This window comes from Rattus norvegicus, chromosome 10 (genome assembly GCF_021556685.1).
Source record: "Rattus norvegicus strain SHRSP/BbbUtx chromosome 10, alternate assembly SHRSP_T2T, whole genome shotgun sequence".
NCBI classification, from domain to species: domain Eukaryota; kingdom Metazoa; phylum Chordata; class Mammalia; order Rodentia; family Muridae; genus Rattus; species Rattus norvegicus.
The window spans coordinates 105,822,103-105,965,542 of record NC_141543.1 but is presented as its reverse complement, the minus strand read 5'-3'; the positions used below and the strand labels follow the sequence as shown (position 1 = coordinate 105,965,542).

At 49.4% G+C, this 143,440-nt stretch overlaps 2 long non-coding RNA genes across 13 annotated transcripts; both read left to right on the top strand.

The window, feature by feature from the left end:
• Positions 1-79,187: 79,187 nt before the first annotated feature.
• On the top strand, positions 79,188-93,890 carry LOC134480723 (uncharacterized). Of its 5 annotated transcripts, none has more exons than XR_015631346.1 (5): positions 79,435-79,934; positions 84,299-85,117; positions 86,658-86,901; positions 92,996-93,091; positions 93,208-93,890. It is a non-coding gene; the product is annotated as an uncharacterized LOC134480723 (long non-coding RNA). The 5 variants fall into 5 exon arrangements; XR_015631348.1 differs by having other exon boundaries at positions 79,668-79,934; positions 84,954-85,117; XR_015631347.1 differs by lacking the exon at positions 84,299-85,117 and having other exon boundaries at positions 79,683-79,934.
• Positions 93,891-106,497: 12,607 nt separating this feature from the next.
• Positions 106,498-132,916, top strand: LOC148003171 (uncharacterized). Of its 8 annotated transcripts, none has more exons than XR_015631354.1 (6): positions 106,498-106,791; positions 110,627-110,725; positions 114,113-114,354; positions 114,610-114,768; positions 127,304-127,629; positions 128,755-129,235. It is a non-coding gene; the product is annotated as an uncharacterized LOC148003171 (long non-coding RNA). The 8 variants fall into 8 exon arrangements; XR_015631355.1 differs by having other exon boundaries at positions 106,532-106,791; positions 114,166-114,354; XR_015631352.1 differs by lacking the exons at positions 106,498-106,791; positions 110,627-110,725 and adding exons at positions 131,780-131,858; positions 131,951-132,916 and having other exon boundaries at positions 112,180-114,354; positions 128,755-128,933.
• Positions 132,917-143,440: the final 10,524 nt, after the last annotated feature.

Genomic DNA, 143,440 nt, shown 5'->3' with positions numbered 1-143,440 from the left:
AGGCGGTTCCCAGGGTTATTTTTTTCCCCTGGCAGATAAAGTGATACCTGTAATTTCCCCAAAGATGCACTCCGGGCCAGCACCCCACTGCCACCGTAGCTGAGCAGCCTTGGTTCCTCTGAAAAGGAACTTTTCTCTCTTCTTGGAGAGCAGTTGGCTGACTGAGGGAGACCGGGAGATCTGGTTCTTAGCTTGTCGGAGGTTCTAGACCTCAGTTTACCCTCCTGGAAAGTGGTCGTTTTGAGGAGTGCGGTGTGAGGAACAGAATCTTTCTGGGATTGTGGTCTGAGGCAGAGCTGGGAGATCAGGAGTCTGGGACTCTGGTGGAAGGTTCTCTCCACTCTGTGGGCACCTGGTTCTTTCTTCAGCCCAGAGCATGACTAGAAAGGGGAACCCACCGTGTCCTCAGTGCCTGGAGATTTGTCTTCATCTCAAAGCCTGTCCACCTGCAGGGACTTTCTGCTGTCCCTCTAAAGTTCTTACTCAGAACCATTCGTAGGGGCTTATGTTATGGCAAGGTGGCATCAACTGAGGAAGGAAGGAAGGAAGGAAGGAAGGAAGGAAGGAAGGAAGGAAGGAAGGAGGGAAAGAAGGTTGGTCTTAGAGTTTTACTGTTGTGAACAGACACCATGACCAAGGCAACTCTTTTTTTCTTTTTAAAGTATTTATTTATTTTATGTTAGTTTACTGTCGCTGTCCTCAGACCCACCAGAAGAGGGCATCAGATCTCACTACAGATGGTTGTGAGCCACCGTGTGGTTGTTGGGAATTGAACTCAGGACCTCTGGAAGAGCAGTCAGTGCTCTTCGCTGCTGAGCCCTCTCTCCAGCCCCCAAGGCAATTCTTAAAAGGACAATATTTGTGGAGCTGGCTTACAGGTTCAGAGGTTCAGTCCATTAACATCAAGGCAGGAACATGGCCGCATCCAGGCAGGCATGAGAAGTTCTACATCTTCATCTGAAGGCTGCTGGCAGAATACTGATTTCCAGGCAGCTAGGAGGAGGGTCTTAAAGTCCATGCCCACAATGACACTCCTACTCCAACAGGGCCACACCTTCTAATAGTACCTACCACTCTCTGGACTGAACATATATAAACCACCATATTCCACTCCATGCACCCAGAGACTTGTAAGTCCATGGGGGCCATACCTAAACATAGCAAAATGCAAAATACTAAATGTATGTGTATATATACACATATATATTTAAATATAAAAGTTCCCATAGTCTGTATAGCAGTCTCAACAATGTTAAAAGCCCAAAGCTCAAAGTCTCTTCTGAGAATCAGCCCATCACTTAACGGTAATCTCCGAATCAAGACAGGAAACCACCTGGGCACACTCCAAACTCTGCATTTCCATGTCTGGTGTCTTTAGATCGCCACCACTTTCGTCATCTTTGTTGACTGCAAGAAACTTCTCTCTCCTGGGCTGGTTCCCCTCCCTATTAGCAGCTTTCCTCAGCAGATAGCCCATGGCTCTCGTGTCTCTAACATCTTGGGGTCTCCAAGGCAGCTTTAATGTTACGGCTTCTTGTTTCAATGTCTCGGATCCACACATGATCTTCTGGGCTCCTCCAGAGGGCTGGCGTCACCTCTCCAGCTCTGTCCTCTGTAGCACTCTAAGCTCAGGTAGATCCACTCCACTGCTGCTGCTGTTCTTGGTGATCGTCCCCTGGTACTGGCATCTCCAATACACTGGGGTCTTCCTCTGCAACAAGGCTTCACCAATAGCCTCTCATAAGGCTCTCTTCATGGTGCCAAGCCTCAACTCCTTTGCATGACCCCTTCAGTCCTGGGCCATCAACTGCAACTGAGACTGCACCTTCACCAATGGCCTTCCATGGCCTCTCACAGTGCCCAGCCTCAGCTGCTCTCCATGACCCCTTCACACCTTCAAAACCAGAACCACCCGGGTGACTCTTACCAAGGTCAACTGCAGCAGGAGGTATAACCTTGGCTATTTCTGGAACACAGCTACTTCGTGCTCTCAGAAAACACTTCCCAGAAGATTTCACCTCAGTGATGTTGCTGAACATACACACACACACACACACACACACACACACACACACACACACACACACACACACTACCACAGAAAGGAAGGAAGGAACGCTGAATTAATCATTTATCAGAAACTTGTCTGGGGGTAACTGACTCAGGCCCATGATACCAGCAGTAACCTACCCCAGAAGGCAGAACTCCCATGAAGCCACCCTCTCTTACAGTTCCACCCCTCAACACTGTTAGACTGGTGACCAAGTTTTTGACAAAATCGTTATAGGACTCACCAAGGATTCTGCCCCTCTAATTCCCCATTTTGCTGTCCTAATTGTGACTTCCACGAGGACCTCGCTGTGGGCTTCCCTCACACATAGTCCTGGTTTTCGAAGCCTTTGCTCTGTGGGTTTTTACAGCCTGGGCTGGGCCCTGAAGGGCCACCCACCATATTGTTCCCATGATAAGATGAGGTTCAAGTTGTCTAGCTCCAAACGGCAGATTTTCCGAGCAAGTTCGCAGCCAAATCTCTCAGCCTGTGCCAGCTCTGGCCTCAGAAAGACCTAGAGGCTGCGGTGAATGGGGCTAAAGCACCATGGCTGCTTCTCTCCCTCCAACCATCCCTGCCATGGATTCTCTGTCCCAGGCTGTCTTTGAAGATGAACACATCCCAAACGTTCTCTTGCTCAGGATTCAAGAAACCCACCAGCCACTGGTAGGTTTCCTGGGTTTGTCACATGGGCAAACAGAACGCGAAAAGGCTCTCGTCTTAAATGCCATCCCCACTTCAAACCCAGATCTGAGGAGAGAAGACTCGCGCATCCCACTTAGGAATGAAAGGTGAGTTTTACCTCGGAGAGCTGCAGAAAGCTGGACCTGCCTAATAGACTGACTGCTACCTGAGTCACAGCCAGACCACAAGAGTCTCTCTAGGTGTCTCCACGATTTACCCTGTTTCCTCTTGCCTTGGGCAAGGCATGCACATCCGTCGTTGCCCCAGGGATCTGGAGGAAGTCGGCAGGAGCCTGGCAGGCCCTTGTTCATTTCTGAGACCATGAAGTTGGTAAGTGCAGGGGTGAGGTGTCCCTGGGGTGATGAGTGATTCCTCCCGCTCCTCACCCTGCCAGGGTACAATCCTAGTTGTTCTTTGTTCTATTCCTGGTGGTCCTGGAGGAGAAAAGTCCTAGTTGCTCACAGCAGTGGCCTCGGCAGCACGCTGTGTGTGGACTTTCTTCTAGGCTCATCTCTCGCTCTCTCTCCGGTTCTTTGATTCCCGCTTTCTGGGGTCACCTCACCTGCCCAGCTCCAGATCTAGATGACAAAAGGCTTCAACATGTGTTCCCTTCTCAGTCTTTGCTTTAGGGAGTACCCGGTTTAAGAGACATAGATTTCATATTTTCCCCAGAGACACCATGTACATAAAGAAGAACCAAGTTCCTAGTTAGGATAATCCCACAGGGCAATGGTGGGGGGTGCTGAAAAATAGGTGATTTGACTTATCTCTTCTGTTTTGCATAGAATGAGGCAGAGAGCAGACATTGGTGGCCTGAGACTCAGAGGCATCAGAGTGGCCCACAAACCCTGCCACTATAAACTTGGGTGAGGTAGTGCCATAGAGCAGTGGTTGGCAAGCTCTGTGACCCTTTAATACAGTTCCTCATGTTGTGGTGACCCCCCTCCCCCAACCACAAAATCATTTTCCTTGCTCCCTCTGAATTGTAATTTTGCTACAGTTAACAAATCGGGTTGTGAATATTTTTGGAGATGGAGGTCTGGCCTGGAAGAGCCTGGGCCATGCTGAAGCCCCATGGGTGTGGCTCGTTCACTGGAGTAGCATCAGTTTCCCAGCTCCAGATCCCATGGCTGTCCTCGATCTCCTCTCTCTTCTGGCTGCCACTTGCCTGGTGTGATTTTAGACCCAGCCCACTTCTCTGCCTGGTGAATTACTTTGTAGGTCACAAAGAACCAAATCTGGGTGACTTAAAACCTGCAGACATAGATGCTGCCACTGTTCAGAACACGGAAGTCTGGGTGAGTAGGCAGGGCCACGCCTACCGTTCCGCCATCTTTGTCAACTGGTCTTCCCAACAACCATTGGCCTTAACTTACAGATGTACCACTCCCACCTCTGCTTTCATTGTGACACACTGTCTTCTTCTCCCTAGCTTTATGTCTGTGTCCAGACTGTACTCCTTATATAAGGACACCAGTCACACCATGTTAGAGACCTATCGACCTCACTGTGACTTCGCTCTATCTACAGAGACACTAATTCCAAATAAGGCCACATCCATAGGACCAGAGGACTTCATCACATCTCTTTTTGAGGGGAATCATAATTTGATTAAGGAACACATCTAGCATGTTGCTTCTGCATCGTGGCATCTGGGCTCTGTTGTCCCAACCCATTGGCCCCTTTCCACTTGGATTAGGTGCTGATGGTAGAGGCAGTTTGCGTGCTCGCGATGGGTGTGTGTGTGTGTGGGGGGGTGCAGAAGGAGTCATGAGAGGGAGGAATGGATGCTAGGCAGAATGTGCAGGGCAGTAGCATGGTGTGAGGGAGGAAGAGGAGGGGTTTCATGCCTTACTTTTGGGGTTTATATCTGAGCAGCTTCACATCTCTCTCTCTCTCTCTCTCTCTCTCTCTCTCTCTCTGTGTGTGTGTGTGTGTGTGTGTGTGTGTGTGTGTGCTTGTGGCTTCTAGTCTTGTCTGGGATGACCTCTGAGGCTAGAGATGAACCTTGGGTATCTATCTTGTTTTTAAAATTCTATCTATCTATCTATCTATCTATCTATCTATCTATCTATCTATCTATCTATCTATCCATCCATCCATCCATCCACCCACCCACCCACCCACCCACCCACCTACCTACCTACCTACCTACCTACCTACCTACCTACCTATCTAAAGACAGGGTCTCTCAGTGGCTTAAGCTCACTCATGGCTGGCTAGTGAACTCCAGGAATCTGCTTCCCAAGTCCTGGGAGTACAAGCATGTGGCCCCCCACTGGCTTTTTATGTAGGCACTGGGGACCGAACCTGGGTCCCAGGTGGCAAGCACTTTACTGACTGAGCTCTCCCTGGCTTCAGAAGCCCCTTTAGATGTTCTTAGAAACAGGGTAACCAGCTATTCTAATTCCATTTTCATTGCTGTCAGAAAACCCTTTGAACAAAAACAAGTTAGGGGAGAAAAAGGGGTTATTTCACCTAACACCTCCAGATCACAGTTCATGATTTTCTCCTTGGCTTGCTCAGCTCAGCTAGGCTTTTTATACAGCTCAGGACCAACTGACTAGGAGTGGTGCTGCCCACAGTGGGCAGGATCCTCCCACGTCAATCACCAGTCAAGAGAATTCATCCTAGACACGACTAGAAGCCAATCTGATTCTTCCATGGATGTCTCCTCATCCCAGATGACTCAAGGTCATGTCAAGAGAATCGTAAGAACTAGTAAATACACTTGACATTCTGGTTTGCTTGTTACTGTCATGCCTTTCACATTTTAAGACCTGTGTCCAGGGAAATCTCTTTGTCCCAGGCTAACCAATTCTTTCTGTCACCTTCCTTAGAGAGATCCCAGGAGGCTCTCACTGGGCTGTGACCAGGAAACATTGTCAGTAAAACCTTTATCCTACTTACTGAGCATCTGGGCTTTCCTAATGTCATAGAATAATGGAGACCCCACCTGAGAGGGTAGGACAGACTCCAGAGAGCAGAGGTGGCCAGAGCCTGGGTGTGGCCTCAGGGCCTGGGGTTGCAGCAATTCACGACAGTTCCTCTTTTTGTCAGTTAACTGGTAGGCAGCCTGGTCTCTTCAAATTTAGATTAAAAGACCTAACTTGGGGGTCTTTGCTGCTCTTCTGAGCCTCAGACAATTCCACCACTTTCTCTCTGAGTGACCAGGGACCCCCATCTGCTGCCCCCAACTCCTTCCACCTTCCTTCGTAGATGGTGGTCCTGGCCTGGGAGACTTTGATAGAATAGTGCTTAGGGTCAAACCTGAGGCTTTTCACATACGAACTCTCTCCTTTTTGATGTGTGTGTACGTGCTCATGGAGGCACACATGTGTCCGTATTATGTGTATGTAGAGATCAGAGGTCGAAATTGGGCATCTTCCTCAGGGACTTCTCCATTTTATCTTTTGAGACAAGGTCTCTGAACTTGGAGCTCACTGATTAGTGGGAAGTCCCAGGGATCCTCCTGTCTCTACCTTCCCAGTGCTGGGGTTACAGGCTCAGGCCACCACACCCCCTGTCCTAATTCAGGTTACTATTGCTGTGATAAAATACCGTACCAAGCACTCTGGGGAGGAAAGGGAAGGAGTCAGGGCAGAAACCTGGAGGCAGGAGCTGATGCAGAGGCCACGGAGGGATGGTGCTCCCTGGCTTGCTCCCCATGACTTGTTCAGTTTGCTTTCTTACAGAACCAGAACCACAGCCTAGGAATGGCACCCTCCACCATGTGCTGGGCCCTCCCCCATCAATCACTAATTAAGAAAACACCCTACAGGCTTGCCTACCGCTTGGAGGACAATGCAGGCATTTTCTCAATTGGGACTTCCTCCCATGACTCAAGCTATGTCAAGGTGACATGAAACCAATACACCTGGATTAATTAACCTTTTTTTCCCCCTTGGTTTTATTTTTATCTCATGAGTGTTTTGCCTGCACGTAAGCATACCACACATCTGCCCGGTGCCTGTGGAGGTCAGAAGAGGATGCTGGACCCCTTGGAACTGGAGTTAACAGTTATAGGTCGCCATACGGATTCTGGGAATGGAAGCTGGGTCCCGTTAAAGACCAGGTGGTGCTGTTTAACTGCTGAGTCATCTTTCCAGCCCCACACATGGCTTTTATGTGGGTCACCTGGTATCCCACTCAGGTCCCCATGCTTGCATGACAAGCATTTTATAGACTGTGCCATCTCCCCAGCCCTGGGGGCTTCCCCCTGCTTTTGAATTCAGACTGGGTCTCCAAAGCACCCTAGCTAGGGGAAGCTCTACATGGATCAGAGAACTTTTTGGGTTAGAAGAAGCCAGCCTAGCCTCAGAGAATCTGGCTTAGTTCCTGGGTATCTCTGGACCCTTCCCTGCCCCAGACTCCAAATAGAAACCAGTTTCCATGGCAAGGTGAGGTGCGTGTGGGCGCTGGGTGTGTGTGTGTGTGTGTGTGTGTGTGTAGGAACAATGCTTCATTAGCAGGCTCTAATGAAATGGAGTTCTTCCAAGGCAAATGTTAATTGCAGCCTGCAAGCACAGATGTTTCTGGGATGTAAAGAAGGCTGCAGGTGGGGAAGGTCAACTTGCCACCGAGGGAGGGAGCAGGTGGGACTGTCCTGTCCTCGGTCTGCCCACAGTACCTCACAGCATAAGAGATCCTAACACCCTCTGAGAGTGTGTTAGTCACAGAGCATCTTACCAACAAAACACTGGGCTGCTTTGCAACTTTCCCATTGACTCCAGAAAGGGCCTTGTTCTGTGTAGGTTGGGGGACACCGTACAGGTTTTGGGGTACTCCATGCCTGGATGGAGATTCTCCGGTAGTCCTGGGAATAGCACACAGGCTGGGGATCCATGCATGAGGTGAGGCAACATCATTTCTTCCTTTGTGAACTGAAGTGAAACATTCATTCAAGAAGCATTAATTATCTACCGTGTTCTAGAAATAATCATCTAGTTCAGTGTTGGTGAGAAATGGGGGTTAGTAGTCACTGTCCCTGTGGGGCTCACAGTCTAATGGGGAGATAGTCAGAACAAAAATCGTGGTAACTTGGTAAGCTGTGGCATGGTGTTGGTTCGTTATAAATGTCAACTTGCTACAACTTAGAACCACCTCAGAGAGCCTTGACTGAGGAACTCTAAGATTACGTTGGTCTGTGAGGGATTGCCTTGACTGTTAACTGATGTGGCGGACCCAATCCTGTGTGGGTGGTGCCATTCCTTAGGTTTGGACTCTAAGTAGTACAAGAGAGGAAAAAGCTTGCCGGGCATGAGAAGGCAGCAGGCAACATGGGCAAGTTTGCATCTGTCTGCTTTTGACTGTGGATGGGATGCGGTTGGCTGCTAAGTTCCTTCCTCGAATTCCCAGAAATAATGGACTGTAACCTGTGTTTGTAAGCTTAACAGTAAACTGTTTCCAGGCTTCCACTGCTTCTGGTCGACATATTTCTCGAAGCAACAGAAAGGAAGCTATGACAGGAGGGAGTAAGAACCAAAGATCAGGCAGGAGGGTGCAAGCAGTTGGTTGCAAGATTAATGTGGCTGGCAGAATTTACCAGATGCAAGTGTGTGTGGTGTCCAGGGTCTAAGGATCGAACCCCAGTGCAGAAGTTGGTAGTGGTCAGGGTCCTTCTTGATGGAGACGGGGCGGGGTGGGGAGTGGAGGTTGGGGGCATAGTGGGGGTTGGGAGCCTGGTGTCTATGGTGGAGAATGAGGCTTTGATGAAGCTGGGTGGGATGGAGAGGGTGGTGTGTTCTGCCATTAGGCTGTCCTTGAGGAGACCGTCAGGCTCTGAATCTGCCTGGCATCCTGGTGGCTTCTGTCCCTCTCCTCCCCTCCCCACCTTTCCCCCTCCCCTCCCCCTCCCCATTCCCCATCACTCAACCCCCTCCCCTTCCTACTCTCCTCACCCCTCCCCTCCCCTTCCCCCCCTCTCAGCCTCTCCTGAATTGCTCTGCTTGACCTCAAATTAACTCTTATCACTCTGTTCTAACCTTCTAGCTCCTCATCCTCCGGCTCATTCTGTCTTTACCTGTGCTTAAACCACCTGGATCTAGCCTACTCCCTCTCCAACCTGTCTCTTAAGACTCTCACAGTAAAACTGCCTCCTCCCCCTCCCTCCTCTGTGCTGATATCTCTTAAGTCACCCCACTCCCCCATTTCCTCTCTTCTTGTGAGCGTTGGGCACATCCTATTCTGTCAAGTCTTTCTCTGATTCGTCACTTTGTCTGCCACTCAGTCGGACATCGTGTTCAAACAGGGGTGCTTGCTTCTTCAAACTAACTTTACCTTCGTTGTTTGCAGTTAAAGGTATGCGTTAAGGGCATGTGTGTACTCCAGCCACAGGGATTAAAGGTGTGTGCTAAGGACTGAGGCACACCACAACTAGAGACAGGTCCCCCACTCCCCACCCCCCCACCCCAGTAAATAACACAATCTTGGGACTCACAGTATGATCAAACACCCTGCAACGGTGAATTGTGCCAGTCGTGGAATAGCGAGGCTTTGGACCAGAGTCTTTTCAAACACAGAGCCTAGTTGGGTGGCCAAAGCCAGTGTCTGGGACATGCCATTCTTTGCACAGTCACTGGTCTGACCTATTGATGGAGACTTCTAGTTATCTGGGCCAACAAAGGGACATGTCACTGATTTCTGAGCTGACAATCTGGCTTTCCTTTCTCTTCTCCCACTTCAGCATGAGTCAGGAACTCCTTTCTGCTCAGTACTCTGTGTGACCCCAATGTCCCATAGCTTGTGCTAGGCTCTGTGTAGATGAGCCCTGGGCCTGGTGGGCAATGTCTTCAGGCCTTTCTTGGGAACTAACCCCCACCCTCTACCTCAGCTCAGGCCTCACTGTGGCCATTCTCATGAACCAGGAGAGAAAGTGCTGGAAAGCACCGAGATCTATGGGGTTTAATAAGGACATCCAAGATGGCCTTATTGCGGCTTTCTGGTGACATTAGGTCTTTGGGGAGGTAAATTTCTTTCCTTTTAATCCACTGTTTCTTAAGCAGGTGACCCGCTCCGTGTTATTACAAGCAGGTTATTATGACCATAAATCCTTCTGCTTCTGCTTCTTCCATTTACATTAAATATAGTCTCGGTTATGGCGCCTAAATTAGCTTTCATAGGAGGAAATCTCAGTATAATTTAAAGGGGATGAGGAATGAGTGTGGGGAGGGGGAGGGGAAGGGAAAATGAGAAAGGAAAGAAGGTTTTGGGCCCCAAATAAGAACTGAGCCTGGATCAGCCATTCCAAGGTGCTCAGAGCCCTGTGAAATGAAGGTGTCCCAAAGAAACCCTGCACTCCAAATTCTCTGTTGTCACATCTGTACTGCAAGGCCACCCTGTCAAAAAGACGGAGACGGTCCTTGCACAATTGCAGTTATAGAGCATTCTAGAAAAGAAAAAACCCACAACTATGGAGATGAGATTGGACAGTGGTTGTCAGGGATTCCTTGGGAACAGGGGCAGGGATGGAACGTGGAGCACTGATGGGAGAGTGGAAGTGCATTGTATGACATGGGGATGCTGGAGCCTTGATGTCAAGGGTGGTGGGGCTTCAGTGTCAGTCCATCCCTGTACCACACAGCTGAGGTTTAAATAACAAGGCCGGGAGGCAGGTAGGAAGGTGTTTGCGAACTCGTACTTCCTTGGTTTTCTGCAAAGCTACTAAAAATAGTCTCTGACTGAATAAAAGGGAGAGATGGCTCAGTGGTTAGAAGCATGTGCTGCTCTTGCAGAGGTCCTGAGTTCAGCTGCCAGCACCCACAATGGATAGAGATTCCCTATTACCTCTAACGCTCTCTTCTGGCCACCACGGGCGCTGCACTACTCGGGTGCCCATATCTCTACATGATTAAAGATAAAACAACCTTAAAAAATAATGCAAGTGAGAACAGTGGAGAGAACACAGGCACTTGTGGGAGTGTCCTGAAGCCTTGGTGTGCCTCTGGCTCACTTACCCCAATAGTGAGTGGACTCAGCCAGGAGGCTGGCCTGCCCTGGATATGCCGTTTGCACATCCAGCTCCCTTCTCCTCCCATCTCTACTCTGTGTCCAAGGGGCTAAAGCTGCAGGAGAGATTCAAAGCAAGCAGGGCATGGTTGCACATGACTTTAATCCCAGCCCTCGGGTCTGTGAGCCCGAGGCTAGCCTGGTCTACAAAGTGAGTTCCAGGACAGCCAGGGTTTCACGGTGAGACCCTGACTTGAGAAAACCAAAAAACCAACAACAAAACATTCAAAGCAAATTCTTGATTTATTGTGTATGTGTGTGTGTTTCATCGGAGTTTCAATTTGCATTTCTCTGATGACTCAGAAGGTGAAAATTTAGACCCATTTGCCGTTTTTGAGTCTTTTAAAAACAAGGTGTGTGTGTGTGTGTGAGAGAGAGAGAGAGAGACAGAGACAGAGACAGAGACAGAGAGACAGAGACAGAGACAGAGACAGAGACAGAGAAAGACAGAGGGAGAGGGAAGGGAGGGGAAAGGGAGAGAAAGGAAGGGTAGGGGGAAGGAGAGAGAGACAGGAAACAGGGAGGGAGATGGGGAGGAAAAAGGGAAGGGAGGGGAGGGAGGGGGAATGGGAGGGGGAGAGGGAGGGGGAGGGAGTGGGGAGAGAATACCTTGGGTGTTGATTCTTACAGTCCATCTCCTTTGAGACAGGGTTTCTTACTGTGGTGGCTACTCTCTTACCCTTCCATTTCTAGTTGTCTCACTGGGGTTACAGTTATGCTATTGTCTGGATTTTATATGAGTTTTGAGGAGATGAACCCAGTTTATCAGGCTTCTGTGGCAAGGGCTTTTATGCCCTGAGCCGTCTTCCTGGTCTATCTCTTCTCTTCTTGCTTAATCTTTTGTCTCTCTCTCTCTGGGCACATGTGTTTCATAGTGTGTGTGTGTGTGTGTGTGTGTGTCTGTGTCTGTGTGTGCATATGCACATGTGTGTAGATCAGAGGACAATCTCCATTGTTGAACTTCCTCCTTTGAGACAAAGTCTCTTGTTTGTTGATGCGTAGGCCAGTCTAGCTGGCCTGTAAGGTTCCGGGGATTCTCCTATCTCTATCTGCCACGTTGTAGGAACCCTAGAATAAGGAAGCAGATTGCCACTTCCAGCTTTGACATGAGTTCTGGGGCTTCCTCATGGCAAGTGCTTTGCCCACAGAGTTGTCTCCCCAGCCCTGTGCATTTTATGGTTACTGTGTTATACTGGGCTACCTGTGGATTTTTGTGTTTCCTTCCCCAGAGTGTACGTTCCGCACTTTTTAATCTATTATTCATTTTCTCTTTCTTTTTATCAACTGTATTGTCCTCTGTTTGTTTCCGAACCGTCTTTGGTAGTTACACATATTACAAATATTTTTCTCTTGGCCTAAGTTTACTTTTCATTTTCTTAACCGAGTCTTTCAGTAAGATTTTTCAATTTTATTGATGTTAATTTTATCATTAAAAGCAAAAATGATCGCAGACTGGAGAGATGGCTCAGAAGTTGAGGACACTTCTTCCCACTCCTCTGACGGATCTGATTTCAGTTCCCGGCACCCAACTGCATACAGATGTCACACATTCGGGAACATGTGACCATAAATAAAAAATAAAGTCTTCATGAATAAAAGTGAAATCTTTAAAAATTAAAAGAAATCATCTGGACCTCAATCAATAACAAATTTATGTATTAATCCATATATATCCAAATATACCTATCCGGGTGTCCTGGTGTGATGGAACATGCTTAGAACACTGGAGAGGCTGAGGCAGGAGGATCGCCAAGACTTGAAGGCCAGATTGAGCTATGTAGAGCAAATACCAGGTCAACCAGGGGTACTGTAGCAAGACCCTGTCTTACAACCACCAAAAAGGGGGATTTAGTCTTCTCTATAAGATGTTTACCAAGTCATACAAATATTTATTCCTATGTTTTGAGAAGCTACAGTGTATCCTTTGATACTTAAGGCCTGTGATTCTTCTTAATGAAATCAGTGTATGGCATGGGGTAGGGTCGTTTTCTAACTGGGTCCTCAGTTTTTTCTACCAACATTTGTTGAGTTGCCTCGGTAACTTGAATAAAAAGCAGTTGACTTTTCCCAGGGGACATGCGAGCAAATGTCTACTGACCCCAGCCAGGTAACCAATGTGAGATCAGAGTAAGGATACCACCAGTGTGCAGTTTGGTAAATGTGGTGTTTGAGTAGGTATGGCCCCCATACACTCAAGTGTTTGAATGCTTGACCATAGGGAGTGGCATTATTAGGAGGTGTGGCCTTGTTGGAGGAAGTGTGTCACTGTGGGGTGGGCTTTGGTGTTGCATATGTTCAAGCTCCACCCAGTGAGACTCACCTTCTGCTGCCTGAGGATCAGGATGTAGACCTCTCAGCTTCTTCTCCAGCACTCTGCTTGCCTGTGTGCTGCCATGCTTCTTACCATGATGATAATGGACTCAACCTCTGAAACTGTAAGCCAGCCCCAATTAAATGTTGTTCTTTAAGAGTTGCCAAGGTCATGGTGTCTCTTCACAGCAATGAGACCCTAAGACAGCAAACCAATAAGTTTTATTGGGGTTACATACAGGAATGTGGGTGAGGGGTTGCTTATAAGAACAGAAATGATTCAAGCACAGTTGCACCAACAAAGCCCACCCCAGCATGGGTGACAGCTCACAAAAGCTGGGAACCTGGAGTTACTGCATAACTTCCAGGTAGCTCAACAGGTTGGAGATGGTCTCTTTCAGGCAGCTTGCCTGGTCAAAGCATGCCTCTCAGTAGGCCTTACTGTTTATGTAATCCTGGAGAGGGAGGGAATCTAGTGCATCTGCTCAGTTTCAGGAAATTCCTGAACTTTCTGAGTTGTTTGAATCCTGACTCTTAAGAAGTCTCCTTTAGGATGTTATTAATCTTCAGGAGCTTCCCTCCTATTCATCTGAGAGGATGTTGCTGCCCATTAGGACTGGGAAGACAGCTTAGCAGGCAATGGGAAGACAGGGGTTCAGACTTCTAACACCCACAGAAAATGTTGATGGGGCTTGTCATCCCAGCACATGGGAGGTAGTGGTGGGATCCCTGGAGAAAGCAGACTAGCTAGACTAGTCCTGGGTTCAACCCTGGGGTCAACAAGACCCTGCCTTCATTTATAAGGTGGAGAGTGATCAAGGAAGACACCTGACATCAACCTCTGGCCTCCACCTACAGATGTACACGCATGTATACACATCCCACACCCATGCAAATACACATACATCTCACAAACACAAGTACATACACATACAAAATCAAGGAACCAGACATGTGGGAGTCTATTTCTGGACTCACCATCATTTTAAAAATCTGATCATTTGAGTCCTCTGATGTCCCTCTCCAAAACTGTTTTGGTCTTCTTTGTCCTTTAGATTTTGAGAGCTCATGCAGTAGGCAGTAGTTGTTGAAGAGACCATAACTGTGTAAATTGCTGAGAATGACCAACTGCGAGTGCTCAGCGGTAGGTGAGACAGTGCTCAGGCCTTAATGAGACATCTGTCTTAGCCCTACTCAGCCCACTGTGGCTCAGGAAACATTGAGGAAGAGGAGACAGAAATGATGTAAGACCAAGGGCTCTTACACAGGCGTTCATCAGCTGTGGTTACCTGCACAAGACCCGCACAAGATCAAGCCAGTTAAATATTCCAGCATGGGAGGGGAGGGGATGCCCAGGCCCCACCCCTAATTGAGGAACGTGTGACAGTCTATGGCTGTTGGTGGAGGGAGAGTCTCTTTTCTCCAGGAATGTGACCCCTTGGCAGGCTTCCCGTGTTCTTGTGGATGATCCTCCACACATGGGTATATGGTCCATGCTAGTAGGACTCAGTGGGTTACATAAAAAGAGAGGCCATGAAATTGGGAGGGGGATGTGTTAGAGGTGCTGTGGGGAGTTGAAAGTGATCAAGGTGCATTGGAGACATTTATGAAACTTTCCAAAACTAAATAAAAAAATCATCTTGTGTTTCACTACCCCACTTATTATCCTCAATGGCCAGGGCCAGGGAGCTTTGCCTGAAGCTTGCTGGATGGCTGCTGGCCTGAAGGTCTTTAGGATATGTAGTGTTTTCTTATGAGTGTAGCCAATAAGACTCTGTCCTCATAATGAAGGCTTCTTCATTTTAATTCAGTTTGTGCAGCGAAAACAAATTTGCTGTGTTGATTGCTCCTCATTTAAACTATAGACTTGATTAAAATAGGAATCACGGGGTACACTAGAGATCACACAGAAGTGATAGATGCTTTAAATTCTACCCAAGTCAAGATCCTTATCAAAGATTTAATTTAAAAAATTATGTGTAAGTGTGTGTGCCTGTGTATGTTTATGTGTACCACATGTGTGCAGTGTCTTCTGAGGCCAGCAGAGGGCGCTGTACTTCCTGGAACTAGAATTACAGGTGGTGCGAGTCATAATGTGTTTGCTGGGAACTGAACCTGCATCTTCTGCAAGAACAGCAAGGACTCGTAATTTTTGAGATAGATCTAGCTTCATAGCGTAGGCTAGACTGAAGCTTGCTTGTCAATGGAGGTTGGTCTTGAGTTCATAATCCTCCTGCTTCAGCCTCCTGGGCACAGAGATACAAGCACAGATCAACACATTTGGCTTTTTTATATGGTTATTTTAAACAGAACGTTCTGTAGGTATTTTGATGGGGATTATAATGTACAGATCAATATAGAGAGATAGTACACCTTTGTAGCGTTGTCCAATTCAGGAACATGGCACACTGCTCCAATTAACTTCTTTGATTTTTTTCCAGCTGTGTTAAACGTTATTAAAGTAGTGAGCAGCTTGGCAGATCCTTTGCTAGATTCAGGACCAAGTATTTTGCGTTTCTGAATGCTATTGTTAATAGGATTCCTTCTTATTTTATTTTCTAATTTTTGTTTAACTTTTAAGATATAGGAATCCAGGTGTGTTGGTTCACATCCTTAAACCTAGCCCTTGGGAGGCAGAGAAAGGTTGAAATCAATGTGCTTAAGGCCAGCCTCATCTGCATGTTGAGTTCTAGGGTGGTTAGAACCATGTAGAGAGGTCCTGGTTCAAACACACACACATACACACACACACACACACACACACACACACACAGAGAGAGAGAGAGAGAGAGAGAGAGAGAGAGAGACAGAGACAGAGACAGAGAGAGAGACAGACAGAGAGAGAGAGACAGAGAGAGAGAGAGAGAGAGAGAGAGAGAGAGAGAGAGAGAAACCAACCATTTAATTACTGGTATATATTGGTCCATTTTCTTTCATTTAAAAAGTAATGTGGTCATGTGGATTTAGAGGCCAGGGAGCAACCTAGACTGTCATCCCTTGGGAGGTGTCCTATTTATATTTTTAGAGATGGAGTCTCTCACTGCCCCTTCCAAGTAGGCTAGTCTGACTGGCCAGCAGGCTTCAGTGCTTCACCTATTTTTGCCCCCCAACCCTGGGGTTATAGCCACACACGATAGCACCTGGTTTTTATGTGGGTGCTGGGGATTTGAACTTAGGTCCTCATGCTTGACTGCATCTCCCCCATCAGGTCCTCTCTTATTTCCTTATTAATCTTCTGAGAGGTTTATTACTTCTCATTGATCTTCAAAAATATTTAAAATTTGAGACGTTAAATTTCTTTCAGTTTTACCCTTTCCTAGTTCATGCACACCTTCTCTTTGCTTTTAAATTTAATCGTGCATATTTTGGCTTCAAGGCTTTCAAACCCTTCTTTTTGAACAAAGACATTTAAAGGTATAAATCTCCTTACAGCCACTGCCTTAGAGGCATCCTGTAGGTCTGTAAATATGAGTTTATTGAAGTACAAATTGGGTGCAATAAAGATGGCTAACTCAAAGAATGAAATCCACTGAGTTTTGACTGTTTTACCCACATGACCAGCAATCCTCCTGTCTCCTACCACTGCCTGGCCTGCTTTCCTCCCTCTCTCCTTTTCTTCCTTTGTTTCTCTACCCACCCATCTATCTATCTATCTATCTATCTATCTATCTATCTATCTATCTATCTATCTATCTATCTATCCACCCATCTACCCATCCATCCATCCACCCACCCATCCACCCATCCATCCATCCTCTCTGTCCCCCATCTACTTACCCACCCACTCATTCATCCATCCACCCACCCACCCATCCATCTATGCACACACTCATCCGTCCATACACCCATCCAGTATGTGCAGTTGTGCACACATGCACCATACACAGAGTTGGCACACACGTGGAGAACTGACAGCCTCTGGGAGTCAGTTCTCTCCCTCCACTGTTGGTTTTGAGCGCTGCAGTCACCTTTACCCACTGAGCCATCACACTGGCCCCACTGACTTCCTTTCTATTACTACAACTTTGCCCTTGATAGAATTTCACACTGGCCACATTGTCTAGCATCTGCTTGCATCTGGCTCCTTCTGCTCTGCCGAATCCTTTTGATGGACACCCATGATTTGTGTGTACCACAGTTTGTTCATGTTGCTGGGCAGAATTCCCTCATGCTGCCTTTGCCTACCCGTTCTCCTGTTGATGGACGTTGGGGTTGTGTCTAGTTTGTCACTGTTATAAGCGAAGTCTTTGAGTGGACATGCGTGTTTACCTCTCCTAGATAAATACGCAGGAGTTTCTGGGTCGTCTGGTAAATGAATATTTACTTTTCTAGGAAACTTTACAAGGTGACTGTATAATTTTGTATTCGCAGAGTAAATCTGTTTTTTGTTATTCCATCTTGACCCGAAGTAGAATCATTATTTAGATTTGAGCAGTCAATTTTATTCTAAAGAAATTGAAAATGGAGATTTTTTTTTTTTAAAGACAGAGTCTTTCACTTTGTAGCTCAAGTAAGTCTGGATTTACTATGTAGCCCAGGATGGCCACAAACTTAAAGTAACCCTCCTGCCTTAGTCTCTTGAGATTTACAGAAGCAAGCCACCACGCCACGCTTGAGGAATGTTATTTATAAATTCGTCATCAGCCATCTCTGCCCGTCTCCCCTCCTTTGAGCAGAGTAAGACTTTCATCAGATGGTACTCTCTTCTGCTGGGAAACTTCCCAGTACAGCATCTGCAAGCTGGCCTGCTGGTGGGACGCTCTCTTATGTCTGAAAATATCTAGAGTCAGATCTCTTACAAAATATCCCTTATTTAGAGGTGTTTTCTTGATGTGTTTTAGTCGAATCGTTATTGCTAGTACAGTGTATGTACATGTGTGTGGTGTTTGTGTGTGAGGGTGAATGTCACAGTGTATATGTATGTGGGGGGCATGCCACTCTGTGTGTGTGTGTGTGTGTGTGTGTGTGAACACCACTCTGTATGTCTGAAAGGGTACATGCCCCTGTATGTGTGTACGAAAAGGGACATGCCACTCTGTGTGTGTGTGTGTGTGTGTGTGTGTGTGTGTGTGTGTGTGTGTATGTGTGTGTGTCTATCAGAGGACAACTTTGTGGAATCCTTTTTTCCATGTTTATGTGTGCTGTTGGGATCAATCAAACTTCTGTGGTCCAGCTTTGGTGACAAGCAATTTTACCCACTGAGAAATCTGTGCAAACGCTCATATACACACGTATAATTAAAATAATACAAGTAAATAACTTTTTATTTTGGTTTCTCAAGACAATTTCTCTGTGTGACCCTGGCTATCATGGGAGCCGTAGACTAGGCTGGTCTCGAACTCATAGATCCGCCTGCCTCTGCCTTTAGTACTGAGATTAAAGGCGACGAGCGCTACCATTTGGCAAAAATAAATAATTTCTGTAAACTTTTCTTGCAACAGTTTAACGTTTTTTAAAAGAGAATCTGCATCTTATTTTTAAAGATTTATTTATTCATTTTATGTATATGAGTCCTGTAGCTGTCTTCAGACACACCAGAAGATGGCATCTGATCCCATTACAGATGGTTGTGAGCCACCATGTGGCTGCTGGGAATTGAACTCAGGACCTCTGGAAGAGCAGTCAGTGCTCTTAACCACTGAGTCATTTTTTATTTTATGTGTGTGGGTGTTTAGCTTGCATGCATGTCTGTGAACCACATGCAGGCCTGGTACCTGAGAAGGCCAGAAAAAGAGTTATAGGTGGTTGTAAGTTGCCCAGTGTGGATGCTGGCAATTGAACGCCAGTCTCCTACAAGAGCAGTACAGGCTGCTGACCATTAAACCGCATTGCCAACCCCCTTTTGCAGTATCGTTTTTAGACTGACTCTCTTACTGAACATGGAACTCACCAGTTGCTCAGACTGGTTAGCCCGGCAGCTCCAAGCATCTGCCTGCTTCCACCTCCTGGTGCTGAGATTCCAGGTGCACTGGGAATAGAACTTAGGTCCTCGTGCTTGTGCAACAATCACCTTCCAACCAAGGCGTCTCCCCAGTCTCCCACTTGTTTTGGGGACTTTTGTTGTTGTTAGCTGTGGAGTATTGTGAAATTGTGCTGCAAAGTTTCTTCATGGTTTTGTTGTGATGCGTAATGAATTTAATTGGATAAATTTGATCCCTGTGCGACTTGCATTTAGTCTCCGTGAGGACATCCCGAGCATCATTTAGTCTGTTTTTTCAGTCTTACTGCGGAATTGATATTTTTCCGAGGCATCTATTTGCAACTCTGTATCTTATGAAGCCCTGTCATTCTGGCGGCTGGAAGGAACGTCTGGAGGAAGGCTCTATGTCTTGTGTGAGCTTCTATTGCTTCAATAGGTTTGCTCTGTTCTTGGTGCGTGCCTGTGTGCTGTCTCTTTGTGTGTTGCAGATGTCTGTGTGTTGCAGGAGTATGTGTGTGTGTTTCAGGTGTGTGGATATCTGTATGGGTGTGTATGTGTATTTGTGTGTATGTGTGGTACAGGTATGTGTGTGTGTCTGTCTGTCAGTCTCTGTGTGTCTGTGTGTTTCAGGTGTTTGTATATCTGTGTGTGTGTGTGTTGCAGGTGTGTGTATCCATATGTGTGTATTTGTGTTAGTCTCTGTGTGTGTCAGTCTCTGTGTCTGTGTATGGCAGGTGTGTGTGTAGGTCAGGTGTGTGTATATCTCTCTGTGTGTGTGTGTGTGTGTATGTGTTTCAGGTGTGTGGATATCTGTATGGGTGTGTATGTGTATTTGTGTGTATGTGTGGTACAAGTGTGTGTGTGTATGTCTGTCTGTCTGTCTCTGTGTGTCTGTGTGTTTCAGGTGTTTGTATATCTGTGTGTGTGTGTGTGTGTGTGTGTTTTGCAGGTGTGTATCCGTATGTGTGTATTTGGTTTTTTTCTTTTTTTTTAAAGATTTATTTATTTATTTCATGTATATGGGTACACTGTTCAGACACATTGGAAGAGGGCATTGGATCCCATTTCAGATGGTTGTGAGCCACCATGTGGTGGCTGGGATTTGAACTCAGGACCTCTGGAAGAGCAATCAGTGCTCTTAATCACTGAGCCATCTCTCCAGCCCGTGTGTTAGTCTCTGTGTATGTCAGTCTCTGTGTCTGTGTATGGCAGGTGTGTGTGTAGTTCAGGTGTGTGTATATCTGTGTGTGTGTGTGTGTGTGTGTATGTGGTTCAGGTGTGTGTATATCTGTGTATGTGTGTGTGTATGGTGCAGGTGTGTATATGTATCCATATATGTGTATTTGTGTGTGTGTCAGTCTCTGTGTGTCTGTGTTGCAGTGTGTGTGTGTGTGTGTATGTGTGTGTGTGTGTTTCAGGTGTGTGCATATCTGTATCTGTGTGTATGTGTGGTGCAGGGGTATGTGTGTGTATTTGTATGTGTGTACTTGTATATTTGTGTGTGTGTCAGTTTCTGTGTGTCTGTGTGTTGCAGGTGTGTGTATATCTGTATGTATGTGTATTTGTGTGTGTGTGTGTGTGTGTGTGTGTGATGCAGGTATGTGTTTTTCTGTAAGTGTGGTACAGGTGTGTGTGTGTGTGTGTGTGTGGTATGGGTGTGTGTTTGTGGATCTGTATGTGTGTATGTATGTTTGTGTGTCTGTGTCTATGTGTCTGTGGGTTGCAGGTGTGTGTGTATGGGTATCCAGTGTCCCCCTCAGAGCCTCTTCACTATATTTTTTGAGAACTGTTCTAACTGCCGCTTACTGATTGGCCAGAGGGGGCTGGGCAGTGGCCTCAGCTTTCTGCTTATCCCTGCCTCTCACCCCCACTCCCCAGCGCCTGGGTTACAGGTGTATTCTGCTAGACCTGGCTTTTACATGGACGCTGGGGATTGAACTTGTCCTCACACTTATATGCCAATCACTTCACTGATTGAGCCCTCCTCTCAGCCCGTCGCTTATTTTCTAGTAGTAGCTTTTAAATTTTATTTATTTTTTTATTATGTGTCATTCCTTAAATATAAAAAAAATACATTTGTGTGTGTCTGTGTGTATCCATATCATGGTTTGCATATGGCGGTCTGGGGACCACTTGCCGGAGCACTTGCCAGAGGAGCACGTTCTGTCACCCTACCAGGTGACATCTGGAGACAGAACTCTTCCAGCAGGCTCCACTGCATCTGTTTTCCTGCCGAGCCATCTCGCTGGCCCGAGTTGAAGTTCTTTTTTTTTTTTTTTTTTTTTGGTTCTTTTTTTTCCGGAGCTGGGGACCGAACCCAGGGCCTTGCGCTTCCTAGGTAAGCGCTCTACCACTGAGCTAAATCCCCAGCCCCCGAGTTGAAGTTCTTTATCTCTCCCTCCATGAATATCATCAATATTTACCAAAGTGAGGGTGAACTTCTTACAGACCTCTGTTTGTCTGTCCCCTCTCTTCCCAGTTCTTTTCTTCCCACTGCTTCTGTCCCTAGTTTCAGCTGCACAGAATCTGCAGGGTCCAACATGTTTTTCCTTGCCTCAGACATATCCTTTGTTAGGCTCCCCATTCCTCTGCTAAGGCACTGAGCAGGGAACACTAAGCTTGTTTGTTTCCTTATAGCAGGGATCACTGTTATATCCTCTCTGTTGCCCAGCGTCTAAGAAGAGTTCCCCCTAATGTTTCGTTGTATTGCCTAGGTGATTGCGGTAGGGCAGCAAGGCAAAAACAAACACACTTTACACTAACAGAACCTGATGCCGCTAGCTGCCAAGACATGAAGGGATTTCTCTCTACGGATGACAAGCTGTCTCCAGTAGACATGAGCTGAGTATCCTGTAATGCAATTCGGTCTGATGCTCTCTATCGGTAACAATAGATCCCACAGGTTGAGGGGTCGTCGGCCTCCCTCGAAGACAGGTTGTGACCTGTGCTTCTCACGGAAGAACTTGAGATCAGAGATCTCCTGGTCCCTGCCTTTTGGTTTGACTGATTTGCTGGAGTTTCCCAGAGAACCTTGGAAAGTACATCATTTTGTTTGCCAGCGTTTGACGAGGGAGGCAAACGAGTAACCATATGGAGGAGATGTGGAGGGGCAAGTACGTGGGAGGAGCTGTGAGCATGCGTGCTGTCTCTGGGCTTCCCAGGCATCTGTGTTCAGCATTCTGGAATCTCACTGGACCGAGTCCTTCCGGGTTTTCATTACACAGCCATGGCTGTGTTCAACATTAGCCACCGCTGGTTTGCTAAACTTTCCCCCTATCTCTCCTCCCCAGAAGTAGGACTTGAAACTACAGTCCTATGATCCATGGTTGGTTCCCCTGGCAACCCCTTCCTGAGGCTACCCAGGAGACCAACAAAAGTCATCTCATTAGAACAAAGGGTCTGCCTGTCACTGGAAATTTCCAAGGGATTTGGGAACTGGACCTTTCCTACCACTCACAAAATGACAAGTGTATTAGGGACCACAGCCAACACAGATGTTAGAACACAAAATTCCCCCAGATTCCCTTATCTACATGAGTTCTAGGGACTCTGTGCCACAGATTTGGGTCAGAGACAAATATCTCTCTGTCTGTCAGTCTATCTGCCTGCTTTATTTTGAGACAGGGTCTTACTACATAGCTTTAGATGGACCTAGGACTTTCTGTGTAGACCTGGCTTTAAACTCAAAGAGATCCACCTGCCTCTGCTTCCTTCTATTGTGCCTGGCTGTAATTGTTGTATAACACTGGCTAATTCATTCATTCATTCATTCTGTCTGTCTGTCTTTCTCTTTCTGTATGTATGCATCTGCCTCTGTCTCTCTGTCTCTCTTTGTCTGTCTATATGTGTGTATGACTCTGTCTCTCTGTGTGTCTGTCTCTCTATCTCTCTGTTTCTCTGTCTATGGGTATATATGCACCTGTCTCTGTCTCTGTCTATCTGTCTGTCTGTCTGTCTGTCTGTCTGTATCTATCTATCTATCTATCTATCTATCTATCTATCTATCTATCTATCTATCTTTCTATGTATCTATCTTTCTATCTATCTATCCATCCATCTATCCATCTATCTATCCATCTATCTATCATCTATCTATCTATCTCTCTCTCTCTCTCTATCTCTGTCTCTGTTTCTCTGTCTGTCTGTCTGTCTGTCTGTCTGTCTGTCTGTCTGTCTGTCTGTCTGTCTGTGTGTATGCCTCTGTCTCCATCCCTCTGTCTCTGTGTGTGTACCAGCATGTGGAGGCCAGAGGAAGATGCTGGGTGCCTTCCATTTCTCTCTGTCTTACTCCCTTGAGACAGAGTCTCTCACAGAACCAGAAGCTTGTCATTTCTAGTAGCCTATCTGGCTATCTGTACTCCACCTGTCTCTGCTCCTATTAACTGGAGTTGGAGGCATGTGTGGCTTTACAAGGTGTTCTGGAGATTTGAACTCAGATCCTCATCTTCACACAGCAAGTGCCCTTATCCACGAAGCCACCTCAGTAGCCCCTGGGGGATTCTTGCAACAGTTAAGGATTCTCTGTGAACAGAGAGTCTGCCCCACAGACTTTGATACATTTTTTATTATCATTTAACTCATGTTTTCCGTTTCCCTCCTATTGAGAAGTGTTCTGCTAATTTACAAATATTTGGGAGGTGTCTAGATGCCGACGTAGATATTTCTAATTCACCAGGAAGCATACTGCGATAGCTCAATGACTGAAATCTATCAAAACTCGTGCCATAGACGATAATCTATTTTGGTGGTGAATTTGTGGGAGCTTGGGACGGATGCGCGTCCTGTCGTCGTTGGATGGAACACTGCAAACATCAATTAGGTCAAATTGATTGACAGGGCTACTCAGAACTTCTTTATATGTGTTCATTTTAAAAAAGATCTTTTATCAATTATTCAGAGAGAGGCTTTGCAGCCTCTCACTATGATTACGGGTCTATTTCTTTATGCGTGTCAGTGCGTTTCCTTCTTAATATCTTTTGACAGCCTGTTATGGGGTGCATGCATTTTGAGGTTACTGCATTTCCTTGATATATAGATCAATCTATTCTCGCGGAATGTTCCTTCTTATGCCTGGTAATACTTTCCATCTTTTAATTTGCCCACATCATGTATATATAGGCGCCTGGTCTTTCTAATGGATATACCTCATACAATATAGCTTTTTCAATACTTCGAACGTAGCTGTGTTTTATATTTAAGACAGCTCTTTTTTTTAAAAAAAATTAAAATTAGTTTTAGTTTTTCTTTTGAGAATTTTATAAAATGTATTTTGATCATATTAACCTCCCAGGTTCCCAGTTCCTCCCAGTTCCACTGTTCCTTCCCTACCTACCTAACTCTGTGTTCTCTTTAAAAATACGATTTTTTTATTTTATAGGTCTGAGTAATTGCCTGCATGTATGTACAGCACATGCATGCAGTACCTTTGGAGGACTGAAGAGGACATCAGGTCCTCTATAACTGGAGTTACAAGTGGTTGTGAACTGCTTATGTGGGTCCTGGGAACCAAACCTGGGTCCTCTGTAGCAGGAAAAACCATTAACCACTAAGTCCTTTCTTCAGCCCCACAGTCTCTTAGTTTAAAAATTTTAGTTCATTTATACTTAATGTAATTGTTGTGCTATTGTTATTGTTATACAATAGAGAGCCAGGCGTTTAGTTTTAGGGACAACCGATATTTATTACCTTGTGGTCTTTGTGGGTGAAGAAGCTGGGCTTCTTCTAATTGCTTTATGATGCTCTCAAAAGGCTGCAATTAAGGTAGCTTCCAGGTCTTGATTAGGGGAGCAATTCCTTTTCAAAGTCACTGTGTGGCTGGTGGAATCCAGTGCTTTGATTTCCAGTTGACTGTTGGTCCTTGCTGCCTTCAGTGTCTTACCAAGCAGGGGTCTCCAGGAGTCCTAACGTAGCTCATTTCAGCAAAGTCAGTAAAGACAGATTCGTAGGTCTGGGGAGATGGTTCAGCTGGTGAGGTGCCTGCCATGCCAGCCTAAGAACCTTAATTTGCACCCACATTAAAAGCCAGGTGTGGTGGTTATGTGCACTTGTAATCCTAACAGTGGGGAGGCAAAGACAGGCAGATACTCAGAGTTCTCTGGCCAGCCAACCTAGACAAATTGGTGAGCCTTGGCTTTCAATGAGAGACCCTGTCTCATAAAATAAGGTGGATTGGACCTGAAGAATGATACCTGAGGTTAGCCTCTGGCTTCCTCTCACATGTGTGCACATACATGCACACACATGTGCTCTCTCTCTCTTTCTCTCTCTGTCTCTCTGTCTCTCTGTCTCTCTCTCTCTCACACACACACTTTAAAGGAGAGATTGTTTTAATGAGATGGAAGTTATAGTTTTCTGCAATATAATTGAGGAAGAGGCATCCCATCGCCTTTCTATATTCTATTGACTTAAAGCAGGTCATATGTCTTCTCTGCACTCAAAGGACTTCCTAATTCAAGGGCGAGTACAGAATGTGGGAGCTGCCGGGGCTCACCTTAAAGTCTCTCTGCCATACATACTGTTTCTTTTTGTCTCACCTGTTCTACGGTCTTTTCTTCGTCTTGCCTTGCTTTATTTGGCTAAAAAAGTCAGGAGGACTGTGAATGTAGCTCAGAGGTAGAATGCTTGCTTAACATGTTTAAGGCCCTGGTTTTTATCCCGGTACTAAAGATAAATAAATAAATAAATAAATAAATAAATAAATAAATAAAGTAAGTAAGTAAGTAAGTACATTTTAAAACCTGATTTTTTTTTTTAAGTCAGGGTCTTACTATATAGCCCTGTCTAGCCTGGAACTCTCTATGTAGATCAGGCTGGCCTCAAACTCAGAGTTCTGCCTGTCCCTGGTTCCTGAGTGTGGGCTTAAAGGAGTATGCCACCACACTTGGCCTGAATTGTTTAAAAAAAATTAATTATCCAATTAATTGAGTGCATGTATATGTATGCATGCTATGGGGAAGAGAATGTGCTTATACATGTGTGTGCGTGTGCGTGGTGTGTGTGTGTGTGTGTGTGTGTGCTTGTGCCTCTCTTGTTTCTGCTTCCGTGCAGCACACTCCAGGCTAGCAACCTGTGAGCTTTGGCTGATTCTCCTTCCGCCTCCCCCTAGGAGTTCTGGGATTACAGATGCTCACCGCTGTATCCAGCTTTTGTTTTTTACAGGGTAGCACAGGGGTTGTCAGGCTTGAGTGACAAGCACTTTTTACCTGCTGAGCCATCTTCCCCGCCACCTCCCAGCCCCCAAGTCGCTTTACATCTTTTCCCCCTCTTGTATTCCGCATCTCTTTGTATTTTGTATTTCTTTGTATTTTTATAAACGCTTGCTCTCTGGGTCCTTAATTTATCACAGCATGCTTAGACAATGTTGAAAGGTTTAACCTGAAATGTAAGAACCTTGCACCGGGAACCATCTACCTGTTCCTTTGTTCTTCGGTTACTACGCTTTTTACAACAACCACAGATATAATACATATCAACAGCGTGCTAGTTACCTATCAACAAATCGCTCTTTTGGAATGTGTTTTGAGGGAGCAGCTGGGGAAATGGCTTCCTGTTGTTGGCAGAGCTTGTCTGAGTTAACATCTGTCCGTGGAGTTTCAGCTTTTAAAATCTGATGACTCAGGGGCTTAGGAGAGGGCTCAGTTGGTAAAATGTCTGCTGCATAAACATGAGTGTGTCTTTGGATTCTCAGTACCCGCGGGAAAAGCCAAGCGTGGCAGTGTGCATAGGTAATCCCAGTGTCTGGGAAGTGGAGACAGGAGGATTCCTGGGATTTTCTGGCCAGCTGGTCTAGCTGAATTAGGGAGCTCCAGGATCACTGAGAGAGCCTGTCTTAAAAAACAAGGGAATGGTGCTAGAGATTGAGAAGACGTCAACCTCTGGTCTCCACTGGCAGGAGCACATATATATAGGCACACTTCCTGAACACACACACACACACACACACACACACACACACACACACACACACACGCACGCACGCACGCGCGCACGTATCCACGCATGTACCCACGCACGCCCGCACGCACCCACGCACGCACCCACGCACGCACCCACGCACGCACCCACGCACGCACCCACGCACGCACGCATCCATGCACTCATCCACGCATCCACGCATGCACGCACACCCAGGCATGCTCCCTCATACAATCTGAGGATACTCTGATTGTTTTTATCATAAACTGGAATCACTTGAGAAGAGGGACCCTCAGCTGAAGAATTGCCTCCATCAGATGGGCCTGCGGCATATCTAGGGCAGTTTCCTGATTGATATGGGAGGGCCCAGTCCACTGTGGGCAGTGCCATCCCTTGGAGGGAGGTCCTGGGATCTATAAGAAAGCAGGCTGAGTAAAGCCAGGGGAACAAGGTAGGCAGCAGCACCCTATGGCCTCTGCTTCGGCCCTTGTCTTGTCTTGTGTTTCTACTTTGATTTTATCTAGTGACAGCCTGTGGTGAGAATGGAAATCAACCCCTTCTTTCCGAGTTGGTTTTGGTCAGTGCTTTATCACAGTAGCAGAAAGCAAATTAGGACATAGGCATCTTCCTCTAGGAGGAGGAAGAGGGAGAGTAGAGGCAGAAGAATCCCCCAGGACAAGGCTCAACTGTTTCAGACATTTCAGCCTTACAGGTGACTTGGGAATGGGAGGGGATGGCTTAGGAGTCAGCAGGAGGGGGACGTGGGCTCAGAAGGTCCCTGTTTCATCTTGGCTTTCTGCTCTGTTGTTGGGTCTATTTCTCATCTGGACAGAGCCTCAATTTTCCAAGCCATTGAGTAGGCATATAGAAAGTACTTCTTGAGTTTGTGAGGATTAAATGATCTGGTGCCTGAGAAGTCACTGGCCCGGTGCCTGGCAGACCCTAAGTATGTAAGTGGGGACAGTTGGAAGCTGCTTTTCCACAGGCCTCAGGAGATCCACAGTATCTGGATGGAGCTCCCTGCATCTGAAACAAGAGTCAATGTTGCTTTCACTGAGGTGGGCTTTTGGCCCCCTCTTGGTGATCAGAGATCTTTGGCTTATGGGAGACACCAGGCCCAGGTATGTTCCTGGACAAGTCAAGAGGAAGAAGTTTTTTTCCTTATGGAAAGATGGATTCAGTCAAACCTTAGACTGGAGAGAAGTGTTGGGGTCTTGTCCTCAGGAAGGAGCCAGGGCTAGACCATCTGTGGTGTCAGATCACCGGCTGATTAGACTGTAGATCCAAGGTTATCTACTTTTCTTGAAAGTTTTCTTTTTCTTTCTTTTTTTAAAATCTCCACAGAGCCACTTTAAGTTAGGTCAATATTTGCCTGATGTATAGTGTTAACAGGGGCATAGTAGCCAGTTTCTGGGACGGTGGTCAACGGTTCCCACTTCCTAGTATCAGACCCCTTTGTAGGCTCTCCCCAAAAGAATATGGCTTACCTGCCGAAAAGATGATGGGTGGTTTCCACAGGCGACACAAAGTATCTTCTCATAGGGGGGAGAAGCCAGTTGCTCTTCCTGACAGCCCTGTGGAAAAGCTGATGTGGATTAGAACTGAGACCTCTGGGTGACAATCAGTCTCAAGTGAGGATGCCATCTTGGAAACAGGTCCCCGGGTGAGACACATTCTTGACCCTCACAAACAATGCCTGTTGCTTTTAGCTGTAGTTTTGGGGTATTATTTTTTCGTATTATCTTGGGATAGTTAAAATAATATTAATTAATTTTAAATTAATTATTTAATTATTTAATAATTTTATAGTATGAGTGTATAAATATACACCACTTGCATGCAGATATCTATGGTGTCCAGAAGAGGTCATCAGATCCCTTGGGGCTGGAGTTTACAGGTGGTTGTGAGCTACCTACCTGACAGGTGCTAGGAACGTGATTTGGGTCCTCTGGAAGAGCAGCAAGCTCTCATTATAGCCAAGTCCTCTCTCTAACCCCCTTTACCGATGGTGATTTTGTTTAAATATAATACCTAACTCATTATAGGTGGCCTAGAGAAAAAAATCAAAATTAAAAGAGATTATGTTTATACAAGCTTATTTTTTTTAGTATTGTATTATGCATATATGTGTGTATCTCTCTCTCTCTCTCTCTCTCTCTCTGTGTGTGTGTGTGTGTGTGTGTGTGTGTGTGTGTGTGTGTGTGTTTATGGGGACACAGGAAGGCCACAGTATGCATGTAGAAGTCAGAGCAAAACTCTTTGTTCTTGTTGAGTGGAGTCTCTGATGTTCACCACTGTGTGATGGCTGACTGCTGGCTTCTGGATATTGGCTTGTCATCTGTCATCTTGCTGTTGTAGGCTGGGGTTTCAGATGCACACTGTGCTTGTCTTTATGTAGGTTCTGGGGATTCAGACTAATTTCTCACCCTTGCCTGGCAAGTGTTTTACTGACTGAGTCATCTCTTTAGCCCCTCATCCCCATTTTAAGTTAAAGGCTTTGGGCTGGCCTGATGGCGAGGTTGGCCAAGTGCTTCCAAGTGTGAGGAACTGAGTTTTATCACCAGCACCCGTGTAAAAAAGCTGAGTGTGGGTCTAGAGAGGTGGCTCAGCCACTGTGAGCGCTGGCAGCTTTTCCAGAGGACCAGAGTTGAGCCCCAGCACCAACTCGGTGATTAAGTCAAGCTCCAGGGAACCCAGCGCCCTCTTCTGGCCTCTGTGGGCACTGCACGATGGGATACAGAGATGTATACATACATGCCAGCAAAAGAATGCTAACACATAAGATAAAAAAAAATTTTTTTTTTGGTTCTTTTTTTCGGAGCTGGGGACCGAACCCAGGGCCTTGCGCTTCCTAGGTAAGCGCTCTACCACTGAGCTAAATCCCCAGCCCCAAGATAAAAATTTAAAAACCATCACCACCACCAAAAGGCTGAGCATGGTGGTTGATTCTTGTAACCTTACTGGCTGAGGAGGCAGAGTGGCTTCCTGGGGTTGGCTGGTAGGCAGCCTAGCCCTCAGCAAATGAGAGACGATGTCTTAGAAAGCAAGTAAACAAAAGACCCCTCCCCCACACACTCCAAAGTGACAGTGACTGTGGAGCAGTCCCTGAAGTGCTCTAAGCCTCAGAGCCATCTCTCCAACCCCATGCTCAGTTTTCTTATGTGTCAAATAAGGAGAAAGTTCTTCAGCACCTCTGGCCTCTATTGTGTACACACATGTATGCACATCTGGACATACATACATACATACATACATGAACACACACATGAGCATGCAGAATAAATACATCTAGCATGTTTTTCCCCCTCACATAAACTAATCTGTTGATTTATTTATTTAACTCCTGTTCTCATACATTACATTCTGACTGCAGTTTCCTCTTACTTCATTCATTCTAGTCCCGCCCCTCCTTCACCTCTCCCCCCAGACAACTTCTCGTCTGTTTCCCTTAAAGAAAAAATTAGAGCAGGCTACCCAGGTGTATCCCATGAACATGGCCCAATACGACACAATAAGACTAGGCACAAACCCTCATATCATGGCTGGATATGGCAACCCAGTAGGAGGAAAAGGGTCCCAAGTCCAGGCAAAAGAGTCAGAGACCCAACGCACTCCCACTGTTGGGAGTCCTCAAGAACACCAAGCTATACAAGCACATCACGTGTAGAGGGCCTAGCTCAGACTCACACAGGGTCAGTATCTGTTGCTTCGGTCTCTGTGAGCCCCTGTGAGCTCTGCTTAGTTGATTCTGTAGGCCATGTTTTTAAAATGTCTCCCACCCCTCTGGTTCCCCCTCTTCGGTGGTGTTCCCCTGGACTAGCATGCTTCTTTACAGTGAGTCTCCAAGACTTGTTAATAAGCCCATGAATTTCGAATATCCAAGGGAGTGACACACATTGACACTTTACAAAATTCATGTGACCACAGCCCCTCTTCTCTATGTCTACCCTCTTCCTGGGAACAGGTTTTTGGGAAGCCTGCTTTTGAGGGGTGGGGTGGGGTACTGTGGGAGGAAGAAGGACTGAGGCACGAGAATGTGACATTTGTGGAGCCTCAGTCTCCTTATTTACAAAAGGAGATTTGTTTTGATATCGTTAGAACATTATTAGCGATGTCACTGACTTGTCACCCACAAGCACACAGACACACATACAGACAGATAGTCACACACACAGAGACACACACACACAGTCACACACAAAGACACACACACAGAGATAAGCACACAGACACACATATAGATATGCACAGACACACAGAGACACACAAACACACAGACACACAGACATATGCACACACAGATACCCAGACGTAGATACAGAGACACAAACATACACAGACACAAATACATACACACAAACACAGACTCACACATATACACAGACATAGATATACAGACACAGACATATACACAAACCCACAAACATACAGATCAGACACACATATTACACACAGATACACAGACATAGCTATACAGACACAGACACACAAATGCACAAACACAAACATACACACACAGACATAGACACACACACACAAACACATACATAGGAACCCCCCCCACACACACACACCACCATGTACATGAGGGAGTCAGAGGACAACTCTCTGTTCTCACCTTCCACCTCGTGGGTCCCAGGGATCAAACCCAGGTCTTTAGGCTTAGCTGCAAGCCTCTGAGTAATCGTTCAGGCTCCTTGTGCTGTGAGACCCGGTCCGTGTGCACATGCTCTCTCGCTTCCTGGTCACTCTTCAGCCAATTAGATACAATTGAGAGAGCAAAATGCAAGGCAGATTAATCAAGGTACACAGAAGTTATAGATATGCTAATATGTTATGTTAATGACGGATGAGAGCAGGTAATTGGGGGTGGCAGGAGGGAGCACAGTTGTGAAGAAATCTAGGTTCTTAGAGAAAATATTGCACTCAGAGAGTCTAAGAATGATTAATGGGGCCTCTGGAATTACAAAGAGCAGCCAGGAGAAGCCATTGGGAACAGAAATTGCTCAGGGGAAGTGACCTTGAGGAGGCCACAGGACAGGTCAGGGAGGCTTTCTGTGTGCCAACAGGTGACCCCAAGGGGTTCTGACCTGGCCTATGGTCACAGAAGTAAGACCTGGGCATGTCCCTCTGTCATCTTCTCTTTGTACGAGGCTTGTGTTCTTTGACAGCTCACACTATGGGCAGTGGCTGAAGGGACCTGCTTTGCAGAACAGGACCTGGTGGAGAGAGACGCAGCAGAGGGCTGCTATCTTGAAGGGGCTCCATTTATAGAAGCTGGTTCCACGGGTGTTCGGGGAGAAAGCATCAGAGAAGTCCTCCATGTCCTTGGGGTGCAGGAAGCCAGCATGTACGTGGTCCTTTCACACAACATGGGAAACTTGAGAGGGCTGGGGCTAGGTACCTTCTTGGGATATGCTTGGTTTCTTGCTGTTCAGCATTTACGGTTAGCATGGGATGGCTTGGCTCCTACAGAGAGGTTGGCCCCCAAACCATGTGCAGTGGGTTGGAGGAGGCTGCCTCTTGACCCTCCCGTTTCCCTTAGCTCCTTTTCTGTTCACCTGCCATCTCTCCTCCACGGACACCCTTCTCCAGACTGTTTGCCCAGTGAATGGGCTCTACAGCCCTTGAGCTCTTTGCGCTCCTTTGATGGATGAGCAGGCTGGCACTCCCTGACTCTGCTTCACCTCATCCCTGCCCCCTGTGTTAAATCACTGTTCTTGTCGGAGGCAGGACCAAGTGGCAGACAGGAGGTGGGGTTATTTTGACTGACAGTTTAAGAAAGGATCAAGTCCATCCTGAGGAGGAAGGCATAGAGTCAGGAGCATGAGGTGGCTGGTCACGTGACAACTACAGTCAGGAAGCAGGGAGTGGACAGGAAGTGGGGCCGGGCTGTAAAGACCTCAAAGCCCGCCCATAGCAACCCATTTCCTTCGACAAGGCTCCATCTTCTAAACCTTCCACAACTTTCTACAAACAGCAGCACCACTAGCCCAGACCCGAGTGTTGGCGGGGGATACTTAATATCGAAACCACTAAAACAGTGGTTCTCAATCTGTGGGTCAAGATCCCTCTGGGGGTCACATATCAGATATTGCGCACCTCTGATATTTACATTACGATTCGTAACAGTAGCAACATTACAGTTAAAGAGTAGCAAATAATAATAATAATAATAATAATAATAATAATAATAATAATAATAATAATAATCTTATGGCTACGGGGACGGGGATGGGGGGAGCTCCATAACACGAGGAACAATATTAAAGAGGTGTGGCATTAGCAAGGTTGAGAACCACTGCCCTAGAGTCCTGAAAGCTCTCAGATGCAGGGAAGGGAGTGGCTGGGGCCTGGGGTAGGCTGGGTTGCTGTGCATGGCATTCTGCTGTGGAGTTCCTTCTGCCTTGTTCTGCCTCGGATCTCACCCTTCGTGGTGGGCTGGGCTTTCTTCTTGTGAAAAGATTGACAGCAAGCTCCTTCCACCCAGAGGCTTTAAGGTTATCCTTGAAGGCCAGGCGCCGTGGTTGATACACACCTATAATCTCAACACTCGGGAGGCTGAGACCGGAGGATCTTGAATCCCAGACCGTCGAGACCCTGAATCGAACAACAGCATCCACTTTCAGGCTTCAGGAAGTGACCTGCGTAGGGTTTTGTGCTCAGTTGAAATAGATTCCAGGTGCTCGACAGCTGAAAGGACCAAGACGGAGACTCATTTTCTCCCTTGGCTCCTGCCTGCTCCTGCTCTTGGTGGCCTACTGGGTCCGAGACCAGTGCCTGCTGCTCCATGGAGACCAGTGAAAGCCGGTGGTGCAGGAAGGAGTTGGAGAGGAGGACGGGATGGCTGCTGCACCAGCATGCATAGGCTGCATGCCTGTGTGTAGGCAGTGTGGACGACATAACACTAAGCCGCACATTTAAAGCTCTCCATTATAAAGATTCAGGGGGCTTCCCTTGGGGTGGCCTCCTTGGCTGGAGGCAGGGCTGTCTGCACTCCTCCCCGCCACCCAGCAAGTTATAAAACTAAGGGAGAGCTTTCTGACGTCCCCGGAGGTAAGTCTGAGGACCCTGGCGTGAGAGGTGACCTCCCTGTACCTGGAACATCTCTGAAGACACAGCTGCCAAACGAAATGCCAACACATGGGCCATGCCAAGTCCTCCAGTTTATGACGAGATTATGATTTGTAATTTAAATCAATCTGCATGTGTATGCATGAGGCACAGATGTGTGTATGCATATTCGTGTGTGTGTGTGTGTGTGTGTGTGTGTGTGTGTGTCTGAGGTTGACAACAGGTGTCATCTTAACTTGGTTTCTATTGTCATAAATACCATGTCCAAAAGCAACTCAGGGGTGGGGGTGGGGGTGGGGGTGGGGGTGGGGGTGGGGTTGGGGGTGGGGGTGGGGGTGGGGTTGGGGGTGGGGGTGGGGGTGGGGTTGGGGGTGGGGGTGGGGGTGGGGTGTGGAATGGATGTGTGGGGTGAGGATTATTTCCTCTTACACTGCTCAGGCACAGTTCATCACTGAAGGACTTCAGGGTAGGAACTCAATACAGAAACCTGGAGGCAGGAACTGAAGCAGAGAGTACGGAGGGACCCTCCTTACTGGCTGGTTCTCCATGGCTTGCTCAGCCTGCTTTCTTATACAGCGCAGACCACTGCCTGTGGTTTGGTACTCTAGTTACCCGAGTCCCCCACGTTAACCCTTAGTAGAGAAAATGCCCCCACAGATGGGGCATTTGGATGGAGGTGTTTTCTAACCATCCTGACTTGGATCAAGTTGATGAAAACACGACCAGCCCAGGTGTCTCCCTCTATGGCTCTGTCTTTTATTCACTGAGCAAGGTCTCTCAACTGAACCCAGAGCTCACCAATTCCCACCACTCTATCTGGTTAATTTGTCCAGGGATCTCCCGGCCTTTGCACTGTGAGTGACTGTTCTTCCGGTGTCTTTCACGTGTGATCTGAGCAGTCAAACTCTGGTCTGTAGAAGAATTTTAGCCCAGCAACATGGCTGCTCTGGTAAGGGATCACATCCAAAGACACGATCCGGTTTCGCCTTGTTAATCTGCCTTGTGTGAACTTGGGATGGGTGAGCAAAAGATAATTTTCCTTTCCTCATGATAAGTTGGGTTGTATGTATTTTCACTCACGCACACACACACACTTGTGTGCATCCCCCACCCAAGGCAGTGTTGTAATCCCATTTCGAGATGGGAGACAGAGGAGGGTGATAAAAGCTTGCCTCATTTTGAGGCAAATCCTCCCTAGGTAGCCCAGGTTGACCTTGATTGAACTCCTATATTTTTTTCTACCTTGACCAGCAGGAGTGCTGGAATTACAGGCATACACCACCACACCCGGTTGATTAAAGTCAACGTTATGAGCTGTTCATTGGCCTGGCAAAAACCCTAGTCTTAGCAGCCACAGTCCCAAGTGCTCTCTCTACTCCCCCAAAGCTCTTCTGAACCCAAGAGCTTGAGCCCAGATCAGCCAAGCAGCAAGTTCAAGGTAGGGGAGGAAGGGAGGAGCAGGCTGGGAAGCCTTAAAGCATGGGAGGCCGGTGGGTCAGGGGAGGAGGCTCACTACTAAGTCCTCTTCCGCAGGGCCCATTGGCCTGGCTCATTTTGGGTGGGTAGCCACATTTTTTGCCAAATGAAAATTTTTTAATTGCTTGATTTACTTATCTCGTCTTCAGATCTGCTGATATACTCCACTGCCTTTTAATTGCTTGAAAAGTTGAGCAGTTTTTCATGTTTTAAGGAGTGCTGAATTGTATAATTAAAACACCCAACAGTGTAAATCAACTGCAGAAGAAAGACAGCAGAGAATTAAGCAAGTGTGTTGGCATAATAATAAAATCAAGTCAGCGCGAAGAAGAAGGCCTGTTACGGCGGAGACGCCGAGCGCGGACAGGCCCCAAGGGACAAAGGGATGATTCGCAGGATGCTACACTGAGTCCTTCAGCCCTCTCGGAACGTGGGGAATTAGACAGGCTGCAGGCTGCTGAAGTCTACGTGGCTCAAGCAACACATCGAGGCAAAGCTCTAACACGGAAATGACCGAGATAGGGTGTGGCTCGGGTGGCTGGGTCTCTGTACATGTGGGAGGAGTACCCAGGTGTTAGAACCTCTGATGACTGCTTCTCCTACCTGTAGAGGAGGAGATGGGGAGGGCTTCTGTCTGGGGTTCCTATACAGGGCCATCTCTTTTCTTAAGTAGACTCCGAGTCTCCCCTCTCCTGCATAAGTCCCCATACTGAGTAGGGTGGCCAGGGATTGTTGGTCTCAAGTGTAACTGCCTTGAGGCTAGTGTCAGCCTCAGCCCACCCACACTGACAAGTCTCAGGCTGCAGACTTATTATTTAATATTTACAGCACCCTGTTCCTGCCCCTGGTGATGGATGGTTCCCACGTCGGGATCAATATGGCCCTCGCAGCATTTACATATTTATAATATTAATAAGCAATAAGTCACCCAGGCAACTCTGCCCTGCTGGGCTTCTAGTGAATTCCTCAAAGATGACTAACCTTGTCCTTTGTCCCTGGCAACAGCCCGTGTGTTTGGGCTGGGAGGGGACAGCACAGAGGGCAGTCACACGAGGACAGAGTCTCGACACTGCGCTGGGAATTTCTGCCCGCAGTCTAACATTCTGGCTCCATTGAGTACTCCCCGGTGGAGGAGCCCCCTTTCCGTGTCCTCCGTGTCCTTAGTTCTCAATAAGCTAGTGTCCTTGATGCAACCTTGTCCCCTGCATCCCTATACCCTCCTCAGTATAAATCCCGTCTCCTCTTCCAGGCCAGCCCTTCTCACCTGGCTCATGAAGCAACTATTGAGAATCTTGCCTCCCAACATTCCCCACATTTTAAAATTTGAAACACGTTTATTTGTTAATGCATGTGTGTGTGTGTGTGTGTGTGTGTGTGTGTGTGTGTGTGTGTGTGTATGCATGCTATGCTATGTCATACATGTAGGAATTATTGGATAATTTCCAGGAGTCAGTTCTCTCCTTCTAGCATGTGGGCCCAAGGTTATCAAACTCAGGCCATCGACCTTTACTTGTTCAGACTTCTTGCTGCCCACTGATCTATAAATTTCACTGTCTACTTAATAATAAATATTTCTTGAGTGCTTCTTGTGTATCAGGGCACTGGACTCTCTCCTTGTGTTATAACGCAACAAAACCCACTCGGAATCTTCAAGGGTCTCCGAATCTAGGTGAACAAGTTACCAAAGAAGCCTACAAAGGAAGTTAACAGGGAATGAAGATTGGGCATCCGGCAGGGAGGAGGGTGAAGTGGAAACTTCTGGTGTCTTTGGAAAGTCAGTTACGTCAAATGGTGTTTTGCTGGGGCACAAAGGTTAAGGGATATTTTGCTGAAGCAGACACAGGAGAAAGGACATTTTGCCATAGCAGGCATGATGCTTTGCTGTAGCAGACATGTGAAAGGAATATAAATATGACCCCACAGACAGTGGGAACTTTGGTTCACCTTGCTCCGCCTCGCTGATCACTAGTCTTCACTGGTGATACCCATGTATTGCTTTGCCTTACCTTGCACTTTTGAGCATCACTTGTGTTGACTTCATAGAAAGAAGCTTGCCAAAGAACTTCTCATGAGGTTCCCGTGGCTTCTTGTGGACGCAGACAGGTTGGCGAGCCACGGAGTTTCTTCTGGATTGAGCTGCCCTTGCTGATTTATGCGTGTGTACTGTGGACTGGACTGCACAGCTGCTGGTTCATGTGTGGTGTTTGCTGGTGGACTGGACTGACAACAACAAAGGTTGGAGTCTCCCTGAAGAACTATTTCTAAAGAGGTCCTCTTCCCCCATATCCTAATAACCTTTCATTTTCCACTACCTCTGGTGAGTGGTGGGCTAGAGGGGTGGTTGAACCTTATTAAAGGAGGTTGTGAATATGCCTCTAGAAGGATGCTACTCGGTCCTTGGCTGGGGTGAGGGGGATTGCTTTGGTCAAGAATGGCAAGAAGGGCCTCTTGAAAGAGGGTATGCGGGAGAGTATCTCAGGCTGTGGGAACTGTGTGTGCAAAAGCCTTGTGGCAGGATTGAGCACGGGAAGGTGGGGGAGGGGCAATGAATGATGCTAGTGAATCAGGAATGAAGAAAGCAGGACAAATGGCATGAGGTGGAGTCAGGGTCTGGGTAGGGCCACACCCGTCGTTGGCATTGTTACATATGTGTGTAGGTGTGCGTGGGTACCAAGTGTTCATGTGTTTGTACAGGCATGAATTCAACCTTGAGTGATGTTTCTCTGTTTGAACAGGGTCTCCCACTAGCCTGGAACTCACCACATAGCCTAGGCTGGCTAGCCAGAGAGTCCCAGGTGTCAGTGCTGGCACCACAGTGCTAACCACCAATTCTGGGGAGCAGACCTGGTTTCTAGGCAATTCCCTTACCAACTGAGATGCCTTCACTGCCCAGGAGAAGGTTGTAAGCTGAGAGATGATTTGATTTGTCTTACCGTTTGAAAAGCTTGCTCTTGCTATGTGGAGAACGGACAGGCAGGTGGTGGGAGATCCATTAAGGAGGCCACAGCAATGGTCCATGGAGAAGGCAGTGGAGGGAGGATGTTTGTAGGATGGGAAGCAATGGACCGGTCTGGATGGTATTTAGGAGCAAAACCATCAGGATTCAGCGACATTTAGGATATGGAGGACAGAGTGGGAGGCAGGGTGGCCGCCAGTGATTCATGGCCCTAGGTAAAACCACTTATGGAGCTGAGGGAGCAGAAGGCCACACTAAGGGTGGTGTGTGTGTGTGTGTGTGTGTGTGTGTGTGTGTGTGTGTGTGTGTAAGGTGAGGGTCTCTAAAGCATTCAGGATGAGAGGAGAGATTGGGCATGCAGACTGCAGACTTGTGGCGTAGGTTGATATGCACTCATGTATGTATATGCACTCCATAGGGTAGAAATGAATGAAAGAGGAGAGAAAAGTGACCAGGATAGAGCACCTATGCTCTCTACTTCCTCCTAACTCTTCCTTGGGCTGCAATAGGTACTCCCTTAGTGATGTCTGAATAAATCAATGTCCACTCCACCTCCTACAGATTGACATCAGTTTTATTCTCCAACTGGACAATGGCTGTGTTTTGACTTATTACCCACACTCCTTTGCAGCAACACTAGTATCACTAGTTTTGAGCAGAGGCCCCTTTCTATGGAGGGCACTGGCAGATCAGCAAGAAGGCTGAGTCTTTCCGGGATTGGGAACAGTTATCCAGAGAGGTTCTGGTTATCTCTTGGTCGTGACAAGTCAATCTGGAGGTGAGAAGCTGGTATCTAAAACTAACAGTCTCTTCTGTTTGTGGATCTGCGACTTGGGCACCCCATGTCTTCTTTTAAGATAACTCATTCATATGGCTCTAAGTTGGGTCTGGCCATAGGCACACACCAACTAGAACAGCATCATGGATGAAACCTAGTAAGTAGTAACTAATAACTCAGGTTATCCATAGGAAAGTCGACTCTAATAGCATGGAGGTTAGGGATCGGCCCAGCTCCTGTGCTAATTAAGGCTTATTAAAATATAAAGGCTGCGTGTGTTTTTTATCTTGGAACTCAATAACCAAAGGTGGGGTAGAAACCCTGGGCTAAGATTTAAATATTTAATATTTAATACAACAGAGGTTTGAGACTCCCAATATCCAATCTTCCCTAGTCTCTCCCCACCACTCCCATGATCTACTGGTGTGTGTGTGTGTGTGTGTGTGTGTGTGTGTGTGTGTGTGTGTGCACGGTTTTGAGTGTGCACACATTTGGAGACCAAAGGTCAATATTTTCCTTAATGGACCTCTCTATACCTTCCTTTATTGATACAGAGTGTCTCATTGACCTTGGAGCTCACTAGTAGTCTCGCCAGCTAATCAATGAGTCTAGGGATCCATCTGTTTCTGGCCCACCCCAGCACTGTGGGTGCTGAGGATCCAAATTCGGGTCCTCATGCTTGGGTAACAAGCACTTTGACTGACTGAACCATCTCTGTAGCTCCTTCTCTATGTTTTGTGGGTGGCTCTGGGGCTGGAACCCTGGGCCTTGTGCATATTAAGCAGGTGTTCCACCACTGAGCCCTATCCAGCTCCCCTTTTACATTTGTCCCGACAGCCCTCTCCATCTTGCAGCTTGCCTGCGCCTAGCTCCACATCCCCACCAGCCCCTCATTATTGGTTTATCCTCTTTCCCCTTGCAGGCACGTGCCTGCTTTCTCTATGATGCCTTCCCTGTGGATGTTTACCCAGACAGTAGTTATTTATTTAACTTCCCATACCCTCCCTTCTTCTAGAAGAGATATAAAGCAGACATAAAGAATGCATAAGATATAAGAAGGCCGACACAAATGAAATGTTTGGTCAAAGAAGAGAGGAGATGCGACAGAGCCAAGGCAGTGCTACAAATGCGTGTGGCGGTGGGACGGACACCGAGTCGGGCTTGGTTCTGGTCTCCAGTGATGAAGGTGAATGGGTCACAGAGTTCAGAAGATGAAAAGGACCAGAGTTAGAGCTGGAGAAGTGGACATGGAACAGCTCCAGACCAGAGGAAATGGAGCGAACACCACTTCTTCCTTCATTTCTCCAGCCACTGGCTCTCTATCCGGGTTCATTGTGCCTACGGTGAAGAAGGCTAGAAATGTCTGTGACATTTTAATGTCACATCTAGGACAGTGGTAGTGGCACCCAGAGTGAAGAGGCTCCCTACAGTGCACAGATGGCCCTGATAATGTAGCTGACTGCAAATGTCACGAGCATCTTGACGAACAAGGCTCACTCTACCCTCCCTTCCGGCTGGAGACATGGTAAAGCCTTTGGTGCAAGTCAGTTAGGTCAAGTGTAAGTAAACCCCCTTGGAAAAGTTGTGCGTGCTCCGTCTGGTGCCCGTTCTCTGTCTCTGGAGGGATAGAAAGGCCAGGCCTGAGTCTCCACCCATTACCATGTGTCCAATCCCATCTTGAGTCTACAGAACCCGCAAGAGTGGCCATTGCCTTAGCAGGCTGCTGGGATGGCTGATTTGCAGACACTGGGAAATTTGGGGAGGAAAGGAGAGCAGGGGTTCACAGAGAAGGCTGAAGAGGAGACCCCCATCTGATCTCTCCACTTCCTTTCCTGGCCTCAAAGTTCAGCACATGCTTTCTCCCTAGTAAAAATGGCTCCCTGTTTCACTTAAAAAAAAAATCAAGTGATTCATAACCCTGCCCAGAATCTACAGGGAGTCCCCCAGATACCAATCATGTCCCCCGTTCTATGATGCAGCATGATACATGCCCTTTCTCATGAACTGATAGATACCACACCCCAGCTGGGCCGGCCACAGGGTCAGACCCTGAAAACATCTTCCTCTTTTCCTTTGTGGTGCCCTGCAATTTTGGTGGCTCCTCCTAGCAAAAGTCATGTATATGTCGGACTATATTGTCCCCTCCCCACATTCTTGAGATAATGTCTTACCGTGTAGCACTGGCTGGCCTGGAACTCACAGAGATTCCCCCTGCCTCTTGCCTTTCTGAGTGTTGTGATTAATTTTCTTTTTTTTTTTTTTTTTCGGAGCTGGGGACCGAACCCAGGGCCTTGCGCTTCCTAGGTAAGCGCTCTACCGCTGAGCTAAATCCCCAGCCCCGTGATTAATTTTCTATGCCTGCCTTTCAAACCTGGGTTCTGCAACCACTAAGCCAGCAGAATCTCCTTCATCTTCTTCTAAGCGGCTCTTAAGAACTCAGCCGCCATATTGTAAGGAAGTAAAGAGCCACAGGAAGAGGCCAGTGTGGGTGCTGTGGCTGCTGGCCCCAGCTGTGCTCACAGATGACTGCAGGTGACAACTACCAGGAAGAAATGACAAAGCTTTCAGATGTCTCCAGACCTCTCCCACGCTGAGCCTTCCTAGCCAATGCCACGGGGGTTTGAGATTAGCTTTCTTCCCAAGCCTGGCCCACAGTGAAGACTCAGGAGGCCTACAAATGAATGTTACTGTTTAAGTTCCCGACTTAAGGCGCTTTGTAATGAAGCCATAGGTAACTGAAACACGTTCCCCCCCCCCCCCCGTCCCTCCTCCTCGTCAGTCAATAAATACTTTTTAGCACCCGTCATGAGCCAGCCACATTTCTGCATGCTAGGAATAGATTGTTGAAAAGGCAGACAGGAATCCTCACGGAGCTTGTGAGCTAGCGGTGGAGACAGACTAGTGGGAGGTATAAATTACGCACTGGTGGCAAGGGCGCTCAGAAGGAAAACAATGGCAGGGAGAACAGGAAGTACATAAATAGGGTAGCGGAGGTGGGCCTCTCCCAGCAGGCGGCGCTCCATAAAGATTTGAAGAAATGGCCTCTCAGAGGGTGCTTGCTGCAACGCTCGATGACCTGAGTTCGGTGCCCAGGTTCTGCTGGGTAGAAGGAGAGAACCGTCTGACCTATCTACATATGCCTTGGCACATGCGTCCATACATAAATACATACAATAAAATAAAAATAAAGTGTTTTTGAACAAAGCTAGATGGGGGGGGGCAGGAATGGTAGCTCAGTTGGAAGGATGCTTGCCTAGTGTGCACACTATCCTAGGTTGGGTCCCAAGCATCTCATAAGCTGGGGGTTGTGATACTTGCCTGCAAGCCCAGAATTCAGGAGGCAGAGGCAGGAGGATCTGAAGTTCAATGTCACCTCAAGGAGATAGAGAGTTTGAGAGTGACCTAGGTTATAGACCTACTATACCTGATAAATTGGTATGGTATGGTATGGTATGGTATGGTATGGTATGGTATGGTATGGTATGGTATAGTTAGTGTAGCATAATATTAGGTTCTGTAGTCACCAGATCAAGACTGGCCTAGTGACTCAGCCACTCACACAGAATCCTCACACCCATGCTACCCCTCCCACACTGGACCAGTTGGCCAGTGTGACCAGTGATTGACAGAAGTGATGTCATGCCATTATGGAGATTAGATTGTAAAAGACAAGACCTCCTGTGGGGTTACATGCCTGTGATCCCAGCCTTCAGGGGGCTGGGGCAGGAGGGTTATGAGTTCAAGGCCAGTCTGGGCTACAAGGTCAGCCAAGTCTGTGTGACACCCTGTCAAAACAATAGTGGCCACAGACAGGACCTCTTATCTCATCTGGCATTCCTTGCTTCAAGGACGTCCAACACTATCTCTGGAGAGGCCTAAGTGGGTGGAAATGGAAGCGTCATGAGTGGGTTTTCTTTTTTTTTTTTTTAATCTGATACTTTGACCTTCAGATGACTGAAGTTTCACAGAAGACAGATCTGGGCCAGGGCCACCCAGCTGGGCCCTTCCTGGATCCCTCAAAAGCGGTGTGAAATCATCAATGTCACTTGGGCCACTTGTCACGCGGCACCAGATAGCTGATACACATCCGAGTTAAATATCCACGTGGCAATGTTGGGTGGGCACAGGGAAGTGGTTAAGGCTGTCATATGAAAGTTCGAGTCGGGGTTGGGGATTTAGCTCAGTGGTAGAGCACTTGCCTAGCAAGCGCAAGACCCTGGGTTTGGTCCCCAGCTCCAAAAAAAAAAAAAAAAAAAAAAAAAAAAAAAAAGAAAGAAAGAAAAGGAAGAAAAAAAGAAAGTTCGAGTCATTACAGCGTAGATGGTGTCGGAATGCACCTGCTGCAGGGATTACTCTCTTAAAAATATTTTTATTGATTCTTTGAGAATTTCGCATGCACGTGTACACTCTAACTTGATTCTATTTGCTTCCCATTCCTCCCTCCAACTCTTCTTGGATTCGTTCCCCTCCCATGTCCTCCTCCCAATTTTGTGTCCTCTTTTTATTAGTATATGAGTCTAGTTAGTGTTGCCCACATATGCACGTCTGTTAGCCCATGTGTTGGAATATGGCCAACTTACCAGGGACCACATCCCTAAAGAGAACCGACTCACCCTCCCCTGGAAATCTTCAACTATCAAGACTTCCTCTACTTGGGCTGACTTAATCGGTGCTAGGATGCTGGCTGGCTTGCTCTTATACAGGTCTCATGCAGGCAGCCATGGATGCTGTGAGTTCTTGGGTTTGATGATGGTCTTGTCACCTGAGAAGCCTGTGTCTCACCTGAGTCCTCCCCGGCCTCTGTCTCTTACAATCTTTTCCTCCTCTCTTCCTCCATGTTCCCTGAATCTTGTGGGAGGGTTGGGGGAAGGTTGGGGGAGGGTTTGTCTCCTCTATGGCTGAGCACTCCGTAGGCACTCTGGACATGGGCCATTTGTGCACATCCCTATTAACCAGAGTCCACTCTGCAAGGACACCGAGGACTGCACTAATCTGCACACGCGGAGATACAAATTTAGAAGGCAGTTTGATTCAATGTCCATTTAACAAAGTAACAGCAAGCGGTTTACTCCATGGCCCATGAGTGATTTTTTTTTTAAAAGTCTTTATTTTATGTATGAGCACTCTATTTGCATGTATACCTACAGGCCAGAAGAGGGCATCAGATCCCACCACGGATGGTTGTGAGCCACCTTGTGGTTGCTGGGAATTGAACTCAGGACCTCAGGAAGAGCAGTCCATGTTCTTTGCCAGAGCTTCCCAGAGCGTCTTCCTCTGAATGTCTGCCAGCTGTGTCTTGAGGGGCTGCAGCCTCTTTGCCTGGCCGGAGGGACCCTAACAAGCTTCATGACTCCTTCCTTCTCTCTTCCCAGATCTCCTCCCATGCATCAAGCTGGAAGGACCCATACCTGGCATCTCCAGGCACAGCCCTCACCCAAGGGCATGCAGGATGGATGGTCTGCCCTGGATGCAGTGTTTCAAGTCTGTGTTGTTTTCTCTGCTGTTAAGAGTTCGCCCAAGTCTGTGCACGAAGTCACAGTCCAGTTCATGTGTGCAATGGTGCTGTCATGTCCAGCAAATATCGTTTCGCTGTAGACACCCATTACCCCCCAGCTCTTACAATCTTCCCTCCTTTGAGACAATCTCTGGGCCTTGAGGAGAGGGGCCATGACGATATGCCATTTAGAACTAAGTAAGCATGGATGGGCAAAGATCTTACTGAGTCCCACTCCTGCTGAGGGAGGGAAAGGATTTTCCTTCCTCCCCTAAGAGGCTCCAGTAGATGGTCCTTCATCCATGCATAGACTGGTAGCACCGAGTAGACATGGTGGGTTTTAGGAAGAGCACATGAAGTTGGGAGGGAAAAGTGGGACAAGGGAGGGTTGGAAGGGTAGGGGATAGGGAGTAGATTTGATCAAAATGTATGTGTGAAATCCCCTTTAAGCTCTGACACCTGCTTCAGCAATGGGTTTTTTAAGAAATTCCCACTATCCTCTTCTTCCTGGGCTGACTGACTTCATGTCCCTGCCCCAACTCCCTTTGCGGGTCAAACAGGCAGCTCAAGTTCAAATCTTTCTTTCAGGGTCTGCTGTTTGGGAAGCCTGACCATGACCACAGTGAGGCAGAATTTGGATAATTGGAGAAGCAAGGCTCTCTTCAGCTCATAGGACCGCCCAAGGGAGGGTCGAGCACAGGACTTGGGGGTGGGGCCAAGTCTGAAGCTCAGAGTTTGGGGGTGGGGCCCGTCAAAAGCACAGAGTGTGGGGGTGGGACTGAGTCCCTTACCTATGAGTTGAGCCAATTAGCAGGCCCTTCCAAAGCTGGACCCAAGTTTGGAGCGTCATGGGGCCTCTCCAGGAAGCATGGTCTTAGCATTAGCTTTTAGGTTTGACTTTGGTCAGCTCTTTCTCTCTCTCTCTCTCTCTCTCTCTCTCTCTCTCTCTCTCTCTCTCTCTCTCTCTCTCCCTCCCTCCCTCTCTCTCTCTCCCTCTCTCTTTCCCCTCCCACCCCCCTTGTAAGGGGAAAGAAGGTCAGGAGAGACATGTGGGTTGCCCATCGTGCAGCCCGTGGTTAGCACCTCAGGGAGAAGCTTAAAGCTTTCCATACACGAGGAAGCTTTTCACTCCTGCGCTGAAGGTGTGACTTCAGGGCAGACTTCATGGTCACCCAGCTTGAAGGCCCTCTACTGCCTTCTGCAATGCTTTCCCTGGAGGGACTATAAGAAGAGGGAAGACTTGTGCCAGGCTCTGGATGCACCCCGACTTCCACCAGCTCCCCATCCTGAATGTCTTCAGCTCCGGTTTTCAATCCCTTTGCTTTGATGCATGTCTTTTCCCATGCCACGTGGTATATGGTCGCTGTGTCCTAAAGAACTGCCACTTTTGCCAGGTTGGGGAGACCCTGGCAAGCCCCAGGCTTCCCTCCTTCTTTCTCCGGTCTTCTTCACCAAGGAGGATGGATTTTAGAGGTTCACCTGTAAAAGAGACTGGCAGAGCGGGAGGAGGTAGCTCAGCCAGTAAAGTGGTTGCCTTGCATGCACAAGGACCTGAGTTCAATCCCCAGCACCCACTGGGGAAAAAACAAACTGGAGAGGTAGGGCATGCTTATATTCTCACAGCGAGGGAGGTAGAGACACGTGGGTCTCTGGGGCTTGCTGGACAGCCATGCTAGCCTATTGGATAAGTTCCAGGCTAGTGGGAGACTCTATTTAAAGGAGGTGGAGAGGGGTGGGGGAGGAAGGAGCACTTGAGGAAGACACTGAAGGTTGTGCTCCATATGTGTGAGAGCACCTCCCCCACCTCGAGTCTCCCCAACTCCCTGTCCTAAGAAGGTGACTTCCACCTGAAAAAAGATCGTTTCAATATATACATTGATTACCTAAGCACCTGCTATGTTCCAGACTGGGCTATCCCAGGACCCCACCCTCTAAACATCCCCGGAGTTCTCCTAACTGCTTTTGAATCCAAATCTCTAGTTCCTGGCTGGCTGCCTTGTGCCTGCAAGCAGACCCTTGTGGAAACCGGGTTCTCTTGGACCAGTTGCTGCTGTAAAGGCAGAGACACGTCAGAGGGCGGGATGTTTCTCATCTTGTCTACTTTCACACGTGCCCCCAGCCTTCTCCCACAGGGAGGGAACAGCCATGGCTTTTGGTTCTCTCCAGACCACCACTGTCTCACATCTTGGCGGACAGCCCCTTCAAGGCCAGTGTCATGTGCACATGGCTTTTGTGGTGGTCTGCTTAGTGTCCTTCCATTGCCACCCTGAAATTATTATTATTTGTGGTGGCTTGATTAAGAATGGCCCTCATAGGCTCGGCTGTTTGAATGCTTACTCATCAGGGAGTGGCACTGTTTGAAAGGGATTAGGAGGTGTGGCCTTGGAGGAAGTGTCACTAGGGGTGGGCTTTGAGGTTTCAAAGTCCCATGCCAAACACAGAACCTCTCCCTGGGCCACGGGTTCGGGATGTGGGTCCGTCTCCAGGACCATGTCTGCCTGCCTGTGTGCCACCATGTTCCCCATTATGATGATAATGGACTAAACCTCTGAAACTATAAGCCAGCCCCAATTAAAAGATGTCTTTTTTTTTTAATTGGATATTTTATTTATTTACATTTCAAATGTTATCCCCTTTCCCAGTTCCTCCTCTGGAATCCCCCATCCCCCTTCCTCCTCCTTCTATGAGGGTGCTGCCCCCCCTCCTGCCTCCCGCCCTGGCATTCCCCTAAACTGGGGCATCAAGTCTTCACAGGGCCAAGGCCATCCTCTGCTACGTATGTGCCTGGAGCCATGGGTCCCTCCATGTGTACTCTTTGGTTGGTGGTTTAGTCCCTGGGAGCTCTGGAGGCTCTGGTTGGTAGACATTGTTGTTCTTCCTATGGGTTGCAAGAATTTCTTTGGCCATGGTGTCTCTTCAAAGATGTAGATGAGTGACTAAGACATTATTTCCCTTCAAGAAAATCTGACTCTGTCCCTGGCTAGCTTGGAACTCTTTATGTAGACCAGGCTGGCCTCAGATTTGTGATGTTCAGTCCACTGCCCACTGAGAGCTAGGAATATAAGGCGGAACCATCAGTCCTTTGGTTTGCCCTGAAATTCTTTACACTCTGAGGTCTCATGTAGCCCAGGCTAGCCTTAAACACAATATACATCTGAGAATGACCTTGAACTTCTGATCTTCCTGTTTCTAGTTCTCTAGTGCCAGGGTTAGTTTCATGAACCCCCCTAGGACATATGGGATTCTTCACACTTGATCTTAGCCAAAAGACCGAGAAGCGATGACATATGGGATTCTTAATAACACTTCTGGGCAAGGGCCTGCATTTACATTTTGTACTGGGGCACACAGTTGATCTGGTCACCCTATTGGACAGTGCTGGTTGATCTCTGCTGAGTGCATTTTACATCAAATAAGCTTAGTTAGAAGAAGCTCAGGGACTAGCCTGAGGCCACACATGAGGCAGAGCTGAGATTTTCTTTCTTTTCTTTTTTTTCCTTTGAGATAGAGTTTCTCTGTGTAGTCTTGGCTGTCCTCGAACTTGTTCTGTAGATGAGGCTAGTCTTGAACTCAGAAATCTGCCTGTCTTGCCTCCCCAGTGCTGGGATTAAAGGCATGTCACGACCTCCTGGCATAAGAGATGGGATTTGAGGGGTTGGGGATTTAGCTCAGTGGTAGAGCCCTTGCCTAGGAAGCGCAAGGCCCTGGGTTCGGTCCCCAGCTCCAAAAAAAAGAAAAAAAAAAAAAAAGAGATGGGATTTGAGTCTTCCACCTCCACAATTTCCTTCTTGTCCCAGGAATCAGGATCAAGAGCCGGCGAGGGAAATCTTTGCGTTTTGCATAGACTCTGATTTTTTCTCCTTTGCCGTGCCAGTCACAGTTTCCTTCCTGGGGGCTGGAGTTCTCTCCTCCTGATTCAGTCTGTGCTCTGATTGTCTTGGCCCAGCCTCCTGCTGTGCTGAGCTCGGATGCAGCTGCCTCATCTCCCGGGGACGGAGAGGACTGGCCTCCTTCCTCACCCGCACCTCTCACCTGCTGCCATCACAAGAAAGACCTCAATCCCAGGCCGCGGCTCTGAGGCTCCGGCCTCAATATGATGGATGAGGAAGGAAAATCTGGACGGGGCTTAGTGCTTTTACCGGCTGCCTATAATTTCATTTTGAAAGAAAGGAGAAGAAAAGGGGCATGGGAGGACAGAAGACATTTTCCCCGGTGGAGACAAGGTGCGAATCAAGATAAATGGACGCTTTTCTCTGTTCCTTGCTCTGGCCACCAAGCTTGGGTTTTCTAGAACACAGTCTCCTGGTCACACTCCTGCCGGGTGCCCTGGGGTTAGCCATGGTGGCTGATTGGATGCCCTAGGGTTCTGGGGTCAGAAGAGGGATGCTGTCTTGTCTGCCTTTGGTCCTAGCCTTGCTGGTCAACTCAGACGCTCTGGAGACAGCTGGGGAAGCAGAGTAGCGCGTTTCACGGAGGTAGCCTGACTCTACATTTAAGCTCATTTGCTTACTTATGTATACCTCACCCAACCCCCTACCCAACCTCCCTTCCCCTACCCCAGCGCCTGGGGCCCATCCCCAGCCCCGCACGCCCGCTCGCTCCCGCGTGCACCGGGTCCAGGTTCTGCAGGTACCAGACTGAGCCAAACAAGAGAGGCTTGCTGCCCTGGAGTGTCTATGTCATTTCCTGGCTGGATGACCTGCCGCAAGCTGCATAACCTCTCATTTTCCTTTTGGGGACTCAGGGGAAAAAAATCACATCAGTTCTCAGCGTACACGAGAGCTACCGGCGTTTGTGCAGGTCAAGAGCCTTGCCCTAGATGTGACACACAGACAGGGCTCCTAATATACTTGTCACTGTCGATATTCGGCAAGGGCCAGTAGGCACCACATGGAATGGAGATGAGAAGATTGAAGGAGAATGGCGTTCCAAGCTTGTGTCCAGACGAGAAATTGCAAGGAGAGGTGTGATGGGGGTCGGGTGGGGGCGGGGGTCGTGGTGGAGCTGGGTATGAGGAGGCCCCAGCCCCAGCCTTGGCAACGTCGACTCTCAGCTGCTGGTTCACAGCTCCAGGGGGGACCCCACGCTCCTTCCTCCCTCGTTATTTAAAGTCGGAGGGGTGTGTAAATCAACCAAAATAATTCACGAGCATCATTAGCGACTCCAAGGCGGCATCTTTTACCGGCAGCATTAAATTAAAAACAGCGCAAAACTGCAGCTTTTTAAAACACATCAGCTCTGCTTCCTCCCTCCTGCCTGCTGTAATCCAAAGCTGCCGGGATCTAATGAAATGAAATTAGCATCTCCAATCCCCCTCTGGCTACCAGTGCCTTGAAAAAACCATCTCTTTCTGATGTGGAACCCTGAGGAGGTTGTGAGAACCGCAATAGGCCCCTCCCTCCTGCCTCTGCCAGCGCGTTCTGGGACCACCCACCTTCCCTGTCTATCATTTTTATCCCTGCAGGAGGACCCAGGAGAAGCCCTGGGCGCTGTTTGTTCCTTCCCCTTGCCTGCCTAGACCAGCTAATTGCCGTTTTCACTGATGATGTTCACCCACAGAGACCAAGTAGGTCTCAACGCCTTGCCCACAATCCACCCGTGGAGGTGGCCATCGTTACCTGACACTGTGTCCTTCAGCCCCACGAGTGGCTCCTTCAGGCTGTTCTTCCTTTCAAGGCCCTGTCGTCTTTACACAGCAGAGAACTCTTTGCTACTGGGGGACACTTTGTATACTATAAGATGTTTCTCTCCCACCCCTTCCATGCAGCAGTGCCCCAGCCCGCCTGGTCCCCCTCCTCTGCAACAGGCCCCAAAGAAAAACAACTGCTGGGAGCCAGATGTCCCGGGGGTTTGTCTGGTACCTTTTGCCTTGGAGCCAGTCTCTTAACTCTGAATTATTTCTTCTTCCTTTCTCCCTTCCTTCCTCCGCTCCCCTCCTCCTTTCTCTTCCCCCTCCCCTCCTCCTTTCTCTCCCCCCTCCTCCTTTCTCTTCCCCCTCCCCTCACCCTTTCTGTTCCCCTTCCCCTACCTCTTTCTCCTCCCCTCCCTCCCTCCCTCCCTTTCCTCTCCCCTCCCCCTCCTCCTCTTCCTTCTCTTCTTCCTCTTCCTCTTCCTCCTTCCATGTAGCTCAGGCTGACCCTCCAACTTGCAATCCTCTGGCTTCAGCTTCCTGAGTGGCTGGGATTGCAGGCAGAATCATCACCACAACTGGTTCTATGACTTTTTCTAAAGCAAGGACCTGTCATTTCAGTCCTCCCTTCTCTAGATCCCAAAACTGTATTTCTCTCTCACTATCATCTCCTGAGGGTGAGTGTACTCTGGTGTGTGTGTGTGTGTGTGTGTGTGTGTGTGTGTGTGTGTGTGTGTGTGTACTTGTGCTTGCATGAGTACACGAGCCAACCAGTGAGGGTTTGCAGGTAACTTGTCTCCTCATACCGGACTGTGATTCCTGTCTTATCCCAGGCTTTCCCAGTGGTTGGTAGGAAACAGAGTTCTCATTGCTTAGCAAGAAAGAGTTGCGGCTGCTTCTGGAGCCATTTATTCTGCCCCTCCAGAGTGAGCCTCCTGTCCTGTCCGGCAGGTCTCTGCTCTCATGTCTTTGATGTTCTGCTTGTTCTATTAAACCACTCATGCGTAGGGGTGTACACGGTGGCAGAGCCCTTGCCTAGCATATGGGAAGCCCCATGTTTCATCCCCAACCAGTACTTTGAGACAAAACCAAAACACAGGACAAAATAAGTCCCATTTGTAGTAAGAACCACGGTTGGGGTGGGGAGGGAGCCATCCCATGTCACTACTGTGCCTCACTGTTCTGAGGTGGCCTGGAATTGTCCCCTTCCAGAGCCAAACCTGACTCTTACAGAAAAGTGATCTTCAGGCAGAGAGCAAATGGCTTTCCCATCCTCCCTGGACTTCAGTGTCTCACTGCATAGCTTACAAATGGCCTCAGACTCACATTCTGAATGCTGGGCTACCCTGCCTGGCCTAGAACCTGTCATTTTATAGTTTAAATTTGTTTTATTTTGATACAGTCTTTATGTATGTCAGGGCACCGAGTGCATGCAGTACCCACAGGGGCCAGAAGAGGGCATCAGATACCCTGGAGCTAGAGTTCCAGGTGTTTGCAAGCTACCCAACCTGGGTGCTGGGAACCAGACTCAGGTCCTTGGAAAAGCAGGAAGCCCCTTTAACCACTGAATCGTCTCCCCCTAAAACGGTAAGTTTGCTCTTTAATTCATTCATTCATCCATCTGTGCTTTCAGTCTTTGTCCCCCCACCCCCACCAAGTCTGATCTGTCTGTCACGTTGAAACATCTTCATAAAACGGATCCCCACCTCACTTTACATTACTGTGCCCTGAATCTCTGCCTGGGACTCTCTCTAGAGGAGGGACAGTGTCCTGCAGGGATGTTTGGGATGGAGGAAGATGGGACAAGAGCCCAGGTGAACAGCTTTAGTCTGCGATCTCTCAGCTGGACGGCAAGAGACACAGCCTTCCCTCATCCACCCCTTCCATCATCGCCCTCAGCTCAGGGGGGATGCTGGGCAAGGACACAGCACAACACAGTCCCTCCCAGCTACCTCACCAGCTTTCCATCCAGGTTCTCAGCCTTCCTAATGCTGCAACCTTTGAACACAGCTAGCTGCTCCTGTTGTGGCAACCCCCAACCATGAAACTTTTTTTTTTTTGTGGTTGCTACTAAATATACTATATTTTTGTACTGTTAGGAAGGATAATATAAATATCTGATAGGCAGGATATCTGATATGCGGCCCCCATGAAAGGGTAGTTTGATCCCCAAAGGGTCACAGCTGACAAGTTGAGAACCAGCGATCTAGAACCAGCCCCTCTCCTCAGTGGCAGGTTAACTGGGGTGGTGGGAGGGATAGCACTAAGACTAGAGCCCATCCGTTACTAAGGGGAATGTGCTTTCCCATGATGCATCACGGGGCCATCATGAGTTTGGGTTTGGGACACTGGATTGGCTTTGGAAGATGAGTACCAGCTAAGGGGCGTCACTGGTCTGGTCGGGAGCACCTAGAAGTCTAGAGCCAAGCCTAAGGCTGGAGATCCAGAGGCTGGAGACTTGACTGAGGTGCTGTCTGGCTCCCCTGCCACATTGACCCTCATAAACACTCTTGTGTGCAGCTGGGTAATGCCCCACTCCGCTAGCACAGGCCTCTGCAGCTCATTGTTCTGAAACCAGAACAACGGGTAATTAGGGGGTGGCATCAGATCCCCAAATAGAAGCCAGAACATATCCCTGATAGCCAGGCTATCCAGGCTCACCCAGCTCAAGGGCTCTTCTCTTTGGAGTGATGTGGTTGAACTTGTTATTGTCTTTATGGATGCTGAGTGGAGGTCCTAAGAGAACTATAGTTGAGCTTGGGTGAAGTCCGGATCCATGTCCAGATTGTGAATGGCCTCCACCCTGGCTCTCCAGTTCTCCCCGCCCAGGTCTCTTTCCCCTCTCCCCAGTCTGAATCTGCCCGAAGGCCTGAATGTCAGCCATATGTTTCAGATGCTAGATTGCCGCACAGTGAACCAGAAGGGCTGTTTGGGAAAGAGTACTCAGTCAAAGCTGTGTTTATACACACGAGGGCCAGACGTCTTTTTATTATGCAGAATTATACACTTCCTAACACACAGGCATCAAAAGCCATTTTTCCTTTCCTGGGTGAATCTGCCACATGGGCGGTATGAGTCTGCCGAGGAGGTGGGGGTGGGGGGTGGCTGCCTCTTCTCTTCTTGACTCAAGGATGCTGAGCCCCAAGCATCACAGATCTGATAGATGTGTGTGCGAGGGCACTGTCTCCAAGGTCTTATTCTCCTGAGAGGACCTGGGGAGCTGAGCCCCGTCAGCCATTGAGTGTGTTACAGAGCTTAACTGGGAGCCCTGCTAGCTCTGTCTTGTGCCCCAGCCTCAGAATGCCCTCCTTTCTTTCTGGAAGGAATGTGTTAGATCTTTACCGTGAAACACTTTCTGGAGTCCGTATTCTAGACTGCATAATTCTGACTTTAAAAACTTGACATGAAGGCCCCTGTCCATGAGTTTAGATTGAGCTGTTAACAACCACGACGACAGTGGTGACAAATGTCTTTTCTTTAGCCAGGTATGCTGGTGCATGCCAGTCGTCCCTTTTATAATCCTGGAAGTTGGGAGCTTGGGCCAGGAGGATAGCCTGGGCTATATCAGTAAGAAGAAAAAGGAAGGGAAGAGGAAGGATGGAGGGAAAGGAGGAAGAGGAGAAAGGAGGGGGAGGAAGAGAAGGAGGAAGAGGAAAATAAAGGGGAAGAAGAGGGAAAGGATGAGGAGGAAAAGGAAGAGGAAAGGGAAGAAAGAGGAAGGAAGGGTAGCTTTTTTTCTACTCTTCAGCTTAAGAGGGATGAGGAATGAGGGTTGGGTAACCTGGGTTGGAACGGAGTTTCCTCTGCCCTCTGACTGACCTGTCATTTAGCTCCTCAACTTTCACCTTGTCCCCATCACTGATGAAATGGAAATAGCAGGCCTTTGCCAAAGGACACTTTCTCCTGTGGTCATGATTCCAAAGGGTTCTCTGAGCGTCAGGAAGTGGGCGTCTCCTCGGAGGCTTCTACACCAGTAGCCAGCATTCTGCCAAAAGCGATTGCTTATTAAGTGTCTTTGAAATGGGGGGAGGGGTGGCTGAGTGTTGGGTCTGGAATTAGGGTCTTTCCTTAGGCAAATGAAGAGCTGGGCTGTTAGGGCGCCCTGGTGCTTCAGCAGCTACAACATGAGCCGTAATAGACTCACCCTACAGGCTTGTGAAGATGAGATTAATGGAGAGAACTTGAGATAAAACACACAAGCTGTTTAGTGTGTGTGGCGCTCGACGCCACTCCATGTCCGGTTTTATTAGCAGCGGGGGGTATCCCAATGAGCTGTAGTTTACTATTTAAGAGCACTTTTATTTCTGCCACCCCCATCATCCTCAGAGGCAGCCAGGCCCCACTGAGCAGATAGGAGAGCAACTCACAGGAGGTCAAAGGACTTTCAGGGTCTCCCTTGTTGGTTGACGGTGGAGTCCCGACCCCACAGATCTTTGGTTGGTTGTTAAATTATCATTTTTCTTTCAGAGCTAGACATCTGATCTCTTGAGAATGCTTCAGACTTTTAAATATTGGAGATGCTGGAGTTCTGGGGCATATGTTAACCCTCCTCTCCTTCTCTGACAGGCTGTCTCCACAAAGAAGTCTTTCCGGGGTCAAAAGGGTAAGAGGCCGATGGGGTCAGAAAAGCCTATGTTTTCATGGTGCTGTATTCCACATCGAGGGAGGGACTGCCGGGGAGGGGGAGGTGACTTAAGAGACACACTCAGACCGCCAGGCCCACACACACAGAGTTCACTTGGGAGGAGAAGGCAGATGATCTCACTGAGGGCAAGCCAGTCCGTGACTCGGGCAGGAAGATGGCTGGGCTGCTAGGTGTGCACATGTCCTGTGTGGATGGTTTTCCTTTTGTCCTTTGAGCTTTGACAACCCTGCCAGAACATCGGAAGTGTCTCCCCTGAACATAACAAATCCTGTGACCTCATGGGTCAGTAACTTTCCGAAAAAAGGCATATGGAACCTCAGCCCTTTGATTCTTCCCTCTGTAGCATCAGGGGCAAGCCAGCTCTTTGGTTGTTTCCTTCGCTACCTGCTGGAAGGTAGATGCTCAGCGTCTCAGACATAGCTGGGGAGAGCTGTGCACAGAGAGCTGTCCTTGGTGAAGGAGCGATTTACCATCTGAAGGGCGATCCTCCCTCCCCTTGTGCTGAAATTAGTTCATAAGCACTGCTCTTGCATTTGCTTCTTCAGGGACACCGGGAGGCCCCCATCTCTTCTCTCTCCTTCCCAACACCCGCAGCCCCCCGAGATTTAGAGTCAGGATGCGATCTTCCCCCTTGATTCCATTACTTTAGCGCCTGAGTTACTGAGCCATTATCCCTTGAAGAGTTCTTCATTCGACCTCAAACAAAATCTGGAGGCACTGCCTAGCCGGAGTCCGCTTCCCGGGTCTTTCCGTACATTTAGCCCCTTTACCGGCTGGGCTGCCACTCAAGGCTCACAACCTTGGGTTTAGACCTCCACCCCTCGGAGATTTATTTCCCTAATCTGTAAAATCTGGGGGTTGAAGTAGATGTCCCCGAAGCCCCTCCCATCCTGTGATTTCCTCCAGCCACTTGCAAACCTCCACGTCACAGGGTTCAGAGGGCTACACCTCTGTCCCAGGGTCTGTATGCCTCTTCTGGCTCCCCCTCCACAAGCCCTGCCTACAAAAGCCAGCCACTCGCACAGAGATGCAGGGGTTAGGAGATGGACAAAGTTAATAGGAGACAGGAAGGACAGGCTGAGAGTGCTGTCCTCTCCATCAGTAAACAAAGTGCTCTGGGAATTGATTCCCTCTGCTCCTGTTTACACGTGCCTCCCTCCCTCCCTCCTCCCCCCTTTCTACCCCCAGCAGTGCAAGGGGAAAAGGCATTGCATGGAGATTAGCTGTTCTGTAGGGAGGCTGCAGTTTGCCCGCACCCTTATTATTCCAGGAGCCCAAACATCATTCACACAACTCCATCCTCTTGTCCTTGTGTTTCTTTGGTGTGTCTAATGTATTTGTTTGTTTGTTTGTTTTCTCCTTTAGACAGCTGGGGTCTGGGAAGGAGATGGTATTCTCTGTCAGGTGCTGGTTCAGTGACCTCCAAAGATCTCAGGAGGGGACATGCATGCTAAGAGGTCCCTTCTCTTGGACAAAGCTGTTACCACCTCTTTCTGCAGACGTGACACTCTTCTTTTTTTTTTTTTTTTTTTTTTTTTTTTTTTTTCGGAGCTGGGAACCGAACCCAGGGCCTTGCGCTTGCTAGGCAAGCGCTCTACCACTGAGCTAAATCCCCAACCCCCAGACGTGACACTCTTGACCAAGGCCACCGCCTTCCTTCCCAGCCAGCAGTCTAGGTAGACAGGGGACACCAGCCAGCCTTCTAAGGGCCGGGGAGCCTGTGCTTCCTGCCAGCTGCCTGCTCAGGCTCTGGTCTCTGAGTAATGAAGTCAGCCGGGGTGGGGAAACAGAGCAGGTGGCTCTGATAAGGGATGAAACAAAATGAATGTGTTTTCAAAGTTTCCCCCCAGGCCCTGGCAGCATTCTGCAAAAACTGTAATCCTATTTTGTAAATAGATGGAATTGCTTTTTTTCCTTTTAACCCATTGGAGATACAAAGCCAGCTGCCGTTCTTCCGAGTGAGCTCCGCCCCTCCCTTCCCCCTGTTTCTTATTGAAGGCAACCTATCCCTTCTGTCCCAGTGTCCCTGTGTCCCCATGTGCTGATGTGAGGCTCAGGAAGGGGCTGGTCCTAGAGTTCTGCTTGGACCAGCTACTGCCCAAAGCTGTGGTCAGAATCAGACCTCTCAGACTAGCCGGGCTATGAAGCAGACTGGAGAACTGGGGTCTCTTACGACCCCTTCCCGTGTCTCTTCTCTTCTGGGCAGGTGTTGTTTGGACAGAGGATGGGGACAGCCAAAAGGGATCCCAGCAAAGTGTACAGGAATGGCCCCTGATGACCTGTGAGGAATCTCTGGCTGATTTTCCAGTCAGTGGAGCCATAGCAGGACTTTGAATAAGGTGGCCATGACCCTTTGTGACTCTTAACTGCCTCTGATATGCCCTGACCCTAGAGGTGGAGATTGGGGAGTCAAGATACAAGAACAACCATATGATGGTACTGCAGAGACTTGGCTTAGAGAGACAGTGGTGGCCAAGTCTTGGTAATATCCGTCGGGCTCTAAGGACAGGCGATGGAGCCACCATTAGGGGAAAATACCTTGAGAACCGTCCTCTGATCCTAATCTCCATTGCCCTCTCAGAGAAGCTGTGCATAGCCACAAGAGACCCTCCAGGTTAGGATTGTTCATTATCTTTCAAAGCAGGGGAGGCAGAGGGGTGAGGTTGGGAGGGAGATTAGATCAACCCCTGGTTCCCATCCCTTCTGTGGTGACCAGCTGTCTGCATCCACCCATGCTCCTGTGAATAGCACCTCACCCATGTTCCGGTCTGTAAGTCTAGCTAGCTTATTAGCTGGCCAAGCTAGACTTCATTGGAATCCTGACTTCGCTTGGCCCTTGACATCTTGTGTGGGATGAGAGACATTTGTTTAGGTCTCTCCAGGAAAAGTTCAGAGCCAGCAGAGGGAGAGCCAGATTGATGGGTGAGATGTGAGATCTCGGTGTTTGAGATCCTTGGAACATAATGAAATCCTAGGGCAACGGCACGGTGAGCACAGAATGGCTGCTTTGATGACCAGCACGCAATGGCAAAGCCAGGAAGACGAGCATCTGCATCCTGGAGATTCTGATGAGGTGTCTATTGATGCTTAAAGGATACTTCAGTGAAGAGGGGGAGGTAGAAAAGAGAATGTTGGTAGAGCCAGCGCATCTGTTCCTCCCAAAGTCAGGTACACAAGGTGAGAAGGCTGGACAAGGCCTGTCTCTCTACAACACGGCATCCATTCAGTCTTTGACTAAGGCCCCAGGGAGGAGCTGGGAGCAGGGATGTGGTCACAGTAGATGGGGATGAAGCAGTCTTTGTGGTTCTTAAGGCATCCCCACAAATTTGCAGCCTCCTTTCCGAGAGAGCTTAAGAAAATAGACATTAATTATTGATGTCATTCGATGAGGCCGCCCAGCTTGCTAATTTGGCAATCTTCAAGACTATAGTAATAATGGCCTCCTGAAGATTGGATGCTAGACACCCCCTGACACCTGCCTGCTAAAGGTTTGCTAGCCACCCTGTTGCTATGGGGAGGCAGCAGAGCCATTAAAAGATAGGGCGGGGTTGGGGATTTAGCTCAGTGGTAGAGCACTTGCCTAGCAACCGCAAGGCCCTGGGTTCGGTCCCCAGCTCCGAAAAAAAGAAAAAAGAAAAAAAAAAAAGATAGGGCATAATGGGAAGTCTCTAGGTTAGTGGGGTATGCCCTTGGAGGAGACTGTAGGTGCCCTTTCTTTCCCTTTTGCTCCATGGCTGACAGTGTAAATGGCTCTGCTCTATGACAGGGCTGTGCCAGGAGAGCTTCCTCCACAGGCCCAAACAAACAGACAAACAAACAAACAAACAAATTCTCCAAAGCTCATAGACTAGAACTTCCAAAGTTTTAAGCCAAAACAAACATTTTATAAGGTCTGGTATTTTGACATAGTGATGTAAAGTCAAGGAACATAGTCCCAAAGTTAGAGGGTTTTGGGTTTGCTTTTATTTTTAATTAAAAATGTTTGTGAACATGGGCACACACGTACCACAGAGTACATGTGGAGCTCAGAGAACAACTCTGGACATCGGTACTTGGTCTCCACCTTGGTTTTCCGTGGGGTGTACCAGACTAGCTGGTACATAAGCTCCTGCCCCTTGTCTCTGCACGGGAGTGCTGGGATTACAGATGCTTGCACAGGCTCCGTCTGGCTCCTTTGCAGCTTCTAGGGATCGAAACCCATGCTCTCACGCTTGTAGGACAAGTGCTTTTACCCATGGAGCCATCTTCCTAGAGCAGTGATTCTCGCCCATCCTAACTCTGCAGCCCTTTAACCCAGTTCCTCATGTCTTGGCGACCCCACCCATAAAATTATTCCCATTGCTACTTCATAACTGTAATTTTGCTACTGTGATGCATTGTAATGTAAACATCTGACATGCAGGATAGCTGACACATGACTCCTGTCAAAAAGGTTGTTTGAGCCTCCAAAGGGTCACCACCCAAAGGTTGAGAACTGTGCTCTAGAACCATCTGTTTTAAAAGGTGGGGGCCGAGCTCCATGCCACTCAGGCTGACTTCAAACCCAATGTGTAGCAGAGGAGGGCCTTAACTTCTGATATCCTTGTGTTTGCTTCCCCAGGGCTGGGATTACAGCGGTGTGTCACCATACCTGGTTTACGAAGTCAAGGTTTCCTAGGCAAGCATTCCACCAACTGGGCTACATCCCCAGTGCCCATGGCTCACCTTAGCATCCAGCCATTCCTCGTAACCAATTGCATGTAAGTCTACCCTAGTTGGATATGTTTTGGAGTCTCAGAGAGGGGCTAGAATATACAGACTGGGGAAGACTGGGGGTGGGGGTGGGGACACGGATACATCTATGTAGCCATGGTGGGGCCTTCCAGTACAATCACTCCTGTCTGTGGCCCCTCGCCCGTGCTCTGTAAGCCTAATAAACCCTAGAGAGGGAACTGGTGGAATCGAGCTTTGGTTTCTCATTGGAACCTTAGAAAGGAGGGAGTGGGTAGCCATTGTCAAGCGCTCCCCTCTCCTGAGCAGGAGAGAATTCTCCCAACATCCCTTGGCAGCACTACATATCTGAGTAGGAAGAGCACGGCCGGTGCCTTCTAGGGGCTGCTGCTGAGGAGGGGAAGGTACTGCCTAGACAGTTCATGCGGCTGCTGGGGGTGCTGGGATAGCGTTGGCACGTTCTCCTCTCTGTCCCCTTCCCTTCCCTCATTCTTCCTGTGAAGTTGCAGCTCTCTGAGCTTCACTACCAATGAGGAGGCCGCTGGGGTGAGATAGCCGGGGTGAGGACCCATCGGGAGTCACGGCACTGGAAGGGGTGGTAGTCTCGGTGTGGGGCGTGACTTCTACAGTAATGACCAGAAGGAGCGACTATCTCTGCCCACCTCGCCAGCCCTGGGTATGGGAGAACCTGGGGGCTCAGGTGGATTCGTTGAAGGTCGTGTCTTTGAAATCCAATTCACCCCTTGTCCGGACACTTGAAATGGTCCATTGGCTGAATTTACTTGCTGTCTTCGCCCCTCAGTTTTGTTGACCGGCTCTCATTCTGTCTTCATAACAGCATTTTAAGGGATTGACCTACAGCTGCTAAGAGGTTCCTTAGGTTGTTGGGCCCAGAGGCTCACTTGGGCTATTCCATGTAATTGGGTTTTATGGACAGACAAGGCAATATGAAGGCACACACATCATGGGGATCCAGATGCCCGCCAGCCTACTGGCACCCTGGGAAGAACAAGAAGAGAAATACAGCCATCACCATGGATACTGAATGAGGGTGCCCACATCATGTCAGCTCTGGGAGCCACTGACCCGATATTCAAGATGCTATCTGGTCCCCAAATGCATACACATCCCTATGGGAGCTCTAGAGAGCCTACAGGGCAGCACTTGGGTATGAGCCATGAGGACAGGAACGCTGTTTCCTGTGGTCTGCATACAGTAGGTGCTGAAGGAGGCTGGCAAACAAGCAGGAAGCAATGGTGCTAGGCAGAGAAAAGACTAGAAACTTGGACTCGTGGTTGTGGCCTAGTGCTTTCTCATGTGGGGCAACCTTCCGGTCCGGTGATGTGCACAGGCTGTTGAGGGCTCCTGGTGTGGAGGACCTGAGAGCCAGTTGTCATCATTTTGCAGTGTAGGAAAGGAATGAGCAGAGGTGGCCTGATGCTCACCGTTGTTATGGCTTCTGGGTGTGAGCCTTCTCTTCATGTCTTGTCATTCTCTACCCACTTTCCACGTTCCTTCTCCCACCCTAATGGCCCAGAAAGGACAGATGAGTCACCTCCCTTGGGAAGCATGGAGCCTCTAGTGCTGAGAAGGGCGTGGGATATGAGGGGCTACTGCACATTTGATGTTTACCGGTGCCTTCTATGTGCCAGGCATGTCCTAGGCACTCTCCTTACCCCGTGTGGATGGCACTGTCATGTGTAGCACTTTACAGAGAAGGTGGCATGGCTCAGAGCGGATACGTGACTTGGCCAAAGCCACCTAGCTAAGCAGAGGCTTCAGATTGGATCCAAAGTGCGTGCTCTAAATCTGCTATTTAGGCTGTAGTTAGAGCAAACGAGTCCAACGACCTTTTGCATGGTATGACAGGAGAGAGAGAGAGAGAGAGAGAGAGACAGAGAGACAGAGAGACAGAGAGACAGAGAGAATGTGTGTGTTCGCGTGTGTGCATGCGTGCGTGTGCATGTGCACGCACATCACTGGCATACCTCTTGAGATGTTTAACATTTTTTTCTTATAAATTATTATGTTCCTTGTATGGGTGTTTTGCCTGCATGCATGTCTGTGCACCATGTGTGTGCCTGGTGTCCATAAAGGCCAGGAGAGGGCATTGGAGCCACTGGGACTGGAGTTATAGATGGTTGAGAGCTGCCATGTTGGGGGCTGAGGATTTGAACCCAGACTACTCAGTGCTGCTGAACCATCTCTCCAGCTCCCTCTTGAGGGTCTTTAAGGAAATGTTTTCTTCTATTCCCTCTCTCCCTAACTAGGCCGTTTTCAGTGATGGCTTTCTGGTTCCTGGGGGTTGCAGCAGCCCCTGCTGGCTGTTACGCACCTCTGTGTCTGGTATCTTCATTCCAGCTTTCTTCTTCAGCTTTCCTTGCTCTGGCCCAGCCTTGGCCTTCTCTGCACAGAAAACTGCTTCACCTCCTTCCCTGGCTTACCCCCCAGCTCTCCAGGGCTGGTTTAAATCCAGAGCTCTCTGGCTACATGGGTTCCAGGGCAATTTTGCCCCTCAGGAAAGAAACAAGTAGGGGACAGCCGCAGTGACCTTGAATGTGCCCTTCCTTTTCCTGCCAACCCTAAGCCCTTCTGTCCCCCCAGTGCCCCGAGGTTTTGGGAGACTCCCACAAGCCAGTGCGTCTCTCTGCTCATGGCTTCCTCTCCCTGCAGCATTACTGCTGGGTTCCCATTCTTCCCTGGAGAAATGAAGCCGGCCCTGCCCCTCGGGGAAGCTGGCACCTCTGAGAGCCCTGATGCCCTCCCCACCAGTCTCCAGATAATGGAAAGTCATTTCCGGTGGTGGTGGGTGGGGAGTGGGGGTGGGAGGCCCTGTGTGCACTCAAGTTGTTGCCTCGTAACTGCAACAAAAGAAAATGTAGGCCAACAGCCCTTGGAGCTCGCTGCTCTTGCTACAGAGAACTGCGCTGGCCAGAAAACACTCACTAATGGTCTCTTCCTCGTCTCCTTCTAGCTAATGATAAATAATGTGTATTTTTAGTTTGGAATTGAATTTCATCTCTCTGTTGCTGGTGTGTTTCTGGTGGGTTCCCCCCTCCCCCTTTCTCCCTTGGGGCCTGGAAACCAGACATTTGTGCAGGGACCGTGCACATTTATTCCCTGCTAGAAACTGACGTATGGACTTATTATAGCCTACATATCTTATTGCCACCCCCAAACCATTCACCTGGCTGAGCCAGGTGGAGCACCACCTCTGAGAGGCCTCTTCTGAAGGCATCTTGTAGATGGGAGACAAGGGACTGACTGGCCTCTGTCATTGATTGCTGCCCCTACTTGAATATGCCTTGGGTCTATCCACCATGTGTGGTGCACTGGGTCTGGGGCAAGCCTTTGAGAACCACTGGCCTAAATTATACCTATGCAAAGTATGATCTTGGGACCAACAGCCCCAGGTCAGTGAGAGCTTGGTGGGCATGGATGCTCGGGCTCCGTCCTCTGTAAGGAAACCACACATTTGGGAGGCTGGGGAGATGGCCCAGTCAATGGAGGCCCGATGTGTCAGCAGGGGGACCGAGTTTGGGTCCCCAGCACCCACAGGAGAAGCCAGTCATGGCACTGTGTACCTGTAACTCCAGTGCTGGGGTACAGAGGAGGAAACTGGAGGATTCTGGGAGCTCAGAAACTAGAGGATCCTGGGAGTTCATACAGTCTAGCTGAGCCGGTGAGCTCTAGGTTCCTTGAGAGACTCTGTGACAAACAAATAATGTGGAGGGGCTGGGGATGGGAGCCTAGTGGGCAAGTAAGAGGTCCTGAGTTCAAATCCCCAGCACCTATGTAAGGCCTTAAACCTGTGTGCCTTAAACCCCAACTGCAGAGACTGGCAGAGCAGATCCTTACCCTAGCTGAAATGTGAGCTTCAGGTTTGATGAGAGACCTTGTCTCAGGAAATAAGATGGGGGATTATTGAGTAAGATGCCTGGTATAAGCCTCTGGCCTCACCTCTGCCTGTGCTGTCATAGGTACATTATTTATGTGTGAGCATATATGCTTTCCCCAACACGAGTAAGGTAGGGTACCTGAAGAAGACACTTGGTGTTGACTTCCAGCTTTGTGTGAATCTCCCACTCACTCTCTCTCTCTCTCTCTCTCTCTCTCTCTCTCTCTCTCTCTCTCTCTCTCACACACACACACACACACACACACACACACCCCAAGTTTTATACCAAGTTTTTCTAGTGATCTGAATGCATCCTACAGGTTGAGATACACTAAGCTGAATCAGGCCCATGGCTCCCTGGCCTCCCCAACCTTATCTTCACATTAGAATCATCCAGGGAGCTTTGAAAACATCCCTAAGATCACGATGCACCCAGGCCAATTAAGCCTGAAGTGGGACCCTAGGCATCTGTGCATCTAAAAGGCTCCCCAAGTGATGCTGTGAGCAGGCTCATGTGAGAGGTACTCTTCTGGCTAGAGGCGCTGAGTTGGAAACATGCCTTATGCATCTCTGACCTTGAACCCAGGAGGGGCCATAGTTCTTCCTCCGTGGCCACTCATCCATGCCAATTCATTGGTCCAGAGAGTTCACCTTTGCCTCATCCAGAGCTCCAGGGTCATTTGTTCGCCAGCTCTGGGAGCTGGCTAACTCTGGTTGTGTATGCTCTCTGACTTCAGCTTGGCTGACTGTGTCCGGTGGAGGATAGATGCGGGCAAAATTGGCTGAGCTAGGCACTGCTTTACCCCATTGGCCTAATTAGAGCAAGGCCTCGCAAGGGCCTACTTCCCACTGTTGTGAAATTACACGACTTAAGTCCTTTTAAATTAAATCCAGTGTCAAATGCCCAGCAAGCTAGCCTTCACTTTCTCTTCCATGCCTATGACAGACATCACTAATCAATCACAGTACTCTTTCTCAGGAGCTGAGGTAGAAGCAGAAGTATTTTCTCTACAGCAGTGGTCCTCAACTCGTGGGTCAGGACCCTTTTGGGGGTGGCATTTCAGATAGTTACATTAAAATTCATAACAGTAGCAAATTACAGTTATGGAGTAGCAATAAAATAATTTTATGGTTGGGGGCTTTCACAACGTGAGGAACTGTGTTAAAGGATCCTGGCATTAGGAAGGTGGAGAACCACTGCTCTAGAGTGTCCAGGCAGATCTGACAGACCAGCGGGGGCATAGGAGATGGAGGCAGTCTACCTTTCCAGGGTCAGCATCGGCCTGTCTCCCAGGAAGATGTTCCTGACATAAAATTACTCAGATAATGTCTGCTCCTTGGCTGTGCTGAGGTCTGGTCAATCCCATGTAGGGGAGAGAGGCAGCTTTTGGTCCATCCTGAAAACCCAGAGCTTAGGGATCAGGGAGGCCTCACTGGATCATACTGAAGAGATAGATGCGGTCTGGGGTGGAGGCTTGGACTCAGGCTGCTGGTTTTCCCAATTACAACATTTCAGAAAAAACGTGGAGACCCAGATTCTGCCTCCCACTTGTCCCGGCCCAGATGGAAGGCAGCCAATGGGATGTGTGTCCAATAGCAGATGCTCTGGGTCAAAAGATACTAAGTAAAAATGTCTTGGAGCATCCTCCAAAGAGTGTTGCCAAGTCGGGGTGAAGCAGAGAGGGGCAGTGCAGCATCTTGGACTTAATTGTATTTCCTGACCTGATGCTCTTGCTGCCCGATGCCACCAATTTGCCTGTCTGTCTGCTTGCTGGTTCTGCTCTTCTTCTCTTTGTTCAATTGTTTGATGGTTTTAAAGACAGGGTCTCATATAGTCCAGGGCACCCTCCAGCTTACTATGTAGTCCAGGCTGGCCTTGAACTCCCTATTCTCCAGCCTTCACCTCCCAAGAGTGGGGATCACAGGAGTGTGCTAACATACCCGGGAACCTATTCATGTCTGTCTTACATGTTTCTTACCTTCCTCTGATACTAGACAGACTCAAGGAGGTGTTCAGCTTCCCCTTTGGATCTGGGAAGATCAGAGGGAGAAGACCTAGGTTGTGAGGGCTTCAGGCATGGTTCAGGGAAATTAGGCAGCTGAGGAAGAGCCCTCACCTGCTTCCCAGTTTTGTCCCTAGTGACTGAAAAATGCTTCTAGTCTTTGCTGACATCTAAAGATAAAAGTGCAGGACTGGTGGCTTTCATGCTCTGTGTGGTGGCTATGCCAGTGGGATTTGGGATCCAGTCACCAGCTGAAGTGTGTGTGTGTGTGTGCACGCATGTGCATGTACACACAGGATATGCATGCCTGCATGCTTGTGTACATGTGTGTACATTTTGGAATACCTGTACCTCTGTTCTGCCTGAGAACCCCTGTTGGGGGTGTGTGGCTTTCTGTGAGAACAGGGATCTGTGGTGGACAGCAGAGGAGGGCCAGTTCCTGAAGGAAAAGCAGGCTACAGTCCTGTGGGGAGAGGACAGGGGTGGAGTAGAGTCTCATTCCTTTTCTTTTAATTTTAAAATATCTGCCTGTCTGTCTGTCTATCACATGTATGTATGTATGTATGTATGTATGTATGTATGTATATGTATGATGTATGTATGCAAGTATGTATGATGCATGTATATATGAATGATGTATGTATGCATGTATGTATATATGATGTATGCATGCATGTATGTGTGTATGTATGTATGATGTATGTATGTGTATGATGTATGTATATGTGGCACACATGTGAAGGTCAGAGAATAATTGTGGGAGTTCATTCTTTCCTTTTATCATGTGGCTTGGGGGACTAAACTCAGGTGTCAGGCTTGGTGGCAGCCATCTTTACTTATAGAACCATAGGGTTTTTTTTTTTTAAATATTTCTATACCTTTAGTATGGACCTTAGCAGGGCTCCTCCCCCTTCTCACCCAAATGGCCACTTACCCAATAGTAAACCAACTCGAGAGAGACAGCCATACCCTGGACTAGCTCTAGAGAGGTTCTCATCTGCCTGTGGTGATCTCCAATGTGCCCCTCTCTGGAAACCCACAGGTACCCTGGGCCTCTCCCTGCTGCTGGTGTTGGCTCCTCTCCCTCAGAGAGCATCACTGACCTCTGTTGACTTCCATTGACTTCCACTGACCTCCACTTCACCCTCTCCACACTAACGGAGAGGCTTCTCCCCTGCCACACTGTCCAGCTCTGCCCGTTTACAGCCAGACTTCGAATCGCCGTCATCGTCTCACTGTGGCAGGTGCTGGAGGGGCTGCCGGGCACTGAGTTCCATTTCAACAGTCGACGACGCGGTATAGTGAATGGCACACGCGCCCACCTCTTCCCATTGCTCACCATCAGCTTGAAGCCTGTTACTATCCCTCTTGCGGCTGTGCTCTCCTGGCCCCCAGCGGAGCCCACCCTGCCTGGGTAGACTGACTGGCCTGGAGGTATTTATTTTAAGAGGCATTTCACCTGGGGTTGGGATATGCTTGGCTTATTACCCATAAATATCAACTAACAGAACAGACAGCCTCTGGGAGGAGAAACGGATGCTTGGAAGGGAGACTGCAAGCTGATTTCATCCGGAGGGAGACAGGGAATGGGCTGCTTCTGTGTCTGGTTTTATTTTTCAGTGCAGTACACAGGGGCCCTTGGCGCCATGACACCAAGTCATCTAGGGGTGGGGCACTGCCCCACCACGTCCCTGGGGATCTGGATCTAGCTGGGTCAACACTATCCTAAATCCCATCCAGGATCCAATAGGGCAGATGGGGCCTGCAGTGGGAAGGGGCCAGGATAAGGAGGGTCTGTTTTCTGGGGCTTCCTGGAGGAGGTGACTTTTGGAAAGGTCCCGTTACAGGAGTGAAGGAGAGGAAAGGACATTCCAGGAGGGAACAGCATGTGTGAGCATGTGGGGGCCTGCCTGAGAGGCCAAAGATCCTGCAGGGGAAACTGAGACTGACGGAGATATGTGCTGCGAAAGCTATGTGAGACCAAACTAAAAAGAGTAGTGCACCCCTCCCCTACTCCCAGTTATAAAAAGACAAAACTCACTGGGGCGGGGCATGGACACTATGCATCCTTCAAAGATTTTCATGAATTTTTTTCACCTATAAGCCCCTTCCAGCAAACTGTGGCCATCACTCCCCTTCTGGTCATTTGGCTCCACTCACACGTGTGGCCTGTTTGGTCCCCAGACCACGTTCTAAAATTATAGAATCTTGTCAGGGAAAGGGCAGCTCGTCCAACCTTCTGTCCACCGTGACAGTCCCAGGCAGAGCAACTGACAGATGGCAAGTTGCTGATGTCCACACGCTGTCAGGCCAGGCAACCTACTACCTTCTGGGGCAACCCTTTCACCATGGGGAAGCTCTAATTGTTGAAGAGTTATTTCCTTTTGTTTAGCTAAAATCTGGCACCGCGATGCCCTTGGTTGAAGGCCTGGCCTCTGGACACCATAAAGTCAATCTGCCTCACTTCCACATGACAGATTCTGTACTGCCAAAGACAGCGTGTCCCCCTGGATTTGCTCTTTGCCTGGCTAGACACTCCAGTTCCTGAAGAATGGATTGGGAGAAGGGCATGCTGGGTGCCCAGTGTGACTTGTTCTCATTCTGCTTGTGTCTTGCCTTCAAGTGTCACACCCAAGTAGCATGACGTCCTCAGAAGTCTTGGGACCAGGAACCAGCCCACTGGACTTGAAAGCTCAGTACTGGGTGGTACTCAATCCCTCAGTACTGGGTGGTACTCAGCATCCCTCAGTACTGGGTGGTACTCAATCCCTCAGTACTGGGTGGTACTCAGCATCCCTCAGTACTGGGTGGTACTCAGCATCCCTCAGTATTGGGTAATACTCAGCAACCCTCAGTACTGGGTGGGACTCAGCATCCCTCAGTACATGTACATCTGTGTGCACATGGAGGTCATAGGTCAAGGGCAGGCATTGTGTTCTATTGCTGTCCACATTATTATCTTATTTTTTTAAAATTAAATTGCATTTATTTACTTGGTGTGTGTGTATGAGAGGGGTGTGTGTGTGTGTGTGTGTATGTGTGTGTGTGTGTGTGTGTGTGTGTGTGTGTGTGTGTGTGTGTGTACCTATGCCACAATGCATTTGTTGAGGACAGAGGATAACGTGTGGGAGGGAGTTGGTTCTCTACTGTTATATGGGTCCTAGGGATTGAACTCAGGTGATCAGACTTTGTGGCAAGCACCTTTACCTTGCCAGTTCAAGTCCAGCCATTATATAATTTGATCTGTGTCTCAAAGATTGGTCTTGGGTTCCTCTCTGCCTGTTGGGCTAGCATCAACTCCAAATCTGGAGTCAGAAAGTGCACAGTTCTTATGTTTTTTCTATGCCCGGTGTCCACTATATTGAAGGTATATTAGATATCTTACTACTATAGTAGAAAAAGGTTTAATACGTCTGTGCCCCGTGTGGTTCTTCACAGGCAAGGCGAGGTTGGACATGTTCCTGGTGTTGCAGCATCGACTGAGGTTATGTCTCACAGAGAGAGTAACAGCTAGCTGACCAACGAAAAGCACATTGCTTTTCCACAGTACTACAGAACTATCCTGGGGGAAATTGTTGCCCAGTCATGGGCTGTGTATCCTACTTCCTTTTGTGCCTACGCAGGACCCCACAACTGATTCTCGGCAGTGGAATCTGAATGGGGATGACGGTGGGACTTCTAAGCTAACGTGGTCTAAGCATCCCGTAGGCGATCTTGGTTGTGAGGCTACCCTTTAACAGTTGAGCCATCTCTCCAGCCCACACATCGGAGATTTTGCATGAACTCCAGTTACTCCTGATGGATGTTCTATGGACAGCAGAGCTTTAGGATGAGAAGATCCTGGGTTACCACTTGGTGCAGAGTGTCCCGGAAGAGCCCATTGAGCATAACATCCCCTTCAGTTGGGTAAGAAACAAACCTCATTGTGTTAAGCCAATGACCGAAATTGGCGACTTAGGGACCGATTGCCAGTATCCATTACCCTAATTATCATGTACCACAGGCTCATTGTCCTGCTCCAAATATTGCTCCCATCTCCCTTCAGGGTCAAATTATATCATATGTCAATTAGGCTTCTAGTCTTTATACCATTACTGAATAAATTTGCTGGGTGATTTAAGTCTGACTGAGCCGTACCGGGCTTTGTAAGAGGTAGGAGATGCTGGGCCAGAAAGATGGCTCAGTGGTTAAGAATGACTCCTGCCTGGTGACCTTAAGCTTAGGCAATTCTAAAGGGAAACTCCTTAAGACTCAGGAAGATAGCAACTCATAAGTCTCAGGAAGTCCATGAAACTTATGAACAAAGCCCCTCCCTTCTCGAGGTTATATAAGTAGAAAGCACAGCCAAGGTAACTCAGACCAGATTAGTTGCCTGTAAGTTCTACCATGACCTCCAGGGTTCCTGTGTTCATGAGTCTATTGCTCATGCTGGGGTGGACTTTTAGGGAGGCAGCTACCTTTGAGTTGTTCATGCTCCTATAAGTAACCCCAATAAAGTCATTGGATCATCAAGTTGGACTTTGATGGTATTGTTACTTTGGTCTGATAGATGTTTGATAGAGCGTCTCCCCAAGAATAATGCCAGGTAACATTATACCAGCTACTTTAACAGGAAGAATTTAATAGAAGGATGTGGTTAAATGAGCACAGGGGAACAATAAAGGGTCTTTAGTAAAATTCCTTGGCTAGGTAGTGCAGGAAAGGAAGCCATCAACTGTGACTGACAGATAAAAACAGTTAACTCTACTGTGAGAGTGAAGATCTACCTCGTGGTGGCACGTGCCTTTCAGTGCTGTCTAGAGCCTCTGCTGAATGGACCTCAAGGTTAAATGTGCCTTAGTATGTCCCAGGGGCACTGCATTCCAAAGCAGAGTGTGACTAGATTTGGGGCTGAGTCAATAAGACTCAGTGCTGGGGAAACAGCTTTGTCCATAAAGTGTTTGCTGTGCAAGTTTGGGGACTTGAGTTCCAGCCTCGGCACTCACACGAAAAAGATGGATATGGACTGGGGCAGTGGCTCAGCAGGTAGAGTGCTTGTTGTGAAAATGAAGACCTAGCTCTGGGTGAAATGAAGACCCATGTATCTGGGTGCAGTGGCAAACATCTGTAATCCCAGCACTGGGAGGGTGGAGACAGGTGGATCCCAGAAGTTCACTGGACAGCCAGCCTAGCTAAAATGATGAACTCCAGGTTCTGTGACCCTGTCTTTGACACACACACACACACACACACACACACACACACACACACACACACCCCAACACAGTCATTAGCACAGGTTTGCTGTGAGGGCCCTCAAGTCAGTTGTCCTTAGTCCCCAACTAGTCTGAACACTGACATGTTGGTTGCACATTGACAGCCGGATGCAGGTTTCCAGGTCTCAGACACACACCAGACCCCTGATGAGAGTCTGTGCTGCAGACCACGCCCACCCCTAGGAGGAATCTTATATCCTAAGTCTTTCAAGGTCAGGTGCACACCGAGGCTGGGGTCCAGGGCTGAGATGAGCTAAGTGGGTCTCTCATACAGGGGGCTTCTGGAGAGGGGCAGCTCCCGCTTGCACCCTTGTCAAAGGGAACCTTTGCTTCTCATGGTGGCAGCTAGAAGCTGGTAATATTCCACTTACTGCTGTGTGACCTTGAGGAAGCAAATTACCCTTTCCAAGTCTTGATTTCTTACTCGAGATATTCCTTGGAGGGTTATTGTGCAGATTAGGGCTTGTGCATGTAAAACACGGGGCCCTGCGCACTTAAGACTCTGAATAAGTGGCAGGCATTTTGATTATTGATCAGAATTTGTGTGTGTGTGTGTGTGTGTGTGTGTGTGTGTGTGTGTGTGTGTGTGCGCGTGCTCGTGCGTGTGTGCTCGTGTGCGTTTAGCATGTAGAGACCAGGGACAACAATGAATGCTATTCCTCAGAAGACATCCATCTTGTTTTTTGGCACCTGGGACTTGCTGATTAAGGCTTGCTGGCCAGTGAGCCCCAGGATCTGCTCCAGGGATCTGTCACCTCTGCCTCTTCAGGCTGGGATTATTAGCATATACCACCACATTCAGAGTTTTATGAGTATGGGAATCAAACTCGAGTCTTTACATGTGCATGTCGAGCATGTTCCTAACCGAACTGTGTCCCCAGGCCCTGCTCTCAGGTCTTCATGGAGACGGTAGGGTTTCTAGAGCAGAAGCACAGGCAGAGAGGGTTCATGGAAGCCTCGCTTACTAAAGAGATGCTGCCAAGCCGCTGGGGGCGGGGCGATGGTAATAGGGGCCACCGCCGCATCCTGATGGAACCCTTGAAAGCCCAGACCAAAGGAAATTGCCCTGTCCAGTGAGGACCAGCCTTCTGGTTCATGGGTGCTAGCAGGATGGCCCCGTAGCCAGCCAGAGGAGGTGAGTGGAGACGCCCAAGCCCCGTGCCTGATTACGGGGCCGCTGCTGCTCAAGTCTGGATGCGAACGAGTGGGTGTAAAGAATGTCAAGCAAGATTCGATTACAATTTTTATTTTGGAAAAACCTTCATCAAAATATGTATATCTAATTAGGACAATTACAGCACAGGAACAAAAAACTGATTAAAAATCAGACACTCCATAAATTATAAGTGTTTTCCACCAGCTGGGGCACATCTCTGGCTGCTGAGCTGTAAGGCCAATCAATGGAGCCAGGGCTCTGGGAGCAGTGGGAGGGGACGACGCCCAGGACAGGATGGAGGGATGCTGAGCGCACGCTGGGGGCTCTGGCACTGCCCGTAGTGCTCAGGCATGGAGGTGGTTGGTCTGCTTGGAGCAGGGAGAGCAACTGGGGCCTCCTCAGCAGAGGCTGTGTCTGGTGGGTGGGGTCCGGCGAGGTGTGGATGTGTCTCTGCTCAGCACGTGTGTGCATGTGTGTGTGTGTGTGCGTGTACTCGGTGGGGGCAACATGTCAGATTTCATATATGCAAACATCTGTGCCCTGGAAGGGGATGCAACTGTCTGGACGTAAGTGAAATGCGCAGCTAAGACTGGAGTCTGAGCCACAGGCAGTGTGCAGAGCCCGAGTAGGCAGTGGGCCTGGATTGTGGGCTCCAGGCTCTACTGCCACGCCTGGGTGCATACACAGAGGACGAAGCCTGGCACGTCACCAAGCAAACCGAGAGGTTTATAGGATAGCCTGAGATGGGGCTGGAGGCCTGGCTCAGAAAGTAAAGCTCACTCTGCAGACACGGGGACTTGAGTGTGGATGCCTAGCATGCTTGAGCGTGCATCCTGCGGGCACAGTGAAAAGTTGGGTGTGGCAGAGTGCATCTGTGACCCCTGTGCTGGGTGGCAGGGCAGAGTCAGGCAGATCCCTGGGTCTCACTGGCCAGAGTTGAGTCTAAGTGGTGAGCTTTAGGGTCATGAGAGTCCCTGTCTCAAAAACTAAGGTGGAGAGTGTTTGATATCTGGGACACACACACACACACACACACACACACACACACACACACATCAGATAGACATACAGAACTCAGACATACACACACACACAGAGACATATATACACATATAGACACACACACCATGCACACACACCACATGCACACACCATGTGCACACACACCACATAAACACACCACATACACACAGACAACCACATATACAACACACACACCACATAGACACACCGCACACAACACTGACACACACATACACACAGACACATATACATACACATAGACAGACACATACATACCACATACACACAGAGACAGACACATTCACACCACACACACATGCCACATACACACATCACATGTACACACACACACACACCACACATAAATACAACACATATACATAGACAGACAGTCAGACAGACAGACAGACACACACACACACACACACACTCCAAGAAAAGAATTTAGAGCGGCTGGAGAGTTGAGAGCAGTCAAGAGTGCTTGCTGTTCTTGCAGAGAACCAGTTCAGTCCCCGGCATCCATTTGAGGCATCTCATGACCCACATATCAGTCCAGTTCCTGTAGATCAGATGCCCCCTGGCCTTTGCAGGCTACCTACCCACACTCTGGTGCACTTACTAGCCTGCTCCACCATGCCCACGTATATTTAAAAGACAAGGAAAACCTCTGCATAGGTGAAGCCGTGTTGGCTATTTTTGCAGGCGGTGACATTGGAATGCAGAGACTTAGAGCTGTGTAAGCTTGGCTAGTAAGGGACTCAGTTACAGAGGTGATGTGGCCCCTCTGATCTTCAGTCTTCCCCAGAACTCGTTGCAAGGCCAGACTTAATTAGCAGGCCAAGTGGATACATTCCTGCTTAGCTGCTGGTCAGAGGAGAGGCATGAATGGGGTGGGGGATAGAGGCAGGGGACAGGGAAGGGAGTGGGGATGGGGACAAAGGTGGGGAACGAAAGGGCTGGGAAGACAGGACGACTTGGGAAGAGAGCATTGGAACTGCCGAACACCCGCCCTGTAAACTCTCCACTGAAACGGTTGTCTATCCTCCCTCTAAGGAAGGGGTTTATGTCTGAGCTGGATCCAGCTCTGACACGGAAAAGCTCTTTTCATCCCCGGCAATCCCCTGGGAACCCAAGTCTGATCCTTGGTCCCTTCGCACTTTCTCCCAGCTCAGCCCAAATCCTCTCTCGGACAGGGCTTCCGGTAGTGCACCTGGTATTACCTAGTGGGCTCAGATCCTGGAAGCTCTGTTCAGAAGGGTGGGAGGAATGAGGAGAGGAGCCTTCAACGTGTCCCTGTCACTTCATTCTGCTGCCACCAGCTATACCAAGAGGGCCCTCGTTCAAGGTGGTGCTGGGAGGAGGAGGGGCAGAAATGAGAATGCTTGGTGAGGCAGGTAAACTGAGTTAGCTCCACCCCCCACGGTACTTATTTCCGTGGGAGGCTTGTTCGATGTGACCTCCCGGCTGACTTGGGGTTCCTTATCTGTAAACTAAGATACCTAGAGAAACTTCCAGAGGTTCCTTCAAGCTCAGACCGTCTGACCCTGTCTCCCATCCTTCTCATTTTCGAGGTCCTACCTCACTTGTAGTTTCTTGTTGGGTTGCCGCCCACTTCCGCTCTCCGCGGCTTGGAGAGGCAGAATGCTGGGAGTTTACTGCGCTGATCACGCTCGAAGGGTGGGAAAGCACAGTCTTAGGTGTGGGAAAGCCGAAGCTGGTTCGGAGGTCCCCAGGCCTGCGACAAGGCTGGAACTGTGGGTTAGACATCCAGGCACTGCTGAGAGTTATGGAAGTGCTGAGAATAGAGTGGGCTCCCCCTCACCCCGGACTCGGTCTACCCAGGAGCAGGGGGTGGGGGCAAGGGGAGCTCCGGCTTTTCCCACCTTCTTGGCTTGAAGGTGGCAGGATTGGTGGCAGTTGTGTCTGGGAGTGCAGAGAGGCCTTCTACACGGGATATTAAGCTGCGGCTCTGTAGGCAAGTCCTTCTCCATGGCTTCCCACGGCGGATCTCGATGAAAAGAGGCAGTCTGTGGTTCCAAACCACTTACTGTCATGGTGGAAAACGGATGTGTAAAACCATACCCCACTTCTCAGGGTAGGCCTGAGATGAAAGACCTTTGGCAGAGAGGAGTGTCTGGGAAGGAAAGGTTATTGGCCAAGCCTCCAGGCCTTTAGGTACCTCATTAGCATGGAGATCTGTCTTGAGCCTATGTAACTACATAGGCTGTATATACTGTTGTCTTGGTCTGAGATGTTAGAGATCCCTCATCTACTTGTGGAAGGGCTTGGGGCGTTGCCCTTACATGACTGATGGCCACAAATCTCTGGGGGGGTAGGTGGGGGGTAGGGTGGGGTGGGAGGCTGCAGCTACATGACAGTGGCCTGGTGCAGGGAGCAGGCTGAGCTCCTACAGTCTGGGGCTTCAAGCCTTTAGCTTGATCTTACCAGGCTTTCTCTCACGGTGCACAGCTCTGCAGAGAAGGGTTGGTGTGGATACTCAGGTAGGTGGGTGTGGGTACTCGGATGGGTGTCAGGAGTGTGCTCCAGCAGGCCCCAAGGGTGGGTGGGCGGAGGTGATCTGGGGGTGCCCCCTGATGCAGCAGCCTATATGTGCACCATTTGAGCTCCCTAGCAGGGCTCTTCCCACTGCCCCGAAGCAGGAGACTTCCTCTTATCTCACCACATGGATAGTGTGCTGTGGCGGGGCCATTCATCTGACAGTAGGGAGGTTCCAGGATGCTTTGGTGAGAAGCTGCAGGTTCCTGGAAGGGTGCACCCTCCTCAGACTCTACGGAGCCCATCACATCCAGTCATAGAATACTAGAGCTGAGAAGGCGTCAACAAAATCAGTGTCCCTCACCAAGGGACATACAGAGAGGAGTCCCAGGGTGGAGCCAGACCTCCGTATACTTTATAAAACAATGTATTCTTATTTTTAATTATGTATCTCTGTGTGGGTTTATGCACATGAATGTGGTACTCCTGGAGGTCAGAAGAAGGTGTCAGAAGTGTCAGCTTCCCCGATACTGTAGGTACAGGCAGTTATAAGCTCTTCAATGTGGGTGCTGGCCATACAGAAGAGTTTCATCTATGCTGGGATGGGGTGCCATGATCAAGGCCACTTTTAGAAGAAAGAGTTATTGGGCTTACAGTCTCAGGGGTTAGAATCATCCATGAACATCATGGGGGTGAGCGTGGCAGCAGCAGGCAGGCACGGTGCTGGAGCAGCAGCAGACAACTCATATCTTGAAGTAACGAGGAGGGCTGTAGGGAGGGATGGGGAGAGGGAGGGAGGGAGGAGAAAGAGAGGAGGGGGGGGGGTGGGGTGAGGAGAGAGAGGAGAGAGGGAGGGAAGGGTGAGGAGAGAGGAGAGAGGGAGGGGGAGAGGGAAAAGGGGAGGGAAAGAAGGGGCAGGGGGAGGGAGTGATGGGGAGAGAAAGAGGTGAGGAGAGAGAGGAGAGAAGGAGGGAGGGGTGAGGAGAGAGGAAAGAGGGAAGGGGAGGGAGGGGGAGTAAGGGGGAGAGAAAGATGGGGAGAGGGAAAGGGAGGGAGGAGAAAGAGAGGAGAAGGGGAGGGAGGGAGAGGAGGGGGAAGGAGAGGGGAATGGGGAGGGAGGCATGGGGAGAGGGAAAGGTAAGGAGAGAAAGGAGAGAAGGAAGGAGGGGTGAGGAGAGAGGAAAGAGGGAAGGGGAGGGAGGGGGAGTAAGGGGGAGAGAAGGATGGGGAGAAGGAGGAGTGAGGCATGAGGAGAGAGGAGAGAGGAAGGAACGAGGAAGGGAAAGAGAGGAGAGGGGGAGGGAAAGCGAGAGGGAGAGAGTCGAGAGAGGAGAGAGGAGAGAGAGAGAGGAGGAAGAGGAAGAGGGAGAGGGAGAGGGAGAGGGAGAGGGAGAGGGAGAGGGAGATGGCAGAGAATGAGAACAAACTAGCTGGGGATAGGGTGAGCCTTTGAAACCCCAAAGCTCGTCTCCAGTACACACATCCAAAAAGGCCACACCTAATCCTTCCCAAAGACTTCTACCAACTGGGGACCAAGAATTCAAATATATGAGCCTGTATCCTTATTAGACATCCTTTTTGAAACCACTATGAGTAGCGAGTGATCTTAATGTTGAGCCATCTCTACAACTCCCCAGACCTCTTGAGCCTTAACTGCTGTCCTGAATGCTTTCTGGAAAACAAATGTGCTGTTACTTTGTGTTGCAGAGTACAGCTCTTTCTTCCCCCTCCATATTTTTTAAACCAGAATCTTCAAAATACTCCGAATCTCCCCCTATGGCCCCTTTCACACTGATTCATCAGAGGAGGTCAGCACCCACACCCAGCCCTGCTCTGTGATCTGAGACTTGGCTAACTGACTATCTAGCCTTCTATTACTGCAATTACTTCCCATGACCACATGGTGTCACTGTTGGTGATTGGTCTGGTGCAGCTTAAGGGATAAGACCAAGGGCAGGGCATGCATAGTCTAAGTCAGTCCCTGCCTTACAGTAGTTCCCTGAGCATGAAAGTCCCAACCAACTAAAAGGAGCTGGGACCTTGAGACCCTTGGAGGCTTCGCTACAGCCTGGGTTAGTGAGACTTAACGGATGACCTTGCCAAGTGCCACACCCCCACTGCCAGAAACTCCAATGCACAGTATTTTAAAAATAAATGTATGCCCTTTGCTCAAACGCAATAAAGATGACCTTTAAAAAGATAGTTACGAATGACCTTTTACACCATCTCCTACCCCATATGCAAAAGACACTCAGAAGCGAAAGCCATTAAGGTTCCCTCTGTACTTTAAATGCCTACTTGCCCTCGCCACCTCTTAACTCTGAGACATCGTTTTATAGGAATAGCTGTGAATTTGCAAATTGAAACTCTCAGCATCTCAACCTCATACCCAGAAATATTTAATATTAAATATATACCCATTTCTTCCTCTTAAAACATTTATAACAGTCTTGTGGGGATTTCCCCTAATTTTTATTTATTTCTTGTAGATGAGGGGAGAAGCGCATGCTATAGCACGCTTCTGAAAGTCAGAGGACAACTTGGGGGAGTTGGTTTTCTCCTACCACATTGGGTCTCAGGGATCGCACTCAGGTTTCCAAACTTGGTGTCAAATGCCTTTACCCACTGAGCCATCTCGATGACCCCTCCGTGGATCTTTAAAGACTTCCCTTTTTAAGAAGCCAGACTCTGGGCTGACAGCTAAATTGTGTATAAAATTGAGTTCTCATTATCCGCCCCAACAGCCTCTCTCGCTATTGGTGCCTTTATCCACATTTATTACAGCTGTTGAACTCTCTAAAGTGTGATTTTTTTTTTCATAGCAGAGCTGACCCAGAAAAGACTCTGCTTGGCTGGCTTGGACCACAATCCACCTCTGAGCCAAGCATTCTGACCAGAGACCACAGCATCATGACTGTGGTCTCTTGATCACACAGACTGTCATTGTGTCCCCTGGAACGTGGTATTAGTCAAGATGTTCTAGAGGAACAGAACTTATAGAACGACTCTCTCTATATATAAAGGGGATTTATTAGAATGGCTTACAGGCTGTGGTCCAGCTAGCCCAACAATGGCTGCCTGACCAAGCCAGCTCCATCAATTAACAGGATCTCAAGGAAGCAAATGAGGATTGAACAGGAAGGAACACAATTAGTTAAGATTATAACATGACTCCAGCCCGTACTGGGGCTGAAGCTGCTGTATTTCTCTCCAGCCTGCTTTTATATCATTCTAGGTACATCTAAAAAACAAGGTCAGTTCTTAGATCAAAGACAAGGTGATCAAGCAAGGTGTAAACAAGGAGATCTCACAAGATGGTAATCGAGTAAAGTAGTAAGCAAAGGGATCATCACGTAAGGAAGTCATTCAGCAGAGCAGTAAACAGAGCCCCACTCTCACTGTTTCTGATGTTCTCTGAGCCTGCTTCCTTGTCCAAGCCCAGTGACAAATGCTGAATTCCTAGAAGCAGCGCCCAAAACTCTCAAGAGCTGCCTACGAACCATAGGTTCAAGGACCCAGTGGTTCAGTACACGAGGCTGGATGCCTGAGCTGCTCTTCAGTATATGCCAGAATCCTGAATGAGTAGGCTCTGATGCTGGTGAAGGAATGGGCTTGCTAGTGAGAGGGAGAGCAAGAGCAAGCAGGCAAAAGGAGAAAACTTCCTTCTTCCTCTCCTTTAATAGGCTGGCAGCAGGTGTGGTCCAGACTTAAGGCAGATCTTCCCACCTTAAAGATCTGGGTTAGAAGTGTGTCTTCCCACTTCGAGTGAAAAATCCCTTACAGGTGTGCCGAGCCATTCTCGTTAATTCCAGATGTCGTCAAGTTGACAGCCAAGACTAGATGCCATGGGGTCATGTCTGTAAAGAAGGAGTGACTGTTCAGGTCACTGTGACTGAACCCCACACAGTGTCTGAGGGGCGCCTGAAAGAGCTGGAAGAAGGGACAGCATGTTAGGCAGACAGAAACCCTGCTACTGTGTGCCAAGGATCATGCCAGCTCCCGGTCACCTCTCCTGGTGACTTTACCATCTGTCCTTGAGTGACCTCTGCATCCCAGAGCTCTGTGTTCTAGTTTCACTTTTGTTGCTGTGACAACATGACAAAAAAGTGGTGGCAGGCAGGGGCGCGGGGGGGGGGGGTAGCTGGGGAGTGGGGAGTGGGGAGTGGGGAGTGGTTAACCAGCTTATGATTCCATGCTCTCTGTTATTTGAGGGAAGTCAAGGAACTTAAACCGTCCTGTCCATGGCTGAGCAGGGGGGGAATAGACACAGGAATCTTTGCCTGCTTGCTACTCAGCTAGCTCTCAGTACTTTTCACACTGGCCAGAACCCTAAACCAGGGGATGGGTCCACACTCAGTGGGGCTGGCTCAATGAACAATCAAGATGATCCTCTACGGACAAAGCCACAAACAAAACTGACCTAGATAATTCTTCTCAGATGAGACTTCATCCCCAGGTGAGTCTTTGTTGTGAGGAGTTAATAGTTAAAAGTCAACCATCCGGGGGGTGGTGAGAGGGGGGATGTCACCACTGAGGCCCACAGTTCCGTGCTTGCCACAAGTTCACCGTTCAATGTTTCCTCGAGGAAGGGTGAACTCTGGGTGCTTGTGACCTCCGCCACTGGACACAGGAGCTCTTCTTAGTGCTACCTTCATGGTAACCACACCCACTCTGCATTTTTAACTTAGTGTGGTCAACAGCCTTCCCAGGGGGCTTCAGTTCCAGAGCACCTCGATGTGTGTGTCTGTGCGGTGTGTATGCAAGTGTGTGCATGCGCTGCTGGGTCTGGGTACCTAACCTTTGCCAATACGGGGGTGGCAAGGGAAGGGGTGGCCATCTGGCTCTCCATGTCTGTAGCGTCCTGGTTATTATTCTGATCTCAGGCAGAGACAGCTGCATGGTGGGGGAGGGAGCTGACAGGCAGTGGCAGGGGTCACAGTGGCTGCTGGGGTTGGAAGGTGAAACAGATCCAGGCAGGGAGGAGGGAGAGGCTGGAGGGACAGAGAGCCAACTAGGAAGGTAGTTGCGCTCACCTTTCCTCACCTCCCACCCCGCCCCCTCTCTTCTTTCTGTCAATCCAGCTATGTGCTTTGCATGGTTGCTGGTGTGTGGGCCAGGTACCTCAGGCCCTCCTGTGGGGTGAACCCCAGCAAAGGTTGGAGGTCAGTAAGGGACAACGTCTGGGCTGAAAACCTCTACTCTGGTCTGTCCGTTCTCTCACACACTTTTAAAGTTCCCCATACTCTGCTCAGTATCCCAGGGCTGACCCCGGAAGGGAGCTTGTCCTCGTTCTGGGTAAGAAGACCTGGTGGGAGGTTGCAGGACCTGTGTTTCTTTGGCTCTAGAGACCCAACTTTGAAAACACACTTTTGTCCTTGTTCCTCCAGCCCTGGTGGAAACGGCAGTCTGTTCGCTGGCTTCTGAGTTCTCACCCTTTCTCTTCCAGCCTTTCTTCACCCCTGCGGTCATGGGTATAAATGGCTCTTCTTTTGCATGCTCAGAGAAGCCTCTTCTGGCTCTTAAGGCTGCAACCCCCCATCCAGCTCAGGAGGTCTCGCTCTGCCACAAGCTAGCTGGGAGAACATGCGCGCTGGCTTTCTCTCTGTGTAAAATGGGGCCATTTCCGGTACTCTTCTGGATATCCCCAGATTTCCAGATCCACCCTGGGGGATTTCTCAAGCTGTTCCCTCCTCACCTTTGAGGGAGGGACAGATCTGCTCCCTGGGTGTGACCTCATGTGCTTAAGGAATTCTTCCCCCTCCCCTCATCCATTTCCCATATAAGAATGGTCCTACCTAGAGCTGGGAAGAGAGATCTCTTCTTGAACAACCCTGAGTAGTCAGACTCATGAAAAAAAAAGTTCTCTGCCTTAAGAAGTGAGGCAAAAAGAGGGGATGGTAAATGATAAGAAGAGCTGGGTGAATGAAGCCTCCTTGGTCTTCTCTGGCAACACACCTGCCTTTCCTACCTCAGGTCCAGACAGCTGTCAGTTTGGAGAGGGGAAGCTTCAGGGGGTGGAGCTGTGCAAGGAAGCCTGGGAGAGATCAGAACAGAACCCGGGCCTTGTTTGGGGTTTGAAATGCCCAAGCTGTTAATTTGAGACTAATCAATGCTAATTTGCACATATCTGGTTGCTAGAGTCTGTTATCTATTTCTTGTCAAGATGTCCCTGGGGCTCCCAGCTCTTTCTCATGGCTGCCCACCGGGCACCTCCTCTCTCCCACTCAAAGGCATTGTGGGACTAGCTCGGCAGGGGGAGACGGCGGATGAGCACTCAGGAAGCCTTTGAGCCCACCCCAGCTTGCACAACGGGCTGGAAGAAATTCAGGACTCTGAAGGGGAGGAGGAGAGAAGGGGTTGGGGGGCCGGCCAATACAGCCCTGGAGGAGGAGAATTAAGCAAAAGTGCAAATTACCCAAACCCGTGATTAACATTTCTTCCAAATCTGCATGAATATTAAAGCGTAACCCACCCTGGTCCCCACACAATGAATTCTGCATGAATCTTAAGATAAATCGTTTGGATAACTTAGCGGCAGCTGTAGTCCCCTGCCACCAGCTGCTTCCCCAAATCATTTCAAGGCAGGGAAGGGATGTGATAAAGGGAATGTTGGTAAGGGTCAGGAGGGGGCTGAGGGACCCAGGAGGGGGCCAGGAGGGGGTAGGGGTTGAGGAGGGGGTCCAAAAGTGGTGGCCAGGAGGGGGTGGGGGTGAGGAGGGGGCTAGGAGAGGTCCAGGGGTCAGGAGGGGGCCAGGAGGGGGCCAGGAGGGGGCTAGGGGAAAGGAGGGGGCTAGGGGTCAGGGGGGGCTAGGGGTCAGGAGGGGGTTGGGGGAGGGAGGAGGATGGAACAAGAGGAGACAGGAGGGGGCAGGAGGGACCAATTATTTAGACACTCTGCTCAAGCACCACAGCTAGGCAAGGTGTCATGCTGAGGGTGAGGGTCTGCTTCCCCAAAGCCTGTGGCTGTCTGTCACATGTCAAGCAGACAAGATGAAGGGTAGGCTTCACCAAGTCTGCACCTGTTTGTCAATGTTGAAAGGACAAAGAGTGAGCTGTCAGCCATCTCTTTGCCCTGCAAGGACTTCTTGCCTGTGTCCCTGTTCTGTTGCTCGTCCCCTCGCCCTCTTTGAGAGGCAAACCTTGATTGGCACTCAGCTCACACCCATCACCTTGGAGGGTAGGATTCTCAATCAAGGACAGCTCTGACCCCGCCGGGAGACACTTGGCAGGAAGTGGTCCTCCTGATGCTGCTCCACGTTGAGGAGCATCCCACAGGGACGCTCCCTCACCCTGAGAATAACCCAGCCTCTGATATCAGCAGCACAGAGCCCCAGAAAGCCTGCCCCGGGGGTACACAGCTCTTATGGTCTCCTTGCTTCCCTTGAAGATTTGGTCACCTTCTCCTGCGGTACAATTGAGTCAGTCAAGGTCCTAGAAAAGGGCCAAAGGCAAAGTTTAGAGCTTGAGGGTGGCAACATAATTATTGTGGCTGTCATCAAGTCAGGCAAGGCCCTGCGGGCAGCAGATGGTACCCTCCAAGGGTTCAGACCGGCGACATTTGTGTGTGTGTGTGTGTGTGTGTGTGTGTGTGTGTGTATGCTAGTGCCTGCATGTGCAGAGGCCAGAGCATGACATCAGGTATCCTGTGCCATCACTCTTACACACTTTGAGGCAGGGTCTCTCACCGAATCTGGAGCAAGGCTAGTAGCCAGTCAAGCTAGCACCCAGTCTGCCTCCATCTCTCGTGGCGTCAGGATTATATGCCTAGCTTTTTTACATAATGCTGGTCCTCAGGCATGCTCAGCAAGTGCCCTTCCACCCTGAGTCATCCCTCATCCCAGCCAAGGCTGTTTAATGAAGAGGACATTTATAGACCTGTGAGTAGAGTTAAGAGACCCAAAGCAGGTTGTATAGGATCCAAGGGACAATAAAGTGGGAGTCGTCCCATCCTTAAGTCTAAAGGGCCATGGGAAAGGAACAGAGGGACCTGGGCCAGGAGAAAGTCAACGGAACCATAGCCTCAGCCAGAAACAAAGACTAGTGCCCTGGACTGCCCATGCCTGGTTTAAAAGGCAGAGAACAGCATCGCCTGGAGGAGAAAGAAAGAATGGATAGATGAACTTAGGGGATACGTGGAGAGTAGATGGCAGAGCCATCATGACCAGTGCCACCTTGGGAACCCCAGGAACCTCAGAGGAGATCGGTTAACACATGAGCAGCAGTTAGAGATAAGCAGCAGGGGGAAAAAAAAAACTGATCGTAACCATGAGAGGGTTAGTACAAAATGCGTTTTTGGAAAATCCTAGACTCTCTTTTCTTGAGAGAAGGTTAAAACATTAGGATTCACTTGGGAGCCAATCTCAGAGAGAGCTTCAGGAAGCCAGTGGCATGCTGGGATTCAATTTACAAAAACACAGTTGAAGCTCCAATTTACAGACAGACATGCTTCCCCTCGTCTAGAGAGAATTGCCCGTGGACTGGAGTGGAGTGTTCAAAGAGGCGAAAAACCAGCCCGGCATGTTGCAAGGCTGCATGTAGACCTGGGGTCAGGTCCCTGGGAGATTGGGGGAGGGGAACTCACCAGCTTGATGGCTGGATGTAGTGGGTGGGAGAGGAAGAGAGGTTAGCAGGGGTCCAAGCTTCTGGCCCTAATAGCTGGGCAGATGTTAGAGCTGCGTCTAGATAGGGAGAACGGGAGGGATGTTAAATTGGGTTCAGCTGGGTGCTACTGCTCATGTCCTGGTGGATGGTCATTTCTTGGGTTTGGGGGAGGCTGGACAGTGTGCTGAAGCTGCAAACCTTTCTCCTCTCTGGTCATAGGTAGGATCAGGACCTTTGGAGCCCCTTCTGGGGGTACCTGAAGGAGGGCAGTGTGAATGGGTCTCGCTGAGGCCACCGGACCCGAGGGCTTGCCTCCTGTTTCCGGTTTCAAGCAGCATCTTAACAAGAAGTAGACAAACAGGAGCGCTTCTCAGCTCAGCAGGGCGATGGGGGAATGAATTAAAATCCCATTATAAAAACGCCGAGGAGACTGCTGGCAGCCTCTCAGATGATCATTCCAGAACAACCCGCACGCACCGCCTAATGCCTTGCTGTGACTTGGGCCTCAGCAGTGGACTTGGGAAGACTTCAGTCAACCAGGGTCTGCCACCCAGGAGCCTGTAACCCTCACCTCCCTCAGGCTCTTGAATCCCCTTGAACTTCCCCTTTTTCCATGATTGGCTGGGGCCAGCCTCTGAGGGATACATCTGAGCCTTTTGACCTTGGCTCTACCTAGCAAGACCGGGACAGGGAGGAGGGCTCAATGGGTTTGATCCTGGCTCTCTCCCTGCCAGGAGGTGGGCAGCAGTGATGGTCAGTGAGCCTTTGCCTTGTTTCAAAGCATCTCCTGCCTCCCCTTCAGCCCTAGGGGCTACTGGCTTCCCTTTCTTGCTTAGCCTTCCTTGCCTGTCTTCTCCATTCCCTGGATCTCCAGCTTTGTTTCAGAATCACCAATGGTCTTTTCATTAAGACCTCCAAAGCATGATGATGGAGCGTGTTAAGACTTTCTACCAAGACCCTGACTCCCCACCTGCCACAGAGGCTGGAGCCATTGCTGAAAGAGATGGCTGATGGGAGAACTCCATGGCTGATGGGAAGGTAGGAAAGGCAGGACCAGATCCTTAGAAAGCTTGGTTGTGTGCACCAGTGGACAGGAGCCTCCAGAGTTGGTGTTTTCCCAGTTCTGTCACTTAATAACTCGCCCCGTAGCTATGGGAAACATACTTCAGTGTCTTCATTTTCCTCTCATAAGATGATGATGATGATGATGATGATGATGATGATGATGATGTTGGTGGTGATGGTGGTGGTGGTGATGATGATGATGGTGGTGATGGTGGTGGTGGTGGTGGTGATGGTGGTGATGGTGGTGATGGTGATAACACATGGCTGTAGAGTCGGTATGATTTCAAATGAGCAAATTCAAGCAAAATTTTTTTTTGTTCTTTTTTTTTTTTTCTTTTTTTTTTTCCGGAGCTGGGGACCGAACCCAGGGCCTTGCGCTTCCTAGGCAAGCGCTCTACCACTGAGCTAAATCCCCAACCCCTCAAGCAAAATTTTAAACTGGCACAGCACAAGCCATCTGAAATATTAGCTATTACTTTTGATCATAGTACCAAAATGAAATTTGCTTATTTTCCCCCATGCCACAGCGAAGGCCTTCCCAGCAACCAACCTCCCTCTACTTTTAAATAATGTGGTTGTGATGTAGTGTCTCTGGGGACAGAAGGTCCCTGAAGCCCCATCCTTTTGGGGGCGCTCCAATCCAGCTCCTAGCCTAGCATGCACCTTTCCAAAAGCGTCAGTGAGGACATGCTAAATGATTTTCTTGTCTGCGAATGGTAGGCCTAACTCAGACCAGGCCCTCTGAGCCTTGGGGATGGTATGTTGAACTCATGAATGCCATCTTGCCATGGGGCATTGAACTAGAACTGTAATGAGGCCTTTAGTGAACTGGTTTAGGACAGCCGTGCAGAAGGAAGGCAAGTACCAAAGGCTTCAGATTCATGGGCATTAGAAGAGTCTGGATTTGGAGGGTCTCATGTGACCAGCTTGATTCAACAGATGCCGCATGTTACCCATATCCTCCCAATGGAGCTAACTTACAAGAGTGAGCTGGACTTGGTGAGACTTTTGAGAGGAGGCCTTTCCTTTCTTCAGAGGATCTAAACTGATACCATGACAACCGTTGTTGCTGCTGTCCCCATATCACTCCTGTCACTACCATGCACATCACTACAATCTCCTACCACCACCATGACCACCACCATTACCACCACCACAACAACCACCACCATCACCACCATCACCAGCACCACCATGACCACCACCACCATCACCACCATCACCAGCACCACCATTACCACCACCACCACCACCACCATGACCACCACCACCACCACCTCCATCACCATAACCATCACCACCTCCACCATTACCATCACCAGCACCACCACTATTACCATTGTACCACAGCCACCACCATTCACCACTACCCCATCACCATTTCCACCTCAGTGTCGGCAAACACAACTCCTCCCATTTGGCCCTCATCTTTCCAGACCAGAAGTCCTTGACAGTTTTCTTTCTTAGCTTCTTTGTTCTGAGGCAAAGAAAAAGCTTCTTCCTTTCTCCCCAGGATGGGAGCAGAGGGCACGGTGAGCCGCAGAAGCAAGACGCACAGCAGACCTACCTGAATCAAGCGGCCTTGGATTTTCATCCCTCTGCTCTACTTCCACGCACGCTTTGCCCTGCGTGATGTGGGCATGGACACTGGAGAGAGGGAAACCTCTCTGTGGAAGTTCTCTGTCCTGCTTCTGTGTCTCTCAGCAGGGAGAAGAAGACCGACCTCATGAGCCGGTTCTGAGAAGACTGAGACAAAGGTAATGTCAATAAACGCTTGATCCGGTGTGCAGCAGGCTGTAAGGGCTCGTTCACCGATGCTTGCTCTACTTCATTTACCCCCACTCCCTGGTCACCTTGCACCTTTCCTCCACCCCAGTGGGGGAAACCAGAACAGTTCATGGAATGTGAGCTTGTAATGTCCACACCCAGACCCCAGACCCCAAACCCCAGTTCACTCGACATGAGTAACACTTTCCAATAATATTGCCCCCCCACCTCATATCCCAGTAACGTGGGACTCCCAAGATTATCTTCTCTTTTGTCCTCTCTGTATAAATTATTCACAGGTGTATAGCACATGCCCTAAAATTTAGAGGCTTAAACCAGTGTACACACTGTTACTTGAGAGTGCAGATTAGGAAGCCCAGCAGCCGAGCCTCACTCACAGGGCTGCATGCTGGGGCCAAAAGCTACTGTTCAGTTGTGGCTGGGGAAGGGTTAACTCTATGCTCATGTGGTTTCTGAAAGATCTCAGCACTGATGGGGCTGTTGGCTGCAGTCTGCTCTCAGTTCTTCGGGACAAGAGTTTTTCCACAGGGCAGTGTACAGCAGGGCAGCTTGTTTTATTAAGTGAGCAGGTCAAGTGCTTTGTAGCTTGATCATGAGAGTGATGACATTCTGTCCCTTTTACCACCTCTATTAATTAGGAGGAAGTCAGGAAGTCATGGCCACCCACACTCAAAGGAAGAGATCACAGGGTAGGCAGAACAGCAGGCTGGAGGTAGGAGAGCACTAGGAACCATTTGGGAGCTGGCTACTGTATACACTTTGACCTTTGGGAGCTGGCTACTGTGTACACTTTGACCTTTGGGAACTGGTTACTGTGTACACTTGGACCTTTGGGAACTGGCTACTGTATACACTTTGACCTTTGGGAACTGGCTACTGTGTACACTTTGACCTTTGGGAACTGGCTACTGTATACACTTTGACCTTTTGGAGCTGGCTACTGTATACACTTTGACCTTGGGCTTTAAGGAAAGCAAATATGAGTGTCTTGATCTTTCTCTAACAGTAGATGTTGCTAGGGGTTGCTCAGTGACTTTTTTTTAGGGTGACATTGTTCGGAATAGCTCAAGAAACAGAAATAGCCCATGTATACAGCAACTGACACAGGACCATGAAGACACAGGGTATCCATATTGATAATGAAGAGCAGTCAAGAGAGGTACTGATAGGCTTCACATAGCCTGACCTTGACTATCCGATGCTAAATAAAAGAAGCCAATCACAGTGAACCATAGATCACAGGGCCCCATTCCTAGGAACGTCCATACCAGGCAAATCTATAGATGTGGAAAACAGATTAATGGTTTCCAGGGCTGGGGTAGGGGTGGGGGACAAGAGGGAGGCAGGGGGTTAAGTGGTGCCTCCAATATGCAAAAGGATGTACTCTCTGGCACCTATGAGTAGACTTGGATTTATTACTTATGCACCTTTTTTTTCTTTTTTGAGACAATCTCACTCTGTATCCCAGGCTAGCCTGGGGGTCCCAAGGTGGCACAGGTTCGCTTCAGGCTTCTAGAACTCTCTCTCTTTTTTTTTAATTAACTTGAGTATTTCTTATATACATTTCGAGTGTTATTCCCTTTCCCGGTTTCCGGGCAAACATCCCCCTCCCCCCTCCCCTTCCTTATGGGTGTTCCCTTCCCAACCCTCCCCCCATTGCCGCCCTCCCCCCAACAATCTAGTTCACTGGGGTTTCAGTCTTAGCAGGACCCAGGGCTTCCCCTTCCACTGGTGCTCTTACTAGGATATTCATTGCTACCTATGAGGTCAGAGTCCAGGGTCAGTCCATGTATAGTCTTTAGGTAGTGGCTTAGTCCCTGGAAGCTCTGGTTGCTTGGCATTGTTGTTCATAAGGGGTCTCGAGCCCCTTCAAGCTCTTCCAGTTCTTTCTCTGATTCCTTCAACGGGGTCCTATTCTCAGTTCAGTGGTTTGCTGCTGGCATTCGCCTCTGTATTTGCTGTATTCTGGCTGTGTCTCTCAGGAGCGATCTACATCCGGCTCCTGTCGGCCTGCACTTCTTTGCTTCATCCATCTTGTCTAATTGGGTGGCTGTATATGTATGGGCCACATGTGGGACAGGCTCTGAATAGGTGTTCCTTCAGTCTCTGTTTTAATCTTTGCCTCTCTCTTCCCTGCCAAGGGTATTCTTGTTCCCCTTTTAAAGAAGGAGTGAAGCATTCACATTTTGATCATCCGTCTTGAGTTTCATTTGCTTGTAGAACTCTCTTGTCTCAGCCTCTCAAATCCTTGCAGATGTAGCCAAGTTAAGGATTGCAAAATGAGTTCCTTCTGGGTTTAGGGCACACCCTAAACCTAATGATTCGGTGCCTTTTACTACCTGTGGTTCCGGGATCAAACTCAGGGACTTGACACGCCCAGGGAGCATTCTGCTGAATTTCCACCCTGTCTGTCCATCCGTCTGTCTGTCCGTCTGTCTGTCTCCGTCTCTCTTTCCCTCTTTCTTTCCTTCCTTCTTTCTCATTTTCACCCTCTCTCTTTCTCTCTCTCCTCTTTCTCTCTCTTCTCTCCCTCTTTCACTGACCCACCCCTCTCCAGAACTGTTGGAGAACCAACATTTATTACTTTAAGTCCGAATCAGTGGAAATCTCTGGCACCCTCCAGAAACAGACCACGGGTGATCCCGTAGGATGCAGGAAAAGACAGACTGAGCTGGTAGCCCATAAGCTTCTGCATCATGCACTTAAAAATTACAGGAGACTCTAGTGTTATCTCGATAAAACTATTTCCAAAAGGCAGTTCAGGGATTCGTGCATATCCCCAGAAGGCACAGGGCAAGGTGGGGTGATCAATCTCCAGGTAGTACCACACAGATAAGCTGATACCTGTGGACAGTAGAGTCCATTGGGGAGGCATGGGTGATGGGAGCCCCTCGTCACTCTGCTTTTCCTGTCCTCCCATTTCTCATGCATATTCTTGTTGCCTCTGCTGGGTGGGGTTTAGCATTTTCTCTTTACCTCTCTATTGTCTCTGATCCTCTTTCCCCCCACCCCCAAGCATCCCTCCCTGTATTCTGGTCCCTCACCCCCTCCAAACACTAAACCCCCAGGGGTGGGCTCCATTTCCCCCCTCCCTCGGATGTTAGGGGAATTGAAGGCAAGGCAAAAATATTTCTGAGGTCTAAATTACACCGACCCTGGAAGACTGAACTTGCGGTATAATCCAGGTTATGAATTGTAAATCAGACGCCATGCAAAATACTCACAAAAAAATTCAATAAGCTGCTTTTGCTCCTAGCACAGAAAGGCAGGGCCTGGGGAGATAGAGGGAGGCGGGCTATGGTTGGAGGAAAGGGAGACAGAGTGTGGAAGGAGAGCAGAGGGCAGCCAGGCTGTCTTTGCCAACCTTCTCAGGGCCAGAAGCCATTCACTTACTTATCCAGGGGAGAAGCCAAGGGGTCTCCATGGCCTTTGTGTGATATGCCCTTTAAGATGTAACCCAGGCTTGCAAATAAATATGACGTAGCTATCAGCCTACCTAGAGAGGCTGTGCCAGTTCTCTGAGACAGGGGTCTAGCCTTCTTTGAATCAAATCTTTTTTTTTTTTTTTTTTTTTGGTATGGGTCCCACCTCTACAGTACCACGAAAGTATACCATGTGATTTTTTAAAATTAGATTTATTCACTTTATTTTGTGTGTGGGTGTTTTTCCTGCCTGCATGCATGCATGGACAACCATGTGTGCTTAGTTCCTGCAGAGGTCAGAAGAGGCTATTAGATCTTCTGAAACTACCATGTGGCCAACCACATGGCTCCAGGTCCTCTGCAAGAGCAGCACCTTCTCCTAACTATTGAGCCATGTCTCCAGCACTGTGGTAGTACCTTTTAGTCCTTCAGAACCCATGCATAAAAGCCAGGCATATGTCGATGTGCCTGGAATCCCAACAGCGGAAGAGGTTGAGACAGGAGGATCCTTGGGGCTCACTTGCTGGTCCATCTATGTGAACTGGTAAGCTTGAGGGTCAGTGAGAGGCTCTGTCTTAAAAAACAAGACAGCACTAGAGAACAACACCCACCGATGTGGTCTGCCTCTGCATATTAACATACACACACACACACACCACACACACACATCACACACACACACACTCACCACACACACACCATACACCATACACACACATACACACACATACGCACACACCACACAAACACACACTCACACACACATGTACACACACACTCACACATACCACACACACACTCACACACACACATACACCACACACACACTCACCACACACATACACACACCACATACACACACATCACACACACATAACACACACACCACACAAACACACACTCACACACACATACACACACTCACATACACTCAGACACACTCACACACACACCACACACCACACACACACTCACACACACTCATACACATACACACACATACACATTCACACACACACTCACACACATATGCACACACACCACACACACAACCACATACACACTCACACACACTCATACAAACACTCACACACATGCACACGCACACACACCACACTACACACACACCATACACACACACACACAGGCACATGCATGCACACATACGTGCGTATGCAGAAGGTAAATTCACAAGATCTATTTCTCTCAGGTATTGTCAGCAACCCTTTGATCTTGGGGTCAGTGAAGAGAGTCCTTGGAAACCTCTGCCCTCAGTCAAAGACTGATGGGAGGTGAGAGGTCACTGGGGACCAACTTTCCTTCTTGTACTTGGCCACTGAATGTCCATCACATCTCTATAAAGGCCTCTGATTTATTCCCAATCCACCGAGGGCCACCTGCTGGGCAGCACACTCTCTGTTGGGACACAGGGCTACGATGAGACCTTTCCCTGAGTAGGTCTGGTGACGACATGCTGGCTCCTCCACCCCTGCCTTCCAGGTGCTCAGAAAGTCCATGCCCTGGTCCACATTGTACCACCCTCTAGGGGAGTGTCCAAGGGCAGCCTTTTGTGGTGGCAGCCATGTAGCAGGCATGAAGAAGGGCAAGGGAGACTGGAAGTTGCTGCAGCCTGGGGCTGTGGAAGCTCAAATGTTCCTAGCCTATTAATAGTCACGATGAGGAGGATAGGAAGCCTCCTCTGGAGGGGCTCAGAGTCCTTCGATTAAAAGGCAGAGTCTCAGGGGTTGGGGATTTAGCTCAGTGACAGAGCACTTGCCTAGCAGGTGCAAGGCCCTGGGCTCGTCCCCAGCTCTGATGGAAAAAAAAAAAAAAGGCAAAATAACAAAATGTGCCGATTTTCACACGCCTCTAATGAAGACACCATGAGGCAGCGGGGGATCCAGCTGTGCCCGGCAGGACCAGCTTCATCAGAGTGCATGGTTGGGAAGAGCTTGGCGTTCCCTCTCTCTGTCTCAGTCTCTGGGCATCTCCCCTCCCCCGCTTTCTCCTTCCTTGAATTCTTCCTTCACCATTTTTCCACCCTTGAAATACCTGGATAAGTGAAAACCAAGGAGATGACCTTGAGCCCTTTTTAGAACCCCCAGGGCACAGGCAGCTGGACTCTCTACTAGCTGGGGTCCCTTAACAAGCGTAACAGGCGGACTTTGAGCTGGGGACACCTTTGGTCACCATATCAGGGGGTCATACCCTAGTGTAACAGCCCTCTTTTGAAAATGGGCTGGCTGAGTGACTTGCTTCTAACTTACAGGGCATACAAGGTGACTCTGTGTCACTTCTATAACCAGGCTGTGTCAGATTACAACTCCTACCTCATAGGTAGCTTCTAGAGTCTTCCCAGCTTGCTAAATATGGATTTGAATTTTGTTAATTTCTAATTTTATTTTTTCTCGTGTGTGTGTGTGTGTGTGTGTATGTGTGTGCACGCGCACGCATGTGAATGTAGGGATGTCTAGTCATATGCACATGTGTGTAGAAGCCCAGTGATGATGAGTCTGGAATCTTCAGCGTTCTCTCGCCACTCCATTTGCTGAGATAGGCTCTTCCACTTGAACCCAGAGCTCACTGTTTAATGACTTTAGCTCATCAGCCTGCCTCGGGACCCCTTTGTCTCTGTCTTTAGGCATTGGAGTTGCAGGTGGGCTGTTGGGCTCACCTGGGATTTACATGGCTTCTGGGATGTAAACTTCAGTCTTCATGAAGCACGGCTGATCACGTGGTAAGTGCAGTAGCCACTGAGCCATCCTCCCCGTTCCTGCTTGTAGGCTCTGATGAGTTAAATAAACTACCATGATGGAAAAATCCAAGCGAACAAGAACCTCTTCTGTCCAACAGCCTTCCAGGACTGAATCCTGCCAACAACCATCTTCAGCTGGGTGTGGACGTCCTCTGCTGAGCCTTCCGAAAAGACTCTGTCTCCTGATCTGCATGCAGCCTGTGAGACACCCCGAGATGGGACCCGGTAGAGCCATGCCCAGACTTCAGAGACCGTCTGAGAAGAATGGTGCTTTCCGCTGCCAGGTTTGGGGGGGGGCATGATTTGTTCCCCAGTGTTGGGCAATGAACACAGCAGATTATGGAAAGTTCTGGTTTCCCGCCGCACATCTGCAGCGAGGTTCCAATCAAGGCTGCAGAGAGGATTGACCAAGCAGGTGCCTGCAGGTGTGTCAGGTACCCTGGAAGCTGAGGAGAGCTGCCTCGTTACTAATTTACATCATACTGGTGATAATGGCTGGTCTGGGGCTCGGTGTTTAGGATCCTGTCTAGGCTTGCCTTTAATGTGCACACATTCATTCAGCTCACTCACTCTGCGTCCAGCACCGCCCCGGCTGCGTTCAGAATACCAACAAGGTCACACTTAGTGCCTCGGTAACGACGTCCCTTACCTTGGAGGGACCTTTATGCTGCACAAAACCCACTTTGGTGGCAATCACTCAACTGGCAGAGCAGAGGCAGGCCCTTCCATTTTCTCCTTTATCTGGGGTGTGTCTCTGGGGAGAATAGAACCCGTTTTTCAATCCCTTGGGTGTTCTGTGTGGACCTTGAGGAAGAGACTGAAACTTAAGAGATGGAAGGACTTTTAAAAAAGGCAAAGTGAAGTCTTGTAACATGAAAGTAGCCATAGAAAATCTATAATCCAGTAGCGTTCAGCATCTCCGACGGTGCCTCAAAGCTGACTCATTGACTCCTTAACTCAACCTCTGCTCCTTCCCACTCTCCTGAGCTCTGTCTCTTCGGATCTGCATGCTCTGAACAGCGCCTGTAACTGGAGTAGTATAATATATATGTATAATGTGTGTGTGTGTGTGTGTGTATGTGTTTGTGTGTGTGTGTATAATGTGTATATGCATATGATATATATTGTACATAGAATACATATTGATATCTGATATAGAATGTATGTGTTGTTTGTGCCCACATTTGTGTGTGCATGTGTGAACATTGTGTGTCCTCAATTGCTCTTCAGACCTTGTTTTGTGTATGTGTAGACATATGCATGCGAAAAGTGTGTATGTGTGTATATGTGTGTGTGTGTGTGACTGTGTAGTGCATGCACTGTATGCATGTGTGCACACTTGTCAGTCAGGGGTTGACTTAAAGCATCTTCTATGGCCCTCCACCTTATTTTCTGAGAAAGGCACTCTCTCAATAAATCTAGAGCATAAACCTACAGCTAGACTCTGGCCAGCAAGCTCCCAGGATCTAATGCCTCCACCGTCCAGCACCCAGGGCTATAGACTCCACCCTTAGTTTTCTTTTTTCATAGATGGTAGGGATTCACGGTCAGGTACTTTTGTTACTGAACCGTTTCCCTAGCCTACCACCCTGTGTTTGAGACAAGGTCTCTCACCAGAACAAGTAGCATGCTGTTTTGGCTAGACCGGCTTGCCAGCAAGCCTCCCAGATGCATCTGTCTCTGCCTCCCCGGTGCTGGGATTCTGAGTGTACACCACTGTGACTGACTATCCCCAAGTTCTGGGGATTGAACTCAGCTGTTTGTCAGCCGAGCCATCCCCCTAGCTGTAGAAACACTTGACTGTTATAGTTGGTTTGTTCCTGGCGTTTAGTGGAGAGAGGCCAGGGATGGTGCTGTCCTGGCTGATTTTGTGTGTCAACTTGACACAAGCTAGAGTCATGAGAGAGAGAGAGAGAGAGAGAGAGAGAGAGAGAGAGAGAGAGAGAGAGAGAGAGAGAGATCCACGAGATCCATCTGTAGGGTATTTTCTCCATTAGTGATTAGTCGGAGAGGGCTTTGCCCACTGTGGGTAAAGCCATCACCAGGCTGGCAGTCCTGGGTTCTATAAGAAAGCAGGCTGACAGGCTGAGCAAGCAAGCCAGGGGGAAGCAAGCCAGTAAGCAGCATCCCAGAATGACTTCTGCATCGGCTTCTGCCTCCAGGTTCCAACCCTGCTTGAGTTCCTATCCAGACTTCCTTCAATGGTAGACTATGGCAGTGTGAGCAGAATACAATCCCCCCTCTCTGCCAGCAATAGAAACCCTAACTAGGACAACATCCTACAGGGCCTGGACCACAAAAACTGACTCAGTGTGAATGTTGCTAGTGCAGAGGAACCTGGCTTCTCTTCTGGTCTCTCCTCCATCTCTGGGGTCTCCCATCATCCACCTCGTCCTAGCTGCTTGTCTCCCTCCGGCAGCTGCTCTCTGCTGCCCCCACCTGGCACAGCCTTCCAAGCCTTAGTGGGAGATGGGCAGACAGGGGTCAGGATTGAGAGCCTTCTGACTTACACCGTAACCTTCTAGAGTCTCCCACAGGCTTCTCTCCACGCCCTACTGGCTACTTCCTCCTCCGAGAGTTATCTCCAGTCCCTGCTTCCCCTGGTTTCTACTGGGTCCCAAAGGAACAGTGTTGGTCACGTTTGGTCCCGTGTACTCCTGGCAGGAACCGGCCCAAGAAACATGTTGGTAGGAGTCTTGCATTGCCACACCAACTACAGCTGATCCAATTTTTCTTAATTAGTACATTTAATTATTAGTAACATTTCACTTAAGTAGAATTAATTACCCCATCAGCAGCCCTGGCCAACCCTTCCCACGTGAGCTTTTATTGCTATTCCCATTACTGAGGCCAGGCGCCTCCCCCATCCCTATCTCTCTAATGGAACTGGCTCCCAGCAAGAGCTCCTGGGAATGAAATCCCCCACTTCCTGCACCTGTGGAGGACTCCCGCCAAAGCATTCAATCAAGCCAGAAATTATGGGCAGCTGGGGTGAGCACAGGACAAGGAGAGGGGCTTGCTGCCCAAGGTGATTAGCATCTTATTCCCCTAGGTGGAATGAACCCAATTCACGGACAGCTTCTGCCTCTGGGCTGTATGTTCCAGAACAGGTGTTCAGTCGGGCATCACGGTGGGGAGAGAGGCAATGGACTCCAGTCTGCTTTTCTCAGTCGACTGCTTTAAGGTGGCCCCGGGGAGGAAGACTGAGGGTTTGAAGTACCAGCCTCTGAGCTGTCAGTATGTTTGGGTTTCCTAGGGGTGCACACCATTGGATTTGGGTAAGCCGCACACAGGAGGAGCCTGCCGGAGGTCAGGAAATGGTAGAGACTCAGTACCAAGTCAACTTGATTCTGCCTGAAAAAAGGGGCTCCTGCAGTCAGCTAGTCATGAACTCTCTAAACCCTTTCCCAAACTGCCCAGCCCACAACAAAGCCTGAGCCTCAGGAGAGGCTAAAGTGGGACTGAGGATACAGAGCTGGAAGAATGCGTTTCACACCTTCCTTTCCAGCTGACTTTTTCTTTCTCATCCCATCACCCAACGGTTCTTGACCTTGGACAGGTCACGCACTCTCTGAGCCTTGGCTTACTCAGCTGGAAAATGGATACCAGACATTTCGGTGGGCCGAAGTCAACAGGGGCCGTGATTGGCAGGATGATAAAGGTCCCCCGCCCTGAGGGGCCGGGGATCAAAGCAGTCTGTTTAATTTTAATTAGCCCCAGCTTGCCTCACTTACTGATTGATTGACACTTGAGACTGAAGGAGTTTCACACTCTACCACTGGCTTGAATCTTCACCTTTTTCTAGGAAACAAAAAAATCAAATGATTTTTGAGAGACAGGGCCTCAGTAAACTGCTCATGCTGGTCTTGAACTTGCTCAGTAGCCCAGGCTAGCCTCACCCTTGTGATCTCCCTGCATTAGCTTCCCGAGACCCCAAGATTACAAGTGTGCACTAGCCAGGCTAAAATAATTTTGTGTGACTATAAAACCTTTTCAGATCTGTAGAACCATTCCTTGGGACACATTTAGGATTCCAGGGAAGTAACTAGGGAGACCCAGAGCTCACTCCATAAGTCCGCCCAGCGCTCACTGCCCCATCCCTCTTCTTGGTCAGTTTTGCAGAAGGTTGACCGTAAGTGGGTGAAGATGACCCATGTTATGTTCTCAGAACCCTTCAGCCCTCACTTTATGGCTGTCAACTCAGTGTCTACCTTTGGAGGGTCAAGTCAAGAATCCGGTGTGGCATTGTGACAATCTCTAGTGTTAGTTTCGAAATTGGCCTTTCCACCAGTGTGAGTATTGAGTTAAGGATCATCTTGCGTCCTCGGTGGGACAACAGGGGATGTGAAACCCATGGTTCTGACAGAGCAAGGAAGAAGCCGTTAGAACTCTGCCATCTTTCATGGTAATGCTTTGGCAAAGCAGAAGCCAAGAGGAGTCTCTTAAAATCCAGGATAACCAACCAAGCAAAGCGGAAGCCGGAAGGTCAATCCCCAGCCACCAGCCATGATAGAGCAGAGCTGGTTCTGGCTCCAGTGTTAAACATCAAAGCTTCCATTCTGACTCGTATTTGCGAGTGATTCTTGAGTGATTCGCTTACCCTCACTAATTTCATCTGGGAAATGTGTGCAACTATCTCCTCTCTGTTTCCCTTGTGTGGTTGTGTGTAAAGACCATCCCTCCGGATGTGTGTGGGAAGGTGCTTGTCTTGGGGAAAATGCTCAGGTATGACATCTTGTTGGTATTTCTCTCCCCTCCGCCACCCCTGCCACTGCCTCAGCTGGGACAGGTATGGTGAGCAGGACCGTGGTGGTTTGTCCTTGGCCCAGGGAGTGGCACTATTAGGAAGTGTGGCTTTGTTGGAGTGGGTGTGGCTTTGTTGGAGTGGGTGTGGCCTTGTTGGAGTGGGTGTGTCTCTGTGGGTGTGGGCTTAAGACCCTCATCCTGGCTGCCTGAAAGTCAGTCTTCCGCCAGCTAGGCCTTCAGATGAACATGTAGAACTCTCATCTCTGGCTGCGCCATGCCTGCCTGGATGCTACCATGATCCTTCCTTGTTGATACCAGACTGAACCTCTGAACCTGTAAGCCAGCCTCAATTAAATGTTGTTCTTATAAGAGTCGCCTTGGTCATGGTATCTGTTGACAACAGTAAAACTGTAATTAAGACAAGGACCAAAGCCCAAATATGGCAACAACGTTGGGCACGATCATTATTATGCTCTGTGACAATATTGGATGAATTCATATGTGCCTAGGGGAGCAGCCTAAGTGGATGAATAACGAGAGGATATTTTCTGTGACAATCAATATCCCTTCAGTTGAACCATCTCTGCAGATCTGACATTTTGAGTTTTCTTTTTAGCTGCATCGACTGGGTTTATGCTTGCGTGCCGTGCACACGGTGGCAGGAAGGGCTGGCAGTGTCAGCAAGCCGGGTCCAATGGCGCCATAGCAGGAAGCAGCAGGTCCACCTGCATGAGACTCCAGTTAGGTGGGAGCTAGTGCTCCCTGCATAGTGCTCCCGTGGTCCTTACATCCGAGTGCCAGAGGATCTACATGACTGTGCATTCGCAAGCTAAGCACAAGCTGACAGGGCCTGGTGCCAACCCTGGAGACCCTGGCCTGGCTCCTGGATCGCCCGTCACTCTATTCTGGTCGAAAGCAGAGACCAGATATATGTGTGCTTGTGTGGTGTGGTGTGTGTTATATGTGTGTGTGTGTGTGTGTGTGTGTGTGTGTGTGTGTGTGGTAGTGGTGTGTGCATGTGTGTGTATAGTATATGTGTGTTGTATGTGTAGTATGTGTGTGTATGTATGGTATATGTGTGGTATGTGTGTATGTGTGTGAATGTGTATGCATGCATACATAAACATGAAGAGACCAGAGATTATCATTCATTGTCATCGCCATCATCTTCCTCTTCTTCTCTTCTTCCTCCTTTTCTTCTTCTTCCTCCTCCTTTTCTTCTTCTTCTTCTTCTTCTTCTTCTTCTTCTTCTTCTTCTTCTTCTTCTTCTTCTTCTTCTTCTTCTTCTTCTTCTGCTTCTGCTTCTGCTTCTTCTTCTTCTCCTCTTCCTCCTCCTCCTCCTCCTCTTCTTCTTCTTCTTCCTCCTCTTCTTCCTCCTCCCCCTCCTCCTCCTCCTCCTCCTCCTCTTCCTCCTCTTCCTCCTCTTCCTCCTCCTCCTCCTCCTTCTCCTCCTCTTCCTCCTCTTCCTCCTCTTCCTCCTCTTCCTCCTCTTCCTCCTCCTCTTCCTCCTTCTCCTCCTCTTCCTCCTCTTCCTCCTCTTCTTCCCCCTCCCCCTCCTCCTCTTCCCCCTCCCCCTCCTTCTCCTCCTCTTCCTCCTTCTCCTCCTCCTCCTCCTCTTCCTCCTTCTCCTCCTCTTCCTCCTTCTCCTCCTCCTCTTCCTCCTTCTCCTCCTCTTCCTCCTCTTCCTCCTCTTCCTCCTCTTCCTCCTCTTCCTCCTCTTCCTCCTCTTCCTCCTCTTCCTCCTCTTCCTCCTCTTCCTCCTCCTCCCCTCCTCCTCCTCTTCCTCCTTCTCCTCCTCTTCCTCTTCTTCCTCCTCCTCCTCTTTCTCCTCTCTCTCTCTCTCAATAGGGTCTCTTGTTGAGCCCAGAGCTCACCAATTTGGCTGGACTTCTAGCCAAGCAAGCCCCAAAGATTCTCCTGTCTCTGACTCTCCAACAGAGAGATTTCAGATGAGTTCAGCCGCGCCTGGCTTTTTACATGGGGGCTGGGGATCCGAACTCAATTTCTCACGAAAGCACTTTGTCAATAGAATCATCTCTCCAGCCCCCCGGGTGACTTAAGGCCATCTCTCCAGGCCTTGAGTGACTTCATAAGGTCCTCTCAGGGTTGAGGCCAAGCCATTAGCTTGGTTGTTGGTCCCATTATCTGCTGAGAGGTGGTGACAGGTCAGCACCCTTGACCAAGCCCCATAGCATCTCTTGCTGCTGTTTACCCGTTTGTAGAATAGAACTGATCGTACCAGTCTGTATTGGGCACCAGTGGGTACTGGACAGTCTTTCTTGGACTTGGTGTGGGTTAGTGTCCCTAGGCCTCCCTTTGACTCAGCGGTGCCTGCTCTGTAATAGTGCTCCCTGTGTAGATGGACTGAGACAAAGCTATACATTTTAGATATGGTGAGGGTTTGTAAGTTGAGATTCTGAGCGGCGGGGGGCAGGGGGAAGTTGTGGAGGTATTGGCTTTGGCAGCTGGAGGTGATGCTAAGGCTACTTCAGGAACACGAGGGAGAGTACCTTCTGGAGCCTTCTATATCTAGACTCTAGAACCTTTGAAGAGCTCCACACCTGATTCGACCTGACTGCAGTTTCACTCCATGAATCCTCTCAGCTTTTCCTGGCAGGCTGGTTCTAAGGCACAGAGCTTCACATGCCGGCTTTGGAATCTGCATCTGGATTTGCCTCCCAGTATCCGTGTGGCCAGATGTGTGCCTCATTGTTCAACTGCTGGATGGAGCAACAGTCATGCCTTCCTGGCAGGCAGCTGAGAGTATTTAAAGCGCTTGAAGGAGGGCCTAAGGGATTAAGCACTCAGCAAAACTGGGCTTAGCTTCTCCACAGGACCCAGGCGCTGCCATGACCTGATCACATCCCCTGAGCTAGCTTCTTTTTTCTTAGCTCACAAACCAATCCCCAATCAGGAATCTGATTGCCATGTCCCCATACCCACTGCCCTCACCAGGCACAGTGAGGCACTGGGGTCACTCAGACCCTTGGCAAGCCCTCCTCTCTTTGCTGTTTCCTGCCTGTATCTTAGAATACCACAGACGGGGTCATTTATGAATGACATGTCTCACCCCTTAGGTGTCTGTACCCGGCTAGGCCCTCTCACCCTCTGACAGCATGGAGGAGCCAAAAGAGGCAAAGCAAAGCAGGGTCCCACACATGTCCCACTAGTTCACTCTCCTGATAACTAAGACTTCGATAATATGGCATTAACCCATTCCTGAGGAAGGAATGCTCAGGACTCCCTTTCAAAGTCCTGCCTCCTAATACCCTCAAAATGCAAATCTGGGGACTAAGTTTGCAACCCACACATTGGCGGGGTGGTCGCCAGACCGTAGCACCCCTGTATGGACATCTGGACTGACCCAAAGCATCCGTGGGTGTCGCAAAGCACACGGTGTGGCTAGGGCAGGCTGGCTGGTTGTGGCCTTTTAGTGCCTTTGAGCTATTTTATGACCGTGGAAGACAGACGTACCCAATAACAATGCAGAACACTCTAGTCCATAGACATGCAAATAAATTCCGTCCCGAGATTGCATTGACTTTGGGCTTTCTGAGGAATGGGCCAGGCTAGTCTGTTCTTGGTCTCGCACCGCCCATTTTTCTGTTCTCCCTGTAAATGGCTCTGTCCCAGATTTGTTGGGCTGGCTGTAACATCCGCCTGGTTCTCTCATTAATGTGAACTCAAAAGAGCTCTTTAGCGTGACTTAAAGTCCGAGAGTCGTGGTCTTACCTTTCTTGGAAAATAATTCTTTAACATTTCCAACGATAAGAAGGTTTTCTAAACACAGTGTCACCGGGGTCCTAGTGGTCCTTGTCAGTTTTCCTATCTGTAAAATGGAAATAATAGTAGCTACCAGGCAGACTCCATGAGAATTTCCCAGTAGTATCTGACAAGCCTCTTGCCCTGGGGAGAAACGGGCTGGAAGGGTATAGGGCAAGTGGGCTGTTCCACCAGACAGAAGAACTGGTAAGGCTGGGTGAGCTCAGACCCTGGGAATCTGAGATCGGCAGGAGTGGAGCTGCTCCCCACTTATCTCTGAAACTTGAAGGGGAAACTTGTAGTTCTTTGGAAAGTCAGTTATGTCTAGTGATGGTTTGCTGGGGCACACGTCTTGCTGAAGCAGACACGGGAAAGATTGTTTTCCTGAAGCAGCCACGGGTGAAAGGATGTTTGGATAGAGCAGACACATGAAAGGACCCGTGATGAAGGAGTATAAATCTGACCCCATGCACAGTGGGGGAGGAGCCCTGAGCATTGGTGTAGTGTGCCCCGCCTCGATATTCTTCCCTAACAACACACATGTATTGGTTCACCTTATATAGTGTTGCTGAGCTCAGTTTGTGGTAACGCTGACTTTGAGAGACACTCACTGAACAACTGCTTTGAGGTTCCTGCGGCAGCTCGCTGTTTCCGTGGCCTCGCCTCAGGCCATTGGCGAGCCTTGCAGTTTCTTCAGCGTTGAACTACAGCTGCTGGCTTGTTCCTGTTGTCTGCCTGCCTAGAGAACTGGTCTGCTGAGTCGTATTTGGCGTTTGGAGCTCGCCCCCAAAGAACTATTGTTGAACAGATCCACTTCCCCCCATTTTAACAACTTTTTCTCTCTCATTGCCTCTGGTGGGTGATGGGCAAGAGGAGAGGTTGAACGTTTATTAAAATTGGCTGCAAAAAAAATTTATGCCTACAGTACCTGCTCTGGAACATGTAACCATGACATTCCACTGAGAGGACCGTGGGCAGACAGTCCTGTGAGGGAACACCTGGAGTCCTTCCCCATGCAGATAGAACATCGTTAACATCTCAAACTGAGCCAATGGGAAACACTTACCCCTGAATCTCACCCCACAGTCCCTGTCCACATGGAGTAAGCACACAGTTATTTCACCAAGGACAGTCTGAGAGTGACTGTTTGTATTGATCTGCAACACTTGAGGAAGAAGCTCTCTCTCTCTCTCTCTCTCTCTCTCTCCCTCCCTCCCTCCCCTGCATTTATCACTGGACCTTGAACCCACCTCCCTCCCCACCCCCCACTCCCCACCACCACTGCCTCTGCTGCTGGTGCTGGCCCTGACAAGAGACCTGGGACCTCAGCTACCTTCCCTGCACAGGGTACCCAAACCTTCCTAATTCTCTTCTAAGAGCTGCATCACCCCTGCATGGGACCTGTCCATCTGCTTCACCACCAGATGACAGAAGGGAGGCAGGTGACCCTGGCCCATTGAGAGTAGTGGGGGTGCAAAGCCTTTTGGACCAGGGGCTGTAGGGTAATCCAGAAAAACCCAGTTGTGATCAGTGCAAGTACAAAGAGGGTTTTGGGTGGTGGGCATCCCAGGTGTCTCAGCATTTGCCAGCCTTGAGAGAACCTCCCCAGTCACATAGAGGGGGAGGGGGGACCTGGACTTAGCTGTCTCTGGAAGAGGGACTGGAATATTCCTGTGACTCACTGGGTTTTGGAGAGAGGATGGGTGTTGGTTTGACTCAAAAAAATGACTCAGCAGACGGAAAGGCAGAAGCAGGGTGTGAAGCCTCAGGCTGACTTCCTCTTTAGTACAAGTGAGCGTCCCTGCCTGTCACTTTAGGAGACCAGGGTTTGATTTTCCAGTGAGGAGGATGACTTTTGATGGGGGAACTTAGGAGGCAGATTCGAGCAGATCCTTGTGATTTTGAGGCCAACTCGGTCTGTTTAGTGACTCCCGGGTCATACTGAGACCCTGTCTCAAAATCCAGACAAACAAACTAATAAATAAAACTGACTGGGCCCACGTCAGGGGAAGGGGCTTGGGCCCACTCCTTGGGGTTTATCTGCATGATTGATGGGGAAGATATTTTCTTGAGAGGTAGACATGGCCCTGTAAACACACTTCCACCCAGGTGACTGTTAGCAATACTAACAAAACCCATCGGGTCATAAAAATCGCATGAAAACTGAAGGGGGAATTGGCTGGGGCAGGAGAGAGAGAGCCAGAGTTTAGGACCATTTGCCACGGAATCACGAGGTTTGGCGTTTGGATCCCAGCATCCAGCTAACAAGGTAGGTGCAACCCAGGCTCCGAGGGAGGCAGAAGCAGCATTGCCAGGGCCAACCTAGCTGAGAAAACTCAAAACTCAAGCCCAGGCTCCTCAGGGAGAGAGGAAGAAAGAGAGAGGGAGGGAGGGAGGGAGGGAGGGAGGGAGGGAGGGAGGGAGAGGGAGAGAGAGAGAGAGATCCTGCTTCAAAAGACTAGGGGGAAAGTGGCAGAGAACACCTGACACCCACCTCAGGCCTCCACACACGTGTGCTGGTGCCACATGCATGTGCACATACGTGCTCCATACACTCAACAAATAGATACATACACATATAAATACATATTTATAAAGGGAGGACTGATTGGAGAAAGGAAGGAGATTGGCAGGAGTAGAGCAAGACAGAGAGGGAGGAAGGGAGGGAACGTTTGGACTACACTATGTACACACAGGAAAATGTCACGACGAAGCCCGCCGTTATGTGTAATTAAGACATGCTAATAAAGGACCCAGAGATTAGTGAAGTGACCTTGAAATAAGTTTGAGAGCTCACCGATTCACGGAGGATCAACAAGAAAATGTAGTTCTGAGCTATTGAGGTGGGGGCGTCTTACTATGTTATTTTTATCTTTCTGTTGGTTTGTTTTATTTTGTTTTTTGAGTGTCAAGAAGAGAAAGACAAAGGGCAGTTGGATGAGGAAGCAGAGATCTTCCAGACGGTTGTTTTCAATCTTTTAGAGCAGCTAGCCTTGAACTCCAGCAGACCAACCTCAAAAGCATTCATACCCTGTTGCAGCTAGAGACCAACAAAGCCGTCATCGAATATCATTCCGCTCCATGTCTTAGTGAGAATGGGGGTGGGGTAGGGGACCCAAGGAGCAGCAGAAAATGATTTCATGGTTTTCTAATAGGATGAAGGAAGGAAGGAGAGGGAAAACCAGTTTGAGCCCTCACTTGTGACATGCCTTCCGGGATCCAAGCTCAAAGCAACATAAAGAACAAAGCCAAATTTCATAAAGATAAATAACCTGTCTGGGCTTCCGCAACGAGGGGTGGGTGTCCCCAGAGAGGCCCAGAGGCAAGAGGCAGGAAGGGCCACTGAAGGTCCACCACAGTTCTGAGCTGGTGGACACTGATTCTGAAGTAGAAAAAGAAAAGCAAAACATAAAAACAAAAACAAAACAAAAAAACTAAAAAAACCCACAAGCCTGGCACCACTAGTTTTTAACAGCTCCTCAGGATGTTCTTGTGTGCTGGCCTAAAACCTCTGACCTGCAGTCTCTCCAGTTAGATCTGGCCCTCAAACATCTGCCATGCCTCTGGATGGGAGCCTTTGGACCTTCCGGCCCATCTGCAGCCTGTATCCCAAGGCAGACAGCAGAACTGCTCCCAACACCCTGGCCTGCCTCTCCCAGGGATCTCAGGGTGTCTGTCCCAGGAACAGCTTAGGACACTAGGCATCCCTGATGTCTGGTTGCTGGAGAATTCAGGAATGCTACTGCACTTGAATCTGCAGGGGAGCTGTTTCTTCTGGTCCCCTTTGGGGGAGAATGCCTTTCTGGGAAATCCCTGCCTGGGTCCCGCCATGCTGGGGTATATGGTGTGGGTGTGGAGTCAGTGTGTGATCTCTCTTCCTCACCTGGGAAACACAGCTTATGATTGCACCTGCCTCACACGTGTGAAGGAAGGCTCAAACACAGGGCTCAGAGCATGGCCCGAGGCCCAGAGACAAAGCCCATAGGCCTTGCTTCAGCTCTGGGATGAGTCGGTCTTAGGGACTATGAAGAACAGAGCTGTTCAGGCTGTATCAAGTTTAGAAGACCATGGTGACCTCAGAGGCCACAGTGTGTCTAAGGCCAAGGTAGGCAGGCTGACCACCACAGTCTTAGTCACTAGGTGTCATTGTGAAAGATTAAAAAAAAAAAAGGCAATTTGCTGGTTCACAGTTTGAGAGGGTAGAGTTTGTCACAATGGAGGGGTGAGGGAAATGTGGTGGTGGGTGACTCCATGGTGGAGGAAGCATGTGACAGCTCCTCCTTGTTACATGGTGCTGAGCAGGAAGCATGGAGTCTGTCACAGGGGCTGGCTAGAACCAGGAAGCCCTCCCCTCATAGTCCCATAGTCTGCCAGTCTAATGTCCCAAAGTTTTCATCAACTGGGGACCAAGAGTTCAAACACATGCGCCTGTGGGGGGGACATTTTACATTCAGATCATAGCTGTCATACTACTGGATGCCAGGGTAGGAGAGAGGAAAGAAGGGAGGGCGGGAGGGAGAGAGGAAGGAGGAGAGGAGGGGGAAGAAGAGAGGGAGGGACAGAGAAGAAGGGAGGGAGTGGGAAGGGAGGGGAGGAGGGAGGGGAGGGAGGGAAAGGGGAGGAGGGAGGGGAAGGGAAGAAGGGGGAGAAGAAACTGGGAAGGGAGGGGATGAGGGAGGGGAGGGAGGAAGGGGGAGAGAAGGAGGGGAAGGGAGAGGAGGAGGGAGGGGAAGGGAGAGGAGGAGGGAGGGGAGGGAGGAAGGGGGAGAGGAAGGGAAGGGACTGGGAAGGGAGGGGAGGAGGGAGGGGAAGAGAGGAAGGGGGAAAGGAGGGAGGGATAGGTAGGGAGGGGGAGGAAGCGTGAGGGAGGGAGGGAGAAGGAAGAGGGGAATGCAGGGGGCCAGGCATGCTTTTGGCTTCTTGACCCTGCTTAACTCATAGCCTGCTTTGAAGTGTCCCCCAAGGGTCGGACACCGCACAGGCTGTCCTGTGCACACGTGGAGGAGAAGAGATTCTGGGCTCACTTGCTCCCCACACCTCCTCAAAGCCACAAGCTTGACTGCCAGAAGCGAAATCCAGCAGGGAACCGGGACAGAGCGGACCTTGTGCTTCCAGGCTGGGGCTGGAACTTGGATCCTGTTATTTCTCTCTTCTGCTGATGTCAACAGTGTTGGGTAGATATTCAAAGAATGTTTTTGAATCTCCCAAATGATAGCTCCTCTAAATGTTCCTGTGGTTGTAAATTATATTGTGACTCCCAAGCCAATTTGTCTTTCTTTGTTTCTTTGTTTCTTTGTTTCTTTGTCTCCTCCTCCTCCTCCTCCTCCTCCTCCTCTGCCTCCTCCTCCTCCTCCTCCTCCTCTGCCTCCTCCTCCTCCTCCTCCTCCTCTGCCTCCTCCTCCTCCTCCTCCTCCTCCTCCTCCTCCTCCTCCTCCTCCTCCTCCTCCTCCTCCTCTTCTTCTTCTTCTTCTTCTTCTTCTTCTTCTTCTTCTTCTTCTTCTTCTTCTTCTTCTTCTTCTTTTGTTTAAGAGCCAATTAGAAAATTCCCCCAAGGGACCTCTGGCATTCCATCAGCACACCCTGCATCTCTATGCTTAAGCCTAGCCCTGTTTCTTTTTCCTCTCTCTCCAAATGGCCTTTGTTATAACCTGAAGGGCCATCTGCCTCATTCCCTTCTTTGCGTGTCTTAGAGGCCTAGAACACTGCTGGCTGTCATTAGCAGGCAGGGCCCTCTACGTCCTCAGCCCTGCTCTTCCCCCCCTCAGGAGAAGCCTGAATCCCATCAGGGTCCTGGTCTTGGCCATCAGCGAGGATCTGGGTTCAGCAGCCTTCGCCCCTGCAACCTGTTGGCTGCGTTAATTGCCCTGTAGCTCTTGCCACATCTCCCAGCCTCCTTGGCTAATGAGTCGGCCTTGCACGGCCATTTGTTTGTGCTGGTTTCAGACAGACTAATGCCTTTAATGGCGTATAATCATTTTTCAGAAGTCATTTGATGCCCCTAATCATCTCAGTAATATGCCGCGATGGATCGCGTAATGACATTTGGAACAGGACAAATGGCAGTGTGATTCGTGCCTCCCCCCGCATCTCCAATCTATATTTTACCACGCTCTCTCACCTGCTAATGCCATCAAGGGCTGCAAGCAAACAGCCATCTTAAGGATTTCCCTCCCTTCAAGGTTTTCAAGGGCAGTAGAGGTGCCAGATAAAAGTACTTCCTGCTGGCACCTCCCCTAGGCGGGAGAGCGAGAGTTGAAAGAGAGCAACCTCCTCGCTGGCAAAAAGGCCTGCCTGGGACTCCTTTTGTGCAGGGAGGCTGCAAGTGTCCGAGGGGATGAGAAGGCAGGGACAGCAGGAAGGGAGCCGGGCAAAGTCGTCAAGAATTCCCAACCGGGAAAGTTTGCAGCCAATCCCCTGTTGCTGAAAGTTCCCGGGAGAAGTGGGCTTTGACAGAGCTAGGAGTGGGCTTGGAGGACAGAAGGTGGGGACGGGTTGGGGGACTTGCCAGGGTGCAGGTGAGAGTCTCACTATAGTGCTTCAGAGACAAGTGCAGCTGCAGGCTCAGGGGAAATCATGTACTGGAGAAGTGACCTAAACTTCTCCCCTGAGTCTCTAGAGATGGAGGAGTTTGCCTCAGCTGTCCAACCTCACTAACCTGGGAAAGTTGAGCCCTTGGAGCTGTTCAAAGTTGCTGCTTGGGTGTTTATCCCAAGTCCATTTGGTTCTTTTTAGCTGCTAAGCAAATACAACCAAAACTGGCTTCAGTCTGAGCCGGCTGGCTTCCTGTTGCCTGGACCCCACACCCCCTCACAGAGTTTACTGTTCCTTATTCCAAATCTTGAGTCATTCGTGGGTTTAAATGAAGTGACATTTTACCCTAATGCTCCTTGGAGACTGAATGCTAATGAAACACAGTAATTATAATAAACAGGAAGGACAGGAGACAGCTGGACACTGCTGAGAGGCCAGGGGACGGGCAGTGAACTGGACCCATGATAGCCTCCTCTCTGCCAGTCCTGGGAAGAGCCTATTTTCATTCTCAAAGTTCCATTCATTAGGTGAAGGCTTTCTCCTCCCTGCACTTTCTCTTGGGTCTTCTCACTGGGCATCAGTATCCTCCACCGCTATAGTTGGTTGAGCGTCCCTACCCACTGGGTTGATCAACCCACAATGGAGGGCACAAGGTATAGGACTCCAAGAGCTGCTAAGGACCTGAAATGGGTAGACAGAGACCAAGGAGGCAGGACAGAGGACTGGCCACAGCTATCCAGGGGTCATAGGTCTCAGCCCTGTCTGTCACTTAGTAAGCATACAACTTTGGGCAACGAACCACCCCGGAGATCTGCATGTTCACTTGTCAAAGGTTATTAGCGACATCTTTTTTGGGGGGGAGGGGGATCACTGTGAATACTACATAAAATAATTCACATGAAGTGCAGAACACAAAGGCAGCCCTCATGCAACATTGATTATTGACATTGCTGCCCTGGGCAGCAGGTTCCTGCTGGACTTAAGAGAGTCCCTTGGCAGGGAACAAGAAGTGGAGGGGTTGGGAGGAATGCAGGGTAAGGCAGGAGGTCCGGTGGGGTTCCTTAGTGGAGTTCTTCTCCCATTGGGCTCTGCGCTCCAGGCCAACACTCACTCCCTGCTGCCTTTCCCTCAGCACCACACACTTAGCTGTGGCCCAAACCCATCTGTAAGCGAATGGCAGAGCCCCCAGTGTCCTTGGTGCTGTTTAAAAATTTAGTGTAAGCTGCTGGGTGAGGGCTGACCGGAGTGCTGACATCCATTTTAATAAAGTCCTTTCCACTCCTCCTCAAGCTCAGGGCGAGGGACTGTGGGCTGCAGACCCTGCAGAGCTCACCCCCACCAGCCCTCTTCTCATGGTGGGGATGGGATGTGGGGGTGCAGGAAGCCATGGATACAGACTCCAGCCTGGTGTAGGCGGAATAGCTCAAACATGCAGCCAGATCATTCCTGAGGTGCAGGCAGGAGTGAACACTGAGCCTCCAAGACGGGAGACTTCTCCAGGGGATTAAGAGAAAGATATGGCCATCCTTGGTGTCCTAGGGTTTTACTGATGTGGCCACCACTACCAAGGCAATTCTTATAAAGGACAACATTTAATTGGGGCTGGCTTACAGGTTCAGAGGTTCAGTCCATTATCATCAAGGCGGGAGCATGGCAGCATCCAGGCAGCCATGGTGCAGGAGAAGCTGAGTTCTACATCTTCATCTGAAGGCTGCTAGCAGAATACTGGCTTCCAGGCAGCTAAGATGAGGGTCTTAAAGCCACAGTGACACACCCACTCCAACAAGGCCACACCCACTCCAACAAGGCCACACCCACTTCAACAAGGCCACACCCACTCCAAAAATGCCACACCCACTCCAACAAGGCCACACCTACTCCAGCAGGGCCACACCCTCTAATAGTGCCACTCCCTGGGCCTAGTGTATACAGATCGTCACACTTGGTTTCCAGACCAGGTTATAGCGTGCCTGAACCTGCTCCTAGTTTAGAAACTAGAATGACACAAAGGCCTTTCTGATATGTCCAGTGTCTACAGCCACCAGAGAGGAACAACAAGTACCCTCAGGGGCAGGGTGTGGTGCTTTGAATGAGATCGGCCCCCTCGATGGCGGGGCCAATCTCACGTATTTGAACATTTATCCTCAGCGTGTGGCACCCTTTGGGGGGAAGTTATGGAAACTTTAACGGGGAAGTCTTTTTTGGAGGAAGTACCTCACTAGAGGATGGGCTTTGGGGGTTAGAGACTGGTCCCACTTCTTGCCTTCTTTTGACCTGCTTGCTGTGTGGGGGGTGAAAATGTGGTCATCCAGACTCCTGCTCCTGTTGCCGTGCCATGCCTGCCCCACCGTCATGGATTCCATCCCTCTGTAGCTGTAAGCCAAAATAAACCCTTTCTTCCTTCCCTTGCTTTTGGGCATGGTGTTTTATCACAGCCACAGAAAGGTAACAAATACATGGGGTGATGCTGTCTTACAGGGAAAGACACTGAGTCTCCGGAAAGAAACTGAGCAGTTGGGTTCCCAAAAAGAATATAGGGTTGGATTCCCCCAATTCCTGCTCCAGGATCCCCCCATGGTATGAAACTGCCTTTTGTCTTCTAATAAGCAAACAAACAAACAAACAAAAAGATAAAACAAAAAGCAGCAAATATCTACTGTCATGGCTAGTTTTATGCCAACTTGACATAAACTAGAGTTGTCAGAAAGGAGGGAAAATGCTTCCATAAGAGCCAGCTGAAGGGGTTGGAGAGATGGCTCAGTGGTTAAGAGCACTGACTGCTCTTCCAGAGGTCCTGAGTTCAAATCCCAGCAACCACACGGTGGCTCACAACCATCTGTAATGGGATCCGATACCCTCTTCTGGTGTATCTGAAGACAGCGACAGCGCACTTACATTGTGGGCGAGGCCTCCCCTGGGATGATGGTTTGAGGTTCTATAAGAAAACAGGCTGAGCAAGCCATTAGGAGCAAGCCAGCAAGCAGCACTCCTCTGTGGCCTCTGCATCGGCTCTGCCTCCTGGTTCCTGACCTGCTTGAGTTCCTGACCTCACTGCTTTTGATAATGAACTGTTATACAGAACCGTGAGTGGAACAGAATAAACCCTTCCCTCCCCATGTTGTTTTTGATCATGGTGTTTCATCACAGCAATAAAAACCCTAAGACTAAGAACTTTTTTTTCCCTTCCTCTTTCCCTTCCTCTTTCCCTTCTGCACACATTGCTCAAACATTTCTTATTCACCCAAGTATCTTGCTAGCAGTAGAGAGAAACAAATGCCATTCGAGTTCTTGCCAGAGAAGCTTCTAGAAGGTTTGGTAGATGCCTCTATTTGAGACTCCTACGAGAGGAAGATCCAAGTACCCCTCATCCACATAGGAATCCTCTTCTTGTGGTCCAGGCCAAGACAGATAACCCCGGCCTTAGAGCCTCAGGACCACAACCTGTGATCTGGACACTTCGCATCCTCTAGACTCCTCCCATATTCACTCCCAGCTTTGTGTCATCCTCTTTAAACAACCCACCAACTCCAGTTTGTACTGTGCCTGTTCTCTTGGTGGTGGTGGTGCTAACCAGTGAAGTGTGGTTGATTTACCAGCAGCCAAGCCCTTTAAAGAAAACGGATTCTCCCCCCTTACGTTGTCAGCTGCCCATAACTCCTCAGTTAAAGGCAAGGGATCACGGACGCCTTCCCTGTCTGTGCTAGAATGTTGACTGGCTTGCTCTTGTACAGGTCTTACACAGGCATCCACATCTCCCATGGGTTCATGAGTACAGAGTTCCCATCAGGATCAGAAGACACCGGATTGCTCTGCTCCTCCTTGGCTTCTGGATCTTCAGTCTCTCTACCCCATCTTCTGTGGAAATCATATCTTAATTAGAAGAGCTAGGAGGGGAATTATGACTCCGGAGAGTGAAAAATCCCAGAGTCTCCCTGGTGGTGGAAGACTCATGGGCTGCTATGCCCTGACCTCCCACTTAGCTCAGAAGGCCACACAGTGCTTTGTCAGCTCCTGAGGATAGTAAGGGGTTCAGGACAGCTCTGGTCTAGGATGAATGCTTCCTTGGGGACAGATCTCCAGAGTGTTAGCATCTATACCTTCGTGCCTGAGTGCTGGCTAATGGACCTTTGCGATTCATGCTCTGGAAATAACTCATGGTCACAGGACTGCTGGGTTAAAAAAACCAAGGAGGTAGGGGTGAATGACAGGCGACTCTGGGATCGTGTAGAACTGTAGGGCTTGGGGGTGGGGTGGGAGCCCAGCCTGATGGATGGCTGCAGTCAAATGGCAAAACCAAGGGCATAAAATTGCCTCCCGTGGTAGGTCAGCCTCGGTTCCAGCAGGCAGCAAAGGTCTAGTTAGCACCTCTGTCATTAAGCAATATAGACACAGGTAATTTGCTTCACTCTCGGATGCGAAGTTAAATGACTCGCCATTATCTTATTAATGAAATCAGGGCTTGAGAATGAAGCTCTCCTGGCATTCTGCCGCTGCAGCACTTTCTAGAAGGGTCAGGCGGTCATGGCCCCTGCGGCTTACTTCCTTGGGACTTTCCTCTTCTGCCCGATCGCTACTGGCCCTCTCTGGACCACTGGTGTTCTGAGCCCTGGGGGTGGAGGGTGGGGAGTAGGGGTGGGGCAGAAACTCAGAGTCCCCTCAGCTCACAGAAGGTCCTAAAAAGGAGTTCCTGATGGGCTCCCAGGGTCCATGGGTAGGTTCCTTGTGGTTGATCTCTGCAGCCTGAACAGACAGATTGAGTCAGAGTCAAGCTCTGAGATTGGTCAGTGAGAGGAGGAGCCACATTTAGTGGCCACCCCTGGTGGGATTCTCCTTCATCTACTCTCCAACACACTTCAAACTCTGGTCCAATTGTTCTCTTGATTCTAGTGCTAAGCCCTGGGGCTTGGGAAAGAGTTTGTCCACCTGCAAGTAGGACCTAGCGAGGGAATAGTGACTTAACCTCCTTGTCCTCAAGAACCTGGAGCAAGTGTTCTGGGTGTTGGTAGCCTCCTTGTGGTTTTGAGTAACCCATCTTCCTCAAAAGTCGTGGTGAACTGCCAGGGGTCTCTCCCTCCCAGCCGTGCTCACAGACGTCAAGGGGACGCTCCTGCCCAGTCTCCTTCTGTCGATTTGCATTTGGGTGCTGAGGACCATCTCAGGGCCCTGAGCTCGTGATGAAGGCGCTTGAAAAGTTCGTGGTTTGGGAGCACCTGGGATGCTGGATTTTCACATTCAGGATGCATAGCTTGCATATATAAGCACACACCTCACCACTGAGCCACACCCTAAGTATTCCCTCTCAGGATTAAGTCAAGCAGGGGAATCTTTTACATGGACTTCCAACAGATTCTCTTGGGCCCTTGTGATGGTTAGCATTAATGGTTAACTGGACAGAATCTAGAATCATCTGTGAGATGGGGTGCCTGGCCAGGTGTGTGGGAATGCCCACTTGATTGTATCAGTTGATAGGGATAGACATCAGTCCCTGGGCAGGGGATCCTGGACTCTATTTATCCTTTTCTGTTTCCTGATCGGGTTGTAATGGGACCAGCTTCATCAAGCTTATACCTCCGAGCTTCCTATGGAAGGTCTTTAGCACATCACTGGAGATGGTACAGTTGAGCAGTGACTGGGTCAGTGTTCACCCGACTCCCCTCAGAGCCAGCTAAAGAGTCCTCCCCTGGGGAAAGGAGGGGAGATCATGCCCTGGAGTCAGCTTCACTTCTCTGAAGTTCAAAAGTCAGTTAAAGAAGAAGTTCACAGTTTAGACAGGCTGAGTCTCCCTCATCTAAAAATGCCTGGAGACAGAGTGTTTTGTACTTGAAAAAATTTTTCAGAATACTTGTATTTGCATAATGAGATATCTTGGGGATGAGACCCCCCAAAACTAACCATGAAATTTATTTATGTTTCCTCTAAATCTTATGCCTATAGCCCGAAGGTAATTTTATACAATATGCTTAGTGATTTTGTGCAGGAAGTAAAGTTTCACGGTGTGGAATTTTCCACTTGCGCAGTCTCGAAGGCGCTTGAAAAGTTCGTGGTTTGGGAGCACCTGGGATGCTGGATTTTCACATTCAGGATGCATAGCTTGCATATATAAGAGACCTCAGCATCTCTAGAAGCCAGTGTTCCCAAGACACCGTCACACAAGAGCCCCCCGAATACTTCTTCTTTCTACTGTGGCTGTCGTGAGGTGTTCTGTGGTACGTATGGTCTGGCTGCAAAGTGATCCTCATAGCCTCATGTACCAGGGACTTACCTGCCAGCTAACAGGCCTTTGGAGGTAGTGACAGAATCCCGAGGGCTCTGACCTCATCCCTTGATGGATCAGCAATGTGATGGAATCATCTGTAAGTGAGGAAAGTAGGAAGCAGTTGGAGGAAGGGGGTCATGGGAATGGCTGTGTCCTTGGGGCTATATCTTGCCCTGATTCGTTTTCCTTTGCTTCCTTTCACCAGTACATGAAGCACACAGAGCGTGAGAGATGGCTCAGCGGTTAAGGTCACTTCTTGCTCCTCCTGAGGACCCAACATTGGTTCCCAGCATCCACACCCAGAGGCTCACAACCACCCGTAACTCCAGCTCCAGAACCTGACACCCTCTTCTGGCTTTCGCAGGTATCCACACACACGTGGCACACGTTGCCTCTCACACATATACAGGTTAAAATACCTTTTAAAAGTGAAACGAAAGGAAGAACAATTTCTACCCTATGTTCCTGCAACCGTGACGTTCTGCCCCAGGGTATGGGGTCCAGCGATGACCGACTGGACCCTCTCAAAGTGGGAGCCAAAATAAGTCCCTGAGGCTGGTGAGATGGCTGGTGGGTAAAGGTGTGTGCTGCCACCTGTGACCCCAGTTTGATCTCTGGAGCCTCTCTGATGGGAAGAGAGAACCAATCCTCCTGACCTGTGCTCTAACCCCTGTGTGTGCATGGGTACACCGCAATCCCACACACAGATAAGTGTAAAAAAAAAATTCAAAGGGGAAACACTCCTTTCTTTGAGTTGTTTCTAGGAGGGTGTTGTGATCGGATTTTGTGGTTTTGGGTTTTATTGTGTGTGTGTCTCAGTGATAACACCAGCAGCAAATATGGCCCAAGACTCTTTCCCACATCAAGGGTTGTCCCCTCTCCTGGGAGCGCGCATGTGTTCAGTTGCTTTGAATTGAAGTGTTTCTGTGATGTGACTGCCCTGTGCTCTTCCTGCTTAGTTAACTGACTGCATACACACACACACACACACACACACACACACACACACACACACACACACACACGGCTCTTGATATACAATTAAGGCTAGCCTCCAGCTCTCACAATTTTATTTGTGTCTCTGTGTGTATGTGTATGTGTGTGTGTGTGTGTGTGTGTGTGTGTGTGTGTGTGTGTATAGTAGGACTTTGGTCCCCTTTTCCATGGATGGAACCCAGCTGGTCAGGCTTGGAAGCCAGCACTTTAGTCCACCGAGAAATCCTGATGATTCCTAGCCTTAATCTCTTTCCTCTTCTTTCTGAGATAGGATCTCACTGTGTAGCTCTGGTTGTCCCAGAACTCACTATTCAGTTCTATGACCTTGAACACACAGAGATCCACCTGTGAGTTCTGCCTCCCAAGTACTGGAACTGAAGGCGTGGTCCTACACACTTAGCCTCAAACTCTTGATCCTCTTCAGCCTCCCGAGTGCTGGGATTACAACAACTTTTAAAACAGAACATAACGTCTCCCCTATTCTATCCAGTTTATTGATTGAAAGATTAAAAACAAACAAAACAAGAAACGAGGTGCCCGCAAGGAGAACTATTACATTTTTCATTTTGTTTTATGCCAAGAGCTATGGACTGAAGGACCAGGATCTCCTCTCCCTCCCTGCCTGGGTGATAAAGTCCCAAAGGACTTGCTTCCACAATCAGAGGGCCCTTCCTCTCCTGCGAGGTGTCTTGCTTTACCACAGGGGATGGGACTGAAGACAGATGCCACCTGGAATACCTGATGGGAGATGTGGGCACCCTGGAATCACAGTGGACCTCTGGGGTGCCCCTGGCACTGCCCATTTGCCAAGGGTTCCCAGTTGCTTCTGGCTGCTGGCATGCATTGCAAACTCTCCTTGCCTGGGGCATTGTCAGGGGTGACAATCACTGTCAGAATCCTGGGGCTGAGGCCAGTCAGACCAGTGCACCATTTTTTAGACAGTTCCGCGAAGTACTCAACAATGTTTCCTTGGCCTCAAACGCTGCTCTCCATGTCCCAGAGGGCCTTGGTTTCCTGGCTCCCATTCCCTCCAGCTCTTGAAGACTGCTTTGGTTCCAATAAGCTATGCCCGATTTGGAAGGTGAGAAGCAAGAAACAAACCTTAGGAAGCCAGAACATTTATTTTCATACCGCTACACCGGTGTCCTGAATTTCCTTCTCACCGTTCCTTGGGGGATGGACGCAGAGCAGGGCTTCCCCAAGACTCCAGTGGACCCTGCCAAGTGGAGTCGCAGAGGTCTCCACGGTCAACCTTGCAGGGCAGCGCCGTACACCATAGATATGACAGCAAGGAATGAACTGTTCAAGACGTGAGCTTTGAGTGGCTTTGAGGGAGGAAAGGGAAGCAGACGGCATGAGAGAGGGAAGGGAGAAAAGGAAGAAAGGACAGAAATGAATGTAAAAGGAGCAAAAGGGGAGAGAAAAGGAAGGAAGAGGCAGGAAGGGAGGGAGGGGCATAAGGCTCGCACGGCCAGCTTCTGCACACCCATCAGAAGAATGAGCCTTTGCTTCCACTTGTAGATGATGACACAGAGGCTGCGAGAGGTTAGCAACTGCTCCGAGGTCCCACAGCTGGTCAAGAGGGGAGCTGGTGTGCTCAGAGGCACCTGTGTTAGCTATGACACCCTAGGGGCCAGGCAGGCAGTGTGAACAGTAGTCCCCGGTGAGAACCACTCAAGACAGCCCAGGGTTCCTAGTGTGCTTCCCTCTGCTCAGGGCAGCTGCCCTTAGTTTTCTATGCAGAGGCCTTTCCTGCTCTTTGCTGAGTGTTCCACTCCATGTTCCTCCTGCATTCTGCCTCCTTCTGGGAAAGGTCGGCTGCTCCCAGGGCAGAGGTCATATCTCAAGAGTCCAAGACTGAGCGCCTAGAGAGAGCCCAGCCTCTAAGGACAGGGGTTCTTTAATGCCCCCCTTTCCTCTCCCACCTTCAAGTCTTAGGAGACTCTACTCTCCCTGCGGAGCTAGCAAGTCACATGACAGGTGCCACTGGGTGACTCACTCCAGCCCCACATTTCTGTCCACCCATGAGTCATCTCTGAGACACTACCAACTCTCTGTGGAGAAGCTGGTGAGCAGCCAGCTGCGCTGTCACTGTGTCACCCCGTGCTGCTGGAGAGAGGTGCACCGTGACACTCGGTTTACTGCAAAGATCAGGGTCTCTGGGGCAGGCAGGGTGGGCAGGGGGTGGGGGGAAGGAGAGCAGACAGGCTGGGTGGGGGAAGGGAGCAGGCAGAGGAGAGCACAAAGAATCATAGCTCATGGCAGCCTCTTGTTGGAGTTTACACAGACTGTCCTACTTCACTGTGTGTGTGTGTGTGTGTGTGTGTGTGTGCCCAAGCATGTGCCACATGGGTTTGGAGGCCAGATTAAGACCCTCTAGTGTTGAGCTGGTGTGCTTTCTGTTGCTGTGATAAAACACCATGACCTAACCAACCTCTAGAGTGAAGTTTATTTTGGCTCATGATTCCTGAGGAAGGGCCCATAATGACCAGGAAACGCAACGCTCATGTTTCCGGGTAAACAGTTCATGGCCAGGAAGTCCAGGTAGCAGAAGTTTGAAGCAGATCGACTACAGCTCTCTTTTTATGTAGTCTAAGACCTGGCCCAGGGTCATCTAACAATGGTGGCCTCTTCCTTTAGGGTGGGTCTTCTTGCCCGGATTAACCCATTCATGACAGTCTCTCAAGGGCATAGCCAGAGGCTAACCTAATCTAGATACTCTCTCACACGCGTACGTAAAGACTTGTGTGATTCTCCATCCTGTCAAATTGACCATCACGCGTACCCAATGGCAAAGTTTCACTTAGAAAACCAGGCCAGGTAAGTTCAACAGGAAAATACCAGTTAAAAACCAACGCACATAATACTATATTTTAATAAGGTTATGTGAACATGGCCTCTCTCAGTCGAAAGACTTAACTCTGTTCTACAAACAGTGCCCATGACGTAAGGTGATGGTGCTTACGTTGTGAGGTAGCAGTAGACTTCTGTGTGAAACCTGAACACAACAGGGTGGTAACTCCACAATGCGTCAGTGTAACAACTGAGAGGGCTGCTCAGTGATGATGGGAGGGTACCATATACAGTGTGGACACCCTGCAAAAGGGATGAGATACGGCAGGCAGGACGGAGTAGGGCAGGGAGGACTTTTACCGTGCCAATCAGACGGCACACAACCTCACATTAATGAAGGGAATCTTTCTGGAATGTTCCATTTCATATCTTTTTTTTAAAAGTGTGTTTTTTTGAATCAATTTATTTTCATTTTATGCGTATGAATGTTCTTTGCCTCCATGTATTTTTGTGCTCTGTGTGCTTGCCTTGTCCCTGTGGGAGCCAGAAGAAGGCATTGGATCCCCTAACACTGGAGTCAACAGATGACTGTGAGCTACCATAAGCGTGCTGGGAACCGAAATTGGGTCCTCTGGAAGAGTTATATGTGATCTTGACCACCTCTCCAGGCTCCCATTTTCGCATCTTTTGACCGGGGTTGTCTGTGGGTACCTAACACCTCAGCAAATGAAATCATGCAAGAGAGGGAGCTATTAGGCCAAGCATAATCCCATATTCAAAGCATGCTCCTGACTTTCCCAGAGCAGTTGCCAGGGACCTGGCAGGTCCGCTGGTACCAGAAGAGGATCCAAAATAGGACACACAGGAAGGATCCAATCCTGCCTGTTATCTCTGTCTGCAAAAGTTAGGGAATGCAGCTTAGGGGGGATCAGAGCTGGCCCCCAAGTGGCTCTTTGCTCTCGCCACCCCCACCCCTGCTGCCTTCACCCCGGTTGATTAGCAGTGTGGTTCGGGGGGTTTGACTTGGCTCCACGGTGCTGGCCTTATGAAAGGCATCTCACTCACTCGTAGCTATTCAGATTTCAGAAATAAACGCTGTGCGCTGCTGATCAGAGCGCCCGGAGTCAACAGAGCCGGTGACATCTTAAGAAATGCACCCAGTACTTAAGGCTTTCATCTTAATTATACATGTTCAAATCATAGACAGATTTTCTCCTTCTGGTCCTGAATATCAGAGCTGCCAAATCCAATTGAATCATCTTCTTTTAAATGCATTTTTTTTTTTTTTTTTTTTTTTTTGCAGCATGTGTTTCGCCATTTTCCCTATTTCCATTGTAAACGAGCACCGGAATTGTGCTGAGGGCCCTTTTCTTACAGGCTGTATTATTCAACCAGCAAATGAAGAAAGGAAAGTGCTGATTGCAAAAGAATTAAAAAAAATGGTCCCGGGCGGCCTCAGGCTTCAGCTAGGGCCAGATGTGGACACAGGCCCAGGACTATCCCTGCTGGAGCGCGTGTCTGTCCCTTATCCCTTAGGAAGGGATGGATGGACAAGACGCTTCTTTGGGGAGGGTATGTCCCTTCAGGGATGGGCCTCCAGGCCTGGGCAGGAAGGAGAGGCTTGGAAGTCTGCAGACTGCTCCTGGCATCTCCATCATTCCCACAGATGCCACACACAGTATTTATGCTTATTTATTTTGTCATGTCTTGGTTTGAACCATCTTGGGGACCCACCTCCTGGAATCCCTCCAGGGGATGCTTTTGCTGTCACTGGCTGTGTTGACATTTGGTGCCTCTGTCTTCCATGGTCTCATTGCTTCTGTCTTCCCCGGGGTAAGGAGATGGCTGGCAATGGGCTCCCAGACTTCAGATGGAGACGGCAGCAGGCAGCAGAGATGTAATCCAGGAGCCGGGTGCCTTTAGTCCTTCTGACCGTTCTTTTGTGTTTTGCTTCCTGTCCCATTCCCTATTCTCCAGCACACGCTGGGGGTCTTGGCATTGACTTTGGGCTTCTGCTTTCTCAACGATTTGACTCAACGATTTCACCGAAGGCCAAAGCCTGGTGCCGTGTCTGAGCCTAGGTCTTTGGACCCATTTTGCAGCGGAGAGAAAAATGTCGTTGGTTTAGACCAGACTCAGGGTCCAGTTGTACATAAAGCAGCCGGGTTGTGTCTCTGTGGTGGTGAATATTGATTAAGTTGACTGGGTTTAGAATCACCCATGAGACAAGCCTCCGTGAGGTATTGCCTGCGAGGGCTTATCTAGATTAGACTAACTGAGGTGAGGGATTCAGTCTAAATGTGGGTGGCACCCTGTTAACACATTAAAAGGAGAGCATGAGGTGTGGTGGTTTGAATAGAAATGGCTCCCGTAGACTCACGTGTCTGAATGCTTGGCCATAGGGAGTGGCACTCTTAGGAGGTGTGGCCTTGTTGGAGGAATTACATCACCTTGAGGGTAGGCTTTGAGGTCTCCTATGCCCAAACCTCACCCAGTGTGGCACACTCTTTCTGCTGCCTGTGGATCAAGCTGTACAATCCTCAGTGCCATGCCTCCGGCCCTGTTGATAATGAACTACGCCTCTGACATCGTAAGCCAGCCCCAATTAAATGTTTTCCTTTCCGAGAGTTACCTTGGGCGTGTCACCTCTTCACAGCAGCACAATCCAACTAAGTCATGAGTCGAGCACCAGGGTTCACCTCTCTTAGCTTCTGACTTGCAGATGTCGTGTGGCCAGCTTCCTTATGTTCTTGCCACCATGCCTTTCCTGCCACGAGAGACCGTGTCCCTCCGAACCGTAAGAGGGAGTAAGAAGGCCTCTCTCTCCTGGGTTGATGGTTGTTAAGGATTCTATCCCAGACACAAGGAAAGTAACCAGAACGGTCTTCCTCGACATCTCACAACCTTCCCTTGTTATCACAACATCCCCGGTTCCTCAATGTGCTCATCTGCAAAGTGGGGATGTCAAGAATGCTTTGTTGCAGGTGTGTAGTGAGGCTGAAGCCATCCCCATAAGGAGCCAGGACACAGCTGTCTCCAGCACTGTTGCATGTGTCCCTCTTCTCTTGGACTCCCTCCTCCCCACCTGCAGGAATTTGCCAGCTGGCATCTGCAGCTCAAAAGCTTAGGGAGGCTGATACCCCAAGGGATAGGGGTTGGCAGGTGCTGTCGTTTCATTTCTGTTGCTGTGATAAAATGCCCCGATAACAAGCAACTCAGAGCAGGAAGGGCTTATTTTCTCTCACCATTCCAGGTTAAAGTCCGTCGCCTTGGGGAAATCACAGAGGACGGAGCTTGAGACAGATGGTCACATCATATCCAGGTAAGAGCAGAGAGAAATAAGTCACGCACGCTCAACTTGCTTGCTTGTGCTCGGCTCGATCTCTCTGCTCTTACACAGTTTGGGAGCCCCTGCCTAGGGAATGGTGCCTCCTATAGTGGGCTGGGTCTTCCCGCATCAATTAACTGAAGACGATTCTCAACAGATTTATCCACAGGCTATTTCAATAGAGAGGACCCGCCATTAAGACTTGTTCTGGGTGATTCTAAGTTGGGACAAGTTGACAAATAAAGTTAACCATCAGAGTGGGTACACGTGTCTACTGTTGTCTTTCTGAGAGTCCTGCTTCTGGGCTTTCCAGTGGAATAGAGGCTGGTTGTCCACAGTAGTGATGCTCACTGAGTTGGCTTTTCTACCTCACTTTTTTCCCTGCTTCTGGGGACCTGTTTATTGGCCTTGTAAGTGCTTACTTATGTTCTCTCTCTCTGTCTCTCTGTCTCTGTCTCTCTCTGTCTCTCTGTCTCTCTCTGTCTCTCTGTGTGTCTCTCTCTGTCTCTCTCTGTCTCTCTCTGTCTCTGTCTCTCCCCCCTCCCTCACCACCCCTCCAGCCTGCCTGCCTGCCTAGAACACCATTTTACCATTTTTTTTTTTTTTGGTTCTTTTTTTTTCGGAGCTGGGGACCGAACCCAGGGCCTTGCGCTTCCTAGGTAAGCGCTCTACCACTGAGCTAAATCCCCAGCCCCCATTTTACCATTTTTTAACAGTGAGGCTCTGAGACTTTAATGAACTGGTAAACAATTACGGTACCAGGGCTTAGCCAGAAGCGTACCTCCAGCCGCATCTGTTTTGATCTCCATTTGGCAGCACCACAGACATCTCCTTGCTTATGGGTGAACCAAATGCTGCCAGTCCCCCAGGTTACTGAGTCGCCAGGCCACTCTTCCCAGCTAAGCTCATTCCAGCCAGGATTGACCTTTCCAGGCTGCCCCTGGAGCTCTTTCGGTACAATTGTTAAAAACAGTTTGGATTTTGGGATCTCACCAGCTAATGAGGTAGACACAGGCTGTCACAGTGAAGAGGCAACTGTGCTTGAAGACTGTAGTTTTTGAAGTGGTCAGTGACTTCCACCCCATCCCTGTCAGAAGGTCATAGCAGAGGCCTGCATGTGGCAGGTTCAATGTGTCTGTCAGAGGGTTGAATGCAGAAGTCCCGGATGGGCAGGAGGAGCCCTGAAGAACATCCTCACGAGCTCACCTAGAAGCCATGGACTGGGTCATGCTTGTGGTGCCCGGTTCACGGTGAAAACACAATATCATGGGTTTAAAAGATGTGTTTTGAAAATTCCTTCCCTGGGGACTCGTGAGCTTATTTACAGAGCACAGGAGAGAGGGTTAATGACAGAGCACAGGTGACCTCAAAGCAGTCCCATTGGTAAGCCATCAGCAGCATGGATGTTTTCTCCATAACTATATAGATGGAGTTCTTTTCTGCTAATCTCCCCAGTGTACTCGCGCGGTGCGCGCACGCACGCACACACACACACACACACACACACACACACACACACACACACACACACACACACATAACTTAGGCAGAATTGCATAAGAAAATGGGAGGAGCTGCTGGAATCTCAGGTGAGGGTCCAATGACCCTGCCCACCCATTCCTTCTGAGTGCTGATGGATCCTTTAGAGCTGGCAGGGCAGAGCTGACAAAGCTGGTGGCTTTTTGCTCAGAGGACCAAGCTCCACAGCAAAGCAAAAACCAAGCCTCTATCTTTCTTTCGTGGTCTGGATCTCCTGGCCTCTTACATTGCATTCTTGACTGTAAATTGTTGTTGTTGTTGTTTTAACTTTTTAGTAGCAAGTTACTTCTTGAGAGGCTAGTGCAGACTGTGGGGGTGCTTGGGGAAGGTGGGACACATATCCTGACCCTAAGACATCCTGTGCTCCCCGGGGACCAGGAGCACAGAGAGCATCATCGCTGGAGGGAGCGGAGAGCAAGCCGCAGAGAGTCATCCCAGGGAGCTGAGAACTCTAGGAGGGTCAACACATGGAGCTGAGGGCTCCTTGTGAACACTCTGGGCCCTCTTCCTCCTTCATGGACTCTCAGAGCCTCAAACTCCACATATGGAGTTTCTCTGACTGAGGGACCCTGCATGGTTGCCCGATCTAATGTCTACAAAGCTGGCCCTGACAGCATGTCACGGGCCTCCTACGCTTCAAGAGCTGGGAGCATAGCCCAAGTCACTCTGGCTACTTGTTGACAGTTGGTGTTTCTTTGCATATACAAGTTTCGCTGGGTTGTTCCGATTGGCTCAATACCTGGGAGATTTGGTCCCCAGTCTGTGGTCAGGCAGCCCTCTGGACCCAAGACTATTTATCCTCAATACCCCCTATCCCTAGCCTGGGAGCTCAACACCCAAGCCCTGGTTCCCTAGGTGGGGCATCCACTGCAGCAAGCTCCCTGTGTCTGCATTGTGTGGAGATGAATAGATAAAGGCGCTAATAAGACAGAGTGCTAATTAATTGTAGTGAGCTCTGTAGCTTTGCCATTTTTTTTTTCTAATGCTGAGAGGAGAAGGCATTTACACCGTTCTCTCTTCTACCGGGCTCTCTTCTGCAATTACTTCAACTGCGGCAGAAAATGTGCAGATTGCTAATAATTATTAAATCTGATCACCATTAGCCTCCAAGCTCCAAGTAGCACACTCAGCATCTTCTTGGCTCCCGACCTCCACAGCTGAGTTCAGGTAAAGAGAAGCCATGAGCCTCTGTCCCAAGGGAGCTTTGTCTCTACCCTCTCGTACCTCTTGCCCGATGGTCTTTTCCCACTTTTGCCATTTCCCACTTACGTCTGTTTCTCAAGTTTGCCAGCTCTGCATATCTCAAGGTGACTACTGGGCACACTCTGTTCCTGGTGTGTTCAAAATGGGTACTAGAGGGACCTAGCCCTGTCATCGTGCAGGGGAGGGAGAGAACTGAATCAAAGACGATTGCTGTAACCTGTCAGAGCAGTGCTTTGCTTGCAAAAGACCATCCTAGTTGGACTTGTTACATACCAGAGGAGAGGAGTGGAGGAAGGTCATTGGACCCTCACCTGAGATCCAGCCACCCTGGGTCCCAGCCAGGCAGCAGTGAGGTTGGGGGGTAGGGACAGGCAACCGATTGGTAAGGACTGGAGTTGCCCATGAGCTTACTGGGGTTACCTACATGCATATGGGGGACTCAACAGCAGCCGCTCCCCTGTCCTCACAGCGGGGTTGATGACCCTAAGAGCTGTATCTCTGGAATGCTCTTCTAGACCTGCATGCAGCTTCACCAGAGTCTCTCTCTCTCTAGTCATTGCTTATACAGCCTTGGTGAGGAGCCTTGCAAATCAGGAAACTCCTGGAACTTCGGGGACTCTCTAGGTGTCCTTGGCTCCCGGAGCCTTAAAAGCCTCCTTCTACCATCCGAGGAGATGACATTTTGACTCAGAGGACATGGCTACCCCACACGGGTGAATGGCCAAGTGTCTTAGAAATGGGTGGGTGGCTCAGAGGAGACCCCACATTTTATTTTTCTTGTTACTTTGATAAAAACTTCCAACAGGAGCTACATAAGGAGGGGAAGGTTTCCTGGGGCTCACAGTCTGATTGTGGGTCTGTCATGGTAGGGCACCGTGGTAAAGCGGTTGTGAGGCAGCTGGTCACATCTCATCTGTAGAGAGAGACAAATGCTGGTGCCTCAGCTCAGGGTCTCCTCTTCCTTCAGCCCATGGACGGAGCCATCCACGGTCAAGGTGGGTCTCCTCAACGAACCCAACCAGAGATTCTCTCACAGACCTCCTCCAAGCCTTGTCTCCCAGATGATTCTAGAACCTGTCAGGTTGATAATCAGTAGCAATCAGTATTACCACACAGTGCAAGCCATCGACAAATAACCTCCATTTTGGCACCTGAGGAAGCTACAGATGGCCAGATTCGAGTGGTCCAGGTAGTGTCTCTCACACCTGTGCTGTGTACAAAGGTCCCCCAAGGAGTCTCATTAAAATGCAGATTATTTGTTTACTCATTTGTGTGTGTGTGTGTGTGTGTGTGTGTGTGTGGTATATGCATGCCTGTGTACCTATGAGTGTGTGCAGATGTGCTCGCCCGTGCCTTCCTTCATGGAGGTCGGAATTCCATGTCAAGTGTCTTCATTTTCCACCAGTCACGGTGATAGGGGAAATCTGTTCTAAGGGACCTAAGGGACTGTCCAGGCAGCCAGCTCTCTCTCCAAATTGTATAATTTTGGAAGCTAGGTCCTTGTGCTTCCTGTATATTCAGGTAATAATTCCTTCTCTGATCTCTGGTGGGGTTGAAGACGAGCTCTAGTCTCATCATCAAACTTGAGTTGTTCAGCCCCGAGGAGGATGATGCAGATTTGAGAGGATGGTTTTCAGATGGTAATGCAAGTTAAAATCAGAACGTAATTCAGGTACAGAATTGTAGACTCTTTTAAGGTAGGATAGATGTTAGAGTAATGTACCTAAATTGACAAAATTGATGGACCACATGTCATTAGCATATATCTCACCTTATAGTTTACATAACTATTATAACTATGTCCAATGTATATCTGAGAGAAAAGGCCTTTGGATAGAGGAAAAGGGTGAGGTGTTATGAATCAGTTCTAATGCTATTTGTGTTAATTCAACTCCCAAAATCACACAAAAACTCTCATGTCTGAGTGCGAGACGCGGACGGCCCCTACCCCCAGCTAGCTCTCAGGTAAATAAAGGCCAATGGCTGGGCAGGGAGACAGAGGCAGGACTTTTGATTTCCAGGAACCAGGAGAAGAAGGAAGGTTGAAATCTCAGAGACGGGGAAACAGAAAGAGCACGCTACAATACGTAAGATCTGGGGTAGAATGGCCCCAGGGGCCACTCTCCTGATTGGGTCTGGGGTGGCAGAGAAGGAATAGAGATTATAGAGAAGATTGGAGAGGAGAGTGTGTTAGCCGTGGGGAGGTTTGGAAATGTCCGGCCATTGAGTCATTGAGGCATATTAAAACAGAAGGCTGTGTGTGTGTGTGTGTGTGTGTGTCTGTGTGTGTGTGTGTGTGTGTGTGTCTGTGTGTGTCTGTGTGTGTGAGTGTGTGTGTGTGTCTGTGTGTGTGTCTGTGTGTGTGTGTCTGTGTGTGTGAGTGTGTGTGTGTCTGTGTCTGTGTGTCTGTGTGTCTGTGTGTGTGTGAGTGTGCCTGTCTGTCTGTCTCTCTGCCTGCCTGCCTGTCTGTCTTTCATCCATGAATCCGAAGCATGTGAGTGTGTGTAGAGGAGGCGCACGCATCCAGCTAGGAAGTACAGAGCGGAAACTCCTATGCCGCTACGTCCACCTTCCTTTTTGAGACAGGGTCTCTCACTGAGTCTAAAGCTCACTATTTGGGCTAGGCTGGCCCCTAGGAGCCATCCTGTCACATTCCCCTGACTCCCGACCCCCTACTCCAAGGTTATAGGCACACCCGACATTGCCTGGATTTTATGCAAGTGCTGGGGATCTGAACTCAGGTCCTCATGCCTGCTCGGCAAGCACTGTGCCCCCTGAACTATTTCCCTAAGATGCAGATTGTGACTCAGCGGTCTGAGTTGGCCAGAGATGCCACATGCCCAGCTCCAGGGGCATCGAGTACCTGGTTTAGCACACTGGGTTGGGCCTTTCGGCTGCTGGTCTCAAATGCCACGTATCCGGTCTGTGCTGGTCAGACTGCTCCCACATGCTTCATCTCTGATGGGCCCTTCTAGCTGCTTCTCACCTCTGCACTCCTTCAAAGTCCCTTTGACACCCATCTTTTCTCTCTTCACCTCAGGTGAGGGCCCGGAAAAGCGGTTTGCCATCTGGCCAGAAATCAACTTCCCCAAGAGGGTCTGACCTAGGAAAGCTTTCAAATAAAAGTTTAATTGGCTGCAATTAACGCAAACAAATTGGTCCGCCACGGCTGCAATGATCAGCTCTCCCTTCTCAGGTCCAGAGGAAGTCCTAGGAAGAAGGACTTCTGAAACGTACGGAGTCCCTGCTCAGCTTCTGTGTGCTCTGTGGGACCCTGGCTGCTCGCTCCTTCATGGTTAAGAACCAGGGCTGCAGAAGGGATGGGGAACCTCTGAACCTCTACTACCTGCCAGTCCCAGGACTGAGGTGGGCACCCGCCTTGCCTTGCCCTCTCTCCACAGAGTGATCGGTGGGAGGCAGAGGCTTGGTGTGCAGGCAAAGCTGGGTTTGAGTTTGTGCCTGAGTCTGAAATCAGTGAATGGCTTTGGATAGGACTGAGGGGTAGAGAGATAAAGAAAGTGTTATTAATCTTGGGGACTTATTTAAGTGCCTGGGGTGGGTCATGCTAATAGCTTAGTAACATCAATTAGCAAGATAGATACTATTTTAATGCGTGTGTGTGTGTGTGTGTGTTAGGAAAGGAGCATGTGTGCCATAGCACCCCTGAGGAGGCCAGAAGACAACCCCTCTCTTCTCCTCCCCTCCCTTGCCCTCCCTCCCCTCTACTCTCCTCCCCTGTCTTCCCCTCCACTGTCCTTCCTTCCCCTTCACTCCCCTCCCCCCTCCCCTCCCTTCCCTCTACTCTGTTCTCTCCTCTCCCCTCCCTGTCCTGCCTTTCCCTGCCCTCTCCTGTCCTCCCCTCCTCTCCCCTGTCTTCCTCTTCTCTACCCTGCCTTCTCTTCCTCTCCTTCCCTTCCCCTGACCTCTCCTCTCCTTCCCTCCTTTCCCTCCCCTTCCCTGCCCTCACCTTCCCTGTTCTCCTCTCCTCTGCCCTCCCCCTTCTCTCCCCTCTGCTCCCCCATCCCCTTCACTCCCCTTCCCTGCCCTCCCCTTCCCCCTTCTCATCTCATTCTTTCATACTTCCTCAAAGCTGGTTAAGATGCAGTGACCTCAGGTTGATTCTACAATGTGGCATCTTCAGTGCCTCAGATGCTTGCTGCCAGCCAGGGCGCTGCTCAAGCGAGGTCTTGGGGAGCTCACTGTGGGTGGGACTGAGCCGGATTATTCTGTGATCTCATTCTGATGACCTGGTGATGCCTCCTTTATAGTGGGAAGTGTAGCTTTGGCCATCTTTCATCTTTTGAGTGATGTTTCCTCCAGCCCTGGGGAGTCAGGAAGTGAGGATTCAGGGCAGCCCTGGTGTAGCGCATCATGTAGGCAAGAGGTGGCAGAGGCCATGGGGTCTGGTTACAATGCTGAGGGCACTGGGTAAGCAGAAACCAGTCGCATCCCTCCATCCTCAGGGTCACCTGACCTCCCTTGTTCTCCCAGTCTGTACAGCTGGATGTCCTTTTAAGGAGTCCTTGCAGAGTAACAGCCTGAAGCACTCCAAGCTAGACCCAGGGAAGTCCTTCCAGGATGGAGACTTGCTCCTGCTGGCAGGAGAGGAGAGGACAACTGGCTGAGAGTCCCGAAAGCAGTGTGAAGGTCACTCAGGCACCAGTCCAAAGGTTTTGGAAGTAAAACCTGCCATCCTTTCTTCCCAACTTCCTCTTCAAGCATGGGGGTTTCATGATGGGGTGGAGAGATCCCCTCACCCAAGCCAAGACTCCTGGATTCCATCCTCCCTGCCCTGCCCTCCTCCTTGGGTCCCCCCGACCCAGGGTGGCCCCTCTCCTCTGCCTCCTCCTTCAGCAAATCAATTTGAGCAGTGAAAAGAACAAGGCCATTGCAGTTAACACCGCTCTGCCTGAGAGTCGCTGGGTCTTTGCTATTCATCATTCCTAATTAATTAAAAAGTAATTACTTATGGATCCGACTTTCATTATTTACACCCCCCAGGCTGCGAGGATATTACTTTCCTCTGTCCCCCCGGTTTCCTAAGCTGCACCAGTGCCAGTGATTGCTCTGCCAAGTGCGGTGAGGTCCAAGTACATGTGGGTAGCCTTGTCAGGGCATTGGCGGCACCCACCACAGGTTACACAGGCCGTGGGGGAACTGTAGAGCCTTCTGGGAGCTCAGGAAGGAAGTTTGAGGTGGTGAAGAGGTGCTGGTGGGCACAGCACGGCAACTTAGCCCTCTTGAGATGGGAGCTTTGTATGTGTGTGTGTGTGTGTGTGTGTGTGTGTGCACTCACACACATGCATGCATGGACATCCACACTCACAAGCACATGTATGCACATGCATGTGCATGCACTCATAAATGCACATGTGTGCACATGCATGTAGAGGCCAGAGGACAACATCCAAGTGTCATTCCTCTGAAAGGAAGTGCCACCCATCTTGTTTCGAGACTCTGCTTTTCACTGGCCTGGAGCTCAACAAGTAGACCAGGCTGGCAGGCCCAGGGATCCTCCCTCTCTCTGCTTCCCCAGAGCTGAGATTGTACGTGCTCACCACTGTACCAACGGTTTTATGTGGGATCTGGGGATAGGAGTCCGTCTTATGGTTGCCAATAAAGCACTTTCCCAACTGAACCACCTCCCCAGCTTTCTACCCGCACCTTACAATGTGCTTCCCACACGTGTTTCACACGTGATAGGTGATGCTGGAGGATACAGGCAAGGCTGGCTATGATTGGGAAGGTTGCACAGTGTGCCACCACTGTGTTCCTATTCAGCTCCCCACAGTCCCCACCATGTAAGTCCTTTTCAATGGCTTTCTTGGACTCAGACGTCCTTGCTCAAGGCTCTATTTGTGTCCCCTAGGGGTCTATAAGTGACTCTAGGATAATGTTTCCCGGACAGACGCTATCTGCTTTCCCCTCCTCTTGCCCCTGTAATAAAGTTGCCACCTAGAAGGGCATTTGACAGCTGAGGCCTCCTCCACTCTCTGGAGTATGAGCACACTTGGTAAGTGGTTTCTTTGGGCTTCCTGTCCTCAGCTCTAAGAGCACGCTCTCATTCTCAGAGTGGCTGGCGAGGAATCGATGTTGGCAGACCTTCAGTTAATTGAAGTTGTTATTGCCAGAGGAGGGGGCCTGGGGCAGGTCGATGGCTTTCTTACACTGGTGGCCAATGCGTTTTGAGCAGAGTTGGGGATCCAAGCAGGGAAGGGTGGGCTGTTATGAGTTCTCTGGTCTGGGAGCAGTAAATGCTCTAACCCGGGAGCAGCAGCGGGCCATAGTGGGCGGGTGGGGGCGGGGCTAGAAATCCTCAGGCTTTACCTTCTGCGCTTCTAAAGTTGGACACTTGGGGGCTGGGAAACTGGGGGCGGAGTTTGCAGTGGCTCCAGGAACTTCTGCGCTCTCTCACACGGTGACAGTCGGGGAGCAGCTGTACCTGCCCCGTCCACTGCGAATGTGTCTTAGCGTTCCACTCAGTGAGCATTAGCCACGAGCAAATAGGCTGAGGAGGCCATGCTGGAGCTGATGGAGGGAGAGCCTGGGAAGGAGAGCGGGGAGGAGGCAGGAGGGGATGATGGGAGGAGGAGGGAAAAACTGTCAAATCACTCCAGGAGATCTGACAGCACACACTGTGGATCCGGGAGGGGCTCTGTGCTCCGAGAAGCCACTCAGCCCCCAGAAAGCTGAGTCTGCATGTTCAGATGGAAAGAGCAACCGTCATCCTGGCGGGGCCAGGGCTCTTCTGCCAACTCCTGTGAAACTTCCTGGTCTCTGCATCACCTGTCACCCCACAGCAGATGCTCTCTCCCCGTGCTTCTGCAAATGGGGCTCATCTCCCTTCCCACGAGTCCGTGTGTTCTTCCGTTCTTTCCCATCCTTTCTCCCAATCGCAATGGACAGTGATACATTGGGGTATTAATTGCTGTGCTCCTCCCATTGCTGGGGAAAGATCAGAATGTCCAAAACTATTTGGCTGGGCTCTCTGTATTTCCACTCTCCCTTCCCAGCGCGCAGTGTTGGTGTTTACTGTGGCCACTCATCCAGATCACTGTAGAAGCCTCGAAACCCCGCTCCTCTCCCCTGACCCTCTGGGGTAGCCCCAGCTCATTGAGGACAGGATGCTCAAGCCCAGAGGCTGAGAGACGACACAGACTTTTCAGGGGGAGCTAAAATAAAAGAAAGGACAGCATCTTTGGTTGGAATGAGAAGGTGGGGCCTTCTGAGCGCTGCAGACATTAAGCGATAAGGTGTCCCCTTGGGGGTGGGGCGTGGGATGTGGAGTATGAGCTTGGGGACTGTGGGTTCAGGAACCAAGACTTCACCCCTCAGCGGAGCCCAAGACTTAACTTGGGACTCCTTCTGGGAAGCTGCTAGATCTCATGGGACCAGGATAGACCATAGTCTCCCCCAGAAGTTTTCCGTTGGAAGGGTAACTGTCTCCTTCCTATGACTCTGGTGAGTAAGGGAGCCTGACATGGAAAAAACTGGTGTTTTCTTGCTGTTCTCACAGGATGGGGCTTAGACTTGGATTGAATTCCACTGAAGTAAACTGAAGCCACGCTCCGTTTCTCACCCCCCCCCTTAAGATGGTAACTGCGAATTTATTCATTGTAGAGCATGGGGGCGGGGGAGGGGCAGCGAGAAGACTTCATGAAACCAATGGCTTTCTTTGCTTTTCCAGGTCCCTCCCTCCGTGCTTCATTCATCTCCTGCCATCTTGTCTGGTCAACGGGCGTGGCGAAGGAAAAGGGCAGGAGCGTGGCAGTTTCTGGTTGTGGTTGTAAAGTGTTGAGGACCCTGTGGTGACCTGCATGTGTGCTCTCCTCGTTAGCTCCGGTTGTCAACTTGATGCAGCCCCGCGTTATCCGAGTTTGTCTCAGTTGGGGCCTTGCGTGGATCAGATTGGCTTGTGCAGCATTTCCCTGACTCCTAATTGACATAGGAGGGCTCAGACCACTGGGGTGAGCCTTGGCTGTATAGGAAAGCTAGCTGAGCAAGCCGAGGGGAGAAAGCCAGTAAGCAGTGTCCATCCATGGTACCTGTCTCTGTTTCCACTTCCGTTCCTGTCCTGACTTCCCTCAACAGACTGTGACTTGGAAAACTAAGCTGAAATTAACCCAAGCTGCTTTTAGTCATGGCGTTTACCACAGGAACAGACAGAAAATAGGGGTCCCTCTTCAAACCCTAGCTATCCTGAGCTACCCAGCTGTTCCTTCAAATACTGCTCTAGGGTGGCCTTCAGTAAACCTCCCTTAATTGAGGGACTGAACACAGACTGGGGTAGCCTAAGAGCCTGGGCGACACAGGCTCTTTCTAAGGAGCCCCTTTAAATGACGTGTGTGTGTGTGTGTGTGTGTGTGTGTGTGTGTGTGTGTGTTTAGCATCTGATGTCCCTGCCTCCCAGGTGACACTGGTTTCTCTCACTACTTTACCTTAGGAAGTCCAGTGTGTTAAGATTTCCCACTATACATGGTCCTCAGAACCCCCAAAGAAAGCTTACTACACCAGCCCTCCAACAACCCTCTCTGAAAATAGGGCGGTCCCAGGGGGAACAGACCGGACTCTGTTTTCCCACAGTCCAACTCCCATCATCTCCCCTGCCTCTTCCCAGCATTCCCTGCCCTCTATCAATAAAGACTCATCTAACTGTGAAATGCTTGCAGATCTCCCATGGCTGTGGTCCCCTGTGTCCCTCCAAATAAGGCTCCTTTTGGATCATCTGATGGAATCCTAACTGGTTTGCACAGGCTCTACTACAGCATCTGGTGTGCTAGGGGAAGCCAGACGGTTTCTGGCAGCAAACATGGCGAGATGCAGCTTGGACAAAGGCAGTCAGAGGAGCCAAGACGCGGGCAAATGCAGTGCTCTGCACTCTCAGAGGGAGGGAAGGTCTAGGAATGGGTTGCTATCTGTCAACCCAGAGAGGTGGATGGGTATCTCAGCCTGCTCAGTATCTTTATGAAGAAACGAGATGTACATGTTCTCAAGACTCTTGATGCTTACCAATTTAGGCAGAAGGGGTCAGTGGCCTGCAAATTAGCTGAAGACGGACAGTATCAGGAGAGGAGGGCAGGGTTCATTGTGCATACATTTAGGAGTCCCGGATTAGCAGTAGCTTTATAAATCACCAGGGTTGAAGGTTTATCTGCCAGATTAATGGAGTGAGGTGGAGGGCTTAGGGCTTCAATAGGAGATAGAGAGAGTCTCTCCAGGCTCCTTGTTAGCCATAATGCTTATCTCCTTCCCCAACTCACCCCTGGCCTGATGGCATTTGGAGATGAGGTGTTCAGACAATATATTAGTTACTTTTGCCAGTTCTGTGACCGACAGGGAAGTAAGGAAAAGGAAGGGTTGCTTTTGGCTCGCAGTTGGAAAGTACGGTCCAGCTTGGTCAAGAGCACCTGGCGTTAACGAGGCAGATGGTTACATTGTATCCGCAGTCAGGAAGGGGGAGAGATGAACGCTCAGTTTGCTTTCTGGCTTTCATTAAGCCCATAGGACTGCATCTCCGACATTCAAGGTAGGTCTTTTCATCTCTGATGAACCTGTCTGGAAACATGTTCGCAGACATTCCCCAAGGTATGTCTCCTAGGTGATTCCAACTCCCGTAACTTGACAGTGACCGCTAACCATCACAGGAAGTGACTAGGATGAGATGAGGTTGTGAGGGTGGAGCTTGTGTGATGCGACTTGTGTCTTAGTAAGGCGACACACTGGAGGATTTGCTGGTCTCTGTCATAGGAAGACACATGGAGAAAGGAGCTGTTCCGAAAGCAGCAAGAATGTTCTCCAAGTAGCTCCTGACTTTAGCCTCCAGCCCCAGCCCCAGCCCCAGCCCCAGCCCCAGCCCCAGCCCCAGCCCCAGCCCCAGCACCAGCACCAGCACCAGCCTTTGCCCCAGCCCCAGCCCCAGCCCCAGCCCCAGCCCCAGCCCCAGCCCCAGCCCCAGCTCCAGCCCCAGCACCAGCCTTTGCCCCAGCCCCAGCCCCAGCCCCAGCCCCAGCCCCAGCCCCAGCCACAGCCACAGCCACAGCCCCAACCCCAGCCCCAGCCCCAGCCCTAGCCCTAGCCCCAGCATTATGGTCTGCAGTGTCTTGTTGCACAGCCGGAGCGGACTCTCCTCCTGTCGCACCCCATCTATGCTAAATACACAATGTGAGCTGAATTGGGTTCTTCAAAACTTGTACATTGAAATCTTCACCCCTTTGGACCTGAGCATGTAACCATATTTGGAGATACAGTTTTGACAGGTACAACCCAGTTAAGATGAGGTTATCAGGATGGGCCCTAATACAATAGGACTAGCATGCTTAGAAGAACGGGATCTGACTACCTATCAAGGGAAGGCCATGTGAGGACACAGGGGGATGAAAGCTCTGTGTAAAGCGAGACAGATGCTGGCTCGCCCGTAGGTAGTGAAAGGCCCATAGTAAATCAGGCTAATCACGGAGGTTGTGGTGACAACAGACATTGGGGTTAAAGTGAAAGTTAGGGTTAAAATAGCAAAGAAGGAAATACTGAGGGAGATAAATAAGAGACAGCTATGCTGGGTGGATAAGAGGAAACACAGAAGCGAGGTCAGCATCTTCAGGTCTGGTGGTGGCCGGCCCCCTACAAAGCCCCGGGAAAGCATGTGCACGGTCTGGTTGCCCTTTCATATGTTCATGATGTACCATGGGTGATCACAGCAGGCTCAACTGTGGGAAGGAAGTCTTCTCACAGGAAGCTCCTACCACATGGTTCAGGAGAAGAGCTCACACTGACCACCCCGTAGACAAGGGTTTAAATGTGAGGGAACCCATATCCACATCTTGGGAGCTGTGACAGGAGCTAGCTTCATGCTGACACTCCAAGCTAGCCACACACCTTTGAGAACAGACAGAGCATAGTTTGATCAGCGGCAAGCAAGACATCTGTAAGATTGGCCGTGGTCTGACGGCTAACGGACAGTTGAAGTCAGCAGCTAACAGAGGAAGTCAGAGGTGGACAGAGGAGAGTGTCAATCACCCACTCCTCTGCTCTGGGTAGGCAGCGTGTGCACAGAGCGTGCTCGTCTCCCTGGTCGGTCCAGGGAGACCTGCCTTGTAGGTGTGGATCCTCTAGCGACTTGGATCAACCTAGAGAAAGAACCAGTCTCAACAGACATTATCCTGGTCTTTGTCCAACATAGGATAATCAGCACCAACAAATCTGGGACCAGCAAAATGGCTCAGGGGGTCAGGTGCCTGCGGCCAAGTCTGATGGCGTAAGGAGAGAACTTACCCCTGAACATTGCCTTCTGACTTTCTCCCCCCTTCTTCTGGTCCTTGTTCGTTCTTCCAAAATTGAATTTTAAAAAAGTTTTAAAATGCCCCAATTCTGGTCCTTAGACATCGGACCAACTTCTTGTGTAACTAGGACCTGATGCCAGGCTGGAGGGCTACGCTGGGGTCTACCTCTGGGCTCTGTGCTTGCCGGGCGAGCATTTCAACATCTGAGCTACATCGCCAGCTCCATGTCTTCCCCTTCCCTTCATTAACCTCTCTTGTCCCCCTTCCATTTAAATTGCTTCCACCGCTCACATGCTTCTCTGTTTCACTTTCATGTCACGTTTAATATATATATTTAATCTAGATCCCACATATTAAAGGAAGCGTGACATCCGTCTTCCCGTGTCTGGCTTGTTTCACTTAACTCGATGATCTCCAGCTCCACCCATTTTCCTGTAAATGACATAATTCCATCTGTAATTTTCCATTCTTAACACGAAGAGACCCAGGGATGTACTCGGTCAGCTCCCCGGTCCTCCACTCCAACCCTACCCGGTTCTGAGGCTCCTGTAGAATTAGGGGACCAGCCAAAGATACAAAATACAACCGAACACTTCCCTGCAGAGCAAAATAAAGAGCCAAGGCAAGAAGGAAGCCAGAGGACTAAATATAGGCAGGGAGTGAATCTTGGAACCCGGTGAGGTGGGGGAGAAGCCTGGGGTGCCAGCAGTGTGGGAATGAGGGGGAAATGAGGGAGCTTGGCTACGGGGGATGAATGAAATCACCATTGATAGTTTTCGAGATATTCTAAACAAGATTTTTAAATTGAATTTCACTTATCCTTGGTCAACAAAGTACAGAGAGGCATTTTCTCGTAACCTTCCAGATTCTAGGCTACATGGCTTCTTGCTGGGCCACAGGAAGAAATGGCCTGCTCATGTGCCAGACACTGAGTTCTCCCTTCACATGGTTTCCTCCGAGCCATCGTACCAGGTCTGCAGGATGCTGTCGGGTCAGGTACCCAAGGTTTACAGAAAACACGGCTAAGGTAGGCGGGGATAACATCTGAGCCCCCCTTCCCCCTGTCTGTATGCACATATGCTCATGTGCATGCGTGTGCATATACAAGTGGGGGTCAGAGGCTAACCTTCGGGTAGGTACTAATCCTTGACCTTTCACCTTGTTTAAGGCAGGGTCTCTTTCCTGCTGTGTAAGCCAGCCTAACTGGATCACAAGCAGCTGGATAGTCTCCTGCCTCTACATTCCACTTCGCACAGGTAGGTGCCAGAGTGCAGATGCCTGAACCAGTATGTGCGGGTTGTACTGGGTTCTGGGGACCGGAACTCAGGTCACCATCCTTATGCAGAGCAGTAGCATTATCCACAGAAAGATCTCCCTAGCTTTTTTTTTTTCCCAACAGCAATAAAAGGGAAGGAAGCTATGGATTTGAGAGTGAGCAGTGAATGGTGGTTCATAGGAAGGGGTGGAGGGAGAAAACGGAAAGAAGGAAATGATGTAATTATATTATAGGTTATATATATTATAGGATATATATATTATAGGATATATATTATGGGATATATATAATAGGATATATATTATAGGAGATATATTATAGGATATAATAGGATACACACACACACACACACACACGAGCGCCCGCGTGCACACACACACACACACACACACACACACATAATTTAAAAAAAAAGATAATTCAAGAACGCAGGTGCCGCACGGAGAACACTTCAGGGAAAGGTTGCCTCAGTAGCCCACTTATTTCTCCAAAGAACCTGTACTTTTCCCATCCAGGCCCTTAAAGCCTGTCTATCTCGCTGCCTCCAAAGGATAAACACTTTTCCTCATACAGATAATTTTGTATCGTCGCCGTCTCTTTCAACTCATCTGCCACTGTAGCGCCCAGCATTCCGCCTGCCCTGCAGGTTTCTCTGTACCTTCCCCATGGTTCTATTTCCGGCCTTATTTAACCCCTCCCCCGCCCTACCCCTCCCCACTCTACCTTCACCCCCACACCCCAAGCTTTTGTATCGTTTAAAGGGGAAACCTTTTACGAATACAGACTGGAAATGCGAGGCTGGCTCACAGGAGAGCCGTTGAGAGCCATAGACATTCAAAGAAGAAAGAAAATTCCCTAGTCCTGTCACCTAGAGACGCCCACCACACACATGATGATTGACACTTGTGGGTCACAGACACGACCACACCCAGTTTGTCAAATGCCTCGGAGTGATTTGCAGACCTGGAACTGACAGGAACTGTGCAGGGAGGAGCCTGCATTGGTTACTTTTCTCAGCCCTGTGACCTCAGCAACTTAAGGGAGGAGGGGTTTATTCTGGCTCTCGGTTTGGGATGATACAGACCATCATGGTGGGGAAGACATGGGGGCGGGGGCGTCTTTCTCCACGGTGGTGGGCAGATGGGGAGACTTCTCAGAACCAGAAGTGAAGAGAACTGTTGTGGCTCTGTCCTACTAAAAGACCCCAGGCTGCAACAATTAGTTCCACTCCCCAGTCACCCACTTCCTCCAGCTGGGATTGACCTCCTAAAAAATGCTATCACCTCCCCGAATGATGTCACCAGCTGGGGACTGAGTGTTCAAATGCACAAGCCCGTGGGGGACTTTTACATTTAAACCTTAGCAGAGCCCCTCGGCTGGGCCGAAGCTGCTTGCTACTTGGGTTTGGTGCCTAGAGGCAACTTTCCCTGGCTTAGTGCCCTTCCTATGGGGACCCTCCAGAGAGGAAAAGTCTTTATTTCCTGTGCAAAGTGGCCTCCGAGTGAGAGATCAAACTTTCGAGAGAGCTGAAAAGCAATTAACTTCACTCAAAGAGAAGGATATTGTTTTGTGCCACTAGACAGATTTTTTTTTCCCCTAGAAAAATTACGCCCTCAAAATCAACATTTGATTTAGTCTTTGTTCGTTTTAAGAATGCTGTGAGGATATGCCCAGGCAACATGGGACCCTGTTTAAAAAAATGATGTAGCTGAAATAATTTGAAGGCTGGATACGGCTTTGCATTTGTTCTTCTGGAAAGCCTGGGCCAATTTACACCTCAGAGAAACAGAGAAGGAAGGCAGGAAGGCCTAGCCCTTCCCAGGCATAGCAGTATTGGGAATTAGAATTGTAAAACATTGTCTTGATGGGGCAGATATGGCTTTGTTATCCCTTTGTTTACAGCAAAGCTACATAGTTCCTCATATTGTTATTATTAACCTTTTGATGTTTCTCATTGTTTCTGTTCTCTTGACTAATTACATCTCCTGAGCTCTTTACATATTGTGGTCCACGTGCCCACGATCTTTGTCCCTCTATAGCTGAATAGGTAAACAAAGGTGCTGTAACAGGGTCAGGCATGGTGGTGCATACCTGTAACCCTAGCACTTGAAGAGTGAGGAAGGAAGAGTGGGAGCTTGAGGCTGATCTGTCATATTTAATGAATTGATGAGTATTGGAATTGCTATGGTGAAATTCCCAGACTAAAGTAACTTAAGGGGTGCAGGGAGATGGTTCAGCAGTGAAGAGCAGAGGGTGGGACTTCCTTGTCTAGCTCCCAAGTTGAGCAGCTCACAATCCCCTCCTACTCTAGCTTTGGGTGAGCTGATGCCCTCTTCTGGCTTCCCAGGGAAACTGCACTCATATGCTCTCACACCACACACACACACACACACACACACACACACACACACACACACACACACGTATACACTTTCCTCCTCCTCCTCCTCCTCCTCCTCCTCCTCCTCCTCCTCCTCCTCTTCTCCTAGCAACTTAACTTAAAGTAGCATTTATTTTGGTTCACTGTGAGGGTTCCTCCCATTAAGGTGTAAGGTGTCAGTTCACACTGCATCTACAGTCAAGGGGCAGATTTATGCAATTCAGAACCCCAGCTCAGAGAACGGTACTGGTCTCCTTTAGGGTGAATCTTCCCATTGTAATGAAACTAAACTAGATAAACCCTCACAGGCATGTCCAAGAGGCTTGTCTCGTGGGTGGTTCTAGATCCTGTCGACTTGGCCATCATACTTAGTGAGACCCTGCCCCAAACACACACACACACACACACACACACACACACACACACACACACACACACACACACACTGTCATAAGACAAAGATCTGGATTCCTAGGCTGACTCTGTATACCCCTCTGGGTTCCTGAATTCTACACTTCTAACACCAGCCTGTTTACCCTTCCCCATCCTGGTTTTGGGGCAGCCTGTCCACATCATCCACATGTTGCCAACACTCACGTGTATAATGGGAGACAATTCCAAATTGCGCAGAATTTACTGAGGTTGATCAAAGCTATTATGAAGTGTGACTGGACTCCCACGTGTGGTGCCCAGCAAGTGGGGACAGCTCAGCGTCTGCAGCCAGTTAACAATTACTGGATAGACAGTCTACAGGGCTGATGAGATGACAGGCACTTCAAAAGAGAGAGATTTGGGTTTCAGAGGACAGAGACAGGCTATTGGGAAAATTGATGATGCCTTCACACACACACACACACACACACACACACACACACACACACACACACACACGTCCTGTTTAAATGTCCTGTTCAGGATCGCGATGCAAAAATCAGACGTGAAATCAAGCCTGAGTTGTGTAGCACCACCAGACAATCTTGTCAGAGAAATTATGCCCCTCGAATCAACACTTCATTCTTTATTTCATTCGGAGAATTAAAAAAAAAGGGAGCTGCATTCACGGTCCTCCTTTGTGAAACGGAAGCAAAAGCAAACGGGTTTCGTAGTTTGGCATTTCTTTTAAAATACAAAATCACAATCAAGCCGTTAAGCTTCTCAGTCTTCTACATGAACCTGCTGCGTGACCTTCCTTTCTCTAATCCTTATTTCCCTTGGCTAATGAGGATGTTCAGTCTTTATTCCAGTTTGCGTGTGTGTGTGTGTGTGTGTGTGTGTGTGTGTGTGTGTGTGTGTGTGTGTGTGTTTGAGAGAGAGAGAGAGAGAGAGAGAGAGACAGACAGACAGACAGACAGACAGACAGAGAGCTGCTTCTATTCACAGCTCAGGGCCCTCTTAAGCCCCAATTCCAATCCTGGAGGTCACAAGAAGGTGTGCTCCCCAGTCAATGTCCTAGTGTCTAGTCGAACATGCAGGGTGCTTGGGGGCATGAGAGCATCTCAGCTGGAGGCCAGATAGTTTGCCATGACAACCAACCAGGAGGCTGTCAGAGGCCTTGGCAGTGCAGCCTCCCATCAACTGGTGGCTCAGCTCCTGCTGGGTCTGACTTTGCAGCCAGCCATGGCTAACCACGGCTCCTGTTCACCCTGGGCAGCCTTTGAGGAACTTTTTGCCGCCTGGACCAAAGTACGAAAATAGGTTTTGGAGAAACAGCTTCTAGGTGCGTGACTGGCATCCTTGAGAGTGAACTCAAGGCTGGCTGAAACCTGGAGACCTTGTGCCTCTGCTCCTCTCCTGCCCTTCTCTGCCCTCCCTCCATGTGACCCTAGACTTTTGGAAGCTGTTTTCTTCTTTTCTGACTTTAAAAAAAAAATCTGGTTAAGAACCTCCTCCTTCGGAGGGAGGCTGCTGTTCTAAACTCTATCTCCACCTTCTGTGGGCATTAGCTTCATTGTTGTAAAGAAAGGGGGCCAAAGCTCAAGTTTAATCTGTAACAGGTGTCCTGGCACCGCTTCCGTTTGCTTATCATCTGCCTCATCACGCAGAACCGTTTAACAGTTCCGTGGGTCTGTATCCACCTGTTCTCTGCCTCCGTTACTTTCCGTTGCCTTTGAGCCCTTTTAAAATCTATTTACACTTTGATTTCTTCGCCTAGTTTTAAATTCACCTGGGATGCTTTTCTGAACGCAGGGCGAGGTGCGCCATATTTAGTCATGGCCGCTGTGGAGTTGGGTGGGAACAGGTCCATGAACCCAGCAAGGCAGTCCTGTAAACTCTCCCTCACACACTCATTCCTTACAGGTCAGCCAGGTCTAGTTCACTTCGTCTGACCAGGCTGTGGCTGCAACCAGGGCTCCTACTGAACCTCATCTGCCTTAGGCTATAGTCTGTCAGGGTATGTTCTTAGGGTGGCAGAGACCTCAGAGGGCCAGGTCAGCCTGTGAGCTCTCAAAAGGGCTTTGTGTGCATTGCATCTGTTCATATCTCACTGACTGCAACATTCTGGGGTCACCTGAGGTGAAGGTATGGATGTGTGACTGCCCACCTCTGCTAAGAAACAATAGAAACTTAATCCATCTCTATCATGCAACCTTTTTTGCCAGCATCATCGCCTTTAACAAGACACCTCTTTCTAGGGCCTAGAACAGTGAGGGGAAGGACTACCGTAGCATGAGACTGCACAGACAGACAGACACACCAAGACAGAAACAAAACAGATGTAATAGTTCTGTATCGTTTTGTTTTGGTGAGCTAATGAATTTTAAGTAGAGTTACTTACCCTTGAGTGTGGGGTTTCTTACAGGAGCATGGACGCCTTACCAGTGGCTACATCACCAAACAAAGTATCTTTCCTTTCCCCAGCGGCTACATCACCTAAGGAAAGAAGTATCTCACCTTTTTCCAGCCTCCGGAGGTCCCCTTTCCCTCTAATACTAATGGGCCCAAATTTAAGCCTGTCTTGTACAGTAACCATGGCTACTGAAGATTTAAGAGTGTATCTGCCATGTTAGGTGCAGAAGTTAACATTCTCCGACACTCTACCCCTTACTGTTCTTTCTACCCCTGCTTCTGTAATATTTCCTGAGCTCAGGAGGGGGTGGTACCCATGTGCCACTCATGGCCAAACACTCAACAGTTAACAGTCTTGTCAATACTTTGACTAGTCTTTGAGTCTCAGTAGTCACTACATCACCCACTGAAGAAGACAGCTTCCCTGACTGAGGCAGACAGCAGCACGGAGCTACCGGCACGCCCACAAATATTTAGAAGGAAATTTGATAGGAACACTGGGTCTGTTTAGTAAAAAGGCAGCAGTAGCCTCCTCTTAAGGGCATGTGACCTACTTTTATGTCACCATGACAAAGTACCTCAACGATGTAATTAAATTGGGGACGGATTAATCTTGACTCACAGTTTCAAAGGGGCCTTGGTCCATCATGAGGGGGGAGGAGGCACAAATTACCTGTGGTGGCAGGAGTGTGAGTTATGGGCTTTTCACACTGTGGTTAACCAGGAAGCCAAGACTAGACCAGAACCAGGGCTGGCCCACCCTTAGTGGCCTATGTCTGCCAGCCAGGCCTTCTCCCCAGACATCCCATAGCCTCCAAAGCCATGGCACCATCTGAGGTACAAGCTTATGAGGGATATTCCAGAATCAAACCATGGCAGGACAGTGAGCTCTAGCATTGACCTGGTGGTGCATGGCTGGCTGCTCGAGGGAGGACTCCATCCAAACCAGAGCAAAGACAGCAGATTGAGTCCCGAACATCCAGGCCTGTAAGCAGGTAGTAGGCCAGCATAGAGCATAACCTAACCAGGTGTGAATGCCTGTGGACGTGTGTGCACACATGCTACACACACACACACACACACACACACACACACACACACACACACGGTTATGTAGGCAATGGCGAGATGACACCTTTCCAGGAATTTAAAAAAAAAAAAAAAGTAACAGGGGCAGCTAGCCTACTTGGAAGCTCAGCACTGTTTGAGCCCTTATAGGGCAGTCTGAACACTGGGGGAGGCTCAGCATTGATTACTTTCCCCAAAGAGGCCACCACCATAACCTTCCTTCCCGGCTGTGATCAGCTGCCTCCTGCCTCCTCTCCTCTCTGCCATTTATTAAGGACAGGGCAGGGGAGAGAAAATGCTGTAAAATCCAATTAACTGCAGCTTCAAAAGGCCTGCTCTCCATGTGGCTCCTGCCTCTCACCACTGCAAACAACAGTGGGCTTTGCTTGC